At 33.8% G+C, this 126,472-nt stretch overlaps 2 protein-coding genes and 1 long non-coding RNA gene across 3 annotated transcripts; 2 read left to right on the top strand and 1 right to left on the bottom strand.

Moving 5' to 3' along the window:
* Nucleotides 1-5,320: 5,320 nt before the first annotated feature.
* On the bottom strand, nucleotides 5,321-8,686 carry LOC123665206. Its single transcript, XR_006745006.1, has 5 exons — nucleotides 8,623-8,686; nucleotides 6,870-7,017; nucleotides 6,679-6,753; nucleotides 5,878-6,002; nucleotides 5,321-5,573 (listed from the first exon to the last, which is right to left on the bottom strand). It is a non-coding gene; the product is annotated as an uncharacterized LOC123665206 (long non-coding RNA).
* A 2,516-nt stretch (nucleotides 8,687-11,202) lies between these two features.
* Nucleotides 11,203-102,460, top strand: LOC123665210 (disintegrin and metalloproteinase domain-containing protein 22). Its single transcript, XM_045599547.1, has 17 exons — nucleotides 11,203-11,476; nucleotides 75,375-75,469; nucleotides 84,899-85,054; nucleotides 85,802-85,931; nucleotides 86,855-87,018; nucleotides 87,814-87,984; nucleotides 88,272-88,441; nucleotides 88,644-88,946; nucleotides 89,732-89,903; nucleotides 91,486-91,626; nucleotides 92,555-92,673; nucleotides 93,949-94,112; nucleotides 95,111-95,208; nucleotides 95,695-95,809; nucleotides 96,448-96,543; nucleotides 97,218-97,347; nucleotides 99,907-102,460. Exons 1-17 carry the CDS (start codon nucleotides 11,353-11,355, stop codon nucleotides 102,257-102,259), a joined length of 4,701 nt encoding a protein of 1,566 aa, XP_045455503.1. The 5' UTR covers nucleotides 11,203-11,352; the 3' UTR covers nucleotides 102,260-102,460.
* A 6,129-nt stretch (nucleotides 102,461-108,589) lies between these two features.
* Nucleotides 108,590-110,191, top strand: LOC123665209 (probable small nuclear ribonucleoprotein Sm D2). The gene is made up of 3 exons (XM_045599546.1): nucleotides 108,590-108,768; nucleotides 108,840-109,092; nucleotides 109,863-110,191. Coding segments are annotated over exons 1-3 (360 nt in total). The 5' UTR covers nucleotides 108,590-108,766; the 3' UTR covers nucleotides 109,968-110,191.
* Nucleotides 110,192-126,472: the final 16,281 nt, after the last annotated feature.

Raw genomic sequence — 126,472 nt, 5'->3', positions numbered from 1 at the left:
CACGTGAGGCGCGTGAAGCGCCTTGTAGAACCGTCCATGCAGTTCCTTCTCCATCCATACGGTCTCCCGGTCAGAGGTGCTCAGTACGACCGGTTTCTGCCAGTTCTCTTTGGCCAAGGCTAGGGGGGTTAGTCCTTTGTCACACATTGAAACGTCGCCATACCAAGTGCTGTCCCGTCTCGTCTCAAAGTAGGCCCTGAGGCTGCACACCTCGCGGTTATGCATGGTCTTAGCGCTTAACATGCCTCGACCACCACACTTCCGCGGGATGTACAGTCTCATGACCGACGACTTAGGGTGATGCACGCGATGGTACGTCATAGTTGTGCGGACTCTTCTGTCCAGGGCGTCAAGTTCGGTCTGAGTCCATCTGAGTATGCCAAAGGTGTACAAGAGAGTGGGCATGACCCAGGCGTTATAGGCTCGGACCTTGTTGGCTCCAGACAAGTAGCTCCGAAGAACTTTTGTCAGCCGTCCAAAAAAGATTTCACAAACTGCCTGTTTCATGTCCACTTCCTTCACCCCTATGCATTGTGACATGCCCAGATACCGGTAAGATTCAGCTTCGGAAAGGGTCTTGAATGATGTTAATTCGAGACTAAGCTGCGACGATTGAGTCACCTGACCCCTGTCCACATGCACGACCGCACACTTATCCACTCCAAGCTGCATCCTGATGGAACTGCTGAACTCCGTAGTGATTTTCAGCAGTTCCTGCAGGCGTGCAGCGTTAGGTTAGGTTAGGCACAGGTTATTAACTGAGGTAGGGCACAGCAGGAATTTCCTGCTCAAAATACGGAGCAGCCCGACTGGGGTAGTACCTCGACCTTACAGAAGATCACAGCAAAATAATACTGTTTTCAAGCAGTATTGTGTTCCTGTTGGTGAGTAAGGTGACCAGAGCTCCTGGGGGGATTGGGGATTGGGTCGGCAACGCGCTTGCGATGCTTCTGGTGTTGCAGGTGTCTATAGGCTACGGTAATCGCTTACCATCAGGTGAGCCGTAAGCTTGTTTGCCGACCTAGTGACATATAAAAAAAAAAAAAAAAAAAAAAAAAAAGGTGCCAGCAATTTGAGGTCGTCCATGTAGAGAAGGTGGGAGACTTTAGTACCTCCTCTCCGAAACTGAAAGCCTGTCCCCGAACGCTCCAGCAGGGTGCTTAGAGGGTTCAAGGACAAGCAGAACCATAGTGGACTCAGGCAATCACCCTGGAAAATACCCCTCCGTATCCTGATTGGGTCATCCGCACCCGTCAGTCGCTCACCCTGGAGACATAGGATCGTGCTCTATTGCCCCATACATACTCCGAGGAAGTCTCGAACTGCCTGGTCAATCTTGTACAGCTCGAGGACCCTCAGGAGGCACCGAGTCGAAAGCCTTTTTGTAGTCGATCCAGGCGGCCGAAAAGTTCCGACGGTTGCGTCTGACAAGCTGGCCCGCCACAGAGTCGATGAGAAGGAGCTCCTTTGTACCGCGACCGCCTCCACGACATCCGTTCTGAGCTGCAGACAAGATATTAAACTCACCAATATGTCGTGAGATCTTACAGCTCAGAACGGACGTCAGTGTCTTGTAGATGGAGGTCAGACACGTTATGGGGCGGTAGTTGGTGGGATCTGCGGTGTTGGTGGACTTAGGAGCTAAGTGAGTGATCCCGGTAGTGAAAAGGTTCGGGAGTGTCTTCCGATCTATTGCCTCTTGGTATTGTCGAGCCAAGGTCGCATGGCAGACCGAGAGCCCTTTCAGCCAGTAGTGATGCAGACCGTCGGCCCCCGGACTTTTCCAGTTCGGAGCCCGCCGGACCTCACCACTGACGTCCTCCGTAGAGATGGCGATTGGGTTCATCGGTTCGATTTTAGCACATGCGTCCTGAACCGCCGCAATCCAAGGGCCCTCCTCGTGCTCCACCTCCCCTGACCATATGTTGCGCCAGAAGGCGACGAGGTCAACCGTACTCGGTTTTAGGGAAGCAGCGCCCGATATCGGGTTCTCCAGCTTTCTATAGAACCTTTTCTGATCACTCACGAAGAGGCAATTTTGTCGAAAGCGCTCAACTCTCTCAGAGTACCTGCGAATGCGCTTTCCCCATGCCGCGATTCTCTGCCTCAGGCCGTCGATGCGCTCCGTTAGTTTATCGGCTATGTCAGGCTGATCGAGGCTGATGCCTAGCCCGTTGAAGGCCATTCTAACAGAGCGCACAATCCTTGGCCTTGTGTTGCCCGACCTGAAAGCTAGCAGCCTACCAATGAGGGCCCTGGCCAGGTTGATACGGCGTTCTATTCTCCTCTTCCAGGCTGGTACGTCGCTATTCTTATGAGTAGCGCGTCCAGACTCCTGGGTCTTGGCTCCGACAAGGCGGTGCACCGCTAGAGCGGCGCCGAAGAGAATAGAAACCGTATCCTCCAAGCTGAGGCTGCCTTCCAAATAGGGAGGCAACAGTCTGTTGGCTGCCTCAATGGCATTCCGCGTCGCGGCATTGAGGGGGAGGCGAGAGAGTCGCGGTCTCATTTCCAGAGGAGTGCCTCGAGTCTCGGAAATCGCCTCTTGCAAGATCCCTCTCATCTGTTCTACTTTTTGGGCGACTGTTCCCTCAGTGATCGCCTCCACAGGCGCTTCGCTACGAACGCCTTCTTGTTGCGCTGACACTTCGTTGCGCACCGTGGACACGGGTTCGACTTCAGGAGCAGCCTCACGTCGAAATCGTTCGAGCTCGGCGGCGTCAAATATGCCCTTTCGTTGGATGTACCGAGCTCGATCTGCCAGGTTCTGTTCTGTAACAGTTAGCGTAGGCTCAAGCAGTAGGAACTCGCGATGCATTACTGCCCGGTAGCCAGTCCGCCCGGTCTCTCGTCCACTTCAGCCTATCGCAGTCCACTGCTGGACATAGGCCTCCCCAAGTTCGCGCCACACATCCCGGTCTTCCGCAATCCTCATCCAGCCTACACCGGCAATCTTACGTAGATCGTCGGTCCAACGGGCCGGAGGACGTCCCACACTGCGTTTGCCAAGACGCGGTCTCCACTCTAGGACCCGTCTACTCCAACGGCCATCGGTCCTGCGACACAGATGACCAGCCCACTGCCACTTCAACTTGCTAATTCTGTGGGCTATGTCGGTTACTTTCGTTCTCCCGCGGATAGTCTCATTTCTAATCCTGTCTTTGAGAGAGACCCCAAGCATAGCCCGTTCCATTGCACGTTGAGCGACTTTAAACTTGTGGACCAGTCCCTTGGTCAGTGTCCACGTCTCGGCTCCGTATGTTAACACAGGCAGGACGCATTGCTCGAAAACTTTTGTCTTCAAGCATTGCGGAATCTTCGAAGTGAAGACTCGACGGAGTCTGCCAAACGCCGCCCAGCCCAACCGAATCCTCCTATCGGCCTCCTTCTCGAAGTTGTTGCGGCCTAGTTGGATAGTATGGCCTAGGTAAATATAATCCTGAACAACTTCGAGAAGGGTACCATCGACCGATACCGGTATGACTTGGTTGTTAAACATAACTTTCGTCTTATCCAAGTTCATACAGAGACCGACACGTCGGGAGGACTCGTTTAGGCCGGCCAGCATTTGGCCTAACTGATCCAGCGTCTCCGCAAAGATGACAATATCGTCGGCGAAACGAAGGTGAGAGATGAATTCACCGTTGACGTTGATGCCCCGTTCCCCCCAATCCAAGGTCTTAAAAACATCCTCTAGCGCAGTGGTAAACAGTTTCGGTGATATTACATCCCCCTGTCTTACCCCGCGCCGGTCTCTCGTCCTACAGCCCTATAGTACGTACGCTATTCTCATTCATCTTCGGTGTCCATCTCATGCGACGTACTCCACCAGCGGCGGGCAACGAATGCTGAGTCCCTTGGGACTGTCGTCGCCAAGCCAACTGGTGGGGATGGTGGATAAGCCGACCGGTCAGGTGGTGGTGCCGGTCGGCGGGGTTAGCTGGCGGCCCGCATGCTGCCACGTCCAGCGCCAGCTCCAGACGCGCCCTGGCGTCCCCCAGGCAGCGGCCCTATGCGCCTTTCTAAATTATCCTCCATCATTTTTATTTATTTATGAGTGCTAATATACTCACTCGGAGAGGCACTCACGCACTCCGAGGCTGCGCAGGTGTTATGCAGCTTTTGTTGCCCTTAGTCGCCTTTTACGACACCCTAGGCGTAGGAAGGGGTGGCCCTATTTTACTCTGCCGGGAACCACACGGCTTTTATTTATTTATTTTATTTTATTATTATTATTATTATTATAAGAGACTATAAGATTTTGGTCTGCATTTTTCCATGTTTTTATAAGGGTTGTGAGATTTTTTTCAAACGTGAAAAACCACAAATAGGTATACAATAAGATGTCATAAAATGAATGTTCTGAGTATAGGTACTATGTACTGGAACTGCTGTTGGAGAAGGTAGAACTGCACGTACGATGCCGCACGGTTTGTTTGAGGTGTTCCTGGTAAATGGTATATGATGGAAAGCGGCAGATCGTGCTCAGCAAGAAGTTTTCAATATAAAACACATCTTTATAATTGTAGGTATTTTATCCTTTATGCCGCGTTGGCGCAACGGTATAAATCGATAATAAAGGTGATTCAAGTCGATAATATAGGTGATTAAATTTGTTTATTGTCTTTAACAAAAAGAAATTAACATTTGTTTTCAAAATAACAATAGAAAATTACTATATTAACTTATAATTACAATTAATTCAGTAGCTAAACACACTTTTAAACTTTGTTGACCGACTTCCAAAAATGGAGGAAGTTCTCAATTTGATGGTATTATTATGTATATTACCCCAGAACTTTTGATTGCGTGAACCGATTTTAATGAGTTTTATTTTAATCGTAAGGTGATGCATGTCATATAGTCTCATTTAAATTTAATTAATATCTAACAAGTATTTTTTGAGTTACATGTAATAATGCCTATTTGCTTGACTATTTTTCGTCGACCTACGTTGTATTATATCGCATAACTTTTCACCGTGTATACCGATTCTGATGATTCTTATTTTAATCGAAAGCTGATACTTGTCTTGTAGTCTCATTTAAATTTGATCGAGACATAACGACTACTTTTTTTGTAATCTTTGACGACGCGTAATTATGTGACTGTGCGTACTCGCGACGCCATCTATGGCATTTACTAAAACTACTTCGGTTCGCACTATCGATCGTCTATAACGCAGTGAGATATATTATCCACTATAGTGCAGTAGCATTTTGTTCTTCATAAATAATTTTGATGATTTAAGTTTATTTTTTATTTTACTTTTTGTTTTAATCGAAAGCTGATGTTGATGTTGCCATGTGGTCCCATTTAAATTTGATCGTTTATTACAGATTTACTTAACTATTTTGCGTCTACTACTTGTCTATGTAATTGTAAAATCTCTCTATCTATCTCGCTCACTCGTACGCAGTGAGAGCGAGACAGTGCTCGGAGAGCGTCTTCAGACCGCTGCGTCCCGCGACGTGGTCCGCGCTCACTGCGGGTTGATGTGCGCGTTGTGTAACTCCGACACTTGGGTGAAACACGCAGCTGCTGGATCACCTGATGTGTGTAATTAGTCATACCTGAAATAACAAAACGGAATAATACTATTGCTTTCAAGCACTGTTATTGCCACAGGACAGGTGAGTAGGGGTAATGATCGGGGGTAGTAATCGCTTACCGGCAGGTGGGCCGAACGCTTGTTTGCCACTTTCTTAGCATAAAAAATACGAGTGCGTTTGAGACCACACGACTGAAGTAAAACTTACGAAACGTAACTCTTTCTATCTTCCGCCCGATCACACTTTTCGTAACGCTCTCGTCACGCATTCACCAGCTTACTCCCCAAGTCAAGCGTACGTAAAGATTTACTTCAAAATAACTTACCAAAACTCATTTCCCGGATGAGCGTTGCTATCCCACGGGGTACGTCAAGACCTTCAGCTTGCCCTTGTGCTCTTCTGTTAAACGAGCAGACGGTTCCCTGTTCTCCATGTACACGTTTATACCACCTAAAAATGTGAATAGTTACTGCTGGTTTGAGGTATACATCTCACTACCGCAACATATTTTGGAGAAATAATTTGGAGATAGAAATTTCAGAGTAACTCTATATAAATAAATAAATATCTATAACATAAACTTGGTGATCTATTCCTAAGGAAAGCAACTTCACTTCGACCAGTCCACTGCTAAACATAAGCCTCCACAAGTTCGCATCAAAAATGGCGTGAACTCATGTGTGTTGCCCATAGTCACCACGCTGGGCAGGCAGGTTGGTGACCGCAGGGCTGGCTTTGTCGCACCAAAGAACGCTGCTGCACGTCTTCAGCCTGTGTATTTCAAAGCCAGCAGTTGGATGGCTATCCTGCAATCGGTTGGCTTTATAAGTTCCAAGGTGAGTTATCCCTTAGGCGCCTCTTACGACACCCAGGGGAAGAGTGGGGGTGGCTATATTCTTTACTACTGTAGCCACACAGCTTAGGAAAGCAACTTAGTAATAATATTTTGTAATATAAAATAATGTAATATAATACAAGCTTAGCAAACAATACTTTTTCATAGCAATAACTTCAGTAAAACAGACGATATTAACAACATATTTCGGACGAGTGGTCCTCTATCTGTACCATGCAAGATTTAAATGTGTAAGTTTTATTTATAAAAACTTTGATTACATTAACTTACTTTTAGGATTTTTTCCACTTTTAAGAAACATTTTTGCTCTTGTTGCAGTCCCTTCATTAGATTTTTGAAACATATCTGAAATTAAATTTAAAAACACAATAAATAGTTTCTTGTAAATATTATCAGAGCTAGTACTAAATAAAAAGAAAAGCGAAAAACATAATCTTACACTCTTTTATTCGTTTACTCACCAACAACGTTAGAAGCGTATAGCTTTATATCTGCTTAGTTTATACCAGTGACGTGATTTAACATATCATTATTAAGAAATGATTCTCTCCAAAAATATCCAAACGTCGATATCTCGCTGACGTTTTGATATCATCCACAAACCAAGACCTGAAAATAGAGCAATGTATAGTTTAAAAAAAACGAATGTGCTTTAGACCACACGACTGAAGAAAAACTTGTGAAACGTAACTCTCTCTCTCTATTTTCACCAACTTATATCTCCCTCTTAACTTTCGTTCGCCTTGCCCTGTCACACTTTTCGTAACGCTCTCTTCACGCATTCACCAGTTTACTCCCCAAGTCAAGCGTGCGTAAAGAAGTTTTACTTCCAAAAAACAAAACGAAAATTGTGTTTGCTCATAAACGAAAAAAAAAAAAACTGACTACAATTACATCGACAAGAAATACAACTTAGACGAAAAATAGTCAAGTAAATAGACATTATGAGGGATAACTCAAAAAGCACTTGTCAGAAAATATTACAATTGAGGTATATAGTATTATTACTAGAGATGCCACGAATAGTAATTTGGCCGAATACCGAATACCGAATGTTCGGCGAGGCTCTTGGCCGAAGCGCCGAACATTCGGCAGCCGAATATTCGGCCACACTTAGTTCTTTTCGCGGGCGATAAGACACAATTCGTCACCGTACGAGTTTAAACTTGCATCGCTGGAGTACCTAATACGTTTGGTAGGCGCGGGCGGTTTTGTTTCATAATTTCATTTGTGATTAGGTCACGGTCGCGTCACAACCTGCTTTATTTGATGATCGTTGGTACATCGTACGTACTGTATACTAAAATATACCATTTAATGTGATTGATTACCATAAGAAATATCACCGTTTGTTCGAGAAAAGCAAAATGAATCAATTTAATAAGAAATCGCCTATTTGGAACTATTATGAAATTTATAGTGATGACAACAAACTGGCAGTTTGTTTGTTGTGTTTGTTTCTTACCACTGGTAGATTTCAAATATTAATTTCTTAGTTCTTTTTTGGTTAAATAAATATCTTTGTGAGTAATATTTTGAGTTTTTTCATAATTTATTTGGTAATCCTCACTGTATTTTATCATAAATAAGGAAGTAAATCTGTTTATCACGATTTCACGCCCAAACGACTGAATCGATTTAAATGAAATTTGGTACACAGATACTCTATTGCCTTCGAAAGGACATGGGCTATAACTTACGCGAATCGCGGAAAAACAGTTAGTAGGAAATAAAAAAATTGCTATTCGGTATTCGGCCAAATGGTTAACCATATTCGGCCGAATACCGAATAGCGAAAAAAAGGGGCCGAATAGCCGAATACCGAATAATTGCCGAATATTCGTGGCATCTCTAATTATTACTATCATCATCATCATTATCATCATCACTTATTATTATAGTATAACTGTCACATTATTACTATAGTTTACTTTCTGAGGAAGGGCACAGTAGGGTATTTTCTGGTTAATATCTGAGGCAGTCTAGGGAAGTCACTCTATCTTACAGAAGACTACAGTTGCTCCTGTGGTGAATAAGGTGACCAAAGCTTTTGGGAAGGGTGAGGAGTAAGGTCACTAACCAACTTGAGATGCCTCAGTGTTGCAGGCATCTATAAGCTATGGTTACCTGCTTACGTAGGCTGTGTTTGCCAACCTAGCTGTATAAAAAGAATTTAACAGTGTAGACGAACACACATAAAATGTAAATACCCACCTAACAGTTTGTATCAGAAATGCTATTGGAAAGGCTTTGCTCATTTTGATGACTTCATTGATATCATCAGATAATTTCAATTTTGTTAAGGTTGTACATTGTTGATGCAATATCTTATCCTGCTCTGTCGTGTTAGATAATTCCCAATATTGTTTACACCTACGACACAAAAAAAAACATACATATCATTTGAGTATTAAATACCTTTTTTAACATATAATACATATTTGATGTTCTTTGTGAGGGTTAAAAAAAATTCAAGTTTTTGTTTAGGTAGGTAATTAATCATGATTAGGAGCAATTAATTTTATTTTAACGGACTTAAAAAAGGAGAAGGTTCTCAATTCAACTGCTTTTTTAATGTATGTTAGCTTTTCAGCTCTTACTTTTGTTAATCGAAAGCTGGAGTTTGTCATGGAATCTCATTTAAATTTGATTGTGATCTGACGGGTAGTTTTTTATGTGTCCTTAATATAATTTTCATAATTTATAGTTTATATGTATATTTTATATGTCCTTAATGTGTATTTAATTCATAATTTTTTGGAATCGAAGTTGTTAACGAGCAAACACAATTACTATTTTAAATTAAACGACTGTGGTGCATATGACTTCACAAATTCTGCAACAAATAATATAAAACTCACCAAGAAATAGTTTGAAAATTTGGAAAATTATCCATTTCATTAACAATATTTATGGCCAAATACTCAACTATAAAACGTAAAGGCTAAATGCCAGCGTGAATATTAGTCATAACACATAAGTATTTATTGTGAATGTTTTATCATCATATCAAAATCAGAAAGATACTAGGGAAAAACCTAAGTAAGTCATAGTAACAAGTAACAGCCGAAGCGACAAGCACAATAACGACATACAAATTATATTGTTTAGATAGAAGATTTAATAAGACGAAATAAAGTTTTTTTCTATTTTAAATATTCAAAATACATTTTGATAATATTGATAGATGATAATCATAGATGATAATACTTGACGTCTACATCATAGATAATTCACTTATACTATATTGCTGATTGCAATAAAGTTAAAGTAGCATAAAAATATATCAATGCGCATTAATGTGGCAGATAGTTAAGAATTCAGATTATATCATTTTTCGTGTCGTATAGGAATCCGAATTTCTCACCAACGATAGCATGTTCCCTTGCCTCCCCATCTGCATTCCCCTTCAACAAAAATATGTATATTAACTTTCGATTATAATGTGGTGCACTATGCAGTGTATTGTAGTCTTTCCTTCTGCTTACTGTCAGATTTATGGACTAATAAGATTCCAAGGGTATTTTGGCCATTCTGTAAAAGTACTAACCAAAATTTTTGAAATAGTGCCATGTGGAAAAAATCTAAACGTAATCAAAACTTTGATAAAAACCAAATATAAACATGGACAAATGCATTATAATTTATAACAGATCTCATAGCCTCTCATAACTTAGTTACGAGAATTTAGTTTTCTCCTCTTTCGTATTTTTATGAAGTTTAAGTTTATGAGATTCTTTTCATAGGGTGTGTGAGATAAGTTTTAGTTACAATCAAACTGAGATAAAAGAAGAAGAAGAGAAGGGATTTATGTAGAATTAGCTTACCTTTTTAATAAATTTACTACATGAATTAATTAATGTGGTCTTGGCGGGATTTAACGGAGGTAGGGCACAGTAGGAAATTTCCTGCTCAAAATATGGAACTGGGGTCTTCGACCTTACAGAAGATCACAGCTAAATAACATTGTTTTCAAGCAGTGTTGTGTTCCTATGTTGATTAAGGTGATTAGAGTTCCTAGGGGAAACTGAGGATGGGGTCGGTATCGCGTTTGCGATGCTTCTGGTGTTGCAGACGTCTATAAACTATGGTAATCGCTTACCATCAGATGAGCCGTACACTTGTTTGTCGATCTAGTTACATAAAAAAGGGCCCCCTATGAGATATTTATCAATATTTGTGTTATTTTCATTAAACACATGGGCCATGAAGGTACATGAATCAAAAAGTTCATCATCATCATCACTTCAGCCTATCACAGTTTACTGTGGACATAGGCCTCCACAAGTTCACGCCAAGAAATGGCGCGCACTCATGTGTTTTGCCCATAATCACTACGCTGGGCAGGCGGGTTGGTGATAAATCTAAAAGTTGCAGTTTATTAATTGGTAATGTACATGATTTTTAAAGTAAAACTTCTCTACGTACGCTTGACTTGGCTAGTAAACTAATGCGTGACGAGAGCGTTAAGAATAGTGTGATCGGATGACACGAACGGAAGTTGAAAGGGAGATATGTATAAGTTAGTGAAAATAGAAAGAGAGAGAGTTACGTTTCGTGAGTTTTACTTCAATCGTGTGCAAGCACACTCGTTTTTTTTTGTCTCAAACTCATGGTTAACATGTTTATATATTGAAAAAAAAAATAATAGGCTTTAAAATATTTGAATTATTTTTCAAAGATTTTAAAAAACGACGAGATTTTCAATAATTTTAGTCTGTCGACATTAAAATGACAGTTCCTAGACGTTTCCCTTTATGTCAAATCACTAAATTTCGTATCAAACGTCAGTCTTTTATTGTCAATTTTCCAGTACGCCAGTGGTCGGCGTCATGTCATATCTGTTTGTAGTGTTTTGTCGGTAAAAGTAATATCGTATTTGTTTTCTTCCTTAACATGTGTAATCCTTTAGTTTGAAAACAAATTTATTTATGTAGGTGTAAAATGTCACAAAAGACTTTTAGTGATAAAATGTTTGTGTGTAGTCGTTTAAGTGTTTTGTGCTGGCTTGTGTTTTACTTAATTTTATTAGCCCTGACAAAGGATAGCGCAGATGCTCAAGAAATACGTAAGTTTGCATTTATCGATTTTTTAACTTATATTAAATACTTTAATTTTAATGTACTGTTAAATTTAAATCAAGAATTATATGTATTTTTAACCATTAATAACAAAGTTATTAGACTAAATAAAATTTTACAATTAATTTATTTAGTAGAAAACATATTATAGCGTTTATTCCGGACTGAAAAAATCGAACAGTTAAAAATCCTTTAAAGTTATATATTAAAAATATAAGACACAAAATAATAAATAATTTTATTGTATTAAATTTTGTATTTCATTGAAATGTTGATTAAAATAAATTATGTTTATTATCATAGTATAATTTTCGGAATACTTGTTTGATTGAATGATTATTTAAATCTTAAGTTATGGTATGAAATAGATTTAAAAATTTGTGAAAAAATTTAAACACTAAGGTTCTCAATTCCACTGTATTTTATATGTAATGGAATTTTTTTTTTTGTTTGTGATCAAAAACCATTACGAAATTTTACTAATGTGCATTTATATTTTATACCTTTTTATTCTTTGAATACCGAAGCAATATTTTTTTCTGAACACTAGCTATTACCAAATTTATTTATTATGTCTTTTATGTTAAATGACTTAATGGAACTATGGCAGTAAAGAATATAGCCACCCCCTTTCTTCCCATGGCTGTCGTAAGAGGCGACTAAGGGATAACACAGGTCCACTACCACCTTGGAACTTATAAAGCCGACAGATGGCGGGATAACCATCCGACTGCTGGCTTTGAAATACACAAGCTGAAGACGGGTAGCAGAGTCTTTAGTGCGACAAAACCAGCACTGCGTTCACCAACCCGCCTGCCCAGCGTGGTGACTATGGGCAACACACATGAGTTCACGCCATTTTTGGCACAGAGGGAGAGAACGGAGTGAACTTATGGAGGCCTATGTCCAGCAGTGGACTGCGACAGGCTGAAACGATGATGATGATGATGTTTTTCTAATTTATATATGGGCAGTTTTTTAAAAAATTGTAAAAAGGTGTTCTAAAGTTGCATTTATCAGTATCCCATATTATATAATGGCAGAGTGGTACTTACACTTAGTAAAATATAAAGCATATTTTTTTTCTCAAATTATGTTTCTATGCAATTATTATTCTTTTTAAAACTGTAAACAAGGCCGGCAACGCACCTGCAACTCCTCTTATCTTGCAGATGTCCATGGGCAACGGTAGCCGTTAAAAATCAGATGGCTTCGTTTGCTCGTTTGCCCCCATTCTTATTATAAAAAAAAAAAAACTGTGTGTTGAAAACTGGTAATAATAAGATGGTATAAAAGGTTTTGATTATTAGGCCCATTTTTTCTACAGTTCAATAATATTTTTCCAATAGAGATAAATAAATGACAACACATTATTTTATTTGTACATAGTTTTGCCATTTAACTTTACAGTCACTCGGGGTAACTTTGATTGACCAGGTAACTTGGACAGTCAAATCGCAACATTATTTTTTATTTTTTACGTTGTCCACATTTAGTGTGTAACATTACATTTACAAAATTTGTTTACTTAACAAACTGCTTAAATGAACTCTCTGCAAAAAAGAAGCTTTTAAACAAAGTTTATGTCAAAAACTGCTAAAAGTTCGGTGCGCAATTTTTATATTTTTTTCAGTGGTAAACTTTTTTGATAGCTCAACAGTTTTGTTACTATCAAGATATGTAAAAATATAATACACCTTTAATAGTTTCTACATGACATTAGCGAAATCATCTGTAATCATTTGGCACTTTGAAAGCCATTAACCCTCAAGAAGAAGAAGAAGAACCTTTAATATGTGTATTTTAAAATCTGATCTGTGCCAAAGTTACTCATAAAGGGGTTGTAACTTTGACACACAACAAATTGCCAACAAATTGCAATAACTTGAGAGTATGAAAACCAACCTGAGAGCACATATTAAGTTAACTCTTGTGTCTCATATTTCACATTGTCAAAGTTAGGTAAAAAAATATAGTAATGATCTTTCAAAGTTACCCCGATTGACTGTATTTTGTTTATATTTTTTTTTATTTTAAGTTTTTGGCATTTTACCTTTACTCTTACTTATTAGTTATTACCCTTAAGATGGTCTTAATGAGTCATATTTGTTTTTGTATAGTAACCTCAGCTATCAGCTAGATGATCCATACATATAAATTTTATTAAATGAAAGGCCAGGAGGTCACCAGAGCCATTTACGATTAAGTTTTATTTTAAGAATCAAACAATATAAAATATCATGTAAATTCAATTACACAATAAATCACTTGTAATTTATGTTAAATATTATTTTAATAGTTTTTAACTTTATTTACGCTTCTGTGTTATAAATGCCATTATTTATATACACTAGCAACATAAAGAGGCAAAAGGGTCAACTTTGCCACTATTTTCAAACCACGGTTTTTTGTTGATTATACAGCTTTATCTCACATTACTTAGCTATATCATAGGTAGGGCACGGAAGGAAATGTCTTGCTCGAATTCTAGAGCAGCCTGACTGAGGAAGTACCTCAACCTTCCAGAAGATTACATCTTAATAACATTGCTCACAAGTTGTGTTGTGTAGGCTTTATTATTCCGACCACTTACATTCAATACTTATAATAAAAGCATGCTGTATACGTAAACTCTACACCATCAATATACCATTTCCGCTTGTATCATTACAATTTCCACTCTTTGCTTTAAAAAGGTACGCAACAATAATAATGAATAGTATTGATTTGATTTGATTTGATTTTCAACGGGCTATTCTCCGCAACTCGACGACTTAGTGCGCCTATTTTGCGTGGTAGGCTGGGGGCTTCATTCATGCCAGCCTAGCTCCTTGAGGAAGCCTAGCAGACCCCTTGCGTTGCCGACGACTTCCCGGAGCGACCTCGGTGTCCCGAGGTGTGTCGCCCTGTAGTTCGCCACACTACCGCATTCCAGCAGGATGTGTGTGGCCGTTTCTTCTGCCTCCATGCACGCTCTGCATAGGGGGCTGTCTGTAACACCTAAATTGTGTAAGTGTTTGTTGAGCAAGGCATGTCCGGTAACAGCCCCGACCAGTAGTCGGAGCTGGGCTCTCCCAAAGCCGCGAAGTTTGCGGGACAATCCTGGGTTGATCGTCGGAAGAGCTTCCTTGGTCTGCCTGCAGGTGGTTAGGTTTGTCCAATATTCTTGGTGCATTACCTTGGTGTTGTGTCGCAGCTGGCTGCGCAGCCATCCGAAAGGCAGGGGTAGAATGGGTTCGGGTCCGTAGACCCTCATCTCCGATCCATTCCTCGCCAGTCGGTCAGCCGCGTCGTTGCCTCGCGATCCACTGTGGCCCTTTATCCATTGGAGGATAATGGTGTTTGTTTCACTTACCTTCGTCAGAGCTCGATGGCACTCGTATATTAGCCCCGATGTCATGGTGTCGCTCTGTAGGGCTTGCAGGACCGATCTGCTATCGGAAAGAATACGGATTGGAAAACCCTGTACCTCTCTAGCCGTGATCGCTGTTACAGCCATTATGATTCCCATACATTCCGCCTGAAAGACGGTGTTGTGGATTCCCAATGGCGATGACATGTTGATATTCAGGTCTTCTGAGTAAACCCCAGAACCTGTACCTGTTGATGTTTTCGACCCGTCTGTGAAGATTCTCAACTCCCTGGGGTTGATGCCTTCCCCTGGGTCTTCATGTAATTGTATTCTATATTTTTTGTCGAATACGTACTGTTTGGGTATTCTGTCGGTGACCGCTTCGATGAGCGGTTCCCTGTTCGCCAGTACTCCAAGTATACCTGTATGTGTTACTTTTACGTTTCTCCATAGGTTTAGCTTCCTGAGTCTTACCGCGGCCGCTCCCGCCTCCTGTTGGATAAACAGATGCAGCGGCGGCAAGTTCAGTAGGGCTTCCAGGGCCGCAGTCGGGGTGGTCCTCATGCAGCCCGTAGTCGCCATGCAAGCTAGCCTTTGAAGTCGTTGTAGCTTTGCTTCGCCGGTGATTAGTTTGGTTCTCGGCCACCAAACCACTGCGCCGTAGCTGATAATTGGCCTGATGACGGACTGGTACAGCCACAGAGTGATTTTCGGGGATATATAATGAATAGTAAATAAAAATATAATTTTCATTGTCCTTAAGTAAAATTAGCACAGTTAAATGTGCACTAAATAGACTAACTGGCATGGTAAAAGCTCGATATCACCGGATGTCCGCCCGTTAGCGTCCGCCATTGCGCTGACCCTCAACTGAATAATATTGATAAAACGTAATATAACAAAAAAAAAAAAAAAAAAAAATACGCTATATCTTATTTTATTATCCCGATTTCATACTAAAACTATTTTCTTTGTGCTATAATTGTGTTTGCTTGCAAACGGAGAAAAAATAGCTTTAATTAGATGGACCAGACGCAACGTAGGTAGAGGAAACAATAGTCAAGTAAATACGCGTTATCAAACATTACTGAAATAATTGTTATCAGATCGCGATTAAATTTAAGTGCGACTACAAGACAAGCATCAGCTTTCGACTAAAACAAGTATTATCAAAATCGGTACACCCAATAAAAAGTTACGTGGTACAATACAACGTAGGTTGTAATCAAGTAAATACACGATTTTAATAGATTATTAGCGATAACTCAAAAAGTACTTCTCAGATCTTAATAAAATTTAAATTGGACCACATGACATTCACCACCTTTCTATTAAAGAAAGAATCATCGAAATCGGTCCACCCAGTCAAAAGTTCTGAAGTGATAAATTAGATAAAAAAATTATACAGTCGAATGACGAAAAGAATTTGAAATTCCTTTTTTTGAAATCGGTTCAAAATGGAAAGAGAAAGCTTTCAGTTGTGAGGGGCACCGGCGATTTCTTCAATCTCGTGTAGGATGGACGAGACTCGAAGGAGAATGATGGATGTGGTCAAAACTCTATCGAATATTATAGAAAAACATAATTATGTATGTTCTAAAACAAAAAAGTCTTAAATTTACATCGTCAAGGAGAGTATAATATAAAGTATTGAATTTACGAATAACTCAAAACCTACTCTCTATTGACGTTTGATCTTGCTTAAAATGATACTTGGACTGACTCTTAAATGGATCAACTCTTAAATAAGACCATACGACAAGCACAAGCTTTCGAACAAAAAAAGAATTATCAAAATCGGTAAGCCCTGTAAATAGTCATCAGATAACACACAGAAAAAAAATTTAGACAAATTGCGTTGCAAATTCTTAATATTATATAATTTTATTATAATATGATGAATCTTATACTATCTGTAACAGTTCAGTTCCTACCAATAAAGGGGTCAAGACCATTTTACCATTGAACATTACTTCCTCGTCTGTCTGCCAATCACAAACTTTTATAGCGTTAAGGACTTCCCTTCGAACTAAGGTTAAGTATGCAAAGCGCCTCCTTAGTGAACAACTCTTTTGCATAAACAAAGTTCTTTTAATACTTTTTCTGGCCGTCATATTCCTAATTAGCACAATGATTAACATTGAGAAAATTTATTGAGCATTTTAGAATATTCTACCACGTATATTATATTCTACTATACTCTGGTCGCCACTTGTCGTATTGTTGTGTATTTTGGTACTGTAATGAATTAAGAAATGATGTTGTTGTCTGGAAGAAATGATCTTAATAGTATGTTTGATTAATTGGCTATTCTATACAAAATCGGGGAAAGGGGATGATTTGGGTTTCCACCCCCCCCGTACGACTATTATCGTGTATAATAATCAATTTTTATCAGATGCGATTAATAGGCAGCCTAATCGCTAAGACAGCTACCTCTCCCAGGCAACCTATGATCTAAAAAGCGTAAGGACTAGTAACAATTTTAGCTCGACTTGTTGAAAAACTGTTTCATAAGCTCGCAGTCAATATTATTTCAATGCGTATCACGAATAACGTGATTCCTCAGGCCGTCGCAACTATACTATTTAGCATAATGATGGCATGAGTCAGTCAGTAGTTACATCCGTTCGTCGGAAATCAGTACTGATTGATTTGTCATCGATGGTTCAACATTTTTATAATAAAACAAGATGACCCAGCGAACTTCGTACCGCCATGATTTTTTTTTCGTGATTCGATTTTTTTTCTATAAATTTTGCTCTTAATATAACGAAGACAAAAAAAAGAATTATCCAATTTAGTGCATTCGGTTGGAAGTTGCGCATACGTTACACATTTACATTTCTTTCAGTTTATTTATGACATTTTTACTTATTATTAGGTATGTATTTGTAATTTTAATAAACCTACTAGCTGACCTGGCGAACTTCGTATCACCTTATTTTTTCCTGAAATATAATAATAACATAATATATCAAAATAAAATATAGCCTATCTTTTAAGTTGGATCGAACTGCACATGGTGTGCGAATTTTATTATAATCGGTTAAGTGGTTTAAGAGTCCATTGAGGACAAACATTGTGACACGAGATTTATATATATTAAGATTTATACTTATCCAATTTTGTGTACAATGTGAAATCTTAAGTAAATAAGTATATAAAAATATACCATAACAGTTATATCCGTGTCATTCGTTATTACGTTAAAAATTATGAAGTTTAGTCCTTAAATGTATTTTTTAAAAGTGTCTATACTCTCGTATTTGTAAGTGTAATAGAGATGAAACATTCGTTTGTGGACACATTCATTGAACACATGTGCCGTCTTTCTTTATTTACATCTCTTTTATAGTTATTGGTCGCTAGAAACATTTATGTGATTTTTATGTTACTCGATTCTGTCTTTGTTCTTATAATATCGTACAAAATGAATCCTTCAAGACTTTGACAAAAAAAAAAGTAAAAAGCCAGTCATAATCTAAAAATTGGGCACTTAATTTAGAAAGTTCATAATGTAGTTTTTTTTTTATCAATAATAAAACGGAAACGCAATATTTTTCAATGTTAGTTTTATATTTATTAAATTCCGTAAAAATATAATTCCTTTTTTAGACGAAAAATGCATAGTTTTAAGTTTTTATGTAACAGTTGAGTAAAAAATATTAAATAATTACTTATTTTCTTTTTTTTTAAAATACCGGACGTCATTTGCAGTTTCCTTAGCTATATATTCTACTGTTCCGTTATTTATTATAAGTCATAATGTTCTGTTTCACAGCATTTGCCACTTCTGGATACTTATATATATATATATTATATATGTATATATATATATATATCTGTATAGATACATACTATATGCGATGAACTACATAAAGTAATTAAAAATGATAAATTTCCACGCAACAGTGTCTAGAATAATTACAGTACAATAACCTACTAATAATTACAGACTACAATAAAAATCAGAAGACATCGGAAAGGCAACGCTGAACGCATCCACTTCGTCAACAGCTGTTTTTAGATTGACTATTTTAATATGATCTCTTTCCCTTCCATCTTTACGCGCGTCCGGTCCGTGCGAGAGTTCATTTAAGAGTGGCGGTTTTATTTCTGGATATGTTTTGTGGGTATGGGAATGATGACTTCCCCGCCGCACGGTGCGTTTCCTCATGACGTCACGTCCTATTACTTTTTAATTAGATTTAAACGATCTTAATATTCACTTACTTTCACGCTTATCTCGTATTATTCGCACGTGTTTTTCTTTTAAAGATACGATCAGCTGATTTTACAGTTTATAATTAAACTTAGCAATGAGTTGATGAACAAATGAATTGTAAGATTTTTTTTTATTTGTTTCTGTATTTGTTTACGCATACTGTCTGTGAAATGTTATATTGTTTATTTTACAATAATGTTTTCGTTTGGTTAACAAATTATATACACTAAAGGAACATATTGTATTGGCGGTATGTATGAAAGTTCATGTTAGCAAATATTGTTCACGCTATTATTCATTCTTAGTATAAATTATAAAGACGTAAGTTTATTTATGACATATATAAGGAAACTTTTATATGTTGACAATGCAAAAACAGGAAATAATATTATTTAACTAACAGAGTATTACTCACATTTGCTTTATTCATTTATACACGTACACAAGCTGCTGACTTTGTACTTTACTAAGTTGACTAGCTCGTTGGCGCAGTTTGTAGTGGCCCTGCTTTCTGCTCCGCGGGTTGTGAGTTCGATTCCCGCCCGAGTCTAGCCTCTGGATGTAATATTTGTATTTATATATTTATATATAATAGTATTTGTATGTATATTTATAAAAAAGTATTTAGCTATATCAGCCGGCTGTTACCTATAGCACAAGCATTAAGTTGCTTATCTTAGGAACAGACAACCGTATATGTATGTTGTAGATATTTATTTATTTATGATAATTATGTACCTACATTTAGAAGTAAATTTCCATTGCTAGAAGTACATAAATATACAAATTAAATATAATTGAAATATGTACTAAGAAAACATAAAGCGTTATATTAATAGAATATACTTCTATGTGCGTGTAAACGGAAAATAAAAATTAAATATAAAATTACAAAGTATCTGCCCTCGTTTGTTATATCGCGTGAAATGGACGCTAACCATTACGAGCTGAAGCACGCTAATACCTATATTTTTCTCTAATAAACATTTAATAAAATATAATAGCTAATGAGTTACATTTGCTGTTCATTCCCATTGGTATCTTCTCATAAACTAAATAACTTATAATACTGATATTAATATTGGAAAGTTTTGGTTTTATAATTAGCCACTTAACGTAAGATCACGAAGAAATGTCTGAAAAAAAATTGAAAATATATGTGTTATTCTGGATGCCCAGCTGTCTACATACCAAGATTCATCGTAATTGAATATAAAATAAATTAATATAATAATAACAATAATATATTGTATATACATACTTATAATAATACACGAGTTCACTCCATTATTTGGCGCGAATTTGTGGAGGCCTATGTCCAGCAGTGGCCTGTAATAGGCTGAAATGATGATGATGAAGATATATATATTACATCAAGATCATCCATATTAGGTCCAGGTGGGAATCGAACCCACAACCCCCGGAGCAGAAAGCAGAGCAATCGAAATTTAAATCACGAATACTTGTAGAAAAAAATTATTTATGTACTATTTAATAGAATAATAGACGATTGAAAAATGTGCATGTTAAAAAAAAAACAAAGATCTTTGTATATAAAATACACTAACAAATACAGTTACGTATATTATGTAAATAAGCTTAAGGCATATAATTTTTTGAAGTAATCGAATAACTCCGACTAGCACGTGCGAAATAATTGTTCAGTTATTGCGCTATTATCGCCCTTATCGGACAATCGCAGTCGCTGGCAACGATAAAGATTGTTTAACTATTAGCCATCAAAGAATATTCCCATAAAATGTTAATATATGTATTGTCTAATTGCAATATAACGAGAGTAATGGTTTTCAATTGCATGTACATATTTTGCCTGATTTGAGAAAGTTAAATAATTAATCAAATAAATATATTCTTTTTGAGAAAATATAATTTTTTTTTTCTTTTTCTCTTTGATTTTAACGAAAACTACAAGAAATATCAGAAAAGGGGGTTAAAATTAAGATTTCTTAATTTCAAGAAGCAAGCATTCAGCCTGTAATATCCCACTGCTGGGTAGAGGCCTTTTTCTCCATATAGAAGAAGGATAATTTCGAAATGACAACTAAAACATAACATTATTGCAAAGTCAGACACCCAAGTTAATGCTAATAACATTAGTAACATTATTTATATAACATTTAATTATTTATATAACAAAACTTCACGTTTTATTATAATTAATTTGTTATGGTAACTTTACCCGGTCACGTGGTTATTGCACAGTTCGGCTAATAGCGCTCGAAAATATGCGAATTTTTTGATTGCAGATAAGCAAACGTTAAGGATTTCCGAATGCCCTAATGAGCGCTAGAGGTATACCAAAACAAAATTGAATATATTTTTAGTTTAATCACGTATTTATTACACGACTGCGTACACTAACACTAACGGATTTTTCAGATAAATGATCTTTGTAAAGGTTTAAGAAGTTTCTTTGCCTTTTAACCCAATATCGAATTACTTTTTTGATTTAATTATGATTTGTGGTTAGAACATCCGCACAGATAGTTTTTTTTATTATTATTATTCGTAAAGATTGTTTAGACAAAGGGTTGGTCAGGTGATCACAGCAACATGCTCTACCTTCGAAGCATATAAATGTAGGCCATGCAGATTTTTTTTAATCTGTGCGTTTGTCTTTTTTTTTGTTTTTTTACAACACTACTGGAGATTATTAGTGCTGTTTAACTGTGATTTTCTGGAAGGTTGAGGTACTTCCCCAGTCGAGCTGCTCCAGATTTTGTCTTATATATTTCTAGCTGTGTATTACCTTAATAAAATTGGCTTGTTTGTACTGGAGGCACGGTTGTATCCTAATGACCGTTAAGACACAATTTATTTATTACGTGTAATTAAAACTGAATGGATACTACGTAAATTGACCTGATTTGTAAGTAGGGCCGCGCTGGGCGCGTCGTAGATGAACTAATATTTAGCACGCGACTCTGTCACTTCGAGAGTTATTTACCGCTACGAGTATAATCATTGGGAGCGAAAGTTAATTGACGTTTATTTGTTTGTGCTCTAATGAATTGTTTCGCTTGTATCTAGTATTGACGTTTAATACAGAGCATTATTGTGATTTAATGTTTGTAGTTAGAAATGTACCTAGTTGAGATAAATTAGATGAAATATCTGTCATAGGATAAATTTGTCTTGTGTACAATATAATACCCAATACTTAATAATTACAGGCTTTTTCATCACATCTATGTTTAAAAAAAGGTCAAAGAAAATAAAGTATTAATTTATGTAAATATTGCTGATAATCTTATTGAATATGACTGATATTTTTACCGTTAACGTTGCTCGATAGTAATTTTGAATCACGATTTGTATAAAAATTTGTAAAACACGAATTGTTTTCAAGAGTTATGCTAAAATTAAATTTGCACGAAAATCGATTTTATGTTCGCGATGACTAATGGACGCTGTTAATATAGAGCCGAAAACTGTTGACCAGTATGTTTATAAACGTTTGAATTTGTATATATTAGAAATAAGTATAAAACGTTTAAAAGAGTAATTGTTGAGACTCTTATCAGTTGTTCTTAGCAGAATATCATCATATATCGGTCGGCTTCACATTCACAATGAAAAATTACTGTTTAAAATGATGTTTCAAAAATTATTTTGAAAGGTAATTGAATAGAAAAAATATATATGTACATATATGTATGTACACGTAGATCTACACGAATAGATAGTAATACGCATCCAGCATCTACAATCGTTTAAATTTCCACACAACATATAATTGTATGTAGATGTATGATTGTATGTAATGTAATGACAAATATAATTGTATCATTTTCTTTATTGAAATAAGTATCCTAATTAAAGTTAAAAAATGAAACGTTAAAAAAATGTTTAGTTTACATAACGAAAAAGTGTTCGTAAGGAAAATAAATACATAAACGCCTTTTTTAGTTTTAATGCCGACGTTACAGTCGTACGACATTCTTAAGACAGATTTGTCGTCTCTCCAATAATCATCATGTCATACGTAATAAAGAGTAAAAATATTTCTAATTAATATAAAATTGAACAGTAATAGTAATACGTGTTGGCATGATGCCACATCACATTCAACTGCCTATACATTGTTTTCAATATAAACAAAAGCAGGTTCAACGCTCTTACACCGGTATCGCGAAATATACAAATAAAAAATATATATAGGTCATGTATTTCGATGCAATATGATAAAAAGCAGACAGAGGCTTCTTGTTTGATGTTTAAATATTCAGTTCATTGATTTCAGATTAAAATTTTAATAATATTGTATGTGCGAAAGTTGGTATGGACATTTGTCATTCAATAATGACAGAATGGCAGAAAGGCTTTGGATGAATCTTGGTATGAAGACGTGTTGGTGAAACATTAGTAAAGTCTTTAATCTAGAATTCTAGATACATAAATAAGAGTAGCCGTCGAAATATATGTACGAGTATAACTTCCAGAAGACAGCACTAAATACTTAGTATAATTATTTTTTATTGTTCGATATTGTCAGGACAAAGTTTGGTTAAAAATTGGTTGTTACGTTGTAACGTTGGTTTACGGACGATGATAGTTTAACGTGACAACGTCATAACAAAACATCTCCTCGGACGCATAAACCAATCGAGTGGAAGAAAGATAGATGCTACGCAAGCGTACAATGAGCGCAACGGAACAATGAGCGTAACGGAACAACGAGTCATCCTTTTCCGTGCATGTAGCCGGCGTTCATCAGTTTATGAGACGTTGTCACGTCAAAAATCGACATATGCACGGAAAAGAATGTGTCGGTATGAAATTCGACTGGTCAGATAGTCTTCTTATATTTAAATAAAAGTGAATGTTGCTAAGCGCATAACTCGAGAATGGCTCGACCAATTCGGCTAATTTTTTTTGTATACTTAATCCTTAAGGTCCACGGAAGGTTTTAATACCAAAAAAAATACTATTAACTTTTGACAGAACGAAGTCTGTCCGGGCAGCTAGTATGGAATACAAATTTTAATAAGTGCCTACTAGAGTAAACCAAAGCGACCCATCAAATTAGGAAAAGATTAAACAAATTCAGATATAATATCAGTAAATATACCAAAATTGTTCTAGAAATAGGAAGGAAAACAATTAACAGCATTAAATGAAGAAAGTTTATTAGTGACACGCTTAATGTGACAAATTGAAGTAACCGTTTGACCCTACGTGGGATGAACAAGAAACCTTATTCGATTAAGGTCGGGTTAATTAAAGCAGGACAAAGAAACCCTATTCAACCCGTGTCGAGACTCGCTGAGGAGTAACGCAACGACTTTCATTTACCGCAGTTTTTATTTTACTATATAAAGAATTATGCGAAAATCGAATGATATTTTGAGTAAAAGGCATACTCAAAGCTGATTGACAGCTTGTTGACGACAGCTCGTTTTTTCTAAATCATTATTTTTATTTTTATTTTAGCTTTATCTACAATTAAGTCAATCTTATAACGTCCAATAAAGTATATACAAAATAAAAATAACTTAAAATCTATATAAATAAAGATGAATGTTGCTAAGCGCATAACTCGAGAATGGCTCGACCAATTCGGCTAATTTATTTTTTGTATGTTCCTTAAGGGCCACCGAAGCTTTTAACACTAAAAGAAAAAAAAAAAATACTATAAATTTTTGACAGAACGAAGTCTGTCCGGGCTACTAGTATTAATATTATAAAGATGAAAAGTTTGTTAGTTTGAACGCGCTAATTTCAGAAACTTCTGGTTCGAATTGAAAAATTATTTTTGTATTAAAAAGTTCATCTACCGAAAAGGCTATAGACTACCATCATCATCATCACTTCAGCCTATCGCAGTCCACTGCTGGACATAGGCCTCCAAAATTTCGCGCCAAAAATGGTGTGAACTCATGTGTTTTGCCCATAGTCACCACGCTGGGCAGGCGGGTTGGTGACCGCAGGGCTGGCTTGGCTATAGACTACTGTACAATATTAAAATAATTTTAATTTTTCACGCGAGTGAAGCCAAGGCACAGCACAGCTAGTATAAAATAAAAATGATATCAATACACAATAATGCATAAATTCATACATAAATAAAGAAAGAAATAAATATGCTAGTAGGGAACTTGTTGCCTGTGCTTTGGATAACAGCCGGTTGATATGTATTTCTTTTTTTTATAATTAAACACACATAATTTAGTGTCTGTACTATAAATCTAATCATGGTTCGTTTTCAGTGCGACCCGATCTTATTAAATATTCACACCAAGAAACAATGAGAGCGTTCATTGCATTGCTAGCAGTCAACTTCCGGTCGAAACCCATTAGTCACGATATCAGCGAGATATTTTTACAAATTGTATATTGTGTATGTAATAAGATCGATATTTGGTACTTAATGCTTTTTGGTGTTGCGTCGAATTCTAATGACACCTTAAGAAACTGGTTGGCATTATTTGACGTCAATTATGGGTGTGATTACTGGTCAGAATATTGGGGTGTTTTTTTTTTTAATTTTTTTATGGAAATAAGTGAAAGAGTTGATATACTTAACTGTTCAGTAAAAAGTTTTGACCGTAGCTGTCTGTGCCTTCTGCCTGTAATAATAATATTGTTGTGGATTTTTGTAATTGTACGAAAGTAGCTTATGTTGTTTATTAAGAAGACGGGTTGTAATGGTATGTGGACACTCATTACTTTAATAACTTTTATTTCTTATATTTTATATTCCTTAATTGAGTTTTTTTTAATTGAATTGAGTGGATTTTAACTAATAGGCGACAACGTTGAGTAAATTGGAGAAAACTTTTCTTCATTGAAGAATGAATTAAATAATTTATCAAATTAAACGCTTGAGTGAATGGGATAGCAATAAACGGGTCTATTTTTAAACTTAAAATCTTTTTTATGTGTGTTTGCGGATAATTTCGTTATTGGTGAACCGATTCTGATGATTGTTTTTTTTTTGTTGGGAAGGCCGAAGGAGATATATCCTAGCGGTGGTACCATGATAAGGAAACTAGACACGGATGATAACATCCCAGAGAAATCGAGGGGAACCCTCGAAAATTGTAGTGACGACTAGTGCGTTTGTTCATTTTGTTCGTCTACTTACGTTGTATTACTTGTCGATGAAATTGAAGTCAGTTTTTTTTTTTCGTTTGCCTAATGGTTTACTGTATTACGGCGTCAGAAGCGTTCGTTCGAAACGTTAACGGCTTTTTAAGTACTGTGACTATTTTGTAGCGAAGCCTCGTGACTTTATTGTTTTTCCGTTCACTGTCCATTAAATAAGAAAACGGTAAATGTATTTCAGTATTCAATGACCTCTACGGTCTATGTATAACGTGAACAGTTTAGTATAATATATTTTGTATTCAAATGAGTTTTAAGTTGAAGACCTTCGATCAATCTTCTACGTGTTTTCTACATTGTACGTGACATTGGCGGATTCATTCTTTTTGGCATTAATGAAAGTCAAAATATATACCTCACACACTCACTTCAGCCTATCGCAGTTCACTGCTGGACATAGACCTCCACAAGTTCGCGCCAAAAATGGCGTGAACTCATGTGTTTTGCCCATAGTCACCACGCTGGGCAGCAATATATATCTATGCATTTGTAATTCTACTAATATTTAAATGCAGAGGTTTGTTAGTATGGGTGGATGTTTGTTAATCTGTCACACATAAAACCACTGTACTGAAACTTGGTACTAAGTGGATGTACTATCTGGAGATCCAGATTACAACATAGACTATCTTTTATCCAGGTATTCCCACGGGATCGAAAGTTACTCGAGTGAAAGTGCGAGGCACATCTAGTTTTATCGATGGGACAGTTAGTATGGGTGTTTGTACCTGTTTAACGCAAATACTTTGGAATCGGTAAATGGATAGCTTGAGATGAATTAACATATATACTTTTTTCCCGATATTCCCACGGGATTGACAGTACGCGCGTAAAACCACGGTTATTTTTTTAAATTTTAACTTTTTAAATGAATGTACACGACATTGACACTTACATTGACATTTAAATTAATATGGATGATTGGTCATGACATATGATGTGGCTATGTTATTTAATGTCTGTGAATTTAGTGTAGTTTATGGTGTTATCTATACATACTTGTAAATAGTCTTACTTTGATAGTTATATCTACTGTTAAAAAAAAACAGGAACAACAACCAGAGCAAAAAAAAAACGTAAATGTCAAATGCTTTAATAAAAACTGACGTCGTAGATTGTTGTCAATTTTTTTAAATAATGTTTTAAACCGGAAAAGTATGTTATTGCTAATACTCCTTGCATTAGCGTTTGAGACATAGTATAGGCTATATAACATCGAGATAAGAATCCGAGTTAATGTGAGTCTAGTCCTGTCTATTATTATCATAGAAGCGTTATAATTCATATGTATATAAAAATGAATTTTTGTCTGTATGTACTTTATAGAATCGTAAACTATGCATTTGATCATGTTATGATCTTCAGCAAAATATTGTGCATAAGCCCACAAAGGTTTCCGAGTTGGCATGACCAAAAAAAAGCGTAGCAACGCGCGCAAGGTACAGCTAGTAAACAGTTAAATAAAAACACACATTACTTTAAGAGGTCAATGTCACCGTAAAGATAAGTTTATCGGAATATATAAACAAAAAAAAAAAAAATCAAAATAGTATCGTAGCTATATTTATCTATGCGATAATACATAACGTATTACGCATGTATACATAACACAGTATGTACAAGGCCACTGACATTTTGTATGTAGGTATTGTCCGTTCATTGTGCTAATTATCTACACTTGTGATTTGGAGCTAGGTATTATATCATTTTAAGTCTATGTAGAATTCATCAAGGTGGTATAGTAGACGAAAATATAGCATGTAGTCTGTTCATATTTACAAAATAGGGATTCATTGCTGTCACTTAGAACAGCGTGAGTAGGGGCCTGTTTCACCGTTTGTGTATAACGCTATTTGACGGATGACGATATGCACTATTATAGATAATTGTTTTTGATATATTCATTTTATGAATGCAAATATGAATCAAAAGTTGTAGTTTGTTAATTGAGGAGAAACAGGTCCTAATAATTTTACATCACGGGAGATAAATTCTATTCGTTAGTTATTTGCAGGATAAACTTTATCATGTGAAACTAGCCCTAAATATAAATAATAATCTAATCTGGATCGCGCGACATTTCTTATAATCTTCTCATATATAAAATTCTCGTGTCGCGGTGTTTGTAGTTAAACTCCTCCGAAACGGCTAGACCGATTCACACGAAATTTTGTGTGCATATTGGGTAGGTCTGAGAATCGAACAACATCTATTTTTCATCCCCCTAAATGTTTAGGGTAGTCCACCCCAACTTTTTTTTTTAATTTTTAGATAAATTATTTATTTTTTATTTTATTATAATCTGGTATTGAAAAATTCATACAACCCTAAATTTTCACCCTTCTACCACAAGTTTTAAATAGCGTTTAGCGGCAAGAAAACGTTTGGCGAGTCAGCTTGTTATATATAAAATTGTACAATGAAAGAAAATGATGGGTTTGAATACAAAAAAAAAAATATTTTTTTTTGTGCACCAAAAATAAAAGCGTTACAAAATTACATTATTTAATTATAATTGTGATGATAAAAATATATCGAATTAACTTAAGTCCAATTTCTATATTTAAAAAAATAAATAAAACGATTCGTTCAAATTTAAAATCGGACGTTAATAACTTATCTATTATCTTATCTTATAAATATATCACATATGCATGTTCTTATACAAAAGTTTACATATATAAGATCTCAGAATAATTATGTTCAAAAGGTCTGTAACATTTAAGAAAGAAGTTTCGAAGTTCTAAATTTAAAACGTCGAGATGTCAGAAGCGCAGTCTATATTTGTGGCCGCGTACTGCGTCTGAGCATCCCGGTGCGAGACAAGATTGCATTTTGGATAAATGAAACTGAACGAAGCTATCCTAATCCGTTGATTATCTGTTCCAATATAATTAATCCAAGAAGGTTTTAATGTTTTGCTGACTTTTTTTAAATATTTTTAATTTGCTTAATTGTTGTTAGGATTTGTACCGGAACAGTACCTACCTATATATCTATAATAAATAACTTTATTGCACACAGTAACATACAAAAAGTATACAGCAAAACATAAAATAAAGAACAGAGCCTGCAACAAGTGGTCTTATAGTTAGTTATAAGAAAATTAACTATAAGAACACCCGTCAAAATGTCTCAAATTTAACATTTAAATATTAGTCTTAATAGTGACCTTTTCTAGATTCCTACAAAACTACCTTGCCACAAGAAAGAAGCTAGGATATAAAGCAAAATTAAGTAATGTAATAGATTTTAGCATATCAGTCTATATAGATATTTAGACATATAAGCTCGTCAATAAATCCTTCATGATAAGACACACCTGCCTTTGTTATGGCAAACGGTGACCTAGATTGTTAAACTATTTATTTGCTCTTACTGTATATAAGTACATATATTTATTATACACACACTGTTGACTCTTTCAACAAACAAAGGCAATTGAATGCTTGTGTTTTAGGTAAAAGTTGGACGTATACATATTTATAAAGTTAATGTCATACAGAAATAAATAATACACCCAGACTCAGACGGGTGTCGAATCCACAATTCTGGTGCTCCAGGATTTCTGCTCAAAGCAGTCACTGCCAACTACGCCAACGTGCTAGTAAAAATAAGGAAAAGCTATAAATAGAAAATTAAGACAATGATATCGCAACTGTCAACGATAAAAAAAAAGACTAAACATTTTACTATTTATCAGTTTTTTATTTTGTTTTGTGTTACGTGTTCATACTTGATATACAATTTTTTTCTTATAAACACGGTGTAATAGTAAGTTATAAACATTATTTATTTCAATGTTTGGAAACCTAGATAATGTGATAAAGTTCACATACACTATTCAATAGTAAACTATAGTATTAAGTAATAGTATATAATTATTAAAAAAAAACTTTTACTAACTCTGTATATAATGTTTACACATTTGATACATCGAAAAATATTTAATTTTATATTTCAAATTAAACACCATATATAGCTAATACAAAATATTATTACTGAGATAAACATAGAATATATTTTTGAATTTCTTTAATAATAAACACGTTCACATAAATCTGACCAAAATAAGACTATATAAAAATGTCTATACCAAATAAAGTTATTATTTGTTCGTCTAAATGTGTAAACGGTATACACATCTGGTTATATAAAAAAAGTTGAACCGTCATTACGTTTCGTGTAAATAAAGACAACAGATGCACCGTGTCCCGTTGCACCATGACGCCATACCGTCATATAGTCACCATAACGTAAAGATGTGTTACGACTAACGCACATTTTTAACCGACTTCAAAAAAGGAGGAGGTTACTTAATTCGGCCGTATATATAGAAATATATATATATTTTTTATTTATGTTCGTGGATAACTTCGTCTTCGTTCTTGTATATGGGCCTATGAGGAGGAAATTTGGAGACCCGCGTCCGCTAGTAAAATTATTTACACAGTGAATAACAAGAAGCATTTTTCATTTTTAGTTGACAGTAAATCTCCAAGGAATGTGCCAGTTGGCGACAGCTCGTTACTACAATTACAACCAATTCAATACAATGAGAACCGTCGCCGTATAACTAAACGATATGAGTAATTCTAAGAAATGTTGTGTTTACCCTAAAAGTTAAAATTATTATTTGCTCATATTGGCAAAAATGTAGAAAATATTTTTGATATAATTTAAATATGTTGTCCATATAAAATAATTTGCTGTTGCTTTATTACTAATTAATATCAAATGTTAACATTCAAAACTAATTAAACCATTTTGACTTACAAAGGCTAGAACAAAAATGTAGTTTACTTTTTATGTTGTTAAAAATGATAATGATCTAGGATAGTAAATAAAATAATAGTAGAACACAATATAAAGTCGTAAAAAATAGTCTACGTATATGATAAAAAGAAAATGGTTTTTCTAATTTGATATTCAAGTTACTGAAGCTATAGGTTTTCATGAATCGATCAAAAGAATATTGTATTATATTTATTTATCAATAATAATGTCAGGTATTTTATTTTAAAAATAAATATGTTAAGAACATTTTACAATTAAATAATTCATTTTGATTTCGATATTTATTTATTTTATTTTATTTACTTATTTTTTTTTTTATATTTATAATTAGGTCGACAATATGCATTCAAAGTACATACTTAAAAAGAATTACACTTTCAATGCAACATTCGAATAAAATAACCCTCAATAACATACGATTTTTTGTAAAAGATTTTTCACGATTACAAAGATTTAGTAAGACTTGACAATACAAGTGCTGACGAGTGGCCCTTGATGTAATATAGAAACTAGGGCAGGAAAATCTCAATTTACTACAATACGATAATAAGCGAGCTCTACCGAGTTTAGTTACTCGGTCTCATACTACGGAGCTTGTATGTTGATCTTTATAATCACACCTGTTGGATTTTTCTTTGTGTTCGTAGTACTACGTGTATAGACAAGATATTTTAAACCGGTTTTCTAATAACCTTATAAAACTAACAAACTTTATACGTGGTATGACAGCTGTACCAAGGTATTGTTTATTTACGTAAAGAAAAATTATCGCCCTAATGTATGAACGGACATAGCATACGAACGACTGAACCGTATTATACAAATCTTTTTTTTTATGTAAGTACGTTATTGCCAATACCAAGTTTGTAAAAAAGAAATTAAAAAAAAAACCAGTTTTTTTCACAAATAATAAGATGGCGGTGCGAAATTCGCCGGATTAGCTGATTAATAATAAATTGTTGTAAATCCCTGTTAAATAAAGTAAAAAAAATTTTTTTTAACCTTATCTATGTTAACGATAAGCGTAAAGCCATTCGCTGCGACTATAAAAATGTAGCTTATTAATTAAGAATTAGTAATTTCTCTGAAAGGTTTCTAAAAGCTCACGTATTTAGTGTTATATAGCACATAAAATAATCAATAACGATATACATGTCATGGGACCTAGCGTGCCTAGAAACCGTCGTTTATGTCAATGTGTGACAAATGGCTTTTTGCTTTTTTTATTGCATGGATACAGCGCGATACTGCGATATTGTTTTATTTATAATTGTTTCAAAACAATAAAGTTGAGATAATTGTTTAATTTTTTAACTTTTGTAAAGTCAAAAATTTATTTTTGCTTTTAAAAATAAATAAAGTAATTAAGTTACTTAAAATAATATTGTACATATATCAACGAAAATTAAATAGAAATATGAAGTTCGGATGGCGCCGCTGAGAATTGGTTAATAATATCAATCGAATCATGGCTTGTTTTATTGCATGTCCTCATTTTAGCAGATCTATGTCGGCTACACTCGTATAACACATAGTCAATTGAATCGAATCTCCGAAGGAATTTATTCAATTTGTTTTATAATTGTTGGGTATAATTTTGTACCTATGAGTATAATAATCAAATACCAACTGGACCGGATTTGTGTAAAATTTAAAATAAAAATAGGTATACAAGAGTAATAATATGGTTATGATAGAATATAATTATCTAGTTGACGAAAGAATGGTAGCACGAAATACTCCTTAAAGAAAAGGTTTCTTTCTCTTAAATTCTTTGTCTATCTTATCTATAATTGTAGGGTTATGTATATTATCCTTAATTCTATATCCTTATCCTGCTTCACCAGATGTTGATGACGCTATTTATGTCAAGCGGGTCAAAAATTTTAGTGTGCCATTAATTTTCACCATCGAATTCTACTGTATTTATGAGATATTTCTATTCGGCAAATAGGTATCAAAAACTTGTTCTTTATTACGACGTGTTGGCGCAGCGGTCACAGTACTGACTGTTGCGCTGGCGGTCGCGGGTTTGATCCCCGCTCACGACAGATGTTTGTATTGGCCATATACATGTTTGTCGTGGTCTGGGCTATTGTGCATGTGTATTGTGTATATTGTTTCCGAACCCCCAACACAGGAGAAAATCCTACTAGGGGCCGTTGAGTGTGAAAAGCGTTTGTTATTTAGTTATTTATTAATTGAGGTGAAACAGGTACATTGGCTTATTCTATATCCAGCTGTTAAAGTTTAATCACAACTTATTTGCAGGATAACCTTTATTCACAACTGGTTAAACAGGTCGTAATTATATTAATAGAATAGTATAAACAAAATTACACAGGTTTTAACAATTTTATTCGGAAATGTGTTAGAATGAATAACAAAAAACTTTTATTAACTTCTGGTCTATGAATAACATAACAAAATAAAAAATAAGTTAAACGCATAACCGTTTTACGTTCCCCATCGAACAAAAAAGAGTTTCCTTAGCAACAGAACTAACAGTCATAAGTAATAACGTCCGGAAATATAGAATACTTCTTCTTTTTAATAAAAATGCACTTTTCCTTCAACTCTCAATACATCATAATATAATATTTATATTCGCTGCATTTCGTTCGACCTTCAATAGATTTGAAAACTGTTCGAGGTGATTTAGCGCCGGTTTTAGTCAGTTGTGAATAAAGTAGCAGGAGGTAGAATAGGACGTTACCCGACCGTCAGGCCGGACCTGTTTCTCATCAATGAATAAACTACAATGTTCAGATTCACATTTACGAATAGCAAGCAATGTTTCAAGAATATTGTGGGCTTAGATGATAAAAAACGAATAGTATATGATTTTTTTTATCTGTTGGATACCGTCATCCGTCAAATAACGTTATCCACAACTGGTGAAACCGGACCTTAAATTTTTTCCTTTATATGGTAACTGTTAAGTTGTTGGTACATTGCAGCGTGGGAAACGTATGGTGACTTACCACTTTGTGTTTAATTTACGTATTGGTTTCAGACAATTATTTTATACCCGATTGTAGTGTGAAAAGAATGCGTTATGTATTTATTTTTTTTTTTTTAAAAACAATCAGAAATAAATATTTTTAGTAATTTATTTATTTATTCAGAAAACCAACAGCTTCTTATATACTATTCTTATCATTAAGCATATAACAAATAATCAAGCCAATAACAGGTTTCCCTAAAGTTAACAAATTGGTATTTTGGAGATATCGTTGACAAAATAGAAAACAACAGTCAATCAGTACATTCTGATACACAAAAAATGCTTATAAGAGAATTTCTATGTTGAGATGCAGTTAACTAACACTTAACAATATACATATATAAAAATACATAATAAAAGAGGCATATATATATAGAGCTACACATCATACATATACAGATACATAATATATACTTATAGTTTATACATTGTTACGGTGACTCAGATAGTATTTTTATTATATTGGTTTTTCGTTTAAATATCCTTTTAGACTTTGTGAAGATGTCGACGTTTTTAAATAATGTGTTAAACGTATGAGGGAGTCTCAGTAACAGCGAGTCTTTTAAATAATTCGAATAATGTTGAGGAACTTCTAACATAGATGTATTACGGGTACGATATTTAGGAACTCGGAAACCCATTTTAGATACTAGGTGTGGGCAATCAAGCTTATTATTTATTATATCATAGAGTAAACCCGTATCCAAAAGAATACGTCTCTGCTCCAACGAAAGCATTTCATGTTCCGCGCAACCATCTTCATAACTCTCACAAAATTTACGACACCGAAAGTTTAAATGTTTTATGATTTTTTTTTGTATATGTTCTAGGCGGTTCTGATAAATGCGGTATTGAGGTGACCATATAGGGCTAGCATACTCCAAAATGCTCCGTACATAAGCAAAATAAACACACTTAACAGCTGATATATTTGTAAACGGTTTACACACGCGAAGAACAAATTCCAGGTTTTTATATGCTTTCATTAGTACATTTTCTATATGATCTGATAGTATCATTTTTTGATCAAAGTAGACCCCCAAATCTCTCAAACTTTGTTTTCTGTTAATTTTTTCGCCATTATAATGATAGCTATATAGAATAGGCTTTGGTTTCCGCGTAAATGAGATGCATTCACACTTGCCAGCGTTGACTGTTATATTATAATCTGTATAAAAGTTATATAAATTATTAAGGTCGCATTGCAACGATAAACAATCCTGTATGGTATTAATTACATAAAAAAATTTTGTTGTAATTATTATTACTACTCTTTATTTCATTTTTTTGACTTCATAAATGAATTTGTTTTAGTTTAGAATAAATGAATATATTTTTTTTATTAAAATAATGATACAATATTTAAGTAATGAAACGTATTCTTTTAAAATGGTAAGTTATGTAATAATATATAATGTAATATACATATTAAATATAAGCTTATCTTTTTAAACAAGTTTGTACTAAATAACATAATAGGCATTTTAAGATGCCGTGATATTAAAAAGCCTGTAATTTTCCTTAATAAACAGGCAATATACTCGTAATTTAGATTTTTTAATTGGAGCAGTAAATCTTAAGATCGCCTTGTTCAATTCAAACTACTATTCAAATTTTTATTATATAAAATATACTAGCTTTATTGCAGCATTTTACTGGCTTTATTCGAGATCGCACAGAAATTTTGAGTGAGTATTTCGTGAAACATCCACACGAACTTTCGTTTTAATAATATTACTAGCTGACCCCACAAACGTTGTTTTGCCATATATATTATTAACCCCCTTAATCCCCACTTATTACTTAGGGTTTAGAAAAATAGATGTGGGCTGATTCTCAGACCAACCCGATATGCACACAAAATTTCATAAAAATCGTTCAAGCCGTTTCGGAGGAGTATTGTAACTAACATTGTGACACGAGAATTTTATTTATAATATTATAAGATAATGAGCTGATTGTCTGAACTATCGGTGATGTCAACGGTGTAATTAAAAGTTGTTATGGTAACAGTCAGTTTAATTAGCTGCCGAGATAGCTGATATCGATCTAGTTAGGTTTTATCCGAGCACTTAACTCGTCAACCGGTATCTCTCGTAACTGTTAGGCAATCTGGGAAATATTTGTGTTATTTTTCTCATACGCCTGTTGCGTTCTAGTCTATGTTACACAAGTATTGATATTTTTATATTGACTTAATCTTTACTCTCTTTAACAGTTTTTTTGGGAAGGGATTTAAAGGGATTAACTTTGATTGATTACTTCAGCCTGTAATATCGCACTACTGGTATTGGCCTCTTTCTCCATTTAGGCGAAGAATCAATTAAGTTATAATTGTGTTTGCTCGCAAACGAAAACAAAACAGATAGAATAATAATTTGAAGAGTATTTTTTAGATATCAATTAAATTTAAATGGGACCACATGACACGCACCACCTTTTGATAAAAAAAAATATCAAAATCGGTCCGGTCCACCCAGTCAAAACTTCTGAGTTAACATACATAAAAAATACAGTCGAATTGAGAACCTCCTCTTTATTTTCTTTTTTTTTTTTTTTTTTTTTGGTAAAAAAAAAAATAGGTAATTAGACTAATTGAATATAAAGTTTTAATCATTTCGTAATAACTAAGTAAGATCAAAGAAACCTAATGCGAGTCAATTTTTTGTTATTCACAGTTTCGTAAACTAAACAGTCTTAGGTTTGATTTAATCTTAAATTAATTCACCTATAAATTATTATCAATTATCCATACCGATCACAGTATCGTTAAATCGATCTGCGCGCTTCCTTAATCATACTTATTAACAAGTTACTTCATTGCGTAATTAATGTTAATTATCTGATACATCTTTACATATTAATAAAATTGTAGCGTCTATCTATGATTTTAAAATAACTGTTTTTGCAAGTGCATATAGTTATTTACTCGATACTAAGACACAAATTATTTAAAAATATGTCGTCTGTCTGTTTGTAGGGTCTTTAGGCCTAAGATGGTTATTCTCATAAGAATTACACAATTCACTTATATGAGAAACACATTAGAAAGAACACATTATACATATACATTTTTAAATAGCTATAAGTTTCAAATAATTCTAGTCGAGCGTGTCGTTAATACACAACAGTTCACTATATGATATCGGCACAAAAAGCAAAAAAATGAGGGTAGAAAAGTACTATATATTGATGGTAAGACCGGTCACTATGCAGAAAAAAAAAAGTAACAAAAGGATAAGCGACGAAACACAAATACTAACTAGATGCGGCCAGACGAAATTCTAAATTTATTCTAATTTCTAAAAAAAATGTTTTAAATTTTGCGTCTAAAAGCCTATTTAACAAGAGAACTTAGGCTATAAAACATCATTTCATAGCTCATAGAAGCAATGCAGTAAATCTTTAACATGTAACAATTTGTCAAATCATATCTTAAAAATTGTCAAAGGCGTGATGAGTTGAATCAACCGTTACGTTTAAAAAAAATCCAATTTTTTGGTTATTTTTTTTAATTTTGAACCTTCAAAGTATTAGATTAATTTTAAAAATAGCTTATTCGGTTGAGCCGTTCCCTAATATAGCTTTGTAATACATTTTTAGATTTATTTTTATTGGTTATAATATGTAAATATTATGCTTTTAAATTGACATAACATACCTAACTTTAACTTACGTTAAGTTTCTACATTAGCTTTTTAAACACACATAATACCTATAAATGTAAAAAGATATTCAACACTTAAACATTAATGACAATTAGTAGAATTTAATGACGATTCTTAATGAAATATAGATTGATTTTTAATGTGTAGCGGTTGATCTTGGAAAGCTCTTAATGGATTTCGAGTTCACTTATGCGTACTTTCCGGAGGCTTTCATAGATAGGTCTAATGACTGACAGTACAATTATGCTGGACATCTCGAGTAGTTCCATCGTATAGTTTAGGAATATGTCTGATTGGTTAACATTTTTAGTTTCTACTATGCTCCTGTGAGTCATAGTTTGGTTGTAAGTAGCCTCATATTTTAAAATATAATCTGATATTCTAAAATAAATTAATGTTTAAAATGTACTTTCTAACCCTAAAAGGTTTTTTTTTTGTTCCATCAAAATTGATTTAAGTAGAAAATCAACGGAGTTCAAAAGGAGATACGTAGGTCAGTAGTAAGTACAGGTAGGTTATTATTTAAAAACACGAAAAGAATTTATTTCGCGAGATTAGCTCTAGTATAAATGGAATTGAATACGTTATTTAGTAGTGCTTTATAATTAACTGGCTGTGCCCGTGACTTCGTCCGTGTAGAATTTAACAACAAAGTTATTGTTCAGAAAGTCTCGTCAAAACCGTGCAGACAAACAGACAGACAGACAACAGACAGACAGACAGACAAAAATTGTAAAAAATGTTATTTTGGTATATGTACCATGTATACATCCACATGCATTTAGTAAAAAGCGATTACTTTAATATTACAAACAGACGATCCAATTTTATTTATTTGTGTGGATAAAAAATGATTTGTAGTTAATGAAAATAATAATATTTTTTAAAAAGGAAAGTTTGAATACAATTTTTTATGAATTAACATTTTAATGAGTTCATTAAAGGTTACTCTCAGGCAGGATTCTCGATATGGTCCTGCAAAGCCTCTCCGTATTTCGCCGAAGGCTTTTAATATGGGCACCGATGATATCGTTAATCTCTTAACTACTGGTAGGCTATAAGTTATACGCGTTGAGTAATGTTTGTGACCCACGTTGGATGCATTCCGTTTGGAGTACAATTAAGTACAACTCATGCCAGAAGTATAAATACAACGTTTTTAATTTTTTATGTGTGTGTGTATTCCTTGAATATATTCTTATCGAAACAAGCGCCAGGCGCCTTAATGTGTCATCGTAATGGCTCTGTGTGACAATTTAATAATGACACTTCAAGCATTCAATTGTTTAAATTGCTGGCGATTGCCGGTCGAAATTGCTAACACGTGAAATATATTTGTCCTATTAAAATAACTAAGCTACAATGCTAGTACCTACAGATTCGTATGTTCTTCGTAGGCGTTTTCTTAAAGTCACAATATTTATACTTCATCTCATTTTCTAATATCTCGTATTCGTCGTAGAGCGCAGCAGGAAAAAATCTTTCAAAAAATTCGTAGCAACGAATGTAACCGTCGTCTGGGGTGTCGTAATGAACTGGGGCTGTACCTCAATCTTAAAGTACATCACAGGCTAATAATGCTCTCAAGTTGTATTGTGTCTCTGTGGTGAGTAAGGTAGACAGATCCTGGGAAAAGGGCAAGAGGTAGGGTCGGCAACGCGCTTGCGGCGTTCCTAATATTACAAGGCTTCCACAGGCTACGAAATTAACTTTATCATTCTTGGTTATTGTTTTTCGTGGTTTGGGCGTTGGTTTTTGTGTTATGTGTTACCGGACCCCACATAGAATTTACATGCTAATGTGGTCGTCAAATATGAAATGTGTATTATATTCAATATTGAAGCCTGCCATGTCATTAACTAAGTGTATTGAATATAAATCGACTACTTTTTGTTAGGTAATCAATAGATAATTATACGAAATATTACTCTAGGTATTCAAAAAGTATATAATATAATTAACATTTCATATTCCGTAAATATATTAGTTTAGTATACCAATAGAGAAAAAAAAAACAAAACAATTTGCTCGGTCGTCGAATGAGTGTGAATTAATGTGGCCAAATATGTTGTTACAAGTAATTACTTATTTATTCATCTTTACGGAAGCACTAAAAGACAATGTATATAGTTAGAGATCAAGTAGCGAATGACATATTGACACAAAGGACGCTTTTGTATCGTGTTAACAAAATAATTTCGACTTGTACATAACAAACAATGTTACAAGTTTCAACTAATATAGCTACAAAAACACTAGTCTTATTTGTTTGTTGAAGTTTAACAACTAACTTTTTAATAATGTAACATCTACAAACAAGTTACTGTGTTCGGTAGTATATCTATTCGTTTTTTAAATTTTCCTCGTTTCAAAGTTCTATGCTGTCTGCCCTCGAAAGCATTTTTAGAATCTTTAACGTACCTAATAGCAATTTGTGCTGTATATATAATTTAAAATGGCTTATTACATGTCTAGAAAAGTAGTTTCTATAATCAAATCATTCGATCCAATTTGACCGCTATTGTTATCAGGTTTTTTTTTAATTCACTGAAGGAATGAAATAAAGAATGGAAGTGAAAGTATTAACGTGACATTCGAATTTCAAATCGGAAGTTGAAATTATCATTATTAGAGTAGAGATATCAACACTTTTAACATTTTAGCTTTTGAAAACATTTATTTTGTCCTTTGAGTGTACATAAATAAATTCATTCGGTCATTATGGTCTACTAATAACAACATAAATCAGTATGTTATCGAAGAGGGATCATTCTGGCTTAGATATCGTTATATTTAGAAGAATTGTTCCAAAAACTATCGGAACAGTGATAAACTTTATAGAAATAAAGAATTATAATATATGTATAAAAAGATTAAAACTATAAATAATTATATTAATATCTTATAACATACACACGGTCGTACTCTGTTACTATGGTTAGTAACTTAATGCTTGTTTTAAAGGTAACAGCCGCCTGTTAATAACTATTTTTATTTATAAATGTACAGATATAATACATATATAAATACAAATATTACACCCAGGTCCAGGCGGGAATCGAACCTGCAACCCGCGGAATAGAAAATATAACCACTACAAACTGCGCTAACGCCCTAGTCAAAGTCTATGATATGCTATAGCATAATCCTATCACAGTAAATAATAATAAAAAAACACAAAATATACAGAAGGTAAAAGCACAAGGCATTGCTATTAGGTATAGCAATTACAACCAGACAATATTTAGTGAAAGTAAATAACTACTTGGGCAGTGTAAAATTATAATATAAATATGTATATTCTTTATTGCACTTTAAAACATAGTTACAAATTGTAATTATAAAACAATTGTTACAAATTGTAATTATAAAACAATTGTTACAAATTGTAATTATAAAAGAAAGTTGGCAAGGGTAATCTGATTAGCGACAATTGGCGCTAAAAAAAGCTCTCTACCAGTCTACCGACAGTGATGAGAGATGATGTTACAGCGGGGCACAGTACTGCAAAACTAATTGAATAATACATAAAAAGAACATAATACATAATTATTTATGTACACACGCTACGCTACTTTTCAGCCTGTAATATCTGCTGGGCTTAAGCCTCCTTCCCCATGTAGGAGAAGGATCAGAGCCTAATCCACCACGCTGCTCCAATGCGGGTTTGCGGATTTGTTTCCTACTATGAGTAACGATCGCTGTCAGGTGTACATGATAAAAACCGGAACCGACGGCTTAAATTTATGTGCATACATTGAGATCTAATTCATAAGGAGATTAAAAAAAGATAAAAGATTATAACATAATTATAATAATGATATTGTAGACGTAAGTAAAGTCGAGCGAGTTAGCAAGTAAAATATAATACTGGCACAGTTTCGGCTAATTATATTATTGTTCTCAATCATAAAATATGTATTTCGAAAGTGAACCGTCTCGTACGCAACGAAACGAAATAAATGAGCCACTCGATGTCTTCATTCACTTTCTAAGTGTAAACATATTGACGCTTCTTATTGCAGACGTAACAATAAAACTGATAAAGTAACAATAAAATAATATAAATAAATAACCATTGACTTAAAGAATAATAAACAAGATAGGTTATATAGTGCTTATAAAATGTATAAGTCACCACATCAGTTCATACACTTTTTAAATAGTTATATTTGGCAATTGTTATTATATTACAGTTTATAACCATTTTTTTAAACCCCCCCCCCCCCTGTCATAGAATTGCAGTCAACTGCTGCTAATAGGCTGCGGCCTTGGCGCGAACTCATGTAATTTACCCATAGTCACCACGCTGGGCAGTAGGGTTGGTAACCGCATGGCTGGCTTTGTCGCACCGAAGACGCTGTAAATTGTAAAAATAAAAATAAAGACATTGTTTAAACTACAGCAAAAAACTCTTCTTCATATCTCGTTCAAATATAATTGGGACCTTGATGGATGAGGTTTAGTCATGTGACAAGCACCAGATTTCAAATAAAATCTTCAAAATCCGATTAAATGTTATGGGGTAACACACAAAAAGTATAGTCGTACTGATAACCTCCTCCTTTTTTTGATGTCGGTTGAAACAAAATAATTTCTGTCCGTTTTGCTTTTATACCCCTTAAATTTTGTGTTCATACAATATATTTCAAATCACTGTTAATTTAAATATAAAATTCATTATAAGTTCCATACATAAATAACCTGACCTATGTCAATGATTATGTGGAGTCCGATAATGTTCCCAGAAACAAAAACAAGTACAATGTAAGATAGAAAGAGATAGCGTACATCACCAAAAGTAGTGCTGTCTCACTCTCTCTTCGCTAATATTATACATTTCACACTTGTGTATAGTTTTTACGAGATTCTGAGCTATTAGGGCTGGCAATTATTTTTTGTTTTAGGATTTATGCTAATTTGGTAAGTAGTAGAAAATTACATTCTTTTATTGATTGCAACTTTTCATTTATTTTCACTATCAATACTAATTTGCGAATTTTTTAGTTAAATCTACCTAAGATTTTCTTATCAAAGTCTAAAATATAAATTATATTAGCTTAGAGTCAGAGTGGGGCTAATGTCCCATCTTACCTCGCCCCGCGGGTACGCTTGTGAGACCGGAAGTAGACTTTCTAGTTTTCTTTTCGTTATATCGTTAGATATACTTATAAAATATTAAAGATAACGTTACATACAAATTAATTTAATTAACTGAATATTACCTTTCCTATAAATATAAATAATATGTCCTCAACTCCTCAGAAACAACTGAATTTTATCCATATTTTCGGAGTCTTAGAAAATTAGCTGTTATCATTTTAGCTGTTGGCAACCATATCAGCGATGCACTTACAATAACACGAGGTCAAGAACTTGCGTCTAGTCGTATTGAGCGGCTGACTCACTTTTACTTATCAAACACATAACAACATATGTAGTACTTAACTATAATTAAATATAAACTCTATCGGACTGAAAACAAAGTTGACCTTTCACTGATACTTGATTGTAAATATAGGAAAAACAAGATGTGTGGCCACAATTAGTTACAAGCTACAACGTTCGTATTGAGAGAATGTATCGTAATTAATGGACAACAGTAGATTTGTTTTGTTTATTGTTTTTCGCACATAGCCCACTGAATTAGCAAGTTGAAGTGGCAGTAGGCTGGTCACCCGTGTCGCGTGCCGATGACCGTTTGAGTAGACGTGTCGAGTGGAGACCGCATCTAGGCAAACGCAGTGTGGGACGTCCTCCGGCCCGCTGGACCAACGATCTACGTAAGATTGCCGGTGTAGGCTGGATGAGGACTGCGGAAATCCGGGGCGAGATGGCGAATGCTAGCGTGACCCTTTCTCGCCCCACCAAGGTAGGAGTGTGACATAACCGTGATATCGATATAGTGGTATCCATGATGGATTTCCCCACGTAAAAAAAAGGATTGCGGAAAACCTGGATGTCTGGCGCGAACTTGGAAAGGCCTATGTCCAGCTGTGGACTGCGATAGGCTGAACTGACTGATTGACTGACTTGTAAAATTACAAAAAGTACATATATGGGAAATGTCATTTACAAAACAATTATAATACCATCAATCTATATTGGTGAATAAGTTATAAGAGTAGGAGTTAGGAGAAAGAACTGAAGTTAATTTGCTTAATTAAGGAATCCAACTGATGGTTTTTTTTCACTTCAAACAAGGAAAATAAATCAGCACGGAAATATATCTTACGACACCCGCGGGAAGAGAGAGGGTGGCTATATTTTTTACTGCCATAACCACAAAGCATATAATGTCAAAATCATGTATCAAATAAAAGAAAAAATATTACGGGGTAATAATATTTATTATGTACTTTCGAAGAGTTACCATTGCCATATGGTGTAATATTTGATGTCGCGTCAAAACAATAAATTATAGCACGTTATCACAATAAGATTATTGTTACTATCTGTATTTAGTTTACTTTACAAATTCAATAAAAGGTGTATCTATTACGTTAATCGCTTTTGTTTATTAATGATTTTGAGGTCAACTGTAAACTTGCAACTCAGACTCATGATTCATGCACACGACCAATATATAATACATATTATTATTGATTTTTGAAGTCTGGGCGTTTGTGCTTGTGTACACATACATAATGTGTGTGCATGTTTGGTGTTTATGGAACTTGCACACAAAATTTATAACCTACTAGCTAATCCGTTCTGCCTTAGAATTGTTAAACGCGTGAAATTAATAGTTAGAGAGACAAGTTTATTTTTCAACGTGTGTCCTTGAACGTTTGGTCCACTTTGATAATGACGTATTAGATATCTCGGCAACTTTCCTAAATTGGGCATCGGAAAAAAGTCTAAGCTCCTATTGTTATGAAATAGCTCTTATAGTTTGAACACGTGCAAACTGCAAATGCGCATATTTACTAGATCGTTATAAAATATTTAAAATACTTACATTAAGTACAATTATATTATGGTTGTGTTATTTAATTATGTATTTTGATTGGCCAGTTAGTCCAGTATGTAATATATTTTTTTATTTTACATGTGTATTATTTATCACATTTGTATATATCTGTCAGCTGTTATTTAAATACAGGTATTAATCCTGGCTATTGAGATATTTTGTATTTTGTGGATGTTTAAATTAGCGCGTTCGAAACAGTTGTAGTAGCAATGGTAATTCGACTATTGTCAAAAATTATTATTATGATAATTGCACGTCATTATAAAAAGTATTACGTTCCTAATTAAACTCACTAAAATATTTTACATCTCAGCAGGAACAAAAGCATAAAAGGTCTGTCGCCAGATGTCGCTAAAAATTCTTTTAAGTGTCAAGTGCCACGTCCGCCTGTGTGCACCTGCTTCGTTTAGAATTCTCTAAGCGAGCCTTAGGTATGAGTGCTAACACTTAAACAGACGCGTGCAATTTAAAAGAGTAAAGGGGCTTGTTTGCTGTATGTTCAGCATTACAGATTTTTAATTCAAACCTTTTACCTTTGACCTTTTTAATTCAATTCGGCTTTATTTTTATTTTATTTTTTATCTGTCTTATGTCATTACTTTTTGCTGGTTGTACGGATTTTGGTTATTCTTGTTTTATTTGAAAGCTGGTGTTGTTGCGGAGTCCCATTTAAATTTTAAATTGATTTTAAATTTGAACGAGATCGCGAGTATTTGAGTTAAAACGGATAGTGCATTTTTGTCGCTTACTTGTGGATGTAATCAGAAGGCGGTTTTTTTTTGAACGAACATAATTATTGTTTCGTTTTTCTATTCTTTTTCTTAAATATGAAAGTAGAGCTCGTGGCCTTAATGCGGTCGTTATTACGCCACGGCTACACTAAGGTTAATATTACGCTAATTGCAATAAATAAGGCGTACAATGCGGTATTAAATATCGCGTAAATCTGGCTACCACTTGAAAGAAAAAAAAAACAATTTTAATTTACATCATCAAGTAATTCGCCGTAATAATAAACAAAAGAGTATATAGGCGTGTGTGTGTGTGTGTGTGTCAAATACATGGTAGTGTGTGCAATTTTTATTTTATCGATTTTATGTATTTTTTTATGCATTAATTTAAAAAAAATTACCATTCTGCACCTTCTCTATATAAACTATAAGTGTGCGAAACTTCATACTCCTCCGTCCGCGTAATTTTCGTAAAAATGGATACAAAGTTTTTGTTTCACGTAATATACCTATCAGATGTATAGATTTATGTTAATAGTATTGTAAAAATAAATAAATTAGCTAAAAGCGCGCCTAAAGCAAACAATAGTATTTGTATTTGATATGCATTGTATTTTAGAATGGTTTTAATAGTTTTCGTAACAGCGCCCACTCGGAGCAAGCAGCTGTATCTACAGAGTGAGTCAGCGCGGAACTAAATGCGAAAAGGCAGGTGTGAGTAACTAATGCACTTTTAGGGTATTATATTTCTTTTTTTTTTTAGTTGCCGAAACTTAATTTAATTTAAAAGTTAAATATTTTTTATGTCTTTTAAAAGAAGTAGTTTCTACAGTTTAAAGAATAACTAATGGGTTCAAAAATATTGCTATAAATATACCTAATAAATATGTACTAACTAGATAACCCGATGATCCTCGTATCATCTACATATTATTATATATGGGAAAAATATGGATAAAACACTTTCTAAACTCACCTATTAAATATTTGCTAAGTGATAATTTTTTTTTTGACAAAAGACGAAGATGTTTCCCAACTAGGAATATTTTGTATGGGAAAATGAAATTGTGTTGTTTAGTATTTTCCGTTACTTATTATTTATGTTTATCACCGTTTAAACCGTCCACGAACTTCCACAAATATTTTAAGATTAAAATTAACCGAAGCGGTCCAGCCATTCTCGAGTTTTAGCAAGCCAAACGATCGGCAATTGATTTATATAAACATATATAAGATATACAAACTGATCAACTGTTTCAGTCAACTTATGTAGTCAATAAGTTACATATTTTTGATAATAATGCATAAAAAAATAAATACATATACTTCACCCAGACTTTCAGCGGGAATCGAAGCCACTACCCCTGAAACTTAAAGCACACTGGGGCATTGTAAACTGCGCCAATGGGATAATCATAAATATCATAGGCAGTAAATACCACAATCATTTGGGTTTTTACTCATAAATCTGTGAATATTTAAATATAAAGTTATTTTTTAATACTATTATGTAATTGTAAATCATTTTTTTTATTAATCTTTTATATTAGGGAAATCCTCAGATAACAGATATAACCTTCAATCGACACTACATTTTTAATGGCGTAATATTACAACATTTTTCACAAACTACCTCTTTTTTTTTCGTACATAATAATAAAATGTAGGTAGTAACGAGTGGACATAAATAGCTACTTTGGGTAGCATTTTAAATGATTTATCATGCTTAATTTTCCAGTAAAACACTCAAGTTACTCTTCTTCGATTATGAAAAACTATCATACAAATTTTAATCCTCTATTTTAACCTTTTCGAGCCTTTTGTTGCAATAAAAGAGGTCTAGACTAACTATTTTCGCAAACAAAGGGTTCACAATATCCCTATCAAATGTCTTCAAACAAACAAACAGTTATTTTCGCATTTATAATATTTATAAAATATATAAAATAATATGTATCGTTGGTTATTTACCTTGTAACACAATGGAACAATCGTCTAAATCCGGTTTTATGATAATCAATGCCTTTGTTTTTTGTATTTTTATTTCACATAGTTTTTAAGTCGGAATATCGTTTTTCATCTCATCGGCTTTTCTTTTCCTAGGTATGTATCGCGGCTTACTAAGGTTTTTAGATGCCCGACGTTTCGGATACTTTACAGCAACCATGCTCACGGAAGGACTGCAATAAAATCCGAAAAAGTTGTTTTACTATAATGAGTAAAATTCACGTATCGGTACATTTTAAATCTTCTTGGCGTATTTTATTATCATAGAAAAAGAATTTGAATCTTATTGACTATTATATGTAAAACTGGATGGGAATAAAATTAAAATAACATATTTTTTGAATTATTGTTAGAAGTAGGAATACCTAAAGACTATTAAGACTTAAGTATACATTATACATACGAGTATTTTAAGCAATACTGCCCTCTATGTATCAATGAATACTATTAATAATATTTTTAGTAAGATAAATTAATTAATTATTTTAACAGAAATATTTTACATTTTTCTGTATTAATAAAAGAAAAATTGCATTTTTTTTTCATGGTCAAATATAAGGTTTTCGAACTTAACGCCTCCGAATCTCTTAATAAACACAGACACAATCTGACTATCTGAGTCATGATAATAATTTATTTACATATAAATTTATCACACCTTTACACTACAATATAAGATGTAATGGTTGTGAGAATTGTGAGTCACTTGTTACGTGCACCATTGTGATTGCACTTACAATTAACACGTCTGTTTGTGTTTCATGATCCGCTTCCGATCAGATATCTTTGTAAACGTCAAGTCAAGTTCAATCTTGGTTATTTATTTAGGTTACTAACAAAGCAAATAATACAAATTTACGTACAATTGCAAAGAAAGTCGCAGGTTCGGTCGCGATGGGTAAAACTAAATGATAGGATAAATTCAGAGAAACGTGTATCCGCCAATTTGCTCTACGTGGTGGATTAACCTCTAAAACTTCTATAAACTCGTAATAGAAGACTGATCGTTGGCGCAGTTTGTAGTCGCCCTGCTTTCTGCTCCGCGGGTTGCGGGTTCGATTTCTGCCTGAGTCTGGGTGTAATATTTGTTTTATTTATTTATATATACAATATATACAATATTTCTATGTATTTTATCATAAAAAAGTATATAGCTGTATCAGCTGGCTGTTATCTGTAACACAAGCATTAAGTTGCTTAACATGGGAACAGACGACCGTGTGTGTATGTTATAGATATTTACTTATTTAATCATTTAAAGAAATGTTATTGTCAAATCCTTAAATATTAGAACTGTTCATTAACAATGTAAAGTAATAGACTTTTGCTTCAAAATATTTGCGTTGATATGTCATGTAAAAATTTGTGATATAGCTTTAAGCTGCCTATTTCAAATACATGCCTTCTTAAGTTCTAACAAAAAATTTAAATAAAGAAAACATTTCTGCCAACCTGTGGTAGAAAAACGTGGTACATGAAGATCAAGCTATCTTCTATTTGATGACGAGGTTTTGCTCACAAGCGAGAAGATTACACCAAATAAAATTACAAAATACGTTGCCTTAGTAAATCAAACTAGAACAAAACTTTATTACGAAAAAAAAAAAAAAAAACTAATTTAAGATCAATCCATTTCTTACTTAGATCATATATTTTAATAACCTGTACGTGTTTATTTTATTCTTTGAATTTCTTTCCACCCGAGCTCTTACCCACAAAATCCTCTAAGTCTTTGTGTTGTTTGTGGATTAATTTAAATGATGAGAAAATTACTGGCTAATTAACTTCAGTTCCAAGTTGTCAAATATAATTACTTGTTTGAACCGGTTTTCGTCCACGTACAGTTTGTAATACGGTTCTCTTATCTGTTACAAATGCTCGCGACATTTAAATAGTGCTCCAGTTTTTACAGTGTGTTCTGAATTTGTATAATCTGAACAATTTCAGACTCGACTCTATTTTCTGAGATCTGAGTAGACTATAAAGTATCTTCGAGATATGCATGTCAATGTGTGCGTGAAATGGGTTATCGAGCCTTCCATATTTATAACTAAGCAGAAGAACTGATTATGAATATTCTAGAATTGCGACTCACTTCGGGTTTCACTGAAAATTCATTAACAAAATTATCAATGGTAGACAATTTCCTTAATATAATTAAACATTTTTTTTGAATTTTATCGTAGTTTATTTGGTTTAGGAGTTATGAGGTACGGGAAGGACTCCCGTGACCATGGTTGCTGTAAAGTATCCGAAACGTCGGGAATGTAAAAAACCTAATAAACCGCGATAAAATCGGAAAAAGATGTTTAATTATAATGAATGAAATTCGCGTAAACATGAGAGAATTTCCTCAATAATAATAATTTGGTTCCTCTAATGTTAGAGATGTCAATGAGCGACAGAAGACATTAAAAATCAGATGGTCTGCTCGTTTGCCCACATAAGAAATAGTAAATTTAGATGAGAAGAGATGTAGAAGTAAATTTTTATTAGAACCCAGTTGATCCGTTAGACTCTGTCCTGATAACAATCGTTGTTTTCGGAAATTTTCTAATTTTCAGCGTAATTTACATTTATAAGAACCTTCTTCGTTCATAAGACCTTCTTCAAAGTATTAGAAGTATTTTAAAAGATCCGTTATAATTAGTCCAGCTATTTTCAAGTTTTGCGCTTATAGCAACATATTAACACATTCATGTTTATTTATATGAATTTTACTACCTCATACGCAAAAAGACTAATTTAGTTTCACTGGATGCCATCTAGTTGTTACTGCAATTCAGACGAAATCACGGTTATCAGCTAGTAATGAATAATTAAAAGGAGTACCCGATTAATTCGATACCCCACCGGGCGCACAGTGCATGACAGCCGGACAGTCACGGTTGCGTTGTTTGAGGACTCCGTCACGCGTCAACGACGCTTTCTTTGAACTCATTTGGTTACAAAACGTGCTAAATACTCATTCTTGTTTAAACTGTGAACTTTTACCTTTGACCAAGTATTATAAGAAGCTATAATTTAGGTATCTACTCGTATAAACGAACTCCATATGGGTTTAGATGAAATCGCAGTATTAGGTAGTTCAGATATAAAAAAGTAGTTAAATAAAAAAATAAAAAACTTTGAACCGTTTGAATTAATCAAACGTGAATGTTGACCTGGTGCTGTCACCAAGATGATCTGCAGAAAACCCAACTCTGAAAAAAAAAAGATTCTTTATTTTCATGATTTTTTGGTTTTCTTTAATTTAAATTCTTAATTATGGTCTAATTTCGACCTCTGGTTCAAAAAGATAAAATATTTAAAAAAAATAGTTTAAGCAATATAATTGTAATAACATGAATTGTCTGACAAACAACGCACATTACGAACCGGTAAAACAAGAAACTTAAAATTTTGCACAAGAATTTGTTTTCAATAAAAACCCATCGACTCGAAAGGATTCAAATTATCCTTTTACGATCTTCTTATCTTTGATTTTGTTAACTATATAATTTTGAATAGAATTTTGACCACCTTTCATACAAGCTGTGTTAAATTTCTATTTCTAGTCCTTAATCCAAAACAGTGATGTGAACCTTTGCTTTTGACGATATGTTGGCTTAGTGATCATAGGTCATAGCTCTGGCTGGTATGTTGAACGTCGCATGTTCCATCCCCGCTCATGGCAAAAACTTATTTTGGCCATACATATGTTTGCTATGGTCTGGATGTTTATGCTTGTGTATTGTGTGTTCCCGGACCCCCGACACAGGGGAAATTCCTACTGACGGGCGTTAAGTATGAGGCGTTTTATTAAAGATTAAGTTATGAAACAAAAACTGTATATGGCTTATTCTTGTTTTTATAACTAAGAATACAATTTGAGAGCAGTATTATTTGGCTATGACCTTCTGCAAGGTTGAGGTACTTCCCTGCTGTCTTTTTTTTTATGTCACTAGGTCGGCAAACAAGCGTACGGCTCACCTGATGGTAAGCGATTACCGTAGCTTATAGACGCCTGCAACACCAGAAGCATCGCAAGCGCGTTGCCGACCCAATCCCCCCAGGAGCTCTGGTCACCTTACTCACCAACAGGAACACAATACTGCTTGAAAACAGTATTATTTTGCTGTGATCTAAATCATCGTCTCCTACATCATCTCTCATGATACCCATCTGCCACATAACATACATATATTTTATAGTGCATTATAATATTATGATGTCTAATACATATGTATCATCTATTACTCTCTACTATACTGTGACTGGTACATAATTTCATCTACATTAGACTAAAAGCAATTTTTGTTATCTCATTTCAAAGTTGATTCTTAAGCAATGTCCCAGATTGAGTGGAATTCGTAATGCTCCAATATTACGGTTAAGTCGTAATACCACGCTTCTAACTGCTCACCGACGTCTGGTCGACGAATGTTTGTTAAGGCTTTTCGTCATCTGAATACGTAAATATATTCTGTCTCATTCTAAAAAGTGTTGTATTTTCTTCTCTTTTAGAGCGTAGAATTGATTAATAGCATAATAGCGCATTTTAGATTCTGTGATATGGATATCTTGGTTTCCTTATCTCCTAGTAATATTTATATCATTTTTAATTTATAATAGTATCTTTATCATATACGAAAATCGTAGTGCGTGTGTTTGTAAATAAAATGTGGTTTTAAACATTATTTTGAAATATATAGGTATTAACATGGAGTAATCATTAAGGATAGTCTAATCCTACCTATAAATTTATAATGAAACTAGCTGACCTGGCGAACTTTGTACCGCCTTCTTTATTTTTTTCTTAAATATAATAATTAATATATCAAAATAAAATATAGCCTATCTCTCAAGTTGGATCGAACTGCACATGGTGTGCGAATTTTATTATAATCGGTTAAGTGGTTTAGGAGTCCATTGAGGACAAACATTGTGACACGAGATTTATATATATTAAGATAGGTAACTGTCATCTGATGATCATGTCATCATTCCTTAAGTAACATGAAACTATGAATTATCTATAAATGAACATTATAAAAGTTTAAATGAAATCGCAGCGTATACCTAGTTCAGTTATATAAAATATAAAAGTTAATGATATACTTGTGTATGCAGGCCAACGAAGAAAAACCGACATCAATTATATCGACAAGTAATACAACGTAGACCGACGAAAAAATTTTCAAGTAAATATGCATTATCAAAGATTACTCCAAAAGTTGTATTCAAATTTCGATGAAATTTAAATGTGACCACATGATAAACATCGGCTTTCGATTAAATTAAAAATCATCAAAATCGGTACACCCAGTAAAAAGTTATGCGGATTTTCGAGTTTCCCTCGATTTCTCTGGGACCCATCATCAGATCTTGGTTTCCTTACCATGGTACCAAACTAGGGATATCTCCTTTCTAACAAAAAAAGAATTATCAAAATCGGTTCATAAACGACGGAGTTATCCCCGAACATACTTAAATATATATATATATATATATATATATATATATATATATATATATATATATATATATATATATATATATATTTTTTATTTATGTATGTTGAGTAGGTTACTCAATTCGACCGTATATTATATATATATACACACGGTCGAATTGAGTAACCTTCTCCTTTTTTTTGAAGTCGGTTAAAAAATCTTTATGCAGAAAGCGACTTAAGATATTGATCAAAATATATTCGTGACAAAAAAATTATAAAAAAAACATATTATCTTAATGAGAAAATTATAACTGTATTCCAATCATTTGAATTTTTTATGTCAACAAATAGTTATTTTGTTATTTAAATAAAATTTATTAACAAATTAAACACGTAAAAAATTTGTTTATATAAACTCGTTTTATCTAAATAAAATTAGTAAAATTAAGCATAAATTTGTAATAATATGTACTGATAAAAAATGTCTTTTATTTCTATACTTACCTTACCCAAACTTATTTAAATATGTAGGTATGTGTATGTATAAAAAAACCGAAAGATGCTTTTAAGATATAAAAAATTATATCGTCGAAAACAAGCTTTCTTTTTAACCGACTTCCAAAAAAGGAGGAGGTTCTCAATTCGACTGTATTTTTTTTTTTTTTTTTTTATGTATGTTACATCAGAACTTTTGACCAGGTAGACCGATTTCGACAAATTTTGTTTTAATCGAAAGGTGGTGTGTGCCGATTGGTCCCATTTCAATTTATTTGAGATCTAACAACTACTTTTCGAATTATATCTAATAATGCGTTTTTACTTGACGCTTTTTTCGTCGACCTACGTTGTATTATACCACATAACTTTCTACTGGGTGTACCGATTTTGATAATTCTTTTTTTGTTGGAAAGGGGATATCCCTAGTTTGGTACCATGATAAGGAAACCAGGATCTGATGATGGAATCCCAGAGAAATCGAGAGAAACTCTTGAAAATCCGCAATTACTTTTTACTGGGCGTATCGATTTTGATAATTTTTACTTTAATCGAAAGCTGATGTTTATCATGTGGTCACATATAAATTTTATCGAGATCTGATAACTACTTTTTGATTAATCTTTGATAACGCGTATTTACTTGACATTATTTTCGTCACCTTACGTTGTATTATACCTCATAACTTTTTACTGGGTGCACCGATTTTGACGTTTCTTATATAAATTAAAAGCTACTATTCGTCACGTGGTCCCATTCAAATTTAATTGAGATTTGATTAGTAATTTGTGAGTTATATCTAATATTGCGTATTTACTTGACGGTTTTTTCGTCACCCTACGTTGTATTATACGTTATATCTTTTTACTGGGTGCACTGATTTTGATCTTTTTTGTATAAATCAAAAACTAATACTTGTCATGTCGTCCGTTTTAAATATGATTGAGATATAATGAGCAATTTTTGAGTAATCTTTGATGACACGTAATTTACATGACGATGTTAAGACGACTGTGGTCATGTTCAATACTTTGCCACAACGCCATCTATCAAAATGTAATGAAATTACTTCGTTCACTATCGATCAAATTACAATATTCCACTAGAGTAGAGAGTAGCAGTTTATTCGTTATAAATATATTTGAGCTTTTAATTTTTGAGTTATCGCTAATACTGGGTATTTACTTGGCTATTTTACGTCGACCAACGTTATATTAACCTTATTACTATTTTACTGGGTGGACCGATATCGATGATTCTTTTTTTAATCGATAGGTGGTGCTTGTCATGTGGTCCCATTTAAATATAATTGAGATTTGACTCGAACTTTTTGAGCTATATCTGATATGGCGTATTTACTTGACTGTTTTTGGAGTTTTCCCCTTAAGAATCGATTTTCATTTAAGGCCCCGGAATGAAAAAATTGAACAGTAAAATCTACTGAACGAATGACCTTGTTAGAGATGGCGTTCAGACGTTTTCTAATAACGCAATTAGGTTTCGATAGATGGCGTTATTGCATTCATTTATTTACAATTTGATATAGTAATAATATATTTCTTAGACTAGTAAGCCTTTTTGTGCCTATTTAGACAGTTGATCTGAAGGGGTAAACTCCAGTCGTGCATCGGAGCTGTGTGAAAACATGAACATTACATATTTTTAATAAAAAAGACATAAACCGTAATTCAATATAAATCCGCTTCAACTAAAAAACCCGCCGTAATAAGCGATGTCAGCGCTTCGCGCGAATCGACGACGGGCCTTTTATGAAATTTCTGCCTACAATCGCTAACAAAATGTTAGAAATAACAGTAGAACATTATATAATTCTACAATTTTATAATGTCGCGTTATATGGAATACGAACAAAGTATTACTATTTTTTCGTCGATCTACGTTGTATTACTCTTCGATGTAATTGAAGTCGGTTTTTTTTTCGTTTGCGAGCAAACACAATTATTACATATAATTAACAAGTTATGTTAAGTTTTAGAAATTTTAAGACTTTTTACTTTACACTACATCATTTCCGTGCTTTGATATTTACTTTCTTTACTTGATACTTTGAGCAGTAGTTTGATGTTGTTCTAAGTAACTCCTGAATTTGAGACTTTTTGTACCAAAAACCTGTTTTTGATCAAGTATAGAAGTGATTTAAATAATTATTTAAATTACTTCTATACTTGGATTACTTATTGACAGTAAACAAACAAATTTTTGTTTTTTTTAAACATGACCTTCCTTTACTTACCTTATTACATAGTATAAAACAAAGTTACTTCCCGGTGCCCAGAGGAAGGTTTATATGTATAATGCATGCATAATATAGTATAGGAACACTGATAGTTTTTGCAACCGTACGAAACCGGGGCGGGTCGCTAGTAATAAATAATTTATACAAATAAACAAGATGTATGAAGGTGATATTTATTGATAGAAGAGCGATCTCTTACAGACAGTACACATGTGACATAAAGTAAAACCTATTACTAGCCCAAAAGTTTTGGTCATTTTATAGATTTTAAGCTGAAGGTTTCTCAGCGCATGCTCCCAACACAGGTAGAAGCAATGGCCAAATATGAAGTTTAACTCATAGTGGCTTTGGCAGACAGCAGGTACCGAAGGCGTACAAAATTGCTTCGTGCTCGCACCAACGGCCAACCTAAATGTTTGTCTAGAGTTGGAACTGTTAAAACTGTCCGGCTACTGGGGAAGTATCCTCATGACAATGTCATATCAACATAACTTTATTAATAATTTAGTAACAGTAGGCTTGTAGTTGATGTATCCAATACCTCTGTTAAACCCTCTTGATAAATGCCGATGTATTTAAAATCTTTTTCAAGACGTAATTGTAAGTATTTTGGCGTGAATTTCTACTAAAAAGGACTCTAAATTCCGTTTTTTTTTTTTAATGACCTTACAGAATTTACGGAATGTTACTGTCTATATTTAGAGTTTTCTTGTTTGTCTTCTACACTTCGTCGATCTTGATTGAAATGCCGACTTACATTTTAATTTCTTTTAAGCAATCGTTTAATTTTTGTTATAATTTTTATTTTTATTTTTCCGTAGCCAAAGGTGCAATCAATCTATTCCGGTATTTTTACAATTGGCGTGAAGTGTAATTGAGTAGTAAAATTAAAAGGTTGTCCTAAAATAGAAGACGTGTTTTTAGCATTTTAGTTAGTAGATATGTATTTTGAGCCAGATTTTCGAGAGGTTTTCGTTCACAAATAGCGAGACCAAACATATATGCAAGAAATGTACTTTAACGACGCTTATTTTACGATTTTAAAATTTGGTCTTTGTTTGTGATTAGTAAGACTGGCGCTTTTACTAACACTTATTGATTTACTTTTTTAGTCATAAATCTCTTTTTATGCGTCGACGCATGATGTCTATAGCCTATAAACTCAACAAATAACTTATAAGTAAAGATTTCGATAACGCATTTTATTCCTATTCGTCTCATCCTGAGTTATCATCGGGAGCTTGTTTGCGTTAGTCACACGTTGGACAAATATTTGCTATTTTTATCCTGTTTCTTTTTCTTACTATTTTCTTGTATTCGTGTTCTCGTTTACGTGTCAATTTTTATCTATACCCGTTTGGTTGTTTGTTTGTTTATATCAACGTGCTTATCTCAGGATGATGTTTGATATTAATAAAGAAAAAACTCAAAAATAGCTGTATAGAAGTAGGTTTCATAAGCGTTTTTGAATTATCATATTACAAATTATAATTAGTATTAAACTTTATTAAATTATTTATGGTTAAATATGAAGATTCCACCGATTCGGAATGTAGATTCAGCTGAGGAGAATCGGCAAAAAACTCATCCTTTTTATAAAATAATATATTACATTTAAAAAGCAGAACTGAAAAATTAATTCTAACACTACTTTTTCTATCCTTCATAGTTACCTTCGTAAACCTTCGGTAGCACGAGAATTACTGTGTTACTGAGTATACATTTGTAAAATACAAACGCCCTATAATTTAATAGTAAACGGTCTGAAGGAACGTTATGATTATTGTTAGTTACTGCCTTGCTTAAAGTATACGCGAGCGCATAATTTTCGTAATGAGAGAAAGCAGTTCACCAAGTAACCGACCTTCGGTATGTAAGTTCTTAAAATTTACCTGCCGTTCGAGCTAGATTTATAAGGTGTTTAAATGCAGGTTCGCAACAGGTCACGCTGTGGACCAGATAAAGAAAAAACGGTTAGTCGTTCGGTAGGTTTTTTGTTCACTAAAACCGCAGTATTTTGTTTCGAGTTGTAGAAAAGTCTTTAATTTTTTTTTCGGTTTGATATTCAAGGTTTAGGGGCCAAGGTAAGAGTCTAAAATCAAATTTTATATGCTAAAATAATAAAATGAATTTTGATACTTTATAAAATCGATTTAAGATTTAAAGTTTTCGGTTAAAGATGTAAATCAAAAATGTAAATAATAATAGGTATTTTCCGTACTTTTGCGCCAAATATACCAAACAATTTTATCACAACATTCAATTGAAAAATAAAAAAAAATAATAATAATAAAAATAATAATTAATAATATAAATAAATAATAATTCAGAATACATAGTCTGGCATTTTGTATAAGCTTAAAAGTTCGTCTTAAACACATTTAGTGTTTAATGTCACAATTAAACTACGCCGAAGCCATAAAATTAGTTTAATGGCAGCAGTCTTGCTACGAATTAACTTGATTTTGTATTTTATTTATTTAATTAAAGAAATTGTGCTTGTCACGAAGTTTTATTATCAATAAACTTTTTTATTAATTTTAAAAACTTGTTATTTCATACTATCTGGGGGCACGGTAGTGCCCCCGCCAAGACGAACCAAAAAAAAAAACAAAAAAAAAACCGAAAAGCACTACCTATCTTTTCTCGAAGTGCTTCGTCGTTTTTTTGAACCCTCATAACTTGGGTTTGGATTATACTAGATAAACAAAATTCTGGGGATATGATGTCAATAGTGAACTTATTAAACATATAAAGTTTCAACTGCATAGCTCTTATACTTTAGATTTTATTGATATCTAAAAAACCCCGATTTCGTCACTCACTGATGATCATCAAAATTCTTAGAGTACTTCCTGAAGTCCCAGAAAGCTGAAATTTGGTATGTAAGCTAGTATTAGTACACAAACAACAAAAAAATTCTAAAACCTGGAACTTTTACCCCCCAACCCCTTAAACTAGGGGATGGAAGTTTGTATGAGACTTCCGCAAATTTTGATGCTAGAGGTCTGAAAATTGATATAGGGACTCCTTGTTATTAATAATAATAATAAAATACATAAAAAATAAAAATTGGTTATTAGTTTATGTCGAAAATTTACATTTTGTAATTTTGGTATTTAAGTTTTGGCGGAGATCACCGTTTGCATATCAGTTCAACATAAAATCAAAAACAGCGTGCTTAAACCGAATATGGTGAAGATTGGATGAAATTTATGGTATAAAATGTGTCGGAGGTAAAATGCAACTATAATATTGTCATGAGCAACTTACAAAAAGAAGTGAAATCCCACCAAAAACATTTTCATGTAAAATGTTGCCAAGACGAGATCATATGGCTCGCACTGTCAAAAAGTTATCAGATCTCTTGTAGAGCCAAGCTTCTAACTCTACACGCCCTAACTCTACAAACCCTAACCTTACAAACTCTATACCTTAGTCAAAATATGTGGCTTGGCCGTTTCGTTACTACCGGCTGCCGATGTTGTAGATGACGACTTTCCTGTCTCATTCATATAAATATATTTTCTCTTTTTATTTTTATTTGTATTATATGTATATCAATTACTCTTCTTCTTTTTAATTTTTCTTTAATAGAACTATTGTATGACAGAAAAGTAAAAAACAGTGAAAAAAATTTCACCTTACGCCCACGTGACGGTAGCGAAACGGCCAAGCCACATATTTTGACTAAGGTATAGAGTTTGTGAGGTTAGGGTTTGTAGAGTTAGGGCGTGTAGAGTTAGAAGCTTGGCTCTACAAGAGATCTGATAACTTTTTGACAGTGCGAGCCATATGATCTCGTCTTGGCAACATTTTACATGAAAATGTTTTTGGTGGGATATTGTTTACTGTTACAGTTACTTGTATACATTAAAATCATCCACGCCAATAACGGCCAGTTTCAATATTCTATATTTGAATTTGCTTACTATAGATAGAATTTTGACGTAAGCTCCATACAAAATATATAGTATTGAAAACAGCAGTCAATCATTATTAAGTCCTATATAAATTGTAATTTCTGTTGCACAGTAAATCTGATCGTCGATTTGTGAAGACGTATTTTTCATCTCTGCGAATGTAAATATGACTATGGAAAATGTCATCAAATGTCATAATACATAATGCTATATCTGTTTTAGTTACTTAAGTAATGCAATTCTGGACATTTTTGTTAAATCGAGTTGAAAAGAATACAGAACTGTATTCTTAATTGGTGTTTTTTCAAATAAATAATCAATTAATTTTTATATTAAAAATATCTCAAACTCTATAGAGGACGTTCACCGCATCCACATAACAGCTAAGTCGCGTTCACGATATTCTCACAATGGGAGGAAGTCGCAGTGCGTCATGGGTACGTGAAAAAATAAAAAAAGGGACGACCTTTTTTTAACTTCGACGCTTTGGGGCGCGTGATATGACGTTCTTTCCGTTTTGAAGTTAATCGTGTGTTTATATTATGCGTGGAACGAAATATTTAATCTAATCTAATTATATTAATACGTGAAGCAAAAACTATGTATCCTTTTTTACGAAAATATTGCGGACGGAGTAGTCTGAAATTACACACACTTATAGTTTATATAGATACGGAGTGCAGAATGCTAATATATATTTTTTAATTATGCATAAAAAAATACATTACATCAATAAAAAAAAACCATTACACACACTACCATGTATTTGACACACACACGCATATTATACTCTTTTGTTTATTATTATAGAGTATATAGAGGGACAGTTTTTGACAACAGAATTTTAATAATGTTCAAACTTATAATTATGGTCGAATCTTGACCACTGGGCGACAACTAGTTTTTATTTAATAGATACACAATCGACCTTTCATTTGTTCATACATTTTAGATTAATGGCTTTCAATATTGCGAAAATGGTGTACATGATTTCGGGAAAGCTATTTCAGAAGTAATATTTCAATAGTGATTATTTCAAATATTTTTTTTTAAATAATTATTATTTGCTCCTACTGAGTATTGAATTGTATTTAATTCCTTTAAAACGAAGTACCTTATATGATATAAATTTCTTAAAATATTTTATTTTGTCTGTAAAACAAAGCATATTCCCGAACAGTTTAAGTAAGTTATTTGTTACATAAAAACTAAGAGGAGAAAAAAATATTCCTATTAAAATAAACAATAAGCAAAAAAAATACGATAAAACAAATTAATAATCTAAAGTCGTAATAAAGAACTATCATCTGTCAAGCAATGAAAGAGTTTATCGCTTCGTTGTTTAGTTAATTCAAACTGTTACGTCGAAAAGGAAACTTTGTTGTGTAATCAATATTAATATTGCACTACCGGCTTCATAATTCTTTCACTGGTAGATATTATATTTAATATTTACGTTATCGAGAAGTAAGATTACGTTTTAACTCATAGTTTTAATTGCTTAACCGTACATACATGTCGACTCTAATAAATCCGTGAGATACCTCTTTAATAAATGCTACGGTGTTAAATATATTTTTGTACCACATTGTGTTCACCTGATGGTAAGCGGTCACCATAGCATATAAACGCTCGCAACACCATCACATCACATCCAGGAATTCTGTCTATCTTATTTAAAACAGTACAACTTACACTTACTCCATAGCAGTATTCTTGTAGCAAATAAAACACCTCAATTTTTTAAATGGTACTTGTAATTGTTATATACGAATAATTCGCAAGTTTACGTACAAATATTAGAAGTAAAAATAGAAAAAAAAAAAAATCAATAATTGTTTGTATTTGATGACACGTATAAGAGGACAATAAAACATTGAATAAATAAATATAAAACGCTTCACAGATGAATCGAAATATAATATGTTATTTATATATGTAGGTAAAGTGTATTTATATGCTAACAGTTGATAAGTCACCTTTTTATATATCAACACATGTAATATGTAAAATGATAATAAGAAGAGAAAAGTTTTTGGTGCTTAAATGGAAATAATTAAAATTTATTATTTTGAAATAGCTGCTTTAATAACACAAAATTTTAAAGGCTCTTGAGCGTTACTAAATAATTTACATTAAATTTATAAGCTATATAAAATAAAAAAGATTTAAAGGTATATTAAAAGTAATTAATTTATTTTTGAATCTCTGAGGAAATTTAATTAGAGTATTCATACCCGCGATCCATTAATTACGTAAGAGATTTGTGGCGGTTTTTTCGAATTTGCTATTTATAAATATTTATTAATAATCAATGAATGAATGAAATGAATTTATTTATAGGTAATATATTCTTCTAGCAGTGCGTAATTAAACCGTAACGAATATTATTATGTATGTATTAGCTATATTTTAGTAGAGGAAAAATTACTATATTTATCTAATAATATAATTAGTAGAATGATTTTTTATTTAATTTAAACCCAGGCTTCTCCTATTTTTATAGTTTTTCTTGTGGAAAAAATTACGTGAAATTTTGCTCGACCTAAACCACTCACGTTCCTCCATAGTTAACTACATACATACAAATATAAATAAAATTCTATTTGTCTTTTCCCTCACATGTGAAAATGATAACATAACACCGAAACAAAATATTTGTCAAGCGAAATAAACGTTTAATTGTAAAGGAATAAGAGCTATAACTCAATGAACAATAATTGACTTTTTCGTTACGGTCGGTTAATCTAAACTTCGGTACAATATACATGACAATAAACGAATGCATTATAATGAAATAGGAATAGGGATGCCGCAAGCATATACCGATGTCGTTAAAATATTTATTTATTTAAAAATCGTTTAAATCACTTCGTATTATTTTATAAAATCGACAAGAAATTACAACTGTCTGTCTTTTTTATACTTTAAAGGTGACAAACAAGCTTACAGCTCCTCCTAATGGTCAGTCTTACCACAGGGACGTAACACTACTTGAGTGCTAAATTAACGCTTTATTTTAAATAGTTTTGACAACACCTTAGCGCAGCGGTCATAGAAATCCCATTAGCCGTTGCGGTGGCGGTTGCGATTTCGATCCTCGCACGCCTCCAAAATTTGTATCTGCTGTACAGATGTTTTCCCTACTCTGGGCGTTTGTGTTTTTGAATTGTGTGCGTTTTCGGACCCTCGACACAGGAGTAAATTCTAGTGGGGGCTGATGAGTTGAGCCGTTTATTTATTATTATTAATTCTTTATTCAGCTGTGATCTTCTGTAAGGTAGAGGTGCTTTCCCAATCAGTACTCCAGTTCTTGAGCAAAATATTGTCTGCTGGGCCCTACATCTATAAAAATTCTGTCTATAGCTTTTATATAAAAATAAAATGTTATGTTATTTATTCGGAAGCACACGTAGCTGGATTACATTTGTAATCCACGCGACCACTGCAGGATTAAAGTGCGACTAAGGGTATAGACAGAAAAAAAAGAAAACAGTACCTATCTCTTTTACAGTTTTATTATATGCGCTAGCTGCTGCCCGCGACGTCTTCTTCGTAAACGCTATACAGCACTAAAAATACCTTATATCACTAGGTCGGCAAACAAGCGTACGGCTCACCTGATGGTAAGAGATTACCGTAGCTTATAGACGCCTGCAACACCAGAAGCATCGCAAGCGCGTTGCCGACCAAATCCCCAATCCCCCCCAGGAGCTTTGGTCACCTTACTCACCAACAGGAACACAATACTGCTTGAAAACAGTATTATTTCGCTGTGATCTTCTGTAAGGTCGAGGTACTACCCCAGTCGGGCTGCTCCATATTTTGAGCAAGAAATTCCTGCTGTGCCCTACCTCAGTTAAAACCTACGATGATACCTTTTAAAATAACATTCATTTACCTGTTTCTTCTTTACATTTCATATCTACAGAAAGTGCAGTAACAGAGGAGACTGTCTTTTGTAAAATTGTCCTTCAAAAAGGGCTTATTTTCAGCTTCCTTTTTTTTTTTTTTTTTTTTTTATTTATAAATTTTGATCCACGGGCTCAAAATGCCCGTGCCTTTGTTTATCAGGCATGCATTATAATACTACAGGCGATTTTTCTACTTATTATACTACAGATCGACAGTCCTGTGACTGCCTAGTAAAACTAGGACGTGGTCCGACGCCGACGGTTTTTTTTTTTTTTCTTACTAAATACTGTTTATGCAGAAGTATACACATAATTGCTTTCTAATTTCTAACATTATTATTTCAGTTTCCTTTGAATAAACGACTTTATGGTGATTCTGCTTAATTAAGTCACAAGTTGTGACTGAAGCAGGTTGAGAAAATAATGAATATAATGGCTAAAAAAATAATAGACGGCGCTGCTTAAAAATTGTCTTGATACTACTTATATTCATTTAATTATGTTTATCGGCCTAAGTTACTTATATTGCGTCATTTTTATAGTCTGAAGCTAGCTTATAGCATGGTTAATAACATAATAACAACAACATTCAAATATACGTCGTTAGATTACACGTTGTTACAGAATGCGTTGAAGAAATAAAGTTTTACTGCTCGTTCCCGTAGGTGATAGCGTGATAATATGTAGCCTATATGTTGCCCGACTTCTTAATAATATTCGTGCCAAATTTGAAGTAAATCCATGCAGTACTTTTTGAGTTTATCTCGGACATACATACAGACAAACAAACAGACAAAAATTCTAAAAACTATATTATTGGCTTCGGTATCGATTGTAGATCACACCCCAAGTATTCTTTTAAAAAAATATTCAATGTACAGTTTTGACTTTCCTACCATTTTATTATATGTATATAGATATATATTTTGTTAACATTTCTACATAACAGATTCATAATATAATTGTTAACTCGTAAATATGTATATGTTCTACTTACATATCTAAATTTCCTATATACGTAATAGCCTTAAATAACGAAATAAAACACATATTCACTTGATATAGAAGTTTATATATGCTTATTATATATTATATACGCTTATAGTTTTATTCCATAAATGGACCACATACATCTTGTCACTAAGCAATTTATGTTATTAAATGTCTCCATTTTTGTTCATAATATTGTTATTCCCAACCGGGAAATTCATTTATTACTATTATTAAATTTCATTTAATAATTAATTTTCCTTATTCATCATATTATGGTGATTTTATTATTAAACAATGCTATGTTGAGGTAGGAAATAGCAGAAATATTTTGCTCGATTTGAAGCAACCAGTCTGGGGCAGTATCACGAACCTACAGAAGATCACAGCTAAATAATACTATTTTAAGTAGTGTTGTGTTTCTCTGGTGAGGGAGATAGCCAAAGCTAGCTAGGATTCAAATGATTGGCACTAACGATTAACATTACGGGGTGTTGTCTATTTGTGTATATGAAAATAATCTCATGGCTCTCAAAGTTTATTATTAGATAAAGCGAAGTGTCTAATATTAAATTTATATGTAATAACGTTTACCTTTTTAGTTACGGCTAATTGTGTCATCTTCATTTAAATAAAGTGATGGCAGCCCTAATTTGAATGTTCATGGCTCAGGGAATCCTCGCTTTTATTATGTTAAAAATTTCACACAATGCATTTCAAGTTATATAACAATAATTAGTTAGCTAAATAATTATTTTATTAGATATAAAGTTTTAATCTCAAAAGTAATATTTGATCTACTGTAGCCTTTTCTGCTCTGTACAAAGTTAATTCTTGTTTGTGATGTTACCTACTGTAGCGTACAATAAGTGCAAATGTACCACAGCTGGGTAGGTACGACTTTTCCTGTTATGAAAGAACTTAACTCGCGACGCTGATCCATTGCAGAGTAGCCAAGATAAATTGAAACTGAAAACTTAACAATTCTTCTTCCTTCCATGCTTCCATCCTTCCTTTCCTTACTTCTTGGTTCCATGTGAGTGATATTAAGACAAAAGCTACGTTTAGCGCTGAATTTTGTCTGTTACCATTTAATTGATTTTTTTGTACAAAGATTAGAAACGTTATTATATACCTGTTTTAATTTAATTACTCTCGCATGTATATACTCTGTTAAACTATAATTTAAACCGAGACTCTTGAAACAGACAAAGGGTTTCACTATGTCCATTAATCATACACCTTTATTTCGTTTTGGGCCTGGATTCCAAAGTGCCTATGAGTCAACTGGTATAGTTATTCTCAGCTGGTTTGTTTTTACTACTATTTAATTTACCTTCGATACCCATCTAATATTGCAGAAATAAGTTTGTCTGTTTGAACGCGGTATCAAAATATATGCACCGGCCATATTTGTTTTAAAATTGTTTGCTTGAGCTTTTCTTGTTAAACGAGGAAGTTTATAGTGGTATCGATATTGTTGCCATTTGATTTTGTTTATATTTGCGTGTGTATATGGGAATGGTGGGTATGCCGTGTGGTCTCGGCCGAGTAGAATAGCACCACCCCCTTTCTTCCCGTGGGGGTCGTAAAAAGCGACCGAGGGTTAAACCTGGCTTAAAATCATCAGATTCCTGGAGAAGGAAAACTTCATTTGAAACCTGGAATGGAGTCTCCGTCAAGTAATCGTGACATAGCTCTAAAATGCGAAAGACTCCTGCAGCCGTACTGGCTCCACACGTATCGACTCGTCGCGTCGTTCCCGTGGGCCTAGCCAGTGAGGTCGAGAGGGTGGCGCAGAGCTTAGGCAACTCTGCGTTTTCCTGAAGAGTGTCCTAGGCGACACAGTGTGACGGATAAGGCCGATGATGGGAATGGATAGGCTTTGAATTAAGCTAAAACCTCTTTTGGAAACGGGGAACAACATACTGACTCTGTAAATTATAATCTGGGGGCACGGTAGTGCCCCCGCCAAGACGAACCAAAAAAAAAAAAAAAAAAAAAAACGAAAAGCACTACCTATCTTTTCTCGAAGTGCTTCGTCGTTTTTTTGAACCCTCATAAGTTGGGTTTGGATTATACCAGATAAACAAAATTCTGGGAATATGGTGTCAATAGTGGACTTATTAAACATGTAAAGTTTCAATTGCATAGCTCTTATACTTTAGATTTTATTGATATCTAAAAAACCCCGATTTCGTCACTCACTGATGATCATCAAAATTCATAGAGTACTTCCTGAAGTCCCAGAAAGCTGAAATTTGGTATGTAAGCTAGCATTAGTACACAAACAACAAAAAAATTCTAAAACTTGGAACTTTTACCCTCCAACCCCTTAAACTAGGGGATGGAAGTTTGTATGAGACTTCCGCAAATTTTGATGCTAGAGGTCTGAAAATTGATATAGGGACACCTTGTTATTAATAATAATAATAAAATACATAAAAAATAAATATCGGTTATTAGTTTATGTCGAAAATTTACATTTTGTAATTTTGGTATTTAAGTTTTGGCGGAGATCACCGTTTGCATATCAGTTCAACATAAAATTTAAAACAGCGTGCTTAAACCGAATATGGTGAAGATTGGATAATATTTATGGTATAAAATGTCTCGGAGGTAAAATGCAACTATAATATTGTCATAAGCAACTTACAAAAAGAAGTGAAATCCCACCAAAAACATTTTCATGTAAAATGTTGCCAAGACGAGATCATATGGCTCGCACTGTCAAAAAGTTATCAGATCTCACGTAGAGCCAAGCTTCTAACTCTACACGCCCTAACTCTACAAGCCCTAATTTCACAAACTCTACACCTTAGTCAAAATATGTGGCTTGGCCGTTACCAACTTACCATCCATGCTGTCCCGCGACGGGGCCAAAATGAAGAGGCAGGGGGCAGAATTGCCAGCAGCAGTAGTCCACCTTACCAGCAGTTGTAATCTACAACAGCGGCCGGTAGTAACGAAACGGCCAAGCCACATATTTTGACTAAGGTGTAGAGTTTGTGAAATTAGGGCTTGTAGAGTTAGGGCGTGTAGAGTTAGAAGCTTGGCTCTACGTGAGATCTGATAACTTTTTGACAGTGCGAGCCATATGATCTCGTCTTGGCAACATTTTACATGAAAATGTTTTTGGTGGGATTTCCTTTTTCAGTAATCGTTGAGGCAGAATTTATTTCCTTAGAACTCCTTCTTAGAAATCGCATCATTTTGACCTTGTTAGTATTCTGTGGACTCATTAACGTATCATACATGCAATTATTACGAATTTAGTCATAGCGGCTTCGATCTTCCGTAAACATATTCAATAAAATTCCACAAACGTATAAAGTTAAATGTTTATTTATTATATTTATGCGTTGTATGTTTAATAAGCGACACGTGTGATGTGTTCAATTTATAAACCGGATATTTTACGAGCGGACACATTTATAAAAAAATAATTTTAGAACTCGTGTTATTCACTCTTCGACCAATTTTTTTTTAAACTAAACACATTTTGTGAATGAGCACCTAATCACTATATACCTACTGCTTACTTCTAATTTCGTTACTCTTTGACCTTTTTTGTTTTAAGAAAAACACTAATCGAATGATCACTTTTTAATGTCTACATTTAATTTGCTTATCAAAAATATCAATCACTCTCTGCTGCACCCATCTGAAATTTTTGCTTATTAGAGGTAGAATTATGATAAAACTTAAGAAATTTGGTAAAATGCTATCTCTAGTAAGTAAAATCACTACCAAGTAGATGAGATAGTGAGATGTAAATAAATCCATTTAATATGTGTTAAATATTAACAAAAGAAAAATATTCTTTTAAGACAATTTTATCAAGACATATTTGTAAAAATAATGAAACGATTTAATTGAAATAGATACTCTAGTACTTTGTTAAGAGCAATTAAGAAAAAAAATGTGGTACAAAACGATTTTTTTCACCTCTTTACTTTACTGAGCGTCAAATGACTCATATTGTCGTTGAACTCCCGACTGTGATATCTCTAAAAGCTATCTCTAGTCGCTATAATTACAACTTACCCAATCACAACAAAACAAACAACTTGTAGAATGCATAGCTATAATGTTGATGTTTCTGAGTTCCAAGTAACTGAAGCTTAAACAACTGTAGTTCAAGCTTTACGACTTGCGAAGCTCAGCTCTTGTTCGCAGTTTCAAAATGCGAGCTTCGCAATACTTTTTATAACTTAACTTTAACTTTTTAATATTATTAACTGACTTAGGTATTATTATTAATTTGTTAATTTTTTATTATGTAACATTAAATAGTAAAATTTTAAATCTATTGCAGTAGGCTTAGAATTCATCGACTAAATACAGAATTATTTATTATAAAAAGTATAGAGTACGCATAATATTCATCATGATTATAGTGACCCTGGTTTCTACTCCCAGTTTGTGGAATAGATATCCGCCTCGAGTTTGGATGTGATATTTTTAATACGTTTATATAGATTTTTATATCATTTCATTATATGTTAGTTGACTCTACTTCTCCTACATGGGGAAAGAGGGCTATGCCCTGCAGTGGAATATAATAGGGTAAAGCGTGAAGCGTAGTTGACTGTTACCTAAGACAGGTATCAAATTACCCACCTTACGAACATAAATAATTGGCGAATTATCAAAATAGTACTATTAGAGGAAAATACTTCGTCATTATAATACGTTTTACGATTTAATGAAGATGATTCATACCGTTTGTCTCAACAGCGCTAAACCTATCTCAGAAATCCCGTTAAGATAAAACCTAACCCGTTACAAACGCTATAAATTACGTGTTATCGTTTTATCTCTTGAAAATGTTTCACCTAACCGCATTCTGTAGCTTTCTTACATTATTTACTGCGTTTTTCATAATTCTATTATATATTAAATTTACTCGAAAGAATGATTAATTTATCGAAAACCTTTGGTTACGCTTTAAGCTAACACTATTGAAGCTGAAGAAGAATAGAACATTTATTAAATAAATAAAATATATTAATACAAGCAATATCACATATATTTACTTTGTTAAGTGTGTTAATTATGTAGTAAAAATATAAAACATACATCATAACTGTTAATTATATCAGCGCTTGTTTTTATAGTATGCGTGACAATACTAACAAGTTTAGAGTTTGATGTCTTATATACGTACATATATATGTATGTATATTATGTATGTCTATCACGAACGGTCTGCAAGATAATAACGCAAACAAAATTCGGAGTCTCAAAAACGTCTGAAATAATAATATTTATTCGTCTCCGTGTATGGCGTTTTCTTACCTACTAAATAAACATTAAATAAAAAACTGGCCAAGTTCGAGTTAGACTCGCGCATCGCGCATTCCCGTACAAACAAAATTATTAAAAAATATTTTTATTATGTGATGTAACTAAAAATTTATTCTTTTGATTTGAATTTTTTCACAGCTCCAAGGGACAGTGGAACTGATTACTTGATATGAATATCAGCTTGATACCTTCACGCGTTCCTAAGAACAAAGTGATCCTATAAGGGTTCCGTTTTTTCCTTTTGAGGTACGGAACCCTAAGAAGCTACTGCTATGAGCATAACCTCATTATCTTACTTGCATCTTATTTTATGTAAGATAGGGTATAAATAGCACAGTATTCGGGTTAGTTTTGACACGGCCCACGTTTTCCTGTCGATTTTAAAACGACGCGGTCGTTACACAACTTGAACTACCTTACGAACTTATGACTTCCTGGTACTCGAATATTTAAATTCACGTTATTTATAATTTTCATTCAAAGTCAAAAAATTATTCGTTCAAGTTGGCTTCAAAATGACTTTTGAATGGTCATTTGACAAATTTTATTTATATTATTTTTTTATTAACTTAATTATAATTAATGAGTATTGGGTACATTAAGTTTTGACTTTAAAAATAAAATATTTTAGATAGATTTGATTTTTAAATCTTGAATTTTAATGTTCATTACGTTCATCAAATTATTACAGTTATCTAACATTTCAGATTAAATATAAGCGTGTAACATATAATCGTCCGTGGGAGCAAAGTAATGATTTAACAATACGCAAAAACTTGCTATAAATAGCCTTTAAGTGGACCATTACGTAAATGTACCGAAAAGCCACGCGTGTGGTGGTGCACTTTACGTTTCGTGCTTAATAGAATATAGTGAATTATAAAACTGAAAATCTTCAAAACATTGTAGTCTATTTTAAAACAATAAGATCTTATTTTAAAAATGCGAAAGCTTATGATAATACATAAATGTATGTTTGTAACTACGTCATTCATGTAAAATACACCACTGATCGTAATAAAACTTAGTACGTAGATAGCTAGAATCCCTCAACACTACATAGTTACACTTTGAATACACTTTATCCCGAGCTTTTTTTATTACATCTATACTTATATTATTAAGCTGAAGAGTTTGTTTGTTTGTTTGCTTGAACGCCCTAATCTCAGGAACAAGGTACTGGTCCAATTTTAAAAATTATTTCAGTGTTAGATAGCCCATTTATCGAGAAAGCTAGTTGGAAATAATTCTGGTAAAACCGAAGTGCAGCTAGTCTGATATATGTACATAAATATTAAATACAAACATTTGTTGTTCTTTTACCTATTTTTTTAAATTAAATTTTAAGTCTAACAAACATGATGTGGTAATACAATATATTTACCTATTTTATGTTTATTATTATATTACCCATAACTTAATTACCGTTAATGATAGCTGTATTATTGTTAAGACTTGATTACTCACGTGGAATTATTTGTGTTTGTTTGCTGTTATACTTCGGTTATATGTGTGTGTGTGTGTGTGTTGTGTATTGTAGCCTGTAATGTGTAGGTAGAAATATAGATAAATATACCTATTAATTAATAAGCGATTTAAAATTTTTGTACAAAAAATCTGTGTGGTGTCGTGGGACACCAGATAGGAACGAAGTTCCTTATTATAAATACTAGCTGACCTGGCAAACTTCGTATCGCCTTATTTTTTCTCTTAAATATAATAATTACATATATCAAAACAAAATATACCCTATCTTTCAAGTTGGATCAAACTGCACACGGTGTGCAAATTTGATTAAAATCGGTTAAGTAGTTTAAGAGTTCATCGCGGACAAACATTGTGACACGAGATTTATATATATTAAGATTAATTTCAAGTTCTATTCGAGGTATAAAGAAAATGATTACTTGGGTATACATTAAAAAAAAAACTAATTTACAAAATCATCTTAACATTTTTATTTTATTTATAATGATTTATAAAAATATATAATAATTATCGAATGAAATAATAATAATAATAATAATAGCAAACTGGAATAATAAAAACAGTCTTCACGTAGACTATATATTGGACACTGTATAGTCAATTATACATGACTATTCATAAAAATCTTACGCTTTTTTTAACGTTACGGAAGTTTCTTGCCGGCTAGGGTACCGGTAGGGAACTTTGTTCCAAAAACCCATTAAATATAGAAAATCATCATCATCATCATTACAGCCTATCACAGTCCACTGCTGGACATAGGCCTCCACAAGTTCACGCCAAAAATGGCGTGAACTCATGTGTTTTGCCCATAGTCACCACACTGGGCAGGCGGGTTGGTGACCGCAGGGCTGGCTTTGTCGCACCGAAGACGCTGCTGCGTGTCTTCGGCCACATATTTCAAAGCCAGCAGCCATTGCTCGGATTTTTAAGTTAAAATAGAAAATTAAATTAACAAATGTCGATCATATTACTAACGCCCGATTACTATATTCAGAAACCGATTCGTTTGTCTTATTAAGCGTTAAATTTTAACACAGACAATCCTATCTAAATTTAACGGTTCGTAAGCAAAACGATACGTTTTTTTTTGGAAAATAAAACCCGCATTAAAAGCTCTTTCGTAGCAAACTCTTAATCCGGGTTTATTCTAGCGTACACTTTCATACAATATCTAGAAAAGGACATGAAAAAGAATGAAACGGCATATAGATACGTAGTTATATTAGATATAAATAATAGTATGTAATAATAAAAGTCCTCGAACATTTTGTCACCAAATTATCCGAAATGTACACCACATGCTGTTACAGCGATCATCCAATGAGCGTCCATTCTGATGAGATAAATTAAGCCGCAATTGTTAGGTCATCGATCTGAATCTAGGCAATGGTTGTAAGCTGAGTCTACAAACTAGTGTTGGAATTTTCTCTTTTAAAAATATATATTTTAAATAATAATTCTAGGTAGGAATTTCAAGTTTTACATTGTAAAAACCCGTAGCCTGCGTAAATAAAACGCCAAGAACACTTATGAAAACTTCGATTATTTTTATATGAACTTTATGGTGATATCAGAAACACACTTATGATATTACACTTTTGATATTAGATCAGTATCAGTTCAGCCTATTGCAGTCCACTGCTGGACATATAGGCCTCACCAAGTTTATCCTTTAATTATTACGGAAAACCGGGATGTCTGGCGCGAACTCGGGGAGGCCTATGTTCAGCAGTGGACTGCGATAGGCTGAAGTGATGAAGTGATTGGTAATGAATATGTAAAGCGTGCACTTTATAGTTAAAAAGTAGAAATAATAAAATTTAAAAAAAAAACCCATTAACTTATCTAATCATAACCTAACATTACCTAGATACCAATTTACTAGTATATGCAGCCGCTACGCATATAACTGTAGTTTCGTTCAGTGATGAGGAAACCCCTTGTTATTGTAATAAGTCTAAAAATTGTTCGAAAAAATTATAATTTAAGTACTTTAACAGTATTATGCTACGATTCAAGTATTATTTATTATAACGAGCTAAAATATTTTTTAAAGCCTGTCATATATTAGTTTTTTTTTGTTATAATTTAAATGAAAGACAGGTCGACGACCGTGCTTAGAAGCGGAACTTTAATTAATTTTTATTTTTTATTTTTTTTAGTAGTAATAATTAAAATAAATTTAATTCGTATTTTTAATATGGTTGTGTGACTGCAAGTTAAACTTGCCTTAATTATCTATACTAATATTATAAAGAGGTAAAGTTTCTAACTTTGTTTGTTTGTAGGGGGTAATCTTCGCAAATGCTGATACGATCACGAAAATTCTTTCACTAACAGAAAGCTACACTATTCAGGAGTGACATAGGCTATTATTATATTACTTTATTGTGATTAAACAAAAAATTCAGTGAAAAATATTGTATATAAAATTCTCGTGTCACAATGTTAATTACAATACTCCTCCGAAACGGCTGGACTGATTTTCATGAAATTTTTTGTGCATATCGGGTAGGTCTGAGAATCAGCCAACATCTATTTTTCATGCAGCTAAGTTATAGGGGGGGGAGCATATACATATAAAAAACAACGTTTGCGGGGTCAGCTAGTATAATATAAAACCGTTATTTTAAATATTCCATTTATTAGGTATGTTCCATTAATTATGTTCCTTTTTTACTTAAACTCTTTATTTTCCATGATTTGAAGAAAATTCATTATTATTTTGACGTTATTAGTTGTTAGTTATAACACATATAACAAAAGTTATTTTTCAGTTACAGTACATAATATGGTTCTGACGTATGAACTTTTGTGACCATGTGCATAAATTAATTGACCTTGTTGTTGACTACGTATTGCTTGTGACTTTGTATGCTTGCAATTAATAATATAAATAAATAAAAACAAAACTTTAATTTCACTATTATAATTTTATTGATGGATTGAAATAAAATAATTATATAATAATGTTTCAAGTTACGAACCAAACCAACGAAGAACCAAAGACCTTAATGTTATTACTAGCTGTGCTCGCGACTTCGTCCGCGTGGATCTAACAAAAAAGTTATTGTTCAGTTCGCAGAGTTATAAAATAAATTTCTAAAATAAAAGTATCCTTAGTTACTCCTTATTACATCAACTATCTGCCAGTGAACTCATCAAAATCGGCCCAGCCGTTTCAGAGATCAGCCGGAACAAACAGAAAGACTGACAGACAAAAATTAAAAAAAATGTTATTTTGTTATACGTACCGTGTAAACATTCATATGCATTTATTAAAAAGCGGTTATTGTAATATTACAAATGTTAGACATCACTATTCAGTGCGACTTTCAGAGCTCAGCGAAACGGAAATAGACTAACTTGCTTTCTTATGTCAAATAATGTAATATGTCGGATATATTCTGTGTCAATTTCTTTTGCTACACAAAACGTAATAAAATATTAGTACATTAGATTATCTATTACTATTTACATATTAGATATATAACAACAAACAGACACTCCAATTCTCTTTACCTGTATAGATTTCTAAACTTCACTGCCCAACATTAACTGTTTATTTTCTGTATGTTTGAAGCTTAAATGTTAACCATACTAATATTCTGTCAGTTACGCTTATACGCCTGATACACTGAATGGATTTTGATGAAATGCACCAACTACTAGGTATTGCGAAAAAAAACGCTTAAATGGGTTCAAATAGGTGATGAAAACTTGTATGCTACTAACTTAAAAAAAAAACGCAGACAACGTCGCGGCTACCATCTCATTCTGTAAATGACGCTGTAAATTATATTTCCTGTATTGTTTTCCAGATTATTTGTGGTATTATAATTATTGTCTTGCACATGAACACAGCGATAAGGCTTCAAATCCATTTAACTGAATGCGGTTTTGTTTTACGTCATACACGGTTGTGTGATTTTAAGGTGCAGTTTATTCCTTAGCTTGATATTTTAAATAAAAAAAAAAACATGTTTATTTTTTATCTGGATTATTATCGTATAAAATCGATGCTATACTTTTTGTTATTTTTTGAATATTTATTCCACTTTAAAAATGTACGAAAAAAGAAGGCGGCATGAAAAGGCGGTCTTATTCACTATATAATAGTGATTTTTGCAGACAGTCAGTTTTATGTTTACTAACTTATATTTTTCCATTGTTATAGGAAGTCCTGCACCAGAGTTCAATAAGCACAGCATCGTCACGCCCGTGATTCAACATGCGAGGACGAAAAGGGAGATCACGTCGACTAGGCATACGGTATATTTATTCATTTATTATCGGATTTAAGTAAGAATCATTACAAAAATATAAATAAGTATGCAAGGGTTGCACCTTATCGCTTATAGCTATCTCTTCTAGGGAAACCTTATTGTAATATTGAATAACTAACTATATTTGATTTGAGGTAGGGCATAGCAGGATACATCCTGCTCAAAATCTGGAGCAGCCCGCCAGGTTAAGAGCCTTAACATTACAGAAGCTCGCAGCTAAATAATATTGCTCTCAAGTAATGTGTTCCTATGCAGAGTAAGGTAGCCAGAGTTCTGGGGGAGTCTAAGGGGTCACCAATGTGCTTCTGGTTCTTCTGGTGTTGCAGGCTTCTATAGCTCTACGGTAATAACTAGTTACCATTAGGTGGGTCTTAAGTTTTTCCTCTTTTACTTCTTATTTAATTAAAAGATCTTTAGTTATTACAAAGTTTTTTTTTTTCGTCTACGGTACAGTACAAAAATATACGATCTACTTACCTACATTTTCTTCTTTAAGGGCTTAACGAAAGATAGGATTTAAACTTACTTAGATAAAATGAATGTTTAGGGGTTTACCGAAAATTTTATCTTCAAATTGTGTGAATATGTAGTTAAAATATTCGTACAGAATATTTTTAAGGCTGCGGGCGCTTTGGCCTTTTAATTAGACCGATATTCAATCAGTTAAAAACCTCGAGGTCAATGATACCATCTGTATTAATAATGTTATTTTAACGAGTAAGTTTCCGGCTACTGTTTCATAAGTAACTAGACCTTCAATATTATTTATTTGGTTCATTATCGAATATTCCAGAAGTAATGTTTTTGAAGGTAGATTCAAACAAACAACGTGTGTCTATACTAGGTGACTCGCTAGGTTTGTCTCGTGTTGAGGGCTTATTGGAGGATGGTTTCCTTAAGAAATGGTATAAGGCTCGTGATGTGAACGAATATGGAGGGTGAAATTGTGTGAACCAGTATCGCTGACATGTATCCAAAGACACTACCGCAAAACGTCTCTTCCAATAAATATATCTTTATATATCACGGTACGGTATCGTTCATAGGTCCGATCCACATTACAGTGCTGATCTCTGCAGTTCGTTCTCGGTCCGATCTCGACCTGGTAAAATATTGTCAAACAAGAAACAATGACTGTATTCTACTATCTCTAACAGTCAAGGTCCGATCAAATAACACTCCAGCAAGAATCCGTCCGTTGTTTCTTATTTACCGGATCGTGATCGGATCGAGAACGAACTGTGATCAGCACTGTAATGTGGATCGGGTTTTAAGGAGTAAACTTCAACCGCGTATCGGAGCTGACACACAGTTCTAAGCCTGAGTTCGAAGTCTAAGTTCGGAGTTCGGAGCTCGGAGCTAACACACAGTTCTAAGCCGTAGTCTGAGTTCGTGTAATTTCTTCAAAATGGGTAGATAACTTAATTCCTGTAATTAAGAGATGATTCATGTACATTTTTATATGTATTTTTTTTTTAAATAAATGTATGTATGTATATCCTACCAGTACGGGAAAATGAAATTTAAGAGAAGAGATGGATATTTGTTAAGAGAGTCTCTCTTTCACGCAAAAACTACTGAACTGATTGTAATGAAACTTGGTACGTAGACAGCTGGAGATTCGGAAGAACATATGCTACTTTCTATCCCGACATTTCCATGGGATAGGAAATGACACGGGTGAAACCGCGACACGTAGATAGTTTATAAAATATATAATTATGAAGACAATCAACCCATGAATATGGCCCGTGGAGGATTATTACCATAATAAATTATTATTACGAAAAAAGTACCATTAAATTAAATAAACAGTAATCGAACGAAAAGGAGAAGGAGTGTCTTTTTTATAGGTTTGACATAGTTTGTGTAATTAATTATAAGAATTCTAACATTTTAATGTTTTATCCTCGTTATTAAAAGTGTATGTTTAAAATTTGGTACAATAATCTGGAGCACTTTTTTTTAGCATAACGTCGAAAAGGTTTTTCAACTACGCTAAAAGCCTCATTTTATTCATTTCAAATTAAAAATGACAGAGCTATTAACAATATTTTTAAAATCCTTTTCTTCAAAATTGGGAAATTCTAATATTAGCAAGGTTAGATTGAACACTCATATATCAGTCGGTAGGTTAAGGATATATCGCCTTTTATATATACGTCGATAATAAAAATACATACCACGATATCATTTTACTAAATGTCGTACTTCGCAATAGTTACATACTCGTACTTACCATTTTAAAAATGGTTTATGATTATGAATCATTTCATGATTGTGTTTAAAAGTCAACTACTTTTAAACACAATATATCTACTAAAAGGTTCTTGACGTCGTACACTTACGAAATAAACTTTTCATGTTTATCATATATTTATTATCTAATATATAAAATTCTCGTGTCGCGGTGTTTGTAGTTAAACTCCTCCGAAACGGCTTGACCGATTCTCATGAAATTTTGTGTGCCTATTGGGTAGATCTGAGAATCGAACAACATCTATTTTTCATCCCCCTAAATGTTAAGGGTAGTCCACCCATTTTTTTTTTTAATTTTTAGATAAATTATTTATTTTTTATTTTATTACGATTTGCCGTTGAAAAATACATATAATCTTAAATTTTCAACCTTCTACTACCAACCCCTATTTTTAAATAGCGTTTAGCGGCAAGACAACGTTTGACGAGTCAGTTAGTAATATAATAAAAACGAAGAATTAATATTATATTTACACAAAAAGCACCTATTCGATTAATCTTTCTGACCTATCTTTATTTAAATGTTTCAGCTAGCTAAAAAACAACAACACATATTATTTATATCGTTATTTACAAGTACAACAGCTTAACGGAAAAACCGGGACAAATAATATGCATTATATCGGTTTTCCCTATTAAGAATTGTGGTTATATATTGAGTGAAATTATTTCGGTTTATCCATAGAATTTATAAAACCGCAAATTATTTTCCTCATATTTTCTGTACATTCCACGTTCTTTAACCTTAGTAGGTGCTAACAATTAAACTGCGTCACGCATGGTTCCAATACGTCTTTACCATTACTTTAAATTTGGGATACAATTAGGCACATCAGAAAACATAAACGCCTCACAACTTTATTAGTCTTTTCCCTAGAATGAAAAATGTTATTTTAAGTGCGAACTCGACTCGTCTCTCTCTGGGGTCCACAATGCTATGCAAATACAAACCCCTAGATCGCGATAAAGGTAAGGAGGAGCGAGGATGCAACCCGCGATTGGTAACAGTCAACTGCTATGACCACTTTGTCGACCGTTATTTATGATAATATCAGTTTTTTTTTTATACCAACCTCATCCTGACAGAAGCGAACCCAAAAGAAACAATAGCTAATTTAGATGCAGTTGTTCGAGTATGATGAGCGTACGCTATATGTTGTGGTCATGTCATAAAACTGGTCACATTATGAAATGACTGAGTATTTTATGAAATGGTCGCATTTCACTGTCCATTGGTTACATCGTGATGTGCCTTGGCCAGATCAATGATACGAAATCGTTTGTCGATATGGTCAGCTGTGCGTTTGGGCGCTTTCTTCGTGAATTGGTCAATATTATTTAAAATGTTTTTATATATATTTTTCTTTTTGACCTTTATTTAATAACTTTTTATAATATCTCTAAATCAGTATAGGATTCATGTAATAGAAATATCACCGACACATAATGAAACACTTAACACTCTTTTCCAGACGGTCGGTTGTAAACTGCATTCAAACGTCAAATACGCCGTGTATCACAGAGTAAGCAGTGCTTATATACCCACTTATATGGCATGAGCGCCATTGACCTTGTTTTATGTATACCTTAACATATAGTGTGTACCTATTATCTCTCTCTCGTCTCGTGTTTATACCTATTAATAAATAAGTACATATCAAATAAGTTTTGTTTGAAAAATTAACAAAACGTGCATAAACGTTCATTTATACCTAATGTAAAAAAATATGAAGTTATATATAAAATTATGAACAATAATTTTGAACTATACCTAACTTTAGTATATATTTGAATATTAAATAGCGAGGTAGGGGTCCGGAAACAAACACCACAAAAATACAAACGGCCAATCCACGACAACATTTGTAGCTTATATAAATGTTTTATCATGACCGGGGAATAAAACTGCAATCGCTGGCATACAACCAGTATTGCGACCACTGCGCAAACTCTCACAAAAATAACTTTTAAAATATAATTGATTAATAATACATGAAAATTTTTACTAGAAAATGTTTTTATACCAGTAGGATAGGTTACGGTTTTAAACATTTCCTGCTGTGTAACAGTTTTAAGACTGAACATGATTTAAAAATTGAATAAGTTTCTTTTACGGAAAGGATAAAAATGTTATTTTGTTCACGACATGTTTTGCTGTTCCTAATTGTATAATACAGGGTGTTCGAGTCATAACTGCGTTACTTCAAATGGGGAGTTCTGTAGGTGTAATATATCACGTCTCGCATTAGCACTCTGTATATGCATAAGATCGCCTATCGGTCTGTACTCACAGCTACTACAATAGGGACACTATCCCGCAACAAATAAATAAACGAGACGCAACCCAAAAAATGACAAAGCATAGGATTTAATAAAAGAAAGCAGAAAAAACCGAATACAATGGGTGCTTCATTTAAAACCAGTCCTTTAAAGGAACAATGAATTTTACGAAAGCTTATGTAAAGCTTTATTATCTGTTAAGTCGAATTCACGCACGTTTTCGAAATAAGGAAAATGGATCATATTTTGTATTGCGTTGCCATAGTTCTATAATTTTTAGGTTCCGTAGTCATAATGCAGCAAGATACTCGTATTCATTTATTAAATTGTTATGAGTATATAAAATTTTCGGACCAGTAATAGATACTTTGAATATTCACTAACTCTGGCTACATCAAGTAATCTTAAGTATAAAATTCTCGTGTCACAATGTTAGTTAACATACTCCTCCGAAACGGCTGGATCTATTTTTATGAAATTTTGTGTGCATATCGGGTAGGTCTGCATTTTTCATACCCCTTAGTTATAAGAGGGGCATTAAGGGGGTTAATAACATATCTATATGGCAAAACGACTTCTACAGGGTCAGCTGGTAAAAATATAAAAATAAGTTTTAAATTATTTAGAACCATAAGGCAACTCAGTTAATAAATGTATTAATTAATATTAATATTATTTTTTTGCAATCGTAATTTTATCGTGACTTGATCCTTATTCTGTTTTTCTTTTCTTATTTTAATTGTAAATATTATTACGTAAACAAGAACAAAAGAGTGTATTATGGGGTCATTATTAGTTATCTGAAATAAAGAAACTATTATTATTATTGTTATAAATAATTTTAAAGTCGATGTCAAAATAATAATAATGTAAAAACTTTTGTAAATAATTGTGTTTGCTCGCAAACGAAAAAAAACCGACTTCAATTACACCGACGAGTAATACAACGTAGATCGACGAAAAAATAGTCAAGTAACTACGCGTTATTAAAGATTACTCAAAAAGTAGTTATCAGATCTCGATGAAATTTATATGTGACCACATCATAAACATCAGCTTTCGATTAAATTAAAAATTATCAAAATCGGTACACCCAGTAAAAAGTTATTACGGATTTTCGAGAGTTTCCCTCGATTTCTCTGGGATCCCATCATCAGATCCTGGTTTCCTTATCATGGTACTAAACTAGAGTTATCTCCTTTCCAACAAAAAAAGAATTATCAAAATCGGTACATCCAGTAGAAAGTTATGCGGTATAATACAACGTAGGTCGACGAAAAAAGCGTCAAGTAAAAACGCATTATTAGATATAACTCGAAAAGTAGTTGTTAGATCTCAAACAAATTTAAATGGGACCAATTGACACACACCACCTTTCGATTAAAAATTTTTTGTCGAAATCGGTCCACACGGTCAAAAGTTCTGATGTAACACACATAAAAAAAAAATACAGTCGAATTGAGAACCTCCTCCTTTTTTGGAAGTCGGTTAAAAAACTGTACGATGGCACGGCTTTCAATAGCGCCTTTTGGCATTTTTTTTTGACGCTGATAATATCGTCAACGTCACGTAGAAAGAAGAAGACACGTAGGAGGTTGGTATGTCACTGTTACATTTATTATAACACGCTTGAACAAGTAATCTATCAACATGTCTAAACGATCATTATAAATTTATTGATCAACTACAAATCTCACATTATGTCATTGTTATAGTAAGTAGTATAGAAAGTATGGTAAATATATATATATATATATATATATATATATATATATATACACGACGAACACCATGATAATTGAAAAATTGCAATGTGCTCTTAAATCTATTTATTAAAAACATTGAGGACTAAATTCCAGTAGTGTATTTTACACAAATCAATTTGTTCAGCTGTTACTAATCAACAATGCAGCATCAGTAACCTTTGCCAGGTTTCCAAAAATGGTTCGATAAACAAGTCGTCTGGGCGAGCGCATCTAAGAACATATCCGGCTACATTCCAATCACTCATGAAGGCGTCCTAGCTTGATACTATTTCTTGATACCTTACATAATATAAAGCTACAAATAAGGACTTGGGTCCAAGGTGTTTGACCTTTGGTCCAGGGAACTTTGTCCGTCAAACACTGGATAAAATAACATTGTTTGTTTTCAAACAAAAAACAAACCGACTTCAAATTACATTGACAAGTAAAGTACAACAAACATTAGAGATAACTCAATAACTTCAAAACTCGTTGAAACTTAAATAGGACCACTCAACAAGCACCAGCTTTCGAATAAGAAAAGATCCATCAAAATCGATACACCCAGTAAACATTTATGAGGTATACATACATATAAAAAGTGTAATCTAATATGTGAATATCCTTATTTTTTGAAAGCGGTGAAAATAGGTAAGTTTGACTTAGGTACTCCTACAGTGTGATTTACGTAAAGAGTCAATAATTATATTTTAATTTTCAATGTTTATTTACTTGTTCTGTCAGAATCTCACAAAGAACTCTGAGCACTAAAACACGTTAGAGACCCTGGGCTAAATAGAATAATGGGGAACTCACTACCGTCTAATACAGTCAGTGATCATAATTTGATTTTTGCGTACATTATTAAGTTGTCAAAATTGGTTATCTGTTCCGGAGTGCCAGAAATTAGGGGCCTCATTAAAAGCGAGGTCCTAACTAAGTGGTTAAGGCAAGTGCCCCCAGCTGCTGCATAAGAGAGGCCAGCTTCCATCTTTGTTGGATTTTGCTTGTACTGTATAGAAAGGGTAAAAGTATAAGATTGGTAATCTATTAGGCTTTGTGTATTAACCCCTTTTTGTAGTATTCGGGTGACGAGAGAAAAAAATGAATAACACTAACAATGTTACTTTTATATCTATCTACTCAACAAGACATTGTCATTTTTTTTGCGTAGCTGGGAACTAGATTAATGTTTGAATACTTTTGTTTAAATATTTTACTTAAGTAGAAACTAAAACTAAAAACACCATTTCATATTTTCCGCTTTTAAAAAATGAATAAAACTCAAGAAAATGTCAAAAAAAATCATTTTTTTATACCACTAGATCGGCAAACAAGCGTTCGACTAACCTGATGGTAAACGATTACCGTAGCTTATAGAGTGGCTGCAAAACTTGAAGCATTGCAAGCGCGTTGCCGATTCTATCCCCAAACCAGTCGATAGATCTGGATAGTTTGATAGCTCCCGATAGCTTATTTAGCAGTGATTCGCAGTTAAAATCATTCCAATGTGCAATGAAACGATGCTGTAAGTGAATATATTAGAGAGATTTGATTGAAAAGTCTTAAGCGGTAACATATAGTCAATGGGAAACTAGAAGAGAGGCAATTGATATAATTACAAGGTTTGCCGACGCAATGCACTAACGTTGTTGTTATTACGTGAGTAATTACAGTCGACGGTACTAATAAAACAGTTTCCTATTTCTTGCAATTGTGTTGAACGAATCGACTTCAACATTGTCTATAAATGCACACATTAGACCAACGTTACACTGCGTTTAAACTATCTTTCTAGATTATTATAATAGTAGTATTGAAACATTTACTTTTTTAAAACTTACTATTTTTAAATGAATAAATTATTTCTTTCTTTAGTTCTAACAAAATAGAAAAGTTAAAGTAAATAAAAAAGTACAAAAAGTGGATCGCGAACTTAATTTATTAATTAACGATTACAATTTTTATTTTACATTACGTTCACATCTGTTGAGAGCGTCCTAAAATGGGTCTCACTGAGTATGTTACCCCAACTTTAGTGCAGCAACTATTAGATGCGGCGCTGGTTTGCAGTCCCCTTTTTAATTCACTTATGACATGAATTCATTATAATTAATAGTTATGCATTTTTGGCCATTGTGATGTAATAAGAGTTTCGGGATTATAAGTACTTTACACCTTTTTGATTTAGCACTTTGTTATGTATACAAAAATAAATATATACACTCAATTATATGCCATTTAATTGCAACTATAAAGTATACTTATTTGTAGTAGATATTTGCTATCAACGCTTCCGAAAAGGAACGATTGCAAATAAATCCTCAATGTTAATAATCCGAATATTCTAGTCTACGTACTAATTTTCAATAGCTACTCGTAATGCCCCTTGGCATAATTTTCACTGTTTCTGTTTTCTGCTCCGTGATTTTTGGGGTCGATTCTCGCCCAGAGTCTGGATGTAACATATATTTATATATATGTACTACCTGATCCGGCAAACGTCTTACCACTAAACACTATTAAATAATAGGGGTTAGTGGTAGAAGAGTGATAATTGGGGTGTTTTTCAATGCCGAATCAGAATAAAATAAAAATATAATTTTTTTTTCAAAAAAACAAAAAATTATTATTATTTATAGGGAGGGGGGTCACCCTTATCATTTAAAAGCATGCAAAATATATATTGGCCGATTCTCAGACCTACCCGATATGCACACAAAATTTCATAAAAATCGGTCTAGCCGTTTCGGAGGAGTATGGTAACTAACATTGTGACACGAGAATTTTATATATAAAACCATTTTTTATGTACATCCAAAAAATATGTATATACATATTAGCTAGATATTATTAGCCGTCTGTTACCTAAAACATGCACTAAGTTGCCTACCTTAGGAACAGACGACCACATGCGCTTCCTTAACGAATTTAAAAACTAGCCGCACCTCACTATTCGCCCGCGTAATTTCCGATCCTGTGGGAATATCGGGATAAAAATTAGCCATGTTTTATTTTGAATCTCCATTTATCATTTACGTACCAAGTTTCATTACAATCAGTTCAGTAGCTGTTACTTGAAAGAGTAACAAACGTACATTCACCTTACCTCAACAACTTTTTCATTACAGGAAGGTCTGCACCAAGCGGAGGTGACGATGACCATAAAAATAAACGGTGAAGACCATATTCTTGATCTTCGGCTCAACAAAGATCTGGTGGCAGGCGACCACGTCGTCAGCTACCAGAAAGATGGAGAGACGGTGCTACATAAACCTAATATAGAAGTAAGTTGACAATTCCATAGTAAAGTAGTGAGTAGTTATGAGATTAAAAATCGTAATGCAGTAATCTTTTATTATATACTAAAACTAAAATATATAATAATAAATAAATATAATAATATATAATATAATATAATAATAATAAATACTAAAACTCAGTTAGAAAATGCTTGTTTAATGCTAATAGTCCCGCAGCCGCCAAATATTTCTTTAATGATTAATAAGAGGCAGTGTGCAGCTTTGTAAGTTCAGTTCGACGAGATTAGTAATAATAAATATTAATATTTTATTAGGTAGCTAAATAGCACATAGCTAAACGCTATCTTTTTTCTTTTCGAATATTCTCGATTCGGGTAGGTATTGTAGTGCATAGGTTTAAAAATCTGCTAAGCGTAGAACTAGGAAAACGTACAACTGAGTTTGTACTATGTATCCATTTCATTATACAAATATTTTTACTAAGCTGCTTATAAAAAATCAGCTGGTGATTAATTATTTATCTGTCCCATAATTGCACTGAAAAAAAAATATTCGGCGCCTGCTGGACTTTAAGTGTTCAAAGTATAATATATAGTTCATTAGTGGAGAACTAATACCAATATATATATATATATATATATATATATATATATATATATATATATATAATTTTTTTTCAAAGACCGAGTAATTATCGTCTCTGCTCATTAACACATTTGATAATTTGCAAAGAGAAGAAACAATATAAGACTTACAATGGTTCTATTCCAGGAGCTTGACATTTGTCAGTATTCTGGCAAAGTAAGAGGGAAGAAAGAATCTTGGGTAGCGGTTTCTACGTGTAACGGTGTTAGGGGTATTATACACGATGGAAAACAAATGAGATATATCGAACCACAAGGTAAATTACGTCTTATTATAATACAATGTACGATACAAGTTGTAAGCAAATCTTACTGCAATATTTTTCTCATTATCACATTTAGGAAAAATAAAAAACACACACACATGAGAAGATAATACAGATAATAATTACAAAAACAACAGGGTTTCATACGTCATATTTGTGAAAGTGTTTTTTACGCCACAAAGGTAACAAACAAGCGTGTTTGTCACGTGGCGGTAAGCGGTAACTGTAGCCTGGGGAAGCCGTTTCTTCCTACTACCCTCGCCAGGAGGCGTGGACTTGCTCTACAGGAATACAACACTACTTAATAACAGTTTATTTAATTGCTATTTTCTGTAAGGTCGAGGTGTTTCTCAGGTCAAGCTGTACCCCAGATTTGAGCAGAATATCTCCTGCTTTGGCCCTACATTAATTAAACATATCTATTATTTATTTAAAAAATCACAATTGGTCACCAACCCGCCTGCTCAGCGTGGTGACTATGGGCAAAACACATGAGTTCACGCCATTTTTGGCGTGAACTTGTGGAGGCCTATGTCCAGTAGTGGACTGCGAAAGGCTGCTGTGATGATGTGATTTATTTATTTATTAATACTTTATTGCATAATACATTAAAGAATTGTACAAAAGGCGGGCTTGCTGAAAGCATTCTCTACCAGCCAACCTTAGGACGTACAAGAAAGAGCAGAGGTTTGTAGGTGTGCAAAATCGGGTATTAGTAAAATTCAGATAAAGAAGAAGAAAGAAAGGGAGGAAATATAAAGTAAAGTTATTGGCTTAGTATATACATGAGCAAATAAATAATGTTTGTATAAATATGTGATGATTTAAAAAATTAGATTACTCTACTTCCTGATGTGTTCTACCTCATTAAAGTAACAAAAATGTATATGAAATGTTAACTAAATATTTTTCAGGAAACAAAATAGATGAAAAGCACTACGTCTACGACCACTCTGATCTCAACACTGACTTCCACTGCGGTTACAGCGGCGGCGTCACCAACAATACAGATTACGATCGTGATCTCATGAAGGAATATCAAAACGAGAAAAGTAGAAAAAATAGTAGGGTTAGTCGAGTAAGTACTTTGGCATTACTTGTTTTTTTTTTTGGTGCAATTTTTAGATTGTTCAAACTTCTAGTTTCATTCATTCCATTTTCATTCATTTCATTTCATTTCGATTGATCCAGTAGTGTGAGATTATCCCTGAGATTAGCACGTTCAACCAAATATGTTTAGGTAATGTTATTGCGTTTCTCTATTTTTACTTTTAAATGTCTAGAATTTTTTTTGTGAAATAAAAACACGAGTGTGCTTTAGACCACACGACTGAAGTAAAACTTACGAAACGTTATTTTTCCTCATTCTATCTTCACTAACTTATATCTATCTCCCTCTCAACTTCCGTTCGCTTCGCCCGATCACACCTTTCGTAACGCTCTCGTCACGCATTCACCGGCTTACTCACCAAGTCAAGCGTGTGTCAAGAAGTTTTACTTGAAAAATGTTTATACAATTCGAAACGAATGCAATCAATTGCATGTGAATAATACATACCTACCACAAGTCGTTAGTTATACACGCTGGGTGATGGGCCTATAGGAACTATTTTCCACTTCCTAGCATAAAAGTATTTTATTACAATTTTGGGACATCTTCCGTTATTTATATTAGTATATGGAAATACTTTGGATTCTCCGGGACTTACCGCGGTTAATATTTTAAAACTGTTATATCGGCGTCGTACGCCGTAACCCGTAGAATCTGAAGTGTTCATAGTTACCGAGAAAGTTTAGAAACTTATATATGTAAATAATTCTTCCTTAACCGATTGTTTTAATGTAAAATTAATGTATTATATTACATTTGCAGTATAAACGCAGCGCTGACGATACAGAACTGCGGGGACCTTTCAACGCGAACAAGTTATCTCGATACGTAGAACTGGTCCTAGTGGCTGATAACAGGGAATATAGGGAAAACGGCGAGAGCATCACCACCATACATCGAAGTATGAAGGACGTCGCTAACATTATTAATTCGGTGAGTATATTATCTTTCGCATTTAAAAATTAGTTATAATAGAGCGTTATTATATAGAGCGTATTGGACGTTGAATCATTATTATGTTATATGATTTGTAATTTTATTTACGTTTTACCTATGTATATCTATTTAAATGTTATTTAGAGTTCACTCGATGAATAAAAATTTACACCAATTTTTCATACATTTTCTCTCCGTTCTTGTTTAATGTTGAAATAATTAGTATTGGAATATATGTATATTTGTTTTTATTTTCTTGGTCTCATATATTTTTTATTTTATAGGTATACGCCCCCTTAAATATATTTATAGCACTTGTCGGCGTTGTTATATGGACCGAGAGAGATGAAATTGTATTAGAAGAAGACGGGGACAAAACGCTAACACACTTTTTGCATTACAGAAGAAATAGACTGCTACAAATCATACCTAATGACAACGCGCATTTGTTGACGTGAGTTAAAAATAAATATCCATATTATCTTTTAATATATAAGCTTTTAATATATAATTAAGGAAGCAGGCATCGTACCCACATATCCCTGAGCAGAAAGCAGGGCCCCTGAAAATTGTGCCAATAGGGTAAAACTACAATTTTAAAGAAAAAAAAAATCGCTTTATATTCCTTTCTTTTATTTATGATTTTTATTTTTCAGACGCCAAAAATTTAATGGTGGAGTTGTGGGCAAAGCGTTAAAGGGTCCGATGTGTACATACCAGTTTTCTGGCGGTGTTGCAACAAATCACTCCGAGGTGATAGGTCTAGTAGCCACTACTATAGCTCACGAAATGGGCCACAACTTCGGTATGGAGCACGATACGGAAACGGACTGTACTTGCCCAGATGATAAGTGTATCATGAGCCCGTCTAGTACTTCAGTAACGCCCACACATTGGTCTTCTTGCAGTCTACGTTCTTTGGCGCTTTCTTTTGAAAGAGGCATGGACTATTGTTTACGGTGAGGACCTTTTATTTACAACTTTTTATACCTGCGAAAATTAAAAGTAACAAGTTATTGAAACACATGAATATGCTTGTCCCTAAAAGAGACTGTGCACTTCCAAAAATAATTACAGGTGGAAGTGAAATGAGGTAAAATTACACAAAGGAAAGGTTTGAAGACCATACTTACGAATAAAATAATATACTCTTCATATCAGTTACATAGATATGTATATCCTTAAATATTAAAATGTATATTGATAATATATAAATGATGACAAAGACAGCACGATTTTTTTCTTTTAACTAGATCTATTTCTTTAACTCTGTTGATTAACGAATACAATTAAAGTGTCACCACTTTTACAAACCAAGGTAACCAAAAAGTAAATAAATTGGTTTTTTTGCTCTTCCAATTCCATAGTGTGAATTCTGACAGTTTCACATAAGTATATCTCTGTTTCCCTTCTCCTACATGGAGAAAGAGGCATATATGCCTAAAAATGGGATGTTACAGGCCTAATTAATCAATCAATGTAGGCTCTACCAACTACATGCTTTACAAAAGTTTTGGTAAATTCACAGAAGTTCTTCTACGTGGAAAAAAACTAAACCCAGCAAGGGGATATTACAGGCTTGTTATATATTATCTGTAATTTATTTGTATAATATTATCTGTATGCTTTCTTGTTATCTGTATCGTATGATGGAACAGCTAGCTGCCTGTTTGTCCCCAGTTGGCAAGCTCATTTTAACATACTACATTTACAGTGCTGAAACAATCAATGTATTTGTTGACAGGAACAAACCCAAGAGACTCTTCGATTCACCAACATGTGGCAATGGTTTCGTAGAACCAGGGGAGCAGTGTGACTGTGGGATAAACGGTAGTCCAGCCTGCCTTGCTTGTTGTGAAGATTGTGTTTTGCGGTATAACGCTACCTGTGCTGTTGGAGAGTGTTGTGACCCTCAGGTTAGACGGAAATTCTATTTATTTACTAGCTGACCCCGCAAACGTTGTTTTGCCATATATGTTATTAACACCCTTAATCCCCCCCCCCCCCTTATAACTTAGGGGTATGAAAAATAGATGTTGGCCGATTCTCAGACCTACCCGATATGCCCACAAAATTTTATTAAAATAGGTCGAGCCGTTTCGGAGGAGTTCAATGTTTAACACCATGACACGAGAATTTTATATATTAGATTTCCAATAATGGTGAGGTAGACACAAAAACATTCACAATAAATAACACCAGGGTACAAACAAATCGAGTATTACCTCAATTATAGGCACATACAGCTTACTTATACGTATTTCATTCCAAAACATAAAATGGATCCAAGGCAAAAAATAATCAATGCAATAAAATTAAAATTAATACTAAAAAATTAAAATCTTCTGGATGATCCAAGATTAGATCTGAAAACAGTAATAGAGCTTTCTTTGAAGTCATAGACATGTATCGGCATGTTCTATGTGACCTTAAAACTTAATTGCAACATCTGGAAATATTGACTGAGGAATGATCTTAACCTTATAGAAAATCACAGTCAAATAAGTTGTGCTCCTGTGATGAGTTAAGGAGCCAGCGCTCCGAGCTTCTGCTTGAGGCGGGGAGGTGGGGAGAGTCAGGGTTGGCAATGCGCTTTAGATGACCCTGGTGTTGCAAACTTCTATAAGCTACGGTATCCGCTTACCATCAAGGGCGTACGCTTGTTTGCTACACTAATGAAATGATAATTGTGTTTGCAGGCAAACGAAGAAACAACCGACTTCAATTATACCGACAAGTAATACAACGTAGGTAGATGAAAATATAGTCGAGTAAATACGCATTATCAAAGATTACTCCAAAAGTTGTAATCAGATCTCGATGAAATTTAAATGTGACCACATGATAAACATCGGCTTTCGATTAAATGAAAAATTATCAATATCGGTACACCCAGTAAAAAGTTATGCAGATTTTCGAGTCCTCGATTTCTCTGGGATCCCATCATCAGATCCTGGTTTCCTTATCATGGTACCACACCAGGGATAAACTTTTGACCGGGTGGACCGATTTTGACAAATTTTGTTTTAATCGAAAGGTGGTGTGTGCCAATTGGTCCCATTTATTATTTATTTGAGATCTAATAACTAGTTTTCGAGTTATATCTAATTATGCGTTTTTACTTGACGCTTTTTTCGTCGACCTACGTTGTATTATACCGCATAACTTTCTACTGGATGTACCGATTTTGATATTTCTTTTTTTGTTGGAAAGGGGATATCCTTAGTTTGGTACCATGATAAGGAAACCAGGATCTGATGATGGGATCCCAGAGAAATCGAGTGAAACTCTCCTTTCCAACAAAAATATAATTATCAAAATCGGTTCATAAACCACGAAGTTATCCTCGAACATACATAATATATATATATATATATATATATATATATATATATATATATATATATATACGGTCGAATTGAGTAACCTCCTCCTTTTTTGAAGTCGGTTAAAAAGAAAATAAAAGAGTTTGGTATAATTTAGCCGTGTATATTTCAGACATGTCGACCGAAGTCAGCGGGGACAGTGTGTCGGTCGGCTGATCGTGAATGCGACCTGCCTGAGTATTGCAGCGGGTATTCCGAGTTTTGCCCAAGGGATGTACATAAGATGGACGCCACGCCCTGCTCTAATAACGAGGTTTTATTTAATTTTCCTTTTCTTGTAAATATGATTAATCACTAATTATCATCATCATCACCACTTCAGCCTACCGCAGTCCACTGCTGGACATAGGCCTCCACAAGTTTACGCCAAAAATAACGTGAACTCATATGTGTTGCCCATAGTCACCACGCTGGGCAGGCGGGTTGGTGACCGCAGGGCTGGCTTTGTCGCACCGAACACGCTGCTGCCCGTCTTCGGCCTGTGTATTTCAAAGCCAGCGGTTGGATGGTTATCTCGCCATCGATCGGTTTTTTAAGTTCCAAGGTAGTAGTGGATTTGAGTTATTCCTTAGTCGCCTCTTACGATACCCACGAGAAGAGAGGCTTTGGCTATATTCTTTATAATTATGATTAATATCCACGCAAAATCAAAATCAAAAATTACTTTATTCAAATAGGCCTCAAAGGCACTTTTTGATCATTACCTTAAATATATATTTATTGAAGCATTGACAAGAAACTCCGCAGTTACTCTTTTAACGTACAGAAATCTTCCAATAGATTCCGCATATTGAGCGTTTTTTAAAATTCCTAAACAATGGCGGCATGCTTAGTATGGAAATTGATTTGTTGTTAGACCAAATTAATAAAATAAATTAAATCATAGCGTAAATTCGTAGCCTGTATTACTCGGTAATCTTTCAGACGATAAATAACATATTTAAAGCAATTCAGTGGTGTTAGAATTTACACCTTTAAAAACTGAAGACAAATAGGTTTATGTTTAATATATACACACGTTCGTCTGTCGTTAAAAATGGCAACGTAATGTGTGTATTATTAGGTAGGCACCTTAATACCTCGATCCTTAAGTGGAAGGTTACCCTGGTCACTGCCAATTGCGTCAATGCAAACTAGTCTTAAAAAACCTTCGATTAATATTTATATGGTTTTTTTTACAGGCATACTGTGTCCGAGGGTCTTGTCGCACTCATACGGACCAGTGCCGGCTACTGTGGGGCTCCACGGGTTCGATGTCCGATATCAGATGTTACACCTCGTCAAACGTTAAAGGCGATAAGTAAGTAATTTTCTCTCCTATATATAAATACATTCAATGTTCTTTAGGAGGGTAGGATAGAATTTTTTTTCTGGCGTCTTGTAATAATACAAACAAGGACAGGTAAAAAATGTATAGGTAACCTTATCATTTCGTGATAGCTTGACCCCTTTTTGACGCTGGGAAATGCACGTACGCACTGATCCCGCTGCCGATTTCAACAGGGAAGTGTGGCTTCCGACATGTTCTGAACATGCCAGATTAACCCACTAAAACCAGCGGCGCTCTCGCCGTCATGTGTAACGAGTGTGTCGTGCCGTACCTATCGGACCGCCATACTCGTGACAGGCCGAGTTGGCCTCCCTACCCGTAAGCTTATGCGGGTACTCGTACTTATCGGAGCAGCCATGCCCGGTAAGCACCTCTATCAGTGACCAGCTGACCCAGCGACGAAGATGAGGACGTGGCGTTCAATGGCGTAAATGATGATATTGTTCATCAATCAAGCAGGGCTTTAAGCCTGAGTCCCGATCCTACGTACCTGGTCCACACTCGAAAACCAGCGGCGCTCTCGCCGTCATGTGTAACGAGTGTGTCGTGCCGTACCTATCGGACCGCCATACTCGTGACAGGCCGAGTTGGCCTCCCTACCCGTAAGCTTATGCGGGTACTCGTACTTATCGGAGCAGCCATGCCCGGTAAGCACCTCTATCAGTGACCAGCTGACCCAGCGACGAAGATGAGGACGTGGCGTTCAATGGCGTAAATGATGATATTGTTCATCAATCAAGCAGGGCTTTAAGCCTGAGTCCCGATCCTACGTACCTGGTCCACACTCGAAATTTGTCCTCGATCACTTGCGCCTGTGGTTCCCAAAGCGGATCGTTCGAGAGAAGTATCGCCGCCGTCCCCGAAGCCGCATGGTATCCACGTATGACTCTCACCGCTATGGCCCTCTGCAGCCCCCTTACCTGAGCGTCCCTGAAACCGCATGGTACCCACGTATGACTCTCGCCGCTATGGCCCTCTGCAGCCCCCTTACCTGAGCGTCCCTGAAACCGCATGGTATCCACGTATGACTCTCACCGCTATGGCCCTCTGCAGCCCCCTTACAGCGTCCCTGAAACCGCATGGTATCCACGTATGACTCTCACCGCTATGGCCCTCTGCAGCCCCCTTACCTGAGCGTCCCTGAAACCGCATGGTATCCACGTATGACTCTCGCCGCTATGGCCCTCCGCAGCCCCCTTGAAAGCCCCCACCCTGCAACGCCGCAGTAACCAGTCGCGTCCCCAGGAAGGGCAACTGCGGCTACCAGCGCGGCGAGCAGCCCGTGTTCGCGCGCTGCCCGCCCGAGGACGCGCTGTGCGGCCTGCTGCAGTGCAAGCACCTCAACGAGCGCCTGGAGTTCGGCATGGAGTCCGTGTCCACGCTGTCCGCCGTCTTCATCAACAACAACGGTACGCGCCATACAACTGCTCGTCACACTACTGCACGTCACACGAGAACACGCCACGCCACTACACGTCACACCACTACATGCCACACCACTACATGCCACACAACTACACGTTACACCACTGCCCGTCACACTACTGCACGTCACACGAGTACACGACACACCTTTACACGCCACACCACTACACGTTACACCACTGCCCGTCACACTACTGCACGTCACACGAGTACACGACACACCATTACACGTCACACCACTACACGTTACACCACTGCCCGTCACACTACTGCACGTCACACGAGTACACCTCACACTACTACACGCCATACCACTACACGTCACACCACTACACGTCACACCACTACATGTCACACCACTACACGTCACACCACTACACGTCACACCACTACACGTCACACCACTACACGTCACATCACTACACGTTACATCACTGCCCGTCACACTACCAAACGTCACATCGCTGCACGTCACACCACTACACGTCACATGACTACAGGTCACAGTGCTACACGTTACACTACTACAGCGCTCATTCTCCCGTTAGGTACTCGCCTGAAGAATCTTGCTGCTCTGACAATTTTACTTATCTCAAGAACTAAATACTTGTAGCAGTATTATTTTAGCTGTGAGGTCCTGTAAGGTTGGTGTACTTACCCAGTCCCTGCTATACCATACCTCAATTAAAGTTACATCTATTCTGTCGGTCCCGGTTGTTATCATGAACACCTCATAACGATCATTACTCATAGTAGGAAAAATATCTGCCAACTCGCATTGGACCAGCGTCGTGGTTTAAGCTCCGATCCTTCTCCTACGTGGGGAAAGAGTGTATGCCCAGCAATGGGATGTTACAGACTGAAGCCTAAGCCTACAAAATACTGAATTGAATTCACAATCCCCAGGAGCAGAAGACAAGGACACTGCAATCTACACAAACGGGTCAGTCATTTAATTATAATTTATGTGTCTCTTCTCTAGGTACGATCCTGACTTGCCGCACAGCCATGATCGACCTTGGCCTGTCTGAAGTTGATCCAGGGATGGTGCCAGACGGAGCCAAATGTGGTGACGAGAAGGTAATAAACTTCTATTATCAGTTATGACTATTAGTTATGAGTATACACGCGAATGGAGTTTACTCTTTAAAGACGATTACCGTTGTCATTTTAAATTAAAATTTTCTATGAAATAATCAAATTAATAAAATAAAAAATAATAAAACTGGGGTTAACAACTGACTGGAGCTTACGACTGACCAGTGGCGTAGCGAAGGGGGTTAAGGGGGGTATCATGCCCTGGACGCTACTCACAAAAGGCGGTGCCCCTTATACTATCATATGGGGAGGGGGGGGGGAGGGTTAAAAAGGTATCGTTCCCCGGGGCGCGTGTTAACCTCGCTACGCCACTGCGACTGACAGTTGTAAAACTGACTGGGGGGTTACGACTGACTAGTGTTTACGACTAACTGGGATTTACAACACTGGTGTGAACAAAAAAAAAAAAAGAATGAAATACGAACATCATATTTTTATGGTAATAGTATGCTTATTATTTAATTTCAGATGTGTTACAATCAGAAGTGTGTACCGGTGGCGAGCTTCATGCAAGATGTAGCTCAAAAACCTACATCTGTCTGTCCGTCTAACTGTTCAGGGCATGGTATCTGTAACTCTGAAGGTATGTACCTATTAATATTGTATACATATTTGAATATTTTTGTAATAAGTTAAATGTGTTATTATTTTACATTATTGCTTAATGTTTTTCATAAGAAAAATCAAACATTACATCATTGTCATATGTATTATTGACACATAAGTTCATCTTTTATAGCATTGTGTTATTGGTACTGTAGACAATACAATACCCATGTTTTAGGAAGGTAGGACAGTTCCTCAGTTAGTACTGATACACATATCCATACCACTTTGTGTAATAAATATGTATAAACGTTAAGTACTGTATGTAGTTTAGTTTAAAGAATCTCGTTTATATTCATTCTGTAAAACACATTATTATAAACTAATGTGTATTATTTTAGTCAGTATGTCTGTCCGTGTGTAAAATATTTGTTTTAATATACACACATTGTTGTCTATTCCTAAGGTAGACAATTTAAGGCCTGTGTTTTAACTAACAGCTGGCTGATATAAATACATATGTTTTTGAGTTATAACTGTGCATATAAATAAGACATACCAATAAAAATACATTGTACACTCAGGTTGGAAGTCAAACCAACATCTCAGGTGCAGAAATTAGTGTCATTGTTAATTGCCAACGGGCTTGTCTATATGAATATTTTTGCTGTGCAGGCCACTGTCACTGTGAAGCAGGGTTCGCCCCCCCACTCTGTGCCTTACCTGGAGCTGGAGGATCCGTGGACTCCGGCCCGGCTACCGACTCCAGCGGTAAGTCTTTTTATATACAACTAAGACGACAAACAAGTGTACTAATTATCTGATGCTAAGCGATTACTGTAGCTCATAGACGCCTGTAACTCCAGAATTATAGCAATCTTCACTTTACTCACCACAGGAACACAAAATTACTCAAGAGCAGTATCATTTAGCTGTGATCTTCTGTAAGGTCGAATTGCTTTCATAGTCGTGCTGGTTCAGATTTTGAGCCGGAGATATCCTGGTGTGCCCTACCTCAATAGGTTCCCTATTATACCCTAATTATCGCCATTCTTCATTTGTATTATTATTTTTGTCATTGACATTATTCATTAAATTAACATGTTTCTAAAAAAATCTAATTTAAAAACTGAAAATTAAACAAAAACATAATGCGTAAAGCTTTGACTTAGCTGTAAGGAAATATTTAGATTTAATTCTTAGGAAATTTTTAGATATCTGTATAATTTAAGGGGCTACAACCAAATGTAGAAATTATTATATAATACCAGTATTTTGTTTTTTTGGCTAAGAAATTGTAGCATTTCTGAAAGATTTGTAACGTCTTACAGTGGGTTGTTTTTTCGATAAAAGTGCTATTGTTAAAGTGCTGCGCCATTATTTTTTTAAAAGTCTAATTTGATGTCTAAATCTGTATATATTAATAAGTGTATTATGAATTTCAGTTCAAAGAAACTTCATGGTTGCGATGTACGTCATATTCCTCGGGATCTTACCATCGATCCTATTGATAATGTTCCTGATGTACTACTCGAAGCACAACGTCGTCTCATGGTGGAAGACACCCAGGAAAACGTACGTACCGAATATCTTCAAAAATCGCATTTTCAATAGAGACCCTAAAACTAAAAGTAACTTTCGCTTTAACCTATCGAGTTTCTCGAGTTCTAGCTCATTTATAAGACTATTAAGTTTCAAACGTAGCAAAAATAAGGATAAAATTAATAAGACATATTCCGAGTGTGATGAAAATTATGATAACGATAATGGAAGTGTCGATTTTGATGTTAATTTAAATAAAAGTAAAGTGAAAGATAGTAAAACAGTCAATTTTGTACACAAAGATGGCCAAAAGAAAGATACAGTTAAAAAGATTCACAGGAAAATAAACAAAGAAGACATTAAAGTAGCGTGCGATGATGAATTTGCGTTAAATACTAAAATGGAAGCTAAAAGTGATTTAAAGAAAAATGATATTGTTATAATAAATACTGGCTTAGCGTCAACCACAAACAAAAATATAAACAAAATTGATTTAAAACCAACAAACAACAAAATTGATAATAATCTAATTAAATATCAAGAAACATCAAAAGTACATAATAGTATAAAAAATAAAAATAACTTAGTAATTGTTAACGCCGGTTTATCTTCAACAACTAATAATAATATAAAGGTTAGTAATATAAAAAGTAAATTAAATAACGATACAGAAAATCAAAGAACTAATTTTAAAGATTTACAAAATAAATTTAACCAATCTTAAGTTACAATTAATTTAAAACCGCCGAAATGTTAATGAAAATTTGAAATAAAAACTATTTTTAATGATTCTACTTATATTAATTTTTACATTAGAGTGTTAATTTAATATGAACTAGAAAAAGATGGATAGGGAAAAAATATTGGACTAAATAATCAAGAAAAATTTGAATTTCAAAAAGATGCGTCATTATTTGCGAGTAAAAGATATTTAGCAAATCAGATATTTGTGACATATTCAAATTTCATTGAATACTCTATATTAGGTCTGAATATAAAACTTGGAATACTAAAATTAGTATTCTTAACATACGACATCTGTACATAACTTTGAAACTAATTTAAAATGTATAATAAATAGTCTGAATAAAAAACACGTGTGTCAGCACCGATACGCGACTGGAGTTTACTCTTTCAGAGAGATTACTGTGATATTAAAAATTATATAAATGTCTTTTTTGCAAGAGACGTTGCGCGGTCACATTCAAAGTAGCGTTACTGCCTCACACGATTATATGTGTATGATATATTTTTTTTTTCATACCGTGGCCTTATATTATTTCTTAAGGAGTGAAATCCAAAAAATTATGTAAATTTTTCATCTAATAAGCTTTTGTTTATTGTTTTTGGCTATAAGTTTGGCAATGTTGTTTTGGTTATGTATTATTTGGTGTTGGTGACTTAATATTTTAGTTTAATTAATTTTGACTTAAATTTGGCTGTAGATGTAATTATTTTTAATACTCAGTAGATATTAAGTACGTATAATTATAGTTTTTACAGCATTTTGTATGGATGATATTTGGTTGAATTATAGATTGAGCCAAATTGTACCAAAGAAATAATCGACTTGTTCAAAAAATCATTATAAATTTAATTGAATTACCTGTTCTTGACACTTTACTGTACAACAGTCATATCGAACTTTAATTGGTTTTGGGAAAATTTCGATGATTGTCTTTGGCCTATAATTGATTGATATCAAAATTTTAGTTATTAAAAAATAAACATGTAATTTAATTTATTGCATGTTAACACGTAGTAGTGAATTTGATTTATATATTTTATAATGTCTTCACACATACATAAAAATGGCGTTATCGGAAATAGTAATTGTATGTACTTATGAATTCGTATATATAATATAATTTAAAAATAACAAACTGCCATCTTAAACCTTATTATCCATTTTTAATCACAGAATGTAAACCAAATTCACTAATTAGTAGTTTATATTTGCACATCTTTCTTTGTCTTCCATCTTTTCTTTGTATTTTAACATAAAACTATTTTCTATTTTAGTTTGTTTTTATTAATAAATCTTCTTTACTCTCTGTTTCATTTTTCATTTCATACTTAATATAATGTCTGGCCAATACTTGCGTATCGTTAGTTTCGAAGCTGGCGTATGCTTTTATTCAAGATTTTTTGGTGAGTTGCAACATTGGGTTATTCTTACGCTTAGCATGAGATTGTTTAATCCATGCATTTGTTTTCGTTAACCTAAATCTATAATTATTTGCATGCTATTGGTATGATTTTTAGCCGTGAAATAACATGCATGCAAGCATGGATAAACATAATTATAATATTATGAATGTATCTCTTTCATTTATCTTCATATATTTGTTAACAGTTCATAAGTGCATATATTTGTTTAATAGACATTCGCATTTTTGAACCTATCGTAAAGTTGGAACTAAATTATAAATTATCAATATTAGTGTTTTCAATTAAAGACTATGTAGAAATATATTTATAGCTCTAATGGCATAAAATAGAATTCCACTAAAATACTAAGTTCCAATTTTATGTATAGGAAGCAACGATTTTTATGTGATATTTAATAAAATTATTTATTAATCATTACAGGATCCAGTCTCCGAATAAAAATAGTTTGCAACGTCGCCTAACGCGTAGTGCAAATAAATTTGCTGCTAACTTCCAAAGCAACGCTCAGAACAACGCTCAACCAGTCAACGTACACACACTTTCCAATCCAGACGACATGAGCTCGAGTCTCCTAAGGAGCGACTCTGATCGAAGTCCAGCAGGCAATATCAACCCATCAGGAAACTTCTTCGGAAATTTCAAAGGGTTCTCTCTAACGCCCGTGGATAAAAATCAACCTCAAATCGATAAAGATAATAAGATAGAAAATGTACCAAAAAGTGCTAAAATAACTCCAGTACATAGAAGTTCGAGTAATAGCCAAAATCTTAGCCAGAGTGCATTGAAACCAGTTTTAAGATCCGCGCCACCGTTACCTATTGTTCCAGCAACGACTAAATCGAGTCCAAAAAGTAGTCCGTCTATAAAAAGAACAAACAGTTCAGTACAAAATAGGATAAAAGCTCTAATGGGGTCTGATAAAACAGAGGAAATTCCCGTTCAGTCAAATTCGGCACCGAGGCCAGTTATTTCGAGTCCGATTCTGGAAGCTTCAACTTGTACTGCCAAAGAATTAATTTCGCCCCTTCAAGGGTCTAAAACTTTAGGCCCTGTACGAGCAGCCCCTACTGTTCCTAGTTTTTCACCAGACTTACCAAAGAGACCTTTAAGTATGCATTCAGGTGGCAACGTTCCGACAAAACCTCTTCCAGAAGAACCTAAGAAGGGTATTTCACTCAACAGAATTGCTTCATTCTTAAAACATGAAAAGCCTAAAGAGAAAGAACGTAATCCCGTCGAAAGAAGTCACTCTTTGCCGAAGAACGCAAACAATCAGTTGAAAATTGCGAAAGTCGATAAGGTTGCCTTAAGGAATTTGCAGATATCGAACCCTATTCTGCAAAAAGAAATCGAACTTCCCGTAAATACTGTGCCCGTGGTTTCCGATTCAGAAGAAGTTGATGATCAGAAGGCCTTTGTGAATAGAGCTCAAAGCATGAGAACGCCTTCGGTACCAAAACCAGTATTACAGAGCTTTGGTTCAATGAGGCAAGCGCCCGGAGTACCGAGACCTTTATCTTGTGTAGGTAGACCTACAGCTCCCCCTCCCCCTTTGCCTAATCAAATGAAAAACGAGAACAAAACTCCTATATACCAAAACCCTAAAATTCAAACTGAAATAAAATCTACAGATTACGTCGATTGTATTGAGGAGAAACCTGCTGCCCTCGCACATATCGATGAAGAATCAGGTGACAACATATATGCGATTATCGAAGAAAGTCCCGAGAAACACTGCAAGCCTCTCCTCGGCTTACCTCCTAAAACAATAACGGCTCCAATAGAAGAGTACAATGTACCGAAACCCATTACTTCTAATTCGGGAAGTACTGAAAGCATGGGTCTGCTCGGTGAAATAGTTAATGAAATTCAAAATCGAAACTTCGAATCTATTTATTCAGCGTCTACATTAGCAAGAAAGAAGGAAAAGGAAGGTCGGAAGAATTCAGAGAACAGTAGAGATAGTACTTACATGAACACAGACTATAAAAGGCCAGAAAGTGTGTATAACTCTGAAGTGAAATCTAGCGCCGCTTCTACCACTAGTAGCGGCTACTTGCACCCTTCTGCAGTAAACGTACCGACTTATATGAAGAAACAAGAGGAAATGAAGCCAGAAATCGAAAAACCCCCGTCGCCGACTTTAAAAGTTAACTCGAAGATACCGACTTTCACAAGACAAGTGACTCCACCAGGTCTTAGGACTACATCGACCTTTAAGACGGTCCCGCAATCTCCTAAATCTGTGGCGAAAACTACAACTACCCTCAAAACAATACCCAATAGTCCAGACTTAGTATCGAGCTGTGCTGTCACAGATATGAAAAATGTTAAAGCGCCAGATGTAATTAATAATAATAAATCCGCAGAAGTACCAAAAATACACGCGACAAAGCCCAGTACAATGGCGAAACCTATCGACAACCGTCCTCCATTAAGACCGGCGCCATCTGTCGATAAAAAACCGACAACTAAAACGACGCCTGTATTAAAACCCGTCAATTCCTCATCGAATATTAACAAAATAGATAAAAATCCGACCATAAATCGTACAAATTCAAAAACGGATTCAAACGTAAAGGCGATAGCGGATAGCTTAAATAAAAATCGACCCAAAATCGTGCCAAAACCGAGTACGATAACTCAGAAGACTGATTCGAATGTAAAAACAAACGCAACTAAATTGTCCGCGAAGCCATCAAATGTCGCAAGCTTGCAACAGAAATTCGAAAATAGGAAATCTTTAGGAAAAGAAGTTACTGCAAAAAAATGAGTTTTATAAACTTTTAAATAAGGTAACTTACTGCACATTACTTCTTATAAAGAGTTATAGGGAAAAGAATAACAACAGTAAAATTTAGTTTTTACGACGACTTTATTGTGATTGTAGTTAGATGACGTTTAGTATTGAGAGTATGAAATGGTATTTTCTGGATGATTATTGAATACAATGCTTAATTTATAGCTAGAAAAAGTGCAGCTGTATATGTATACAAAATCTAAGATCTAGTCGATTAACTTTTAAAACAGTTCATTTATGTGTAGATTATTATAATAAATTACATGAAATAGTTAACGAAGACCATAGACAACGTTTGATACAGAGAAAAAAGTAATTACTGTACTACTTAAATTTCAATTGATTAAACCATGCAAGGAACTTTAATATACAAGCTATTATTATAATTTATTATGAGAAATTGATTTAGCTTATATTGAAGGATGACTAAAGAATAATTTTGTTTTAATTTTTAATTCTTATATGAGTAGAGTTATTTTAATTTTTTTTTCTTTTTTGATTAATTTTGGTTGTCTATGAATGTTGATCTAATGCTCCAATCTTGATCATTGGTGATGAAAGAACACAAAGTGTAAAATTAAGATTAATTTATCAAATTTTAGTGTTCATAATTTAGTATGGAAAAGCATTTTGATCCGTGAAAAGTTTACGTTTAGATAATTTAGTGTAAATAATCTAGATGAAAATAAGACGTATTTTATTAATAAGTTTCGTTAAGGACATATATTTTAAAGCTTTTTTTGTAAATATTACCTTTATAATTAGTTAAATCGATCAAGTGTCTTAACGTAAATAGTGAAAATTAATTTGTATTTTTATAAAGATTATAGATAATATTTAATCATTGGTAATGAATAAATGAGCGATTGCCGATGTATACAAAACGTATGTTCTCGTGAAAATGTAATATTCCGCTAATGGTGCTAGACATAGGGTGTGATATTGTGTGCCGCTTGTTTTGTTACAGATAATGTTCGTGGCATTATTGAGGATATATCATAATATGAAAGATAGTAATACTTTACAACTCTTCACATACAAATGTTATAGCTGTTATGTCATTGCATAGTTTTCATATTTTAAAAGGAATTAAAGTGCAATTAATATTAAGTATGTGTAGACATCTCACTGATGGAAAAGGTTATCATCGTAGTTATACCTTTATCTCATTTAATATACAGTGGCGTAGCGAGTGGGGGAAGGGGGGCATCATGCCCCGGGCGCTACTTACAAAGGGGGTGCCAAATGGTCCGTAAAACAAAAAATTTATGGACATATTATATGGTTTTCGAATGGGGGGGGGGATAAAAAATTGTTCCACGGGCGCGAGTTAAGCTCGCTACGTTACTGTTAATATATTATACTTTTTTTTCAACATAGTATTATAATTTAAGTCACTGAACATATATTAAAGTATATATTAACTCAATAATGCCCGTGATTGTTTCAATGCAATAAATTTATTAATAATACAGACTGCTAATCGTCCATTATATATTCACTGCCAGCTTGGTACAAATATACGGTGCTGATTCGTCGCAAACGCAATATTTTATGACAGTAAGAAGACAGTTTATTATAAGCTTAAGCAGGTAAAATATAATTATCGTGTAGGTTCTGAGATTGGCAAATATTAACAAACAATAAATGATTTTTAATTAGATATTTGTCATCCCAGAAGCGTTTGAATTTTCGTCCGTACTATATACCACATCGAATTGATTTATCAAGTCATTTTGAATATTATTTCAAATGTTCAGACAGAATGTTGCTAATCTCCTAAAAATTTCAAATAAAAAAAAAATATTGATTGACAATTATTTATCAGTATTTTTTTTTTTTCACTAAAGTGTGTAATATAATGTATAAATATGAAAATTCATGCAAATGGTTTATACGTTCTTACATTTAATTGTTTATTTGAAGTAGATTTACGACATCTATTAACGTGATAGTAAAATTATTTAAGTTCCCGTGTAGTTAGATACGATTTTAAAAAAGTGATAAAAGTAATAATCTCAGTAATTTTTCATCCTTTAATGTCATGCAGTGGCGTAGCGTAGGTTTTTGCTGCCCGGGGCCCTACAAAAATTTGCCTCCCCATTCTGTCATTATTGTTTTTTACAATTTTCTTCAATTTTCTTCTCTAGGCTACATTTTTAATAACTTCATATTGTACTTATATTACAGATTGATGTGCATTTAAAAGATGAATCCCCTGATCTTTAAAATCGTTTTTAAAATTCGTCAAAATCATATTTGACAGAGCATGTGGTAATTTTTATTCGACAGTACTTAAATACATTTTTGTTGAATTTTCGAGTTTTTTTTTCTGGATGTATATACTGTGTATTACCTATTTTTTTTTTTGATTTATTTCTCTAAAACAAAAAACAATTAGGCCAAATTTGCTGCCATGCTGTGTTTTAACATTTCGTTTTGTTATTTACCATTAGATTTATTAGATCAATGGCCAACGAGCTTAACAAACTGATTTATTTATAAAAACACAACAATCTAGTATTAGTCAAGTTGCCTGTAAATACGAGTTAAGTAATTAGTATGATTTTATTTTTGTGTTAGCCACACATTAGGAAATTCTAAACATTTTTTAATATCATATCAAAAATCGACCGTTCCAGCGGGGATCGAACCTGCATCTCCGACTCGGACGAAACGATCGACTATGGACGGACGGACGGAACGGGAATGGTCCGGTCGATTTTTGATATTATATTAAAAAATGTTTACGAGTTAAGTAAATTTTTCCAGACAACAACTGCATAGTTCATAGTATAAAGATCGTGTACTAACTTTTTGAATAAAAATATCCACCCTAAAATGCCTGGCCGATATTGCCGATATACTCTGTGATAGAGATTAATCTGATCACGCTGTGCCCATTTTTGGTAACTTTTGTATTAAAGTTTAAACTAATTACTATTAGTGAGAAAGCACAATTGGTCCTGCACTTCGAAAGTTCTCGAGTTCGTCTCGCTTCCTCTCTTGCCTATTTTTACGCTGTTGATAGGCGGGATTTTTTTTATTGTGGTGATTTGCCATCATGACCCCCTCCCCACGCTACGCCACTGATGTCATATAACTTTGTGATATGATGCATACATGAAAGTGAGTTCAGGAAGTACATTAATCAATTATTATTGTAAATAGTACCAAAGAAAATTTATTATTAGAAATATTCGACGTTTAATTTGAATGAATGTATTGCGTGGGTATTTCTATTGAAGGAAAAAATAGTCTTTAATTTTCGTCGTAAACTGCATTTCGTCAGAACTTTTTGTTCTTAGCTAAAATATAAAAATGTATCGAATAAGGGATTTAATTATAGCTTATTAAATGAACATGACGATATTTTATTTGCGTATGATTAAATACTATTTGCTAAAACTGATGTTTTTTATTTTATCCTTTTTCGAATGTCAATATATTGTTTGTATTTGATGGGGAAAAATATCTTTTTATATGATTAACTTTATTTTGAACGATTCAGCCTGTAACATGCCACTGCTGGGCATAGGTCTCTTTTTCCATGTAGCCAGTAGGAGAAGGAGACGACCATGATTGATGAAAAGTAAATAGCGAATTAAAATTATAATTAAGTAATTAAAAGTACCAGCTATACATTTAGTAACTTTATATGTGAAACCTGACACATAGAAGGAAATTATTTTTCATAATCTGTCCCTTATAACGAAAATATCATAACGAATGCAGTAGAAATGATGTTTTTAAAATCAATTTAAAAACTTTATAAAGATTTTTTTTTAAATAAATACACGCTTCACACTCACGACCCACAGTAGGTTTTTTTTCTGTGTCGCCGATCCGGAAACAATACAAAAGTACCAATACAAATGTCTGTCGTGAAGGGAAGTGGAAATCAGTAGAATCAAACCTAAGTCGAACAAAATGGTAATCGCCAACTCAACAGCCAGTACTGTGACGCCTGCACCAACGCTTCGTCTTGAAGATGTTTTATGTGTGTACTAGGAACATAAAGACTAGGAAGAACACCAAATGTGTTGTCTTTACATTATGTGATATTATAAGTAACATTCCAATCTATAATATAAAAATGAGTCGCTGAATGTGTTGCTACGCGCAAAACTCGAGAACGGTTGGACCGATTTCGCTAATTCTTTTTTTTTTAAATATTCCTTGAAGTACGAGGATGGTTCTTACGGAGAGAAAAATTCTAAAAAAAAAAAATTTTAATTTCCTGAAAAAGTTTAAAAACAACACTTTTCTATACTCCCATACAAAAGATTTGTGATAATACTTAAAAGTCAATTTGAACTTTAATACCATACGATAAAGTTTGTGTTAGGCGATGCGAAGTTCGCCGGGTCAGCTAGTTGTTATTAAAAATGAATAACCAATATCTTGTTGTAATTGATTTCTTAGGGATGAATTTAGATTAAAAATTTTAGCGTTGTAGTAAGAAATTCCCTGTTGGAATTTTCTAAGGTACTGAGAGACGTTCCCTTGGACCCTTGGGAATGTTATTAATGAAGTAGATAAAACTCAATAAAATCTCAAATTACTTGCCTCTGTTGGCTTGTGTTCTTCATTCAACGTATAATAATTATTTCTTACATCAACAGCTCTTTTAAAGATCGCTGAAGATATAATAGGGTATGGAATAAAAATTTGTGACTGTTTTAGTCCTAATAGATTTGAGCAATGCACTTAACGCTGTCGATCACGATCTGCTTCTAGCATTTTTGACTCGTTAATCTATCTTGGCTCCCGCCATCAAGTGGTTTTCTTCATATCTTGGCGTAGGGGGTATTAGTATGTAGTAGCGATGATGGTAACTCTGATTAGTGCGAAGTGGGTGCTGGTGTTCCTCAAGGCGGTATATTATTCCTTTATTATTTTCTCTTTTTATTAATTCAAATTACATCATAATTAAAATGCCTTTATGCTTATGACTTGCAGCTTTATAAACAGACAAAGATTAGAGTACTACATTCTACTAATCGTCTTATAAATCAATATCTAATGCGTATACACAACAGGTCATTGAATTATAGTGTTGCTGTCAATGCTGCTAAGTGACAAGCGATTATTGTGGGTAGTTCTCGGTAACTGGCTGTTTGAGTACGCGCGCGCCTGATGATCGCGTGGGGCGCGGGCGACGCAAGGGGCGGGGAGTGCCGGCGACGATGCGAGCGTAGCGCCGACGAATTAAGCCGTCATCCGCGACGCCGAGCCGTCAACATTAATATTTTCTTTATCCGCGACGCCAAGCCGTCCATAGTTTTATATATTTTTATATTTTAAACAACAATATACGATACAAAAAAAAATACAGTCCACTTCATTAACCAGCATCGGGTACCAGTTTTCCCTAACCATTACGGCACAGGGCACTGGCCCCAACTCTGGCCTTGATTGAAACAAATTCTTTGCCGAACTTGATTTTCGATAGATACACAATACTACAATACACATTAACTAGAAATGATAAGGATCTGGGCATTATTATTGTCAAGTTTCTTTCCTGATCTGATCAAGTAAATGAATTTTCGCGTAAATTCTGCTCAATATTGCATCCCTTACTACACTTTAAGTATTTCTTACCAACTAAGCTCCACATGGTAAATACCTTACTTTTGCCATAATTGACTACGTTCATGTATATTGTTTGGACTTCAATAAAGTCAATTTTAACAACACCTGCATTCTTTTCATTTTCGGTTTGCGTGAGTATGATTATATTTCCCGTTATAGATCTCTTTTTAAATGGCTATCAATCCGTGAACGTAGGAACTTGCGAATTCTTTGCTTAAAAAACAATTAGCCGTATAGCCGGTAATAAGATGAGCTAATTAAGTTAACCGGTTAAATTAGCTAAGCCTATCAATTAGCTATGTAATTAACTTAGCTAACTTTTTTAGCTGGCTTGACCGGTTAAATTGTTCAGCCCTATATATATTTCAATAGATTTATTTGCGTAACCAATGACAAAGGATACTATAAAACAGTATATAGGATAATAGTATATATATATGTATATATATATATATATTCTATTTTTATAATTATACTTATACACGCAATACAAACTATAAGATTTTACAAGACAAAAAAATTAATATTAGTCATTCCTGATTACTACTTTTACGGTATTTTTTCTGAATTTTGATATTTATAATAATTATATTCTAACTATTCTTAATAGATATATTTATATTTTTGTTGATTGATTGTGTAGATTATGCTTATGTCTTATACTTTTGTATAAGTTATAAACCAAAAATGTTTTTAATCTATGGTGACTGTTAAAAAATATGCTATGATGCTATCTGTATTGTGTAGACTCTGTAGACCTGTAGTTTAAAAGCGGTAAATTGTATTCTGTCCTCGTTTGTGGAACTGTTTTTTTTGGTTGAAAAAAGCGGTTTATCATCCTTATAAACTTTATATTGCGTCGTATTATAACACTATACCAAAATGTAAGTATAATATTAATATCTGGAATGAGCATAAACTTTAGTTTGTTCATGTTAAACGAAAACATTCGCAGGACGTCTACAGTGAAGCCACGCTCGGAAATGACTTTAGATGAGTTATCTAAAATTGAAGAAGAAGAATTTAGTACCGGTCCCCTTTCAGTACTTACACAATCAGTGAAAAATAATACACAAGTTTTGATAAACTGTCGAAACAATAAGAAACTTCTAGGCCGTGTGAAGGCTTTTGACCGGCATTGTAACATGGTTTTGGAAAACGTCAAAGAGATGTGGACAGAGGTACCGAGGACGGGTAAAGGAAAAAAGGTAAATTTAAAGAGGGCTTCGAACCAAATATTTGCTTTAAGTGAAAATAACCTCAAAACTGTTATTATTTAAATATAATTACACTGGCTAGTTTCTTAAAAGAAACACAATATACACATACAGAACATACAAATTGCACTCAAATGTACTTGTTGTCTTATAAGCATTGTAGGATTAATAGTCCTTCCAATCAAAATTGTGCTAACCTAAATCTTAAGTTATCTATAACCCTTACATAGTAATAGTAAATATAAAAATTAAAGTCATAGAAAACTAATAATAATCTATTACAAGAATACCGCCGCGTTGGCGCAACGGTCACAGCCATGGATTGTACCTGTTGCGCTGGCAGTTGTAGGTTCGATCCCCGCACATGACAGACATTTGCATTGGCCATACAGGTGTTTGCCGTGGTCTGGGTGTTTGTGCAGTCCTTGTGTGGGTCTCTCCACCGTGCCTCGGAGAGTATGTTAAGCTGTCGGTACCGGTTGTTATCATGTACACCTGATAGCAATCGTTACTCATAGTAGGGAATATATCCGCCAACCCGCATTGGAGTAGCGCGGTGCATTAAGTTCTGATCCTTCTTCTACATGGGGAAAGAGGCCTATGCCTAGTAGTGGGATATTACAGGCTGAAGCGCGTGCAGCGTACAAGAATACCATTTTTTACAATAAAACTTTACTAGAAATAAATACATTATAATTAACTTTTAAAAGGTACTAAAATATTTAAAAGCGATTTACTTAAATTATAAACATTGTTTTCAGGGCAAAGCTGTAAACAAGGACAAATTTATCTCAAAAATGTTCCTCCGTGGAGATTCAGTCATTTTAGTTTTAAGAAATCCACTCGCAACTGCTGCAGGAAAATAAACTTCTGAAACAACCTCAAAGATAAAAAGCTTAATATAAGTTTGATAAAATTAACTCTAAACATTAAATTTTAATATAAATTTAATTAATAACTACCAACAATACTTGTGAAAACCAGAATTTTATACCTTTTTACATGTCATCTAATGATAACCTGGTGATATAAATTAAAAATAACAAAATTCCAACGTAAATTTCATAGTGTAATAAATAATTATCAATAACCATTTGTTTTATTTGCTAAACGCCTTATTACACCCGTAGAAATATGGTATTTAAAACTCATGTGCAATAGTATCCTTTTACTAAAACATTTTCTAAGGACTAATATGACTTATTTTCATTTTTCTGTAATCTATATTTTTTTATTTTAATTTTTTTTTATTTTATTAGGATAGCTTACAGCTTATTATAACTAATATAGATTAAAAATAAAAAAAGCTAATAAGCTACTACATGAGTTTTCACGGGCTATTCTCCACAACTCGACGTCTCAGTGCACCTATTTTGCGTGGTAACAAGCTACTACATATAGACACTAAAAAAATCTATATAATGCTGAACAAGAATAGTTACCAGTGTGCACAGATTCCAATATAGATCTAACAATCGCCATTTTTATGGCACTGATACTCCCATGAAATAAGTCATAACTTTAATTTGATTACATGCCTGACAAACTCTAATAAGTACACTATTCTGTTGGAGGTTTGTATCTGAGGATGGAATATTAAACGGCTTGTAAGTTGTTACGCGATGCACGTTTGAAATTTTAAAAGAAGTTCCTCCTATGTGCAAAATCGGAGGGTGTCAGCTCCTGTGTACGGCGATCGTGATAAGGGTGAGTCACGAAGAATTCGCCAAACCGCAACATGGTTTGTCCAATCTTATTCCGGGTCGCCGTGGAACTCAACTTCCAGATATCGATTACAAGATTTGAAATTGATTTTACAACATATTTTCTTTTCCAACTTGACTTGTACTTGAGTATAATGACATCCTTGTATTGAGGTAGCAAACATTTGTGAATGAAAAACAGAAAAACCATTAAAGTAGACAATTATTAGGTAAAATAGGTAGGTTCGTAGGCCTTTCTGTTAAATAATCTGGTTCCCTGACATAACAGCTTACTAGGGTTGACAAAATTTTTGGCTTTGATATTTAATATAATTTTTTTACGGGGTATTTTGTAGCACGTTGTATAACAACAAAGAGAAAGTGGTGCAAATTAATAAAGCGTCATTTAATTGGCCTTATTAGAACTAAATATTAGTGTGAAGATCATTTTGGTATAAGTACCCCGTATACTCAATGTACTCTGAGGTATAAGTAACTATTATTCACTTCACTCACTTCAGCCTATCGCAGTCCACTGCTGGACATAGGCCTCCATGGTTATCCCGCCATCGATCGGTTTTTTAAATTCCAAGCTGGTAGTAGAACTGTGTTATCCCTTAGTCGCCTCTTACGACACCCACGGGAAGAGAGGGGGTGGCTATATTCTTTACTGCTGTAGCCACACAGCAAACTACTATTGATAGCTGACTACTAATAATAGCTGCTTATTTCTGTTGAGTTGTGAGTAGGTTCGGAATAACTTATTCAGTAAAAAAACTATATAATTTATGTAAATGTATTTGTTATTAACTTTATATTATGTATCTATGTAAGTACTGTAAAAATCGAATTTATTTACGGGTTCAACTTAGTGACCACCCGTTGTATTTGCTAAAACCCCGCCCCCCTGATCCCCCTCGAGTTTTCACGCAGTAATTCAAAATTATGGTTAAAATAATTTTTGAAGTAAAACTTCTTTACGCACGCTTGACGTGGGGAGTAAGCTGGTGAATGCGTGACGAGAGCGTTACCTAAAGTGTGATCGGTTGAGACGAACGGAAGTTGAAAAGGAGATATAAGTTAGATCGAGTTAAAGAAGTTTTAGTTCAGTCGTGTGGTCTGAAGCACGCACGTTTTTTTAAACATACTGCTCGGTATACTGTCAGTTTTTAATCAGCTAACGTCCTGGCATATGTGCATCAGTGCTGCCACTCGTGACTTTAAAATGCGCTTTATTTGAATATAGCTCGAAAATCGTGAGATTTTTGTAGAGATTATTGACTACGTGATGAAAACCTAAGACCACCCCAACAGTGACCAAGTGTGGTATTTTCAAAACTTTTTTCTCCCTGAACGGGTCACGTTGTGTGGGTATGTTTCCTAAGGCTTACTTTTCACAATGTTCAGGTGAAATTCTGCCTTTCACTGTACATTTAAATCCCACACGTTTCACTTGAACATACCCGATGTCGTATCGATTGGTCGAGCGGATGTGACATACGAGGATGTAAAAAAAACCGTCTGCGTCGTAGTTTTACCAGGCAGTCACAGCAGTGTCGATTTATAGTTTAAATGATAAAACGGCTGTGGTATTATGTTATACGCATGTTTTAAAAAAATGTTAATTTTTAATTTAATAAAAAAACTACTGCATTTTATGTGTTACATTGCGGACGCTATATGGATTTTTTTGTCAATAGAAAAATCATGATGATTTTTCCGCCTCCCTTTCGTGTACCACCCGGGGCCATGGCCCACCTAGCACCCCCCATGCTAAGCCACTGTGCACCATTACAATAGAGAAGCCGTTATTATTTTGATCTCAATATTTACTACGCAAATAATCGAAATCTGTAAATATCGATATGTATTACTCAACCCTAATACAGATGTAGAAATGCTTAAAGCATGCAAGTTGACAAGTATTTTGGGGACCCACACCGACTTCGTCCTTAGCCGAGGTACGATCTCACTAGGTGACACCCTTAGGACGAGCCCCCTAGCCCTCCTAGAGAGCTCCCCATCTTCCTTCGCGGCCGGTGTCTATAGTATTCGGCCCCCTCTCACCGGTGACGCTTTAAAGTCCGATAGGGCCAGACAACCCGAAAAAAAGTATTTTGGGGATAATAATAATAACTCTTTATTGTAGACCAAGAGTGAGCAAAATTACAAAAATAAAAACAGGAGATAAGTACAAAAGGCGGCCTTATCGCTAATGAGCGATCTCTTCCAGGCAACCTTTGGGCAGAGGAAATGGTATATATGTAGATGGTTTAGGTGAACACTTTTATCTAAACACATCATCATTCATCATCATCATCATCTAAACACATACAATATATTTATACAAATAAACAATAAAAATAAGTATATGTACGTACATGGCATATACAGGGTGACTGGTGAATTACTATCAATATTTGAGGACGTGTTATTTGAGGATCATATATGACGAAAAAAAATTACATATAAAATAAATATTCATAAACTTCTAAGTAAAGTTAACCAACAGTTATCTCGCTAATTACGCGTCGTCTGGACGCCCTAGCTGCGCAGTCGTCACAAAGCAGGTGTGTAGGTATAGGTACATTAAGTTATCGCGCGGTCGTTTATCTACGTCCAAACACCACCAAGTGTTAACAGGGTAGCAGGCTACTTTTGATCTACCAGTATGATCCAATCCCCCTTCATAGTTTAATTTTGGCTTAGGACAGGCAAAAATACCAAGATAAGAATAGGCCGACCCCCTTCCCCTTGATAATTTGATAAATATTAATTTATTACGTAAGAATCTAAACGAAAAAATGAATACACGTTTGGTTTGTTTCAATGTTTATTTTTATTTGTACTTTAGGTAGGTACTAATAATTTTTATTTTTTGTTAGTAATAAACTGGTTTTAATTATGATCTTTACCGACATAAGATTTTCAGTCCAGAGGCTTAACAAAAAATAAAATAAAAAACTACATATTCAACTACAATATTAAAATTTATCAACGAAATAACGAATGTTGTTTACGAAAGCAAGTGACAACTAGTCGGCACTCGCGCGGTTGCCCGCGATTTTTCAAGGTATTTTCACTTTGCGCATTTTTGTAATTTTACCTAAGAACTATCGAGACTAAATACATGATCGACCCCCTCTCCCCCTAAATCGTCTTACGTAATAAATGAACCATACTTATTGTCTTTTACACGATATAACACGAACGGGTCACTTTTAAGTACTCTGCATTTGTGTATTGATAAGCCATACCTAATTACTTATGACAGGTCACATTCACACGAGACATATTAGGTATACGCGTAAGATCGATCACTAGGCGCGCGCGCGGGAAGATAGACATACTCTAGCGTACAAACCTTATGGCGACGCTCGCCCAACTGACCTAGTGACCTACTAATCGAATTTAGGGGGGAATTAGAATTGGCGGGGGTTGCGGCGGGCGGCGGCAAGCGGCACAGTACAATGCCAAGGCCGCACGCGCCGCCATTATGGCTGAAAATTAATGTGTCTACATTTCATTTATTTAAATTGAAATGTGTGGGAATTTTGTCAAAAATTAAGTACCTACTTTTTTTTACATAATTCGAATGAGAATCATGTACCGAGTATCCTCTGTAAATATTGATTGTAATTCACCAGTCACCCTGTATAAATGGAAAGAAGTCCTTCAATCTCAATAGCAACTGTATAACATGTTCTTCAAAAAGACGAAGGTATCTTTTAGTTTTTAACAGACTTCTTAGACTATCTATAATATAAAAATGAGTCGCTGAATGTGTTGCTAAGCGCAAAACTCGAGAACGGTTGGATCGATTTCGCTAATTCTTTTTTTAAAATATTCCTTGAAGTACGAGGATGGTTCTTACGGAGAGAAAAATTCTAAAAAAAAAAAATTAATAAAATTAAAGAATCGACTGTTAGGCGATACGAAGTTCGCCGGCTCAGCTAGTAGATATATATATATATGTATGTTCGGGGATAACTCCATCGTTTATGAACCGATTTTGATAATTCTTGTTTCGTTGGAAAGGAGATATCTCTAGTTTGGTACCATGATAAGGAAACCAGGATCTGATGATGGGATCCCAGAAAAATCGAGGGAAACTCTCGAAAAGCCGCATAACTTTTTACTGGGTGTACTGATTTTGATGATTTTTAATTTAATCGAAAGCCGATGTTTATCATGCGGTCACATTTAAATTTCATCGAGATCTGATCACAACTTTTGGAGTAATCTTTGATAATGCGTATTTACTCGACAATTTTTTTGTTTACCTACGTTGTATTACTTGTCGATATAATTGAAGGCGGTTTTTCTTCGTTTGCCTGCAAACACAATTATTCATTATCATCTATTTAAGGGTTTGCGTGTCGTTAGAGGTTACATATATAAAACATATATACAGTTTAAGGCAGGAACTTTTAAATTTCGTATTACCTACATTGATAAAATGTTAGCTATTTTTAAGGTACCTACGCCTATGTTTTTTTTTTATAATGATATAAAATACAACACTACAACATATTTCGACTAGGTTTTTGGGTCTATATTGTACGGTAATGGGACTCGCAATTTGTTTTTACGAATCAACCGGTCTTATATAAAATACCGCAGCTGGAGGGTATTCTTAGAAATAAATGACTCTTGTGATTAACACGAATTAATCACTTTGAACAGTGCATAACAATAACGTTAAAGTTTGAGTGAACTATTTGCGTATTTAATTTCATATTTGTTTAACTTATTCATTATATATAACATATATTTTATATCAGTGTATAAGTAAGTTTTATATTTCGAGTTGTTTTTTGTTTTTTGATTAAATGAATATTAAGCATTAAAAGACAATGATTGCCTATTAATTTGTGAACTAAAATAAAATATATATAATATGCATTACAATGTTGATCTTTTAAAAATAATAATTGAAAAAGTAAAAAATGTTTTTTGCAGAGATGGCTACAAACTTTAGTAAAAATGGGATAATACGAGGTGTCATAGATTTCTTTTGTTTGGTCTGCGAGACAAACATCTTAAGTACAGGTGAATGTGAAGCACATATGTATACAGCAGAACATGAGAAAAATTTTTCAACCACTGCATATTATGAACAATTTAAAGAAGATTGCATAAGAAAGGTTTGGTTATTATTAAAAAAAAATCTGTATGTAAAAATATTCTCATAAATTGAGGTAAACGTATTTCTAAACATTAATTTTACATGGTTATGTACTTATTAAAGACATATTACTTTTACGTAGGGTAAATATTATTTTACCCAAACATTACATTTGTAATATTTAAACAAATAACAGGAAGTCTCACTTAGTTTTTTATTATTACTATACTAATAAAAAACTTAATTTTTTTTTATTACCATGTAAACTATTCCTAAAAATTACTTATGAATGTTTTATTAGTATTTGTTAGGCACTGCTTTTTTTATAACAAATGCAATATGGAAATATTACTTTTCATCAACTCGCAATGGAGCAGTGTGGTAGATTGAGCTCTGATCCTTCTCCTGCATGGAGAAGTAGACCTATGCCTCACAGTGGTATGTTACAGGCTGAATCGACTTGACTAGTATGTAATAATAAGAAGTTTAAACATTATGAAAAAATTAATTACACTAAAAATATTTTCTTTCAGATAAAAAATATGTATTTCTGTGAATTGTGTAATAAACTCTTCACTGTATTACCGCGAGTTAGGCTTCACGTAAAAGACCCAAAACATATAGATAACAAGAATATTGGTTGGCTTAAAAGAGTTGATGGTGCTATTGTCGCTTTCGACAAATTAGTGATAGACGATACAGCGTGGCATGGATTATCAGACAAATCATGTATTATTTGCAATACTGAATATAACAATAATGACATACACAAAAAACTACCAAGTCACATATTAAATTTACTTCAAATGAAAGTAGATTTTGACAAGGATAAAAATATTTATAGAAAAGTAAGAAATATTTTTTCTAATAATATTTTAAGTTAATTTAAATAAAAGTTAATAAGATTGTCGAACGCGTTGGCGCTGCGGGTACAGCCATGGATTGTACCTGTTGCGCTGGCGGTTGAGGGTTCGATCCCCGCACATGAAAAACATTTGTATTGGCCATACAGGTGTTTGCCGTGGTCTGGGTGTTTGTGCAGTCCTTGTGGGTCTCCCCACCGTGCCTCGGAGAGCACGTTAAGTCGTCGGTCCCGGTTGTTATCATGTACACCTGATAGCGATCGTTACTCATAGTAGGGAATATATCCGCCAACCCGCATTGGAGCAGCGTGGTGGATTAAGCTCTGATCCTTCTCCTACACGGGGAAAGAGCCTTATGCCCAGTAGTGGGATATTACAGGTCGAAGCGTAATAATATTGTATGCTTTATCTACATAAATAATAAATAGCTCTTTTTATATGAATTACAAGGAGAGGTATGAGGTGGGAAACTGGCATTTGTATGTAACTATTTTCTGTAATTCAAACATAAAATAGTCAATATATCGGGTATCCCAGAAAGAATAGATAATCCTGCAGTGCCTAATACCATGGCTATCAGGTACTCTAATAAAAATACACAAAAAAATAAACCAAATTAAAAAAAAATGTTTATATGGACCTTGCTGTACTTTCTCTTACACCATGGCCGCAAATTTATGAAATTTGCTGTGTTTTTAACCGACTTCCAAAAAAGGAGGAGGTTCTCAATTCGACTGTATTTTTTTATGTATGTTACATCAGAACTTTTGACCGGGTAGACCGAATTCGAAAATTTTGTTTTAATCGAAAGGTGGTGTGTGCCAATTGGTCCCATTTAAATTTATTTGAGATCTAACAACTATTTTTCGAGTTATATCTAATAATGCGTTTTTACTTGACGCTTTTTCCGTCGACCTACGTTGTATTATACCGCATAACTTTCTACTGGATGTACCGATTTTGATAATTCTTTTTTTGTATGAAAGGGGATATCCCTAGTTTAGTACCGTGATAAGGAAACTAGGATCTGATGATGGGATCCCAGAGAAATCGAGGGAAACTCTCGAAAATCCGTAATAACTTTTTACTGGGTGTACCGATTTTGATAATTTTTAATTTAATCGAAAGCTGATGTTTATCATGTGGTCACATATAAATTTTATCGAGATCTGATAACTACTTTTTGAGTAATCTTTGATAACGCGTAGTTGCTTGACTATTTTTTCGTCGATCTACGTTGTATTACTTGTCGATGTAATTGAAGACGGTTTTTTCGTTTGCGAGCAAACACAATTATTTTCCTCATAGACTATACTATTAGAAATGCAGTAAAGAGTATGAGTATCTATTGTAGGTATTTTTTTGGAAAAAAATGTCAACTTCAATTTTTAGCATGATATTACATAAAAAAATAATTTTGAGAATGTTTGAGAGCCTTTCGTGAAAAAAAAACTATGAAGACCTAAGCGGCCAACTATTTAAAAAATATGCGCAGTTAATACAGATTACAAAATGGTATAAATCATTATTTTATTTAACGTTAAGAAGCAAAAAGTGTAAACTCGACTGAAGAAGGAAAAAAATAATCTCGTCTTAAATTAAGTTGTACATAAATCAATCTTTATTTCATAACAGGTGTTCGAAATGTCTGCCACCTACTCTGATACAAGCTCAACATCTTCTAATAAATGCTCTTCAAAGAAGTCGTGCGTAGCACCGTTCAGCCTATTTTTGAAGCGGCCTCCTGCACGCAACTGCGTAATTCCTCTTAACTTGAAATAAGCTTGAAGAAAGCCTGTTCTTTTAGACAGTTCCAGTAAAAAAAAAACTAGTGGATTTAAGTCCGTGGATGGCGGAGGCCACAAAATGGGACCCAAACGACCAATCCATTTATTTGTATACGTGGAATTTAAATAGACACGGACATTTGCACCATAATATGCAGCACAACCATTATTTTGTAAGCATACTCTTTATGGATATATTGGAGGGTAGGCGGTACTGAGACGCGGTAATAACATAGTTCGTATGAAAAAGTTATTTAAAAATATATTTAAAGTGAATTTAGTGATGAAAATCGTACAAGTGACAATAAACTAGTGTATATGACTATATAGAGAAGACAAGGTGCTAAGTTAGCGAATAATACAAAAAAAACCTAATTAAGTGAAGTGTAAACAAACAACAATCTACGATTTTTTTTTCAAGTCTATACTCGCGAATCCAGGAACTTAAATTGAACTAGTATTAATCTATGAAGGTGCCGGAGTGCAAATAAATGAAAAATCGCCAAGCTATCCCTATTTTGGAAAAACATAACCTCACATCTTAATTAGTGCAATTTCATAGTAAAATAAACTGTGAAATAGCGCCATCTGTTATAAAAGAAGCACACTACGTTCGACTTACGCATAATACGAAACAATAATATCCAATTTTACTAGAGGGCGCAACGAGTACCAAAACAAAGCAGACACTATGGAGGAAATTATGATAGCCTTACAAAATATTCAAAAATAACTGAAAGTTCAAAAAAGAGAAATTCAGAAAAGGGGCGAAAAGGTGACAGAACAAGTAACACTCAACATAACTAACAAATTAGTTAAAGAGAAATTTACCATATTGGAAGAAAAACATCAAACCTTGAAAGAAAATGTTGAACAACAAGAAAAAAGAATTCAATTTATGGAAAAACAAACTAAGAAAAGAAACATAATTTTCTTCGGTATTGAAGAGAGCGAGACATCCTACCATAACTTGGAGAACAATATATTGCAAATCAATAAGTGAAAAATTGTTCTTAAAATTGGATTGTAGAGATATTCAGGAAATAAAGAGAGTGGGGAAATAGGTGAGAAACCGCGACCAGTAATTGTAACTTTATCTATCCTTGGTTCAAAGATCAGTATTCTCAAGCAAAGAAGATTATTAAAAGACACCCAATAATATTTAAACGAAGATTATCCTAAGTACATATTAGGAAAAAGGAAAGAACTACAGGAAGAAGCAAATAGAGAGCGCGAGAAAGGAAATAAAGTCACGATAAAATACGATAAACTTTTTATATTCAAATCAAACAACAAAAGAATACTGATGACTTCACCAGAGTCGGATCCCAATTCTCAAGCACTAGTTATTAATAGTACAACAAGACCCAACAAGAAGTCAAGAGTCAAACCCATCTATACTCAGATCAAACAGTGTCTCAGAAGGAGTTCTAAAACCAAGCATTCTACGCTACTTAATAAACAAATAACGTCAATAAAGCATATAAACAAGCCAACGACAATACAACTATTAATTTACATTCATAGCAACCAACATACCCCCTACTTCAAAGATACAGCATTCAATCAATTTTAACTAAGCAACGAAAACCATCTTCCAATCCGGCTGGTCACCGTGGAAGATTAAGACCAAAACCCTCTAAAGAAGCCATCTCAAACTTCTTCAATAATAAGAAAAGAGACACAAACCCAAGAAATACTTAACTAAAAAGAAGAAAGATCAGCTCTATATATAGTAACTTACAACGTCAGAATTTTATCGAACTTAGCTCTTTAGAGGCCTTCACCCTCACTTGAGGAGGGGTTCATGAAAAAAAAACTTTTATATTATATCCTAGATTTAAACATTTTTCTAAAATAAGTGAAATACGTGTAAATAACATCATTATTTTTCTTGTCTTGTTCTTTTTTTTCTTAAACTATGTATGTATTCTACTTTTTGCATGGAATAAAAGTTTTTTATTTTATTTTATTTTTATTTTATTATTTTATTTATACTGTTTATGTTATCTTTCTCCTCACAGACTATGTTATTAGAAATGCAGTTTACAGAAAGATAACACCAAAAACACGACAAATTTCATTAATTAGCGGACGCGGTGTAAATGAAAGTGCAGTTAAGTCAATAAAATCGTATTTTTTTTTACAAAATCTCATTTTTTGCACCACTTAGAATATTTTTATTAGAGTGCCTGATAGCGCTGTTAGGCGCTCCAGGATTATTCATTCTTTCTGGGACACCATGTATATAAATGCCATTTGAAATATTTTTAAATAGTTATAAAAAAAAACTAACTTTCCCACCTCATACCCCATTCTTTTCGTAAGAATTGAAGAACACGCTGTTTTACTAAGTTTTTCAAATTTATTACTTATACAAACTCAAATAAAAATAAAATTGTTTTTAAGTTACTAATAGTTAATTAATTTTTTCAGATTGACGAATTTTCTTTCCAGTGCTTAACTTGCAATGTAATGCAGAATATAAAGGATATCACAAATCATTTTGACTCTCCTGCACACCAAAATTTACTAGAAATCGCATATGAAACTTTTGACCTATCAAAAGTTTGTACGAAATTAAATTGTAAACCCAAAGATCATGTGAACGAATCTGTTGATCAAACTGATATATTTCTACATTTAAATAATCAGGCACATCTAAAAAATCCTACAGAAGCAATAAAAAATGTATTCAAGTACACATTTGGTGATATATGTGAAGAAGAACTATTTGAAATTTTTAAAGTAAAAGCTTGTAGGAAATCAAATTGCAAACCCAAAAATAATGTTACCATATCTGTTGAACAAAATGAAATATGCAAGTACACATTTGGTGATATATGTGACGAAGAACTATGTAAAATTTTGAAAGTAAAAGCTTGTACAAAATCAAATTGTGCACTCCAAGATACTTCTAACAAACCAGTTAAACAATCTGATGTATGTTTACTTTTAAATAATGAGTCACATGTAAAAAATCCTGCTGAAAGTGAACAAAATATTCCGTATACTATTAAATTAGAATCAAGCGAAAAAAATGCTGAAATAAATAGTAAAGATGGTTCAAATCATGAAGCTGACGAAATGACAAAAAGAGTTGATGAGTACACATTTGGTGATATATGTAAAGAAGAATTATTTAAAAAATTTAAACTAAAAAATTGTACGAAATCGAACTGGGAAGCCAAAGATAGTGTTAACAAATGTCATGAACCTTGCCTATGTCTATCTTCAATGAATCAGGCAGACATAGAAAATCCTGTAGAAACCGAACACAATAATCTTGAAACTATTGTATTAGAACCAAACGAGAGAAATATTGAAACAAATAGTATAGATAGTTTGAAAACAAATTTAGAACACAATAATGGTGTTAACAAATCTAATAAACAATCTGATGTATGCATATTTAGAACAGAAATAGAACAAAAAATCCCTAAAACTATTGAATTAGAACCAAATGATGAAAATATTGAAACAAGTAGTACAGATAGTTCGAAGTCAAATTGCAAATCCAAAGATAGTGTTCACAAATCTGACGAACAAACTGACATATGTCTACATTTAAATAATCAATTTGATACAGAAAATCGTGCAGAAACCGAAAAAAACATTCCGAAACCTATGAAATTAGAAGCAAATGACGAAAATATTGAATCAAAAAGTAAAGATTCGAAATCAAACTGGGAAGCGAAAGATAATGTTAACAAATCTGATGAACAAACTGACGTACGTTTACATTCAAATAATCAGGTGGATATAGAAAATCCTGCTGAAACCAAACAAAATATTATTGAAATTGGTAAAATAGAACCGAACGAAGAAAAAATTGAAACGAATAGTATAGATAGTTTGAAATCAAATTTCGAACACAACAATGGTGTTAACAAATCCGATAAACAATCTGATGTATGCTTATTTTCAAATAATCAGGTAAATATAGAAAGTCCAGCAGAAATAGTACAAAACATCCCTGGAACTACTGAATTAGACCCAAACGAGGATAATATGGAAACAGATAGTTCAAAATTAAATGGTGAACCCAAAGATAGCATTAATAAATCTGATGCACAAACTAACGTATGCCTACTTTCAAAGAATCAGGAAGATATAGAAAGTCCAACAGAAATAGTACAAAACATCCCTGGAACTACTGAATTAGAACCAAACGAAGATAATATTGAAACAGATAATTCGAAATTAAATTGTGAACTAAACAAGGATAATATGGAAACAGATAGTTCGAAATTAAATGGTGAACCCAAAGATAGCATTAATAAATCTGATGCACAAACTGACGTATGCCTACTTTCAAAGAATCATGAAGATATAGAAAGTCCAGCAGAAATAGTACAAAACATCCCTGGAAATACTGAATTAGAACCAAACGAGGATAATATGGAAAAAGATAATCCGAAATTAAATTGTGAACTAAACGAGGATAATATGGAAACAGATAGTTCGAAATTAAATGGTGAACCCAAAGATAGCATTAATAAATCTGATGCACAAACTGCCGTATGCCTACTTTCAAAGAATCAGGAAGATATAGAAAGTCCAGCAGAAATAGTACAAAACATCCCTGGAACTACTGAATTAGAACCAAACGAGGATAATATGGAAACAGATAATTCGAAATTAAATTGTGAACTAAACGAGGATAATATGGAAACAGATAGTTCGAAATTAAATGGTGAACCCAAAGATAGCATTAATAAATCTGATGCACAAACTGACGTATACCTACTTTCAAAGAATCAAGAAGACATATTAAATCCTGCCGAAACTAAATACAATAATCCTGAAACTGATAAATTAGGACCAAACGAGGAAAATATTGAAAAAAACAGTAGAGATGAGTCGGAAGATACAGTGGAAAAAACAACGAAAAATGTTTTTGAGTACACATTTGGTGATATATGCGAGGAAGAAATAAATATATTTTTGGAAGAAAAAGTTTGTGTGAAATCAAATTCTGAACCTAAAGATGACTTTAATAAATCTAGTGAACAAGTTGATTTGTGTCCACCTTTAAATAATCAGGTAGATATAGAACGTCCTGCAGAAACAGAACAAAAAATTCCTGAAATTATTGAATTAGAACTAAATGACGAAAATATTGAAACAAACAGTAAAGATGGTTCGAAAGATGAAGCAGAAGATACAATAAAAAATGTTTTTGAATTTAGTGATCTATGTAAAAATGAATTATTAAAAGTTAAGACAATAGGTGATTGTAGAACTTTGAAAGAAAATAATAACTCCTGGTGTGTTCGACACCATAAACGTCAAAAAGCAAAAATAAATAGAAAAAAATGTGCAAACACAAAAATTTGTACAAAAAACAATGACATTGATTATCGTGAGAAGATTTTGAATCCTAAAAGCAATAATGTTGTCGAAATAAGTTTAGGAATTAAATCAGCCTTTTGTAAAAAATGTTCAGTTAATCTGTATTATGACGATAATAGCGTAAAAAGACACATCCTTGAACATCATCAAAAAGACACAAGTATAGAAGAGGACTCAATAATATTTTCAGTAAAAAGAGATCCTGAAATGTTTGAAACTTTATTTTCAAGTTCGTTATTGTCAGAAGATAATGATATAGCAAATACATCAAAAATAAATGGTAACGAATCTGTTGAAATTGACAACATAACAGAAAACGATTCAGATTCGAGAATTATCACAAATGAACAAGAAATTTATATAGAAAAAGTTGAAAAAAGATTTATACTCGAACAGATAAAAAAATTGCTTTCTAAAATTGATAAGAAACCAACTAATTCTTTTATTGATTATCTTATCTTTGCCAAAAATTCCATGCAAGGTGTTACTTTCTGCGATGTAATTATTAACAATAATATTTATGTCCATTTCACCTCGTTTACATTTGTTACTGATTGCCGTAATTGCTTCAAATGTCATGCCTGTGATGAAAGCTTCACAGTGTACAGGGTTCATGAACACTTTATGTCGACCAAACACGATGTGGCAATGAGAGACACACCAGTCCTTGTAGAATACGTTTCCGAATTTATTAGAGAGGTAATTTTAAATTTTTTCGCACCTTTATCAGGAATTATAATAATTGTTCTCCAACAAAATAAACTAACTTAAATTATAACCCAAGAGCCCGTGAGGGCTAGACCTTCGTCATTTTATAAAAGCTGAAAGTTTCTCAGCACATGCTCCCAACACAGGTTGCAGCAATGGCCGAATATGAAGTTTAACTTACGGTTACTTTGGCAGATACCAGGTATAAAAGGCGTACAAAGTGACAACTCACTTACGTCATTTCTTAATGCGTAATTTTTTAATATTCTGTTCAAAATAATATTAGATATCACGTTAACCAGAGCCACAATCCTTTGTAATTTGTAACTAAACTTACGTCATAGTATAAAACTGAACTTCATACGTTTCACTTGGGTACCTATTACAAGATTTTTCTTCTATATTCGGTCAATTTCGATAGCTTCAATCCTGACCTAGACAAACATTTAGGTTGTCCGTGGTTGCGAGTGAGAAGTAATTTTATACGCCTTTGATACCTGGTATCTGCCAAAGTAACCATGAGTTAAATTTCATATTTGGCCATTGCTTCTATCGGTGTTCTCAAATCTCGCTAAAATTAAAAGAGACCAAAAAGCTTTCGAAATAAAAAGAAATCATCAATATCGGTACACCCAGTAAAATTAAACTAAAAATACAATCGAATCGAAAAACTCCCCCTTTTTTTAAACAAATGTTGTGTCCATTGTCATATGTAAGGTAAACAATTTCAAATTTTCTAATAACCTTTGCATCGCTAACATAAACATCGCAATGCATCACCTTGCGTTTAAAATTGAAGTCTTGTGTAACCGGGTAGAGGTTTCTGATAAAGATATCTGATGTATAAGAGTATCCAACAGATAAATTTGTGTTTTTTTCACCTTCAATCGCCACTTCTCACTCACCAAATATTTCTATCTGTACATTGAAAAACCGTAGTTTATTAATCGAGATGAAATGCAAGGTGGTACAAATGTATACCTGATAGGAACCGTTACCCGTGGTAGAAAAAAAATCCAGGCTACTGTATATTTTTCTTCTCATGCTTAGCAGTAACGAAATACTCGAAAAGCAGAGGACGTAGACTTGTGTTTCGCAAAGTATGAGAAATATGCAAACATAAATTCAAAATTTTTAAGTAATGTTACGTAACTTCACAATCAAAGTATCACTTCTTTTTTTTGAGTTCTTCTATTCACTTTTGCATTTTTTTTGTTTCATGGGAGAAAAACAAACTTATAGTCCGCCGGACGGTAAGTGAATACTGTAGCTTATGGATGCCAGGAGCATTGCCAGAACGTTGACGATCCAATCTCCGAACTTCCTTTGAAGCTCTGACTATCTTACAGGAACACAGCACAACTTCAGAGCAGTGTTACTTAACTGTGATCTTGCGTAAAATTAAGCAGCTGGCCCAGTTATGCTGCTCTGAATTTGGCCCAGATATTTCCTGCTGTGCTCTAGCATCGATAAAAATCGAATAGATGTTTATGTAAATTTCTATTTGGTTAATATTTTAAATGATCCATTTGGTTATTTTTAGATACGACCTGGATACATTCACTGTGGTTACTGTAATGTAGTCGAATCTATGGACGACATTGAAACTCATCTAAATTCTGTGAACCATAACGAATGCAAGGGAATCGCGTCATGGCGCCTTCATCTGTACCAACCATTAATTGTCAAAAGTGCTTTTCAAACAATATATGCTAAAGACTGTATGGCTAAAATACTATCATTTAGAAATTTATCATAATTTATTTTTGAATATTAACACAATAGCACTATTAATAAATTATTTAATAAATGAATGAATTAATTTAA

This window comes from Melitaea cinxia, chromosome 23, assembly GCF_905220565.1.
Source record: "Melitaea cinxia chromosome 23, ilMelCinx1.1, whole genome shotgun sequence".
NCBI lineage: Eukaryota > Metazoa > Arthropoda > Insecta > Lepidoptera > Nymphalidae > Melitaea > Melitaea cinxia.
The sequence above is the reverse complement of the archived record's forward strand: the minus strand, read 5'-3'. Positions and strand labels throughout refer to the sequence as shown.

Coding starts and splice junctions, on each gene's coding strand:
- LOC123665209 (XM_045599546.1), top strand. Junction 109,093..109,862: donor GGACGGGTAAAGGAAAAAAG/GTAAATTTAAAG, acceptor CATTGTTTTCAG/GGCAAAGCTGTAAACAAGGA.
- LOC123665210 (XM_045599547.1), top strand. CDS start 11,353: ATGTCACAAAAGACTTTTAGTGATAAAATGTTTGTGTGTAGTCGTTTA. Junction 87,019..87,813: donor AAAATAGTAGGGTTAGTCGA/GTAAGTACTTTG, acceptor TTACATTTGCAG/TATAAACGCAGCGCTGACGA. Junction 88,442..88,643: donor GACAACGCGCATTTGTTGAC/GTGAGTTAAAAA, acceptor TTTATTTTTCAG/ACGCCAAAAATTTAATGGTG.